This window comes from Podarcis vaucheri (assembly GCF_965113315.1).
Source record: "Podarcis vaucheri genome assembly, chromosome: 2".
Lineage (NCBI taxonomy): Eukaryota > Metazoa > Chordata > Lepidosauria > Squamata > Lacertidae > Podarcis > Podarcis vaucheri.
The window spans coordinates 25,126,921-25,262,855 of NC_138760.1; the positions used below are offsets into that span (position 1 = coordinate 25,126,921).

Genomic DNA, 135,935 nt, shown 5'->3' on the forward strand with positions numbered 1-135,935 from the left:
GAATATGTACAGATAAATTGCAAACAGATAAAAACATAAGCAGGATTATTGTAATAACCTGCAGTTTCATGAGAGTATATATTTAAAGTAGACGAATAAATGAGTAAATTAAGTTAACTTGGATATGCAGAAGATATTAAAGAAAATAAATTTAAGCAACTGCAGAAAGAGGGGGAAGGAAGTCAAGTTTTGAAATGTTAAGATGACTGTAAATAGTGAAATGTATAAACCTGAAAAGCATAAATAATGTTTTTTTAAAAAAGTATCATTTTATATTTACACATGTACATGACAAATGCTATCTTCTCTTTTATATGCACACTCCTTAAATTACTCACACATCTTTCTTCTGTGCACATCTTAATGTGCACTATTTTACCTTACACAAACATGTACCAGCAATGCCGCGCACACAGAGACGCGCACACACCCTCTCTCTCTCCCACACCTGTCTATATCGTTTCCATCAATATCTACCTATAAGTTCCTAATATGCCTCTTTCTCTCCCCCCCCCCAACTCTGCTCTCTGTGCCGCCTCAAAAAAAATGAACCATTAGTTAAAACGGCATCTCTCTCTCTCTCTCTCTCTCTCTCTCTCTCTCTCTCTCTCTCTCTGGTGTGTGTGATGGGTGTTTGGGGAGAGGGGGGGAATAATTGATTAATTAATGAATGTGATGGCTTGCAGCCCCTCTAGGAGATTCCTGCTGGATCTGTCAGCTGTTAATCAATCTCCGCCGAGAGAGGCAAAAGAAGGCACAAAGGTAAAGCACTTAATTGCATGGGGGAAATGATACAACCCCGGCATATAAAACACATCCTTAAACATGACTCTAGATGCCAGCGGGGCTGCGGGATGCAGGCAGTGAGCCCGGTCCAGGAGATGGAATGGGTGTGAGGAGGAGGAGGAGGGACACAGCATCAGTCATTCCACGGCGATGCAAGTGCCCCCCAAAACAAGGCAAATGACGGTGTGTGCACCTCTCTGAGAGCTCCTTTTGTTCCTTACAGGGAGATGACAGTGATGTTTGTCCACATGGATCCCCACCAGCAGCACCTGAGGATGGAGGCCTCCGGCCCCCCACGTTCCTGACAATCCGCCCCTGGCTCATGCAAATGCGAGCAGAAGCCCAGGCTGCTATGGATGGGATGAGACACTTCCAGGCTCCAGGCAGATCTCGCTCAGTGGCTGAGCCTCGCCTCCTCTGTGAAGCAGCAGAGGTCGCTCTGGTTGGCTTGAAGCTACTTTTTGCATCTTGGGCAGCTCAGTCTGATCTCTTCTTGAGTTTGTGGAAAAGGCTTTGCATGTGGTAGGGAGGGGTGCTGGGTGAACTGGTGGTTGAGAAACCTCCCTCTCTCTCTCTCTCTTTCTCTCTCTCCCTCTGGTTTTCCCGTTGATGGCCATATGATCTGGCACCAGGAGCCTGGAGCTGCTACCCGGTCACCAGCTGAGTTCTCAAGTGGAGAAGAGAAAGGAAGGCAAATATATATACATACATATTCATGCATGCACACACTCTCACACACACTCACAAACACACTTGTTTTCCCCTAGCCATCTCCATCCCTAAAGCATCTCCTGCTGCTGCTGCCGCCGCCGTTCCCAATGAAGTGTGATTGAGCCAAAGAGTCTACTGTAAACGGAAGCAAGTCTCTCGTGGAGGAAAGAGACAAGAAGGAAAGCAGCGCAGCCGAGCAACGTGGGTTTGCCTTGCCAGTCAACAAGTGCCCCTTTTGGAAGGGGAGGCCGTCGAAGTGGAGCACCGCCGTCCTCCTCCCCTTCCTCACTCCAAGGACGCTAAGGTGGGGACTTCCGTCCGGGTGGTTCTCGACTCCAGAGAAACTTCCACCATTACCTCCAAAAGCGAAGACGACTTCTTAACCCTGGCCGCCTCCAGGCTGAGCCGCAAGAAAAGGGTCATCGGGGCCGCCATCGGGGTGGCCATGGTGCTGGTACTCCTGGTGGCCATCCCTTTGCTGGTCCACAGCTCCAAGACCACTTCGCACTACGAGATGTTGGGCAGCTGCCGCATGGTCTGCGACCCCTACACGCCCCAAACCCATGGGGCGGCTTCGGCAGAGGCAAGCCAGGAGTTGGCCGTCATCTCGCCGCCGCCACACGTGTCCGGAGGGAAAGGAGACCAGGGGAGAAAGGGCAAGTCGGGGATTCGTGGGCCGCCGGGCCCTCCGGGGCCACCTGGGCCCAGAGGTCCAGCCGGGGAGCCAGGGAGGCCTGGCCCTCCAGGCCCGCCCGGCCCAGGGCCTGGGGGATATATCCCATCTTTCTACAGCCCTAAGATTGCCTTTTATGCAGGACTGCGGAAGCCGCACGAAGGGTATGAGATCTTGCGCTTCGATGACGTGGTGACCAATGTGGGGAACTACTACGAGCCGTCAAGTGGCAAGTTCACCTGCCCTCTGCCCGGCATCTATTTCTTCACCTACCATGTCCTGATGCGGGGCGGGGACGGCACCAGCATGTGGGCAGACCTGATGAAGAACGGGCAGGTAAGGTGACACTCTAACCCTATGAACTTTTCCTTCCTGGGTCATCCTCTGTGCCCCCTCTGTCTCGCTTACCACCAGTGGCGTAGCGTGGGTTGTCAGCACCCGGGGCAAGGCAAGTAATTTGCGCCCCCTAACCTGTGGATTTGCGCCCCCTAACCCTAACCCCCAGATGTTGCGCCCGGTGTGGCCGGCCCCCCCTGCACCCCCCACGCTACGCCACTGCTTACCACTCTCTGTGTGCCATGCTCTCTGACTCTCCCTGTTGTGCCTACAAACAAAGCCTATTGCATCCTCCCATGACCCCTCCATCAATAGCCTCAGCATCCCAGTTCCACTTCACCTGTAGCCCCTCTGATTTGTGTGTCCTCCTCCTCATGCCAAATACACCTACCTGCCCACTCCCAATGCTACCTGCTCCCACACCTGGCCCCTCCCAGGCCAAGTGCTAACCACACCCACTCTCATTAGCTCCTCCCCATCTTTCACACCGACTCCACCCACTCACCTTTTAAAAGTTCTTTTGCCCTGTGGCTTCTGCTCCTTGACCACGATCAGGTACCATCTGCTATGTAGTCAAAGCCGGCATGTACTTCATGTGCGGAAACCTCACCGTACACTCCAAACACAGCGCGTTTCAGTTATGGGGATCGAATAAGGGATTTGTCACAAAGATCAGGAGAACATCCTACCCGGCCTGAACCCAAAGTTAGCAGGGTGTATGTGATAATTCTTCTTAACTTCAGAGTAGTTTTTAGTAAGAAATTGCTTTCCTGCAAATGATGTGTGCTTACTTCTTCCCAGGCAGGCTTTCTATTAATTAAACAACACAAGTATATCGGTCTTACAAAGCTCTACACGTTTTATTAATCAGAGGAGCTACAGAGTACTGAAAATAACCCTGTCTTTATAAATAGGCATTTATATTAAGAGTTGGGGGGGAGGCTTAACAAATGAATATCTATCTGACACATAGTCCCACTGAGTTTTCCTTGACGTCCCTTTTCCCACAGACAACACCACACAAAATGCTACAATATTCGGATTTGCAATCCAGGATAACTCTCTATCGACTTTAAAAATCACCTTAAATAGGAAGCTGTTTTGGGGTCAAACCTGCTTCCTCTTTTCTCCTCTCTCCATGCTTTGGGGTGCTTAGCTTTTTAAAAAAATTTGAAGGGAGGGTTTAATATATGATAAAATATAAAGCAGTACACTGTGCAGAAAGCAATTTTATTCATTATTCCAAAATGAGAAGAGGTTCTCATTTCATAAAGGATCGGAGCAAACTTAAAGGAAATGAGTGATTTCCACATTTTCTTTATACACATATATAGGGCAGGGTTCTACTTTCTATTTAGAAATGCTGCTTACATTGATTCAGTGTGAAACTACTTAAAAATGCCATAACTAAACGAATATTTCCTGCCAGCTTAAACAGAATCATGAAATCTAAACTTTGCGCAACAAACATCACATCCAGTGCATAGACAAACATGCATTCTCCTAAATACGGTGCATCTAGTTAGTGAAGTTTAATAGGATTTGCATTGATCAGAGAGAAACTGGAGCCTATTGAATGCTTGAAAATTGTGTGAATGGACCTTATTAGTCTGTAAGAAAGTCAGTAGATGTAAGATAATCTTCCGGTTTATGGAATGTTACAGAAATTGCTTATTTTATACACACACACATTTGCTAAAGTTGTGTGCCTACATCTATAAATTGTATGTCAAACAAGATATTTAGAATAACTGCATGGGTATTTAAATAGCTTTAAAAATTGCCCACTGTGCATCTCTATTAAGAAATATGGTGTTTGTCTATCTAAGCTACTTAAAAAATGATATATACATGGAAATGTGAACATAGTGTAAATTGTGCCCAATATGTATTGCTATATTGCTAAACACTAATTATTTTATTACCTAAACTACATAAATTACAAAACACATATATGCATATTAAATACTAATTGATTGTGATCATATACATCAATTTTGTGCTTTACAATTAAGATTTATTCAGTTATGTAGAATTGTTGCAGGGAGTGTGTATTCTATTTTATCCTATACATAAAGAATTGTGACTCACAATCTAGCTTCAATTTCACTTTTAGCAGTGAATAACATACAACAATTAACACTTTTCTATACCAGTTATCTGCATTATATTACATATATATACTTGCAAATCCCTTCTACATGCACATTTTTCTGTACTCATAACTATAAATTATTAAAACAAAACTTGGTAACACATTCTAGTTACACATCCATGTGAACATAATGATTTGGTTTTACATGAACTGCATGTAAGATGTTCAAATTAAAAGAGAGCATTTTGCTACGCCATGGGGTTATATGAATCTGAAAGAGAAGCAGAGCTACTTATTTTTTAAATAAACCAACTCCATCCCAAATGCAGTCCAATAACACTTCAATATCTTCTCACATGTTATAGGACTTCAAGTTCATTTCCCTTCATCTATATGTCTTTCTGTCCATCAAAAGTCCCTTTCGTCTTTCTTCTTCAGCTAGATTTCAATAAACTCACTTCCATGACCTCTGCCACATCTTTATATTTATTAGCAATCCTGAGCTGCAGGCAGGTGCAAAGTTTTCAAGAAGCACATCTTATTTAGTTGTTTTTAAAGGGGTGTGTGCATCTGTTTACTGAATGAGCTTTTGTGAGTCCAAAAGGCAAGATCCAGAAGCCATCTGCCAGGAGAGGACTCCCCCCCAAAAAAAAAAAATAAAAAGTAAAAACACACACACACACACACACACACACAACTCCGCAACTAGGACAGACACCACATTATTAAACAGGCGAAGTTACACTCGAGTCTCATTTTCAATGCTTTCCATTTATTGAAGATAAACAAGCAATTGAGCTGAATTTTTTAAACACATCCCCGTTCTCCTTCAGCGAGCCCCCACATCCCTGAACTAATGAAAGCAACCTCTCAGGAGAAGGGGATCTGTCATCTCCACAGAATCAATAGGCGTATTTACATATGCTAGCCGAGTTCAAGCAAAAAAACAAAAAAGACTATAGGAGACACTAGCGTTAAATGTGAATGCACACGCATCGATTGCATGTACACACAGAGAGAGTTTTGCGTCGGCAAAAGATCCTTGAATCGCCAGATATATAACCCTGCTGTTCAAAATTCTGGACCAGCCAAACTCAGTAAGCGTCTGTTTTTACTGCCCTGCACATTGTTTTTTTAAATAATTAAATAAATCCACATGAGAAATGGGGGGCACGGGACTGTTTCATACATTATGGGTTAGGAGTGTACACAGTGTGACTTTGGAGCAGCAAACATAGTTGCTTTGAACCAGACAGTGAACGCACACACTCAACCTGTAATGCAGAGGTTTTCAACCTTTTGGAGTCCACCGTTCCCTTGACCAACGTTCTTTCTGCGGCACCCCTGTGGGGCTCAGGAGCCCAGTTATATGCCACCCCTTGCCTGCAGAGCCGGCAGCCCCCAACCGCTTTTTGAACACCCTCTTTTGTGAAGTGTTCCCTCAGCCTCCTCTCCCTTCTCCTTGGGAGTCCTCTGGGCAGTTGCAGCTGCTGCCCCTGGTCTCTGAGCTGCCCCAAAGAGAAGTGCCTCCTCACACTGCCCCACAGGGGCCTGGGAAGCACCCCCTGGCCAGCCCCAGAGGCACCATTCGCCTGAGGAACTTGTAGCCAGGGCTGCTGCTGCAACAAACAGTTGTGCCAGCCTTTGGGAGGCAGAGATGCAAGAGGGCATCAGAGGAGGGAAAGAAGGAAAGAGGGACAGAGGATGGTGTTTCCCATGGCACCCTTGACCATCATTCAAGGCACCCCAGGGTGCCACGGCACCCAGGTTCAAAACCACTGCTGTAATGTATAGAGTAGCCTCAGGGCATCTCGAAGCACAAGTCAGAATTGGCCCCAGTGCCAGGGAGCTAGGCTGTTGTCCATGCGCCTACTAGGAGTTTGTTGTCTCCACACTTTTAAGAAAGCCCAGCGCTGACCGTTTCATATTCCGTTGCTTTTCTAAACTAAAACATACTTTCCAGGTATTTGACAGTTTCCTCATAGAAGTGATTGAAATGATCTATTTTTAGTTTTGGCGGGTGGGGTAGGGAGATTCTGCAGCCGAATTAATCTCACCCCACTTTCCTCCCTGCAGAAATATATTAGGGAGAGTGCCAGTCGCCCCCTCAGCCTGTTCATTGATTTCAGTCACTTCTTTTAAAAAAAAAAAAAAATGTAGAGCACAGTCAATTTCACCCAGGCAGGCCTTCGATAATTTCAACATTAATATCACGGTTCTGTCTCCCTTGCAAAAATAATAAAAATAAAAAAATCAATTAATTTCTAGCAATATTTGGATATCAAAAGTGCCACTAAGGATAAATTTGGAGTTTTTCCCCTGATTGGTGTGAGGGGGGGAAATTTATAATGGCGTGGCTCTATTGATCTGAATGTCAATTTACATCAAGGCAAATCTCCACCTCCGCCTCACCCACAAGTGATACAAGAAAACATCTAAAGACCTAAGTAATGCTGAGCATGATTTATGCTTCATGGGCTTTTTTACACCCCCCCTTCTTCCCTCCCACCAGCTTAGAATAAAGATTTTCCCTCCTTAAAATTACACAAAAACAACACCCTGTAATAAGAAAATGAACGCTGAGATGGAAGGGTTAATAAGTGTTTTTTTCCCAGGAAGATTTTAAATAGATTTCGACACCTTCACAATTTGTGCTTGGTGAAGAGGAACAATTGCCTGTTTATTAAATAATAAATAGCGGGGAGGATAGAAACTGACATGGCAACTGGTAATATTGGTTCAGTCAATTCGTCCCTGGAGACCTGTTTGCAGTCAATTTGTCAGCAAGGACCTCTCTCTTTTTTTATTTGAGTTTTAATACCAAAATGCCTCCTGTCAATTGAGATCAGGGGCGAGCGATACCCCTGTCTTTACCTCTGATCCCAGACTAATAAAACAGTCTTTTTTCCTTCCCCATCGCTACCCTTCCTCCTACTCTTTTCTCAAATTTATGTAGCTTTTTAAAAAATAAAAAATAAAAAAGCCAGGGTATTAAAATAGAAAAATCACTGTAAGATTTATGTATAACTGTGGCAATAAATCGAGCAGCAACGTAAGCACAAGTGGGGAGGGGGCTACACGGCTGTAATATGGAGAGATGCAACAAGACCCTGCGCATCTGAGACCTGAGCGTCTGAAAGACGGGTGGCCAACAAACCGCTCTCTTCAAATGTTCTTGGACTCCATGTCCCATCAGCCCCAAGCATGATAACGGTTCGTCGGGGAGGATGGGAGCACTGTATGCAGGGCACCACATTGGCCCTGCCTGACCCGAAACGTTCTTGCGCAGGTGCCAAGCCAAAGCACATTCGATCGGCCCTTTTCCTTGTGTGGCTCTCCGAGTTCAGTGGCAGTCTATCCCACTCACAGCGCAAAGCCAACTAGGGCTTAAACGCCAAGCAGGGTTTGCTTTCATTCAGTCCCCAAATGTTTGTTGCAGCTTGAGCCCGTAATAACTTGTAAATACAAAAATGACACACACACAAAAACCTGCTTTTGATCATAGGTACAACAACGTGCTTTTTCTCCCTGCTGGTCCAAGAAGCCAGGCCTTCTCGGTAGTAGCGCCCGCCCTGTGGAACACCCTCCCATTAAATGTCAAGGAAATAAACAACTATCAGACTTTTAGGAGACATCTGAAGGCAGCCCTGTTTTAAACCAGAGCCTAGGGCTTGCCGATCGGAAGGTCGGCGGTTTGAATCCCCGCGACGGGGTGAGCTCCTGTTGCTCGGTCCCTGCTCCTGCCAACCTAGCAGTTCGAAAGCACCTCAAAGTGCAAGTAGATAAATAGGTACCACTCCGGCGGGAAGGTAAACGGTGTTTCCGTGCGCTGCTCTGGTTCGCCAGAAGCGGCTTAGTCATGCTGGCCACATGACCCGGAAGCTGTACGCCGGCTCCCTCGGCCAATAAAGCGAGATGAGCGCCGCAACCCCAGAGTCGGCCACGACTGGACCTAACGGTCAGGGGTCCTTTTACCTTTACCTTTAATGTTTGATGTTTTATCATGTTTTAATATTCTGTTGGGAGCCGCCCAGAGTTGCTGGGAAAACCCAGCCACATGGGCGGGGTATAAATAATAATAATAATAAATATTATTACTAATATCTGGAGCAAAGGGGCCAAGGTTTCAAAGGGTAGAGGGAACGGCATGGCACCTAGGCAAGCTGGGGCCCTATCCTGGGTTCTCACCAGAAATTAATGGGGGATTTGTAGGAGAGTGCCGGCTTTGCCTGCAGAAGGTTCTATCCCTGGCATCCCCAGGAATGGCTTGCGGCAGAATTGGCAGGGGGTGGGATGGGGATTCCTGTCTGAAACCCTGGAGATCTACTAAAAAGAACCTGCTGGATCAGGCCGGCAGCCCATCAAGTCCAGCATCCTGTTCTCAAAGTGGCCAGTCAGATGTGTAAATGCCCGTAAGCAGAACCTGAGAACTGCCAGCCAGTGAGGAAAATACTGAGCCACGTGGACTAGTGGCCTGGCATTGTGTTCATGTTAGCTAGGGATGTGGGTGGCGCTGTGGTCTAAACCACTAAGCCTCTTAGGCTTGCTGATTGGAAGGTCAGTGGTTCGAATCCTTGCAACAGGGTGAGCTCCTGTTCCTCTGTCCCAGCTCCTGCCAACCTAGCAATTCAAAAGCACACCTGCACAAGTAGATAAATAGGTACCACTGCGGTGGGAAGGCAAATGGCTTTTCTGTGTGCTCTGGCACTCGTCACAGTCCTCTGTGTGCCAGAAGCGGTTTAGTCATGCTGGCCACATGACCTGGAAAGCTGTCTGTGGACAAACGCCGGCTCCCTCAGCCTGAAAGCGAGATGAGCGCCACACCCCATAGTCGCCTTTGACTGGACGTAACCATCCAGGGGTCCTTTACCTTTTTCATCTTAGCTATTAAAAATAATAATGCAGTTATTGAAAACTAGCATTTTTTCAGCCCTCCCATCTAACTCTCATTGCCCATTTCATTCTTCCTCAGTACAAACATACATACATAGACTGCTTTTATGTCTCATCTTTTTCCTCCAAGGAGCTGGAGGTTCTGCCCCTCTTTTAATCCCCACATCCAGCCTTGTGAGATAAGTTAGGCTGAGAGGCACTGACTGGCCCAAGGTGGGCCAGTGAGCTTCATGGCCAGGTGGAGATTCGAACCCTGCGCTCCCAGGCCTTAGCTGGACCCACTAACCATTGCACTATACACTAACGTCCAAAAGGAGCTCCCTAGGAGATAAGAGGCACAGAAATGAGACCAGTAGACTTTGGGGCAGCATAGGATTTGGAATTCCCATGCCTTTGGCAGGGTGTAAAAATTGAAACACACACACACAAACACACGCGGCATTTTGGAAAGGGCCAGGCTGCTACTCCTTCTTGAAACTGTTTGATCTGGGAGACACAGGGCAGCGGCTCCTTGTAGTAAGACCCTGGAGCGTTCCCAAGTAGATCAAACTGGTTCTTGCCTTTCCTGGCCAGTCGCTCTCAATATCCATCACTTAGTCAGTCCCAAATCCCACACCGGGGGGACATGTTCTTGGCTTCTATCCTTCTCTGAGCTTTGTGTGTGTGTGTTTTTAGGCTCCCCCCTCCGCTCTTTTTTGCCAAGACTCGCTTACGGAGTCTACACATAACACTTCCAGAATGGCTCAAGTACATAGAATTTAGCAGGCATTAGGCGACGTCAGGAGTGGTTTAAATCTTAAATAATCAGGGCAGAGGTAAAGCTCAAACCTGCCTGGAAATTATAACCTCTGCCCTGCAAATATTTACCCCTACTTCAAGATGTATGAGTCGGAGGGGAGACAAGTCTGAGCTCTCTGCATATGCCTCAACGAACTGTCTTCTTTCGCTTGGCTCTAAGGACAGATAGAGGCTCATATCTGGATCTTCTTTCCAATGCCATAATTCTATGCAATTTCCCAAGGGAGATTTCATTGCTCCGAGTTAAGCAAATGAAACATCTTTCCCTTCCAGTCACAGAAAGCTTGCATGGGGGGGGGGGCGGGGTTGAGATACCCTTCTTGTCTCAGCAGAGTTCTCTGAGATCCCCACCCATGTCAGTTGGCAGGCATCCACACTGACAGAACTAATTGGAGGGGAAAGACGGAAATTAAACACCCACCCACGGGCCCTTCAGAGTAGGTCCCCTGCCCGGGTCATGGGTGTCATAGAATCATAGAATTGGAGAGTGGGTGTCAGGGGCTCACCCAGCTGTGTCAATCGTGTGGGTAAACACAGAAGAGTTTGCTATGATTCAATAATCACTTGGCAACTAGGATTTATTTTTAAAGAAAAGTGCAAAAATAAAATTGTACAAGGAGAGGTCTTTAAGAAGCCATGAAGAAGTCAAAGGCACTGCCATTTAAGAACTCACAAACAAGCAGGGAAATATATAAGTACGGTTGCCCCACGAGCTTCTGTGCCGTTTGGAATGTTTTAACACCGCAACGCAGAGCTTTCCAAGCCGTGTGTCGCGACACGTTAGTGTGTCGGCTGCTGTGTGTCGATTTGTCATGCGAACACTCCTTCCGGGGCTGGAAAGTGGTTAGTTTAACCTCCGGTTTGCTAGTAAAACTGAATTACCGGGCTGCACGAAATGATGCGTGCCTAAACATGAAAAGTTTGGAAAGCTCTGCTGTGTCGCCAACATGAAAAGTTTGGAAAGCTCTGCTGTGATGGTGCGTGCGAAGCAAAGACTACCGGGGAAAGCTTGATCTGTTCTGCCTTCTTTTGGATGAGTGGTCTTGAAGGCAGAGACACCTGTCAGAAATAGGGTGTGAAAAGCTGGCCATTCTGTCCAACCCCCCCAAACCCCTATATCCCATTCTTTCACTAGCAAGCTCGGGATGGCATTCAGATGGGATCCCCACCCACCCAGCGCATGTTATCCTCACTTCTGCCATGTGAGAGACAGGACATGACCAAGGTCACCCAGGGAGTATCATAATAAAATAACAATAACAATTTATTATTTGTACCCTGCCCATCTGGTTGGGTTTCCCCAGTCACTCTGGGCGGCTCCCAACAGAATATTAAAAATGCAATAAAACGTCAAACATTAAAAACTTCCCTAAACAGGGCTGCCTTCACATGTCTTCTAAAAGTCAGGTACAGTGGTACCTCGGGTTAAGTACTTAATTCGTTCCGGAGGTCCGTTCTTAGCCTGAAACTTTTCTTAACCTGAAGCACCACTTTAGCTAATGGGGCCTCCTGCTGCCAGCGCGCCGCCGGAGCCTGATTTCCGTTCTTATCCTGAAGCAAAGTTCTTAATCTGAAGCACTATTTCTGGCTTAGTGGAGTGTGTAACCTGAGCATATGTAACCTGAAGTGTATGTAACCCGAGGTACCACTGTAGTTGTTTATTTCCTTGACATCTGATGGGAGGGCGTTCCACAGGGCGGGCGCCATTACCAAAAAGGCCCTATGGCCCCCCTGTAACTTCACTTCTCGCAGTGAGGGAACTGCCAGAAGGCCCTCGGAGCTGGACCTCAGTGTCTGGGCTGAGCGATGGGGGTGGAGAGCGTCATTGCTGAGTACCCAGCTCTTGGGAATCCAGGTCTAGTGCTCCGACTGCAACCCTGCTGCACCATCTCTCAGTATTTTAGGTCATAATCTTGGTAGTGTATCTTTCATAATCAGAGCTATTAGCTCCATGTGCTTGAGCAGCGTGGTGCAGTGGGCACAGGCATAGGTTTGGATACGGGAAACCAAAGCCTGATCAAATCCCTCCTCCCGGTGATGTTTATTTGGGCAAGTCATTCCCTTGCAGCTTTGTTATGAGGATACATGGGAGAAGGACATTCAAGCGTTTTGTCCATGAGAAAGCTTCCTAAAAATAATAAGGAACAGTGCAGTAGAGTAAAAAGCAGGAACAAGCCACTAAAGGTGTCCCCAGTATGGGGACAGCATCGTCACAAACAAATAGCAATATCAGGCGGCATCTGGGGCTTAGTGCACCAATTTTATGCCACCAGAGATAATGTTATGGAATGACACATAAGATTTAAACACTGCTGTTATCAATTTACTCTTCTGGAGCACCACTTCTGATATTTGGTGGTGCCTAAATGCCTTTGGATCATTCACAAAGAAGACACACACACACCCTCAATGCGCACACACACACACACACACCCAATTTGTGTGTGCTATGTGTGTTTGTGTGTGTATAATAACGGGACAGAAAGCGCTTGTTAATAATGGCATGTTCCAGCCGTACTAGGAGCTTCTTCCCAAAGGGCCTCAGCCTTGCTTTGTGGACCAAAAAATCAGAGCTGTGGAAACCGAGGTACGGAAAAAGAAGCGGGGAAAATCACTGGAGCCTGCATAGTTACCGGTTCTCTGTCAAGACTGCAAAGAATAGATTTGCTCTGACTTGGCTGCCCAGAACCACCCTTTTATATCTCATTGCCGCCTCCAGTTTTGTGACGCTATGCCCTTTGTAAAAACAAGGACTCTGTACATACCATACATTTACATCATAATTAACGCACACAGTGGCGTAGCGTGGGGGGTGCAGGGGGGGCCGGCCGCACCGGGCACAACATCTGGGGGGGGGGGCGCTCGCACTCGCAGCTCTCTGCCCCTACCTGGCTCACTCACTCACTCTCACTGCAGTGCTGGCTGTGCGAATCCGATCCGAGCCGCTGGGTGACCGCCCACTGTGGAGGGGGTGGGTGCCAGGCGTGCGGTGCGGAGAGAGAGCGAGGGACTATCTGGGGGAGGGACAGTGCAGCGGCCGGCCAGCGCAGCGCTGAGCGCGGGAGAGAACCACACCAGACCAGACCAGGCAGCAAGAAGAAGCTGGCAGCGGCGGCAGGTTGGGGTTAGGGGGCACAAATTACTTGCCTTGCCCCGGGTTAGGGGGTGCAAATTACTTGCCTTGCCCCGGGTGCTGACAACCCACGCTACGCCGCTGCACGCACACCCTAGAGAATCCTGGGGACTAGTTTACCCCATCACAGAGCTGCAATCCCCAGCTCCCTTAAACCAGAATGCCCAGGAATCTTTTTTATTATTATTATTAAATGGTGTGTACACAGCTAAAGATGCAAGCTCTGGACCATCCAGAATCGCTTTGCTTACCTCTTCCTAAAGATCAACCACTGAGATATGGCCTTCAAACCCACTTCAGCTTTGGGCTTCTAATTAATTCTCAAGAGAAGATGCACTTTGGTTTCCTTAACTCACTCACTGAACCCTTTCAGGGTCATGGCTGGAGTTCAGGCATCCTGACCCCTAACCAGGGATGGGGAAGTTGCAGCCCTGCAGAGGTTGTTAGACTACAACTCCCATCAGCCCCAGCCAGCATGGTCAATGGTCAGGGGTTGTGGCCCAGCAACATCTGCAGGGCCCCAGATCCCCTGTCCCTTCCATATGCCAAATTGCCTGACAGGAGATGATGGCAACAACAGCTATTTTTAGGGTTGCCATATGTCCTCTTTTTCCAGGACATGTCCTCTTTTTCAGGGGTAAAATTTCTGTCCGGGTGGATTTTTTTTAAAATCGCCAAAATGTCTCTTGCTATACTTTCTGGATGAGAAATAGACAAAACTGGTGGCTGAAGACTTTCCTCTTCTCTTCTCCTGCCCCCCCCCACCCTCAGCAATATATCACAGCTCCTATAGCCTACATATAGTAGGCGTACAGTGGTACATATGCTTCAAGTTACAGACACTTCGGGTTACAAACTCCGCTAACCCAGAAATAGTACCTCGGGTTAAGAACTTTGCTTCAGGATGAGAACAGAAATTGTGCAGCAAGGGGAAGCTCCATTAGCTAAAGTGGTGCTTCAGGTTAAGAACAGTTTCAGGTTAAGAACGGACCTCCGGAACGAATTACCGTATTTTTCGCTCTATAACACGCACCAGACCATAACACGCACGTAGTTTTTAGAGGAGGAAAACAATAAAAAAATTATTCTAAACGAAATAGTGGATATATGATTTTTGTGGTTCATGCTGTGGCCACAGACATGTGAACTGACAGTGAGTTTGGAGTAGCCCAATGCAAAAATCCTGAGGATCCATGTGGATCCATGCTTTGTAACCAAGGAGGAGGGAAGGAAGGGGAACCATGGATCCTCTGCTCACGACTGCAGCAGATCCCCCCCGCCACCCGTAGGCATTCCCTCCATAACACACACAGACATTTCCCCTTACTTTCTAGGAGGAAAAAAGTGAGTGTTATGGTGCAAAAAATATGGTAAGTTCTTAACCCGAGGTACCACTGTATTTCAAATGAGAGTCGTCATAGCGTCCTTTTTTTTTTTTTTTTTTTGCTCTTCAAAATATGGCAACCCTAGCTATTTCTATTATGTTTATATTTTCGTCCCCTGCCCTCTGCCTTCGATACCCCCCAAATATATATATATATATATATATATATATATATATATATATATATATATATGCAGGTTTTGGTGTCTTCGGGTGTCTTCCCGTGTAAGAGTCGGGGTGTCTGTGCGACGTTTCGACGAGGTCTCACTCGTCATCTTCAGGCTGGTGCTTTCGGCTTCTTGTTACTTAATCATTTCTTTCTTCCATCTGCTTGACCCTTAACATGGTGAGCAGTGAAGACAGCGCAGAACCACAGATGAGAGATTGGATATCATGAGATTTTCCCAGGGGCAGAATCTTTTCTTGCTTGTTCTAATTTCCTTCAGTAATTCCTCTGGTCCTTTCTCTTCAGAGGAGAAAGTGAGACCTCGTCGAAACGTCGCACAGACACCCCGACTCTTACACGGGAAGACACCCGAAGACACCAAAACCTGCATTCCTGTACCCGTGAAAATCTACGAAAGCATATATATATATATATATATATATATATATATATATATATATATGTCTAATTCTGATTGAAATCTGCCCCAAGGTGCAGTCCCAATTCCACAGCCGTCACTCGGTGTATGTGAGAAAACGCTAGAGGAATTACGGTCAGTTCATCAACAGACAGCAATTCCTTCCGACTTCTCTCCAGAGTCATTTTTAAAACACATCTACATTCCCGGGCACCGTGCTGCTCTCCGACACACTGTCATAAACACCCTCATCGAATGAAGCCCTGCCATCTCAGGCTGTGATCCTGTCAGCTCATCCGAGTTTAGATGCCTCGCTAGTTGGACAGGAGGCCACTGAGGAGAATTCTGGTGGATCAGCAGGGGGCGCTATCCCCTGTTGGCGGCCAGCAGCCCAGGTATATAGATAAAGGTAAAAGATAAAGGACCCCTGAATGGTTAAGTCCAGTCAAAGGCGACTACGGGGTTGTGGCGCTCATCTCTCTTTCAGGCGGAGGGAGCCGGCGTTTGCCCACAGACAGCTTTCCGGGTCATGTGGCCAGCATGACTAAACCGCTTCTGGCACAACGGGACACCGTGACGGAAACCAGAGCGCACGGAAATGCTATTTACCTTCCCGCCGCAGCGGTACCTATTTATCTACTTGCACTGGTGTGCTTTTGAACTGCTAGGTTGGCAGAAGCTGGGGCAGAGCAACGGGAGCTCACTCTGCTGCGGGGATTCGAACTGCCGACCTTCTGATCGACAAGCCCAAGAGGCTCAGTGGTTTAGACCACAGTGCTGCCCACTCCACAGCCCAGGTGTATACCATGCAGCTAAGAGCCCCTGGGTAAGGGCTGATTCCCTGGGGCTCCTTGACAATTTTACATATAAAACTGTGTTCGAAACTCTCGTTGTTCTAGGCACATTTTGCAATAGGTAATTTCATTAGCTCGAACAGTTTCTGAGCTCTGGGTGCAGTACTGCAGCTAAGATTTCATATTAAAACTGTGGAGTGGAAGGAAAGGAGGACCTTTTTCTGCCTCCCCACTTCCAGCTACTCTCTGAAGACACCTCTTAAGGATATTAGAGGGGTGGGCAGGGGAAGGACTAGACCATGTGAAAAATCAACATAAGATTTTAGCTGCAGTTCATTCATTTTCAGCTTTGCATTCCTATTAAAAAAAAGTGCACCCAGACATTTTGTTGTTGCGCCCCTAACCTAGGTCTAAGATGCCATATAGCTCTGAGCTTTCATTTCCCAGTTTCTAACACTGATACAAAAGCCTTACCTCCTCTAACACCTTTGGATTGTTCAGAAGTAATCCCATACCCCACTGCAGACACCTCTGTGTCAGAGAAGCCGTTCAAGGGCAGTGGATCCTTCACCAAGTTCTGCTCTTAATGTTCGGAGAGAGCAAACATGTCCTTACACACAAGTGTCCTGGCCCCAACTGCTATCAGCCGAGCAAAACCACGACATGCTTCATTTGCCCTGGCAACAATGTGCAATGAAAGCGGGACCTCCAACAAAACGTTGCAGTGAACCTCACCTGACAGGAGGGCGACAAGCCAGTCAGCTATGCTGTCCTCTAGCAGAACACCCCACCTCGCTCTTCAATTCCAGCCCCCATTTTCTGTTTTTCTTTTCCAACTATCAGTCAATATTCTGTGTCTAGAAGGGAGCATGCTCCGTCCTCATAAGGCTGTTTTTCTTGGGGAGGGGGTTGCATACCCTCCGACATTTCTCCCATGAAAATAGGGACGTCGCATTCCATACAGATAATTTTACTATTTATACTCCTACGCATCTGACTGGGTTGCCCCAGCCACTCTGGGCAGCTTCCAACGTATATAGAAACATAATAAAACATTAAACATTTTAAGAACCTTCCCTATCCAGGATTGCCTTCAGGCGGCTTGGGGGGTTGGATAACTCCATATCCTCTGACATTTCTCAGATGAAAATAGTGACGTTCTAAGGAGTGAGAAATTAGAGAGGTGTCTGCATGCTGGAGGGGCAACCTGAGATTGGCAAAAATACAAACAAACAACCCAATATCCCATTTTATACAAGTGAGGGGGACCTATAACAATCCACCAAGAACGGAGCATGCTCAATAGGTAGGTAAAGGTAAAGAACCCCTGGATGGTTAAGTTCAGTCAAAGGTGACTAGGGGTTTGCAGCGCTCATCTTGCTTTCAGGCCGAGGGAGCCGGCATTTGTCCACAGACAGCTTTCTGGGTCATGTGGCCAGCAGGACTAAACCGCTTCTGGGGCAACAGAACACAGTGACGGAAACCAGAGCGCACTGAAATGCCATTGACCTTCCCGCCGCAGCAGTGCCTATTTATCTACTTGCACTGGTGTGCTTTCGAACTGCTAGGTTGGCAGGAGCTGGGGCAGAGCAATGGGAGCTCACCCCGTCACAGGGATTCGAACCGCCAACCTTCTGATCGGGAAGCCCAAGAGGCTCATTGGTTTAGACCACAGCGCCACCCACGTCCCATTCAATAGCCACCTAAGGGTGTCAGTTGGAAAACAATAGCAGAAAATTGGCACCAGGAGGGAAGGAATGGAAATGGCCTGTTTGAGTCCCTTACCGTTTCCTGGAGGAATTTCTAGTTGGTTGGCTAGAACCCGGATGAGGACGCTCTGCATTATTTCCCGCTTGTCTCTATCCTGTTTGCAGCTTGGATCTGTCCAAGTGACAAAGACTGAAAAGTCCATTCTGGGGGCCGGAAAGGGGTGGCAGCAGAAATAGACCTGTTCCCCCAGATTTCTGGTTAGGTGGTAAAATGGTCCGCAGCACATGGGAGGATTCTGTGGATGACTGGTTTCCGGCGTAGTTGCATGTCCTCCATCAACAGACACCATTTGGTCATTGGTTAACTGTATTTATTTTGTATACAACAGAGTTTAGTAGCTGGAAATGGTTATAGGAGCAGCAACGGATGGGCTCTGGTTAGCAGTGGGCCAATAGCAAGTGGCCAGCATAGCAGACCCCCAGCAGAAGATGTTCTTAGGATGGCAGGGTTGAAAGACTGGGCCTTCTCAGTGGTTGCCCCGTATCTGCAGAAATCCCTCGGCCAAGATGTAAGATTGACTCCCTCTCTATTCTCTTTGAAGCAGATCCAGAAGACGTTTTCAATTTCCGTCTGCTTTTAATTAGGAGTGTAGGTTATGGCCCTGCCAGATCTTAATTTTATTGTGTATTTGTGATACTTCGTTGTTGTAGCCCTGTGCTGCCAGCCATGGCAGAGGTCAGTGGAGGGAGAAACCAGCCAACCAGCCCAGTCTCGGGGGGGGGGTATTTGCCCAGAGGCAGAGTTCATATACAAGGTCCAGTCCCATCCTAAGGTCAGGAGTATCTCAGTTCACATAGTCAGGCGATCCAGGGGTCAAGAATGCCGAGGGTCCAAGGCCACAAGAAGTAGCAAGGTCTGGCCAGGAACAACGAATGTTGTTTCCAGGAACTGGCTGAGGCTGAAAACCTGATTAAGAAAGCTGGAGCTAGCTGGTTCTCATCAGGGCAAGAAGGCTGATCAGCAGCCGGTGGAGTCACTTCGCCTTCTGCTCCTTCAGGCTGCTGCTCAGCAGGTGAAGCCGACTTCTGGACCATGACATTTGCACTCATTATAGTATAAGGAGCAGTAATACTTGAAGGACCAGGTGCGTAGCCTGGGAGTCATTTTGGACTCACAGCTGTCCATGGAGGCGCAGGTCAATTCTGTATCCAGGGCAGCTGTCTACCAACTCCACCTGGTACGCAGGCTGAGACCCCACCTGCCCACAGACTGTCTCGCCAGAGTGGTGCATGCTCTAGTTATCTCCCGCTTGGACTACTGCAATGCGCTCTACGTGGGGCTACCTTTGAAGGTGACTCGGAAACTACAGCTAATCCAGAATGTGGCAGCTAGACTGGTGACTGGGGGCGGCCGCCGAGACCACATAACACCGGTCTTGAAAGACCTACATTGGCTCCCAGTACGTTTCCGATCACAATTCAAAGTGCTGGTGTTGACCTTTAAAGCCCTAAACGGCTTCGGCCCAGTATACCTGAAGGAGCATCTCCACCCCCATCGTTCTGCCCGGATGCTGAGGTCCAGCGCCGAGGGCCTTCTGGCGGTTCCCTCATTGCGAGAAGCAAAGCTACAGGGAACCAGGCAGAGGGCCTTTTCCGTAGTGGCACCCGCCCTGTGGAACGCCCTCCCACCAGATGTCAAAATGATAAACAACTACCTGACATTCAGAAGACATCTTAAGGCAGCCCTGTTCAGGGAAGTTTTTAATGTATGATATTTTAGTGTTTTTTGGTTTCTATGGAAGCCGCCCAGAGTGGCTGGGGAAACCCAGCCAGATGGGCGGGGTACAAATAATCAATTATTATTATTATTATTATTATTATTATTATTATTATTATTATTGATCCCACTTTTGATACGTTTTGCGTGTGCACAAGTCTTGGGGCCGCCAAACTGTTTCCTTTTCAATGGGTGGCTGCTCTGCAGCTTCCTGCTAAAATCATGTACAGCGGTACCTTGGTTCTCAAAATTAATCCGCTCCGGAAGTCCGTTCCAAAACCAAAGCGTTCCAAAACCAAGGCGCTCTTTCCCATAGAAAGTAATGCAAAATGGAATAATCTGTTCCAGACTTTTAAAAACAACCCCTAAAACAGCATTTTAACATGAATTTTACTATCTAACGAGACCATTGATCCATAAAATGAAAGCAATAATCAATGTACTGTACTATAAAATAAATAAGACAGTATTGTAGATAATTTTTTTAAAAAAATATTCTTAAACCCTGATGATAGTCATTGTTTGGATGGGGGGCTTTTATCCATTTCTGCAGTCACGCAATCAATCAATCAATCAATCAGGTGGGTAGCCGTGTTGGTCTGACACAGTCAAAATATATATAAAAAATTGTCCATGCATGCACACGAAAGCTTATACCAAGAACAAACTTAGTTGGTCTCTAAGGTGCTACTGGTCATTTTTATATATATATATATATATATATATATGCTTTCGTAGATTTTCACGGGTACAGGAATGCAGGTTTTGGTGTCTTCGGGTGTCTTCCCGTGTAAGAGTCGGGGTGTCTGTGCGACGTTTCGACGAGGTCTCACTCGTCATCTTCAGGCTGGTGCTTTCGGCTTCTTGTTACTGGAACAGAGCAGAGTCTGGTGTTTGAGTTCCTATAAATACTGTTGAGGGGTGTGGTGTATAGCCTCCAACGTTCTGGGCAAAGAGGAAGTTCCTAGATTAGTGTGCCTTTTCTTCTTTTGTTCCTTAATTACTTGAGGGATATCTTGGGTGATTTCATGAGTGATATTCAGAATATCACTGGGTGGGTCATTAAGTGTAGATTAGTTGCTAAAGCTTTCGTGTCTTGACCTCTTGAGCTTGTGAAGAGTTTTTCTGAGAAGATGGCTGTGCTGCATTTAGTTGTGCTCTGGCTTGGCTTCGTGTATAGGGGCGAGCTATGGTTTTGTGCCTTGTGCCAGCCGGATCTGTGTAGGGATTGCAAACCTCGTCGAAACGTCGCACAGACACCCCGACTCTTACACGGGAAGACACCCGAAGACACCAAAACCTGCATATATATATATATATATATATATATATATGCTTTCGTAGATTTTCACGGGTACAGGAATGCAGGTTTTGGTGTCTTCGGGTGTCTTCCCGTGTAAGAGTCGGGGTGTCTGTGCGACGTTTCGACGAGGTCTCACTCGTCATCTTCAGGCTGGTGCTTTCGGCTTCTTGTTACTGGAACAGAGCAGAGTCTGGTGTTTGAGTTCCTATAAATACTGTTGAGGGGTGTGGTGTATAGCCTCCAACGTTCTGGGCAAAGAGGAAGTTCCTAGATTAGTGTGCCTTTTCTTCTTTTGTTCCTTAATTACTTGGGGGATATCTTGGGTGATTTCATGAGTGATATTCAGAATATCACTGGGTGGGTCGTTAAGTGTAGATTAGTTGCTAAAGCTTTCGTGTCTTGACCTCTTGAGCTTGTGAAGAGTTTTTCTGAGAAGAAGGCTGTGCTGCATTTAGTTGTGCTCTGGCTTGGCTTCGTGTATAGGGGCGAGCTGTGGTTTTGTGCCTTGTGCCAGCCAGATCTGTGTAGGGATTGCAGGGGGGTGCAGCATCCGGAGGTGCCACTATAGTTTGGCTACTGTTTAGCACAACTAAATGCAGTTTAGCACAACTAAATGCAGCACAGCCTTCTTCTCAGAAAAACTCTTCACAAGCTCAAGAGGTCAAGACACGAAAGCTTTAGCAACTAATCTACACTTAACGACCCACCCAGTGATATTCTGAATATCACTCATGAAATCACCCAAGATATCCCCCAAGTAATTAAGGAACAAAAGAAGAAAAGGCACACTAATCTAGGAACTTCCTCTTTGCCCAGAACGTTGGAGGCTATACACCACACCCCTCAACAGTATTTATAGGAACTCAAACACCAGACTCTGCTCTGTTCCAGTAACAAGAAGCCGAAAGCACCAGCCTGAAGATGACGAGTGAGACCTCGTCGAAACGTCGCACAGACACCCCGACTCTTACATGGGAAGACACCCGAAGACACCAAAACCTGCATTTATATATATATATATATATATATATATATATATATATATATATATATTTCAATCAATCAATCAATCAATCAGTAGCTGAACTGGGTTCCACACAGTCACAAAAACAAATTACAGTGGTGCCTCGCAAGACAAAATTAATTCGTTCCGCAAGTTTTTTCTTCTTGCGAGTTTTTCGTCTTGCGAAGCACGGTTTCCCATAGGAATGCATTGAAAATCAATCAATGCGTTCCTATGGAGACCGTCCGGGGACAGAGGGGAAGCGCCGCGCGCCTTCCCCTCTGTCCCCGGACCTGTTTAAAGCAAGGGGCGGCGGTGAGAAGATTGCTTCTCCCCGTTGCCTGCCCCCCAATCTCCGGGGACAGAGGGGAAGGCGCACGCGCCTTCCCCTCTGTCCCCGACCTGTTTTAAAGCAAGGGAAGGGGCAGCGGGGAGAATCGCTTCTCCCCGTTGCCGCCCCTTGGTTCAAAAGGGGTCCGGGGAGAGAGGGGAAGGCACGCTGCAAGCCCATAGGGAAAAAAGCCCATAGAGAAATGCGTCTTGCGAAGCGGCTAAGAAAACGAAAAACTCCTTCGTCTAGCGAGTTTTTCGTCTTCCGAGGCGTTCGTCTTGCGGGGTACCACTGAACCGGTAACTGAAAAAGCCTCCCAAACAAAAACGCATATTAAATAGCAAAAACAAAAGCATCAAACATAATCCGTTCTGGAAGTCTGTTTGACTTCCAAAATGTTCGAAAACCAAGGCGCAGCTTCTGATCAGTGCAGATGACCTGGAAACAATAGCCGACAGCCACATTGGACGTTTGGCTTCTGAAAAACATTTGAAAAATGGAACACTTACTTCCAGGTTTTTGGCGTTTGAGAACCAAGGTGTTTGAGAACCAAGAGACCACTGTATCATTTTGTAACACAAACATTTGGGGCGAGGATTGTCCTGCTTTTATGCCGTAGGGAAGAAGGGGTGAGTGAAAATCTACATCAGGAACAAGGAGGGGGAATAAAGATCCACATTGGGATCCGCTGCCCCTATGGATTCTGCCGCCTGAGGCGATACCCGCACCTTGCCCCCTGGGTAGGCCAGCTCTGTACCTCATAGTCATTACTCCCCAGCTCTAGACTACTTTTTCCTGTAAACCTGGGGCTTACACACAGGTTTCTCAGTACCATTTTTCTGCACACCACTTTTATTTTAAAAAATCATGAGAAGTAGGCAAGAGCAGACATTACTAGCGTTAGTTATGTTCGCAGTGGGCATAATCAGTGCCGGATTTACGTACTGTGGTACCTCTGGTTACAAGCACCTCGGGTTACAAACACTTTGGGTTGCAGACTCCGCTAACCCAGAAGTAGTACCTCGGGTTAAGAACTTTACCTCAGGATGAGAACAGAAATCACGCACTGGCAACAGGAGGCCCCATTAGCTAAAGTGGTACCTCAGGTTAAGGATGGTTTCAGGTTAAGAATGGATCCCTGGAACGAATTAAGTTCGTAACCAGAGATACTACTGTATAAGCTAAACAAGCTATAGCTTAGTGCCCCACTCTCTTGGGGGCCCCCAAAATTTTTAAAGGAAAAAAAAACCTGGATGTACCTTTCCAAAGTATAAGATAAAAAAAACAAATAAAATAAAACCTATATACAGTAACAGTGTTTTGTGTTGTGTAGGCTCCTATGATGTAAGTAATGGGCTCCGCCTGCTAGCCTGCTCCCTCAAATATCACTGGTTTGCTCATTTCTACATATAGGGTGCTTACATTCTGCATGTGCAAATGGCTTTAGATACCTATTAGGTCCATAAATTACCATATAGCATATATTCAACACAAAAAAACAGCAACAATTTGTTGTTGACAAAGGACAGCTGGACATATAAAGGGCCCCATTACCTTCAGTAGCTTAGGGCCTCATCAAACCTAAACCCGGCCCTGGGCATAATGGAAGCTTGTGCTTTGGGGGGGAAGGGTTGTGTGGCTATCAATTTCCATTCTTGAAAAATTAATAATGCAGAGATATGCAAGACTGGTATTTAGCTAAATGGAAATCTTAATTAAAAGGTATCGTGCAAGACTTCCTGATAAAAAAAAGTGCCCTAATGTATATACTGCAATTATAGGCTCCAAGGTGAGCCCCACGTATGTTGAGACAATTATTCAACTACTGTGTTTACTCGAGTGTAATGCACCACTGAATCTAATGCGCACCTCAGTTTTCAGAATCTTGAAACCCAAAAAAGTATTTGCTGGCAAATCTAATACAGTGGTACCTCGGGTTACAAACACCTTGGGTTACAAACACTTCAGGTTGCAGACTCCACTAACCCGGAAGTAGTACCTCGTGTTAAGAACTTTACCTCAGGATGAGAACAGAAATTGTGTGGTGGCAGTGGGAGGCCCCATTAGCTAAAGTGGTACCTCAGGTTAATAACAGTTTCAGGTTAAGAACGGACCTCCGGAACGAATTGAGTTCGTAACCAGAGGTACCACTGTACGCACCTTCAATTTCGCAACATAATTTGGCCAAAAACGGTGAGCATTGCCTTTGAGTAAGTTGCTGAAATTCCAATGTGCTTTCAGCATGTGGCAATCGGTGGAAATGGGCATGTTCAGATCTTTTGGGCCACCAGAAACAAAACGGCTAGATTGTGATTGCGTAAGGAGCAAACTGAAGTGGGGAATATAATGTTAGGGGCTACCCACCAAAACATCACCATTTAGGCCTGCCATGACTTCCTTCAAATACTTCTGGGCACTGTGATTTGTTAAGGGTACTCATGTGTTTCAAATGGGCATTGAATGCACTTTAAATGTATGGTTTGGCTCTTCCCCTAGTTTAAGAGCTGAATGAAGTCAGGGAGGACATGACAAAATTGTATAAATTTATGCACAGTGTAGAGAAAGGCGATAGAGCGAACTGTTCTTCTCTTCCTCCTCTGTCTCTGTCTCTCTCTCTCTCTCCTTCATTCAATGAAGCCCAAAAGTGGAAGATTCAGGATAAATAAATTAGGGCTGCCATACGTCTGGATTTCTCCGGACATTACTGGGATTTCAGAGGCGGAATATTGACGTCCGAGGGGAATTTCCGAAAAGCTCAACAACTTTGGGGTTTGTCTAAAGAAGGGGTCGGCAACCCGCGGCTCCGGAGCCGCATGTGGCTCTTTTACACCTTTGCCGCGGCTCCGGGGCGGATACTAGCAAGGGGAGGAGGCGCATTGTGCGCCCCGACACTCCCCACTGTGGCGGGCGCTGTACTGGCTGTGACGTCGCATGGGGGCGGTGCGTGCGTTAGTCACGCACCGTCCCGACGTCACCTTCCCGCCCGCCCGCTACATTGAAAGGGGGCATGTACGCTGGTCACTGTTTTGAAGGGGAGTGAAGAACACACACACAAAAAAGGTAACTTGTTAATTTAACGTTTATTTCTATGAGGAAGAGTAATTCTGAGGGGTCAAACAAAGAAATAATTTTAAAAAGTGACAAAAAAGTTATTTTTATAATGACGAGTTTTGCGGCTCCCAGGTTTTTTTTCTTCGGAAACAGGTCCAAGTGGCTCTTTTTGTCTTAAAGGTTGCAGACCCCAGGTCTAAAGAAAGCTCCTGGTTTTTACTTTTTGAAAGATGGCAACCCTATTGCCACAACACTGACAAACCCTCCGCACCCCTAATTAAGCTAACAAGCATCCCACACCAACAGTGACTGTGGATGTATAACAGAGTTATGTTTACTTACCAGTTTTTCCACGGTAAAAGGAAATACTGTATGGATTAAACAAAACATGGGCCGCCATTTTGATGAAATTTATGATTCCACAGCAAAGCTTCACGTGGAAGCATCCAAGCACACTTCCTAAGTGGAAAATTAAATTCTAGAAAGAAGGGAACCAGCTTGTGCAGAACTAAAGATGCAAGTCTTATTCCAGGAAGACCATAAATATCCATTCCACCGTCCCCAGATGCCTATTCATTCCATTTCCCCATTGGCTGTATAATTAACACAATCACTCCATGCATTAATTTATTCAAGTTTCTTTTGGAATTCCCCCTCACTGGGAGACAGAGAAGCTGAATGGTATTTCGACACTGCCTGGCGTGTGTCTTGTGATACGGAGAACGCCTTTGTTACAGCATCCTTTGTCTCCATGTTATGGAACAGCGTGCATTGTAGTGTTGCAGTTCTTAGTGAATGTACAGACTTACGGCAGCTCTGTATTTATTATGATTCATTAATTTATTTATATGGCACCAGCTGCATTCAGAGTGCTTTAGAAAGGGAATGAGGATGACAGGTCTCTGCCCCAAGTGGCCCGCAATCTAAAAAGGGACTTGAGGGAGGAAGCAGAGAAGGGGAAGAGATATGGAGATGGGGCAAACAAGGCAAGAACATATTTCAATTACACACAGTACCTGGAGTATTTACAGTTTGTGTCACTAGCTTGCCCAAATCTCTCGTGCAGCAAAGTACATGCAGTTTTTTCCCCTGCACATCTAGGTTATTCCATAAGGTTTTTTTGCCCGTTGTAAGAGTGGATGTGTTGCTTTTCTGCGAGAGTCTCTGTCCATTGTGCTGGACTGAGTTTGTGAGACAACCATGCAACTTGGTATGTGAACTCCGTTAATCCAGGAGGAGGAGGAGGAGGAGGAGGAGGAGGAGGAGAAGGAGAAGGAGAAGGAGAAGAAGAAGAAGAAGAAGAAGAAGAAGAAGAAGAAGAAGAAGAAGAAGACGACCTCCACTGGTTTTTAATCTGGAGGGTTGAAGAAGCCATTTCTCTCCCAGTGCTGGGAAGAAAAGTGTCGGTGCTTTTTATATTGTGGTCTTAAACACACTTAAGCGTCAAGAAAAATAAACGAGATTTACCCTTGGAGGGTTGTTGGGGATTTTTAGTCAATTTCATAAAGACTACAGAACAGAGAGCAAATTCCCCAAGCAGAATTTGAACCAGCAACCTCAGGACACAGCAGATTCCCTATTAAATCCTGTCCCTTGCCCAATGGCAGGTGCCCTATGTTTATGGCCCCAGCATAAGCCCCACATGACAGGTTTATCCCTCTCTTTGGCGATACGGGCAGTATTTCATCTCCCCTGGTGACAGCTTGATCCATGTAAGATCTCACTCTATTGTCAGAGATTTGTTTAGAGAGGCCTGATGCTGGCCTCTTTTGATCTGTCTATCTAAGGAATTTATTACCTGGGCCCTGTCCCTGCAGCCTGTGAATTCCTCACATTGTCACACACGCACACAAACACACACGCCATGAGGCGAGGTGCACAACACAGGCCTCTTCCTGAAAACTGTAGCACTGAAGGATTAAAGGACTTGCCTGTCATGAACTGATTGTACTACCAACCTTACTGTATGCTTGTGAAACATGGACCACTTATAAACACCATCTCCACCTCCTCAAAAGATTCCATCAACAGTGTCTCCGAAAAATTTTACACATCACCTGCGAAGACAGGCAAACTAATGCTAGGGTACTGGAAGAAGCAAAGATCACCAGTGTTGAAGCAATGATTCTTCAACATCAACTTCGTTGGACTGGTCATGTTGTGTGGATGCCTGATTATCATCAACTACTCTATTCTGAACTTAAAAATGGTGAGTGTAATGCTGGTGGTCAACAAAAGAGGTTTAAAGACTCCCAAGGCAAATCTAAAAATGTAGTATCAACACTGACAAACTGGGAAACACTGGCCTGCGAGCGCTCCAATTGGAGGACAGCCTTTACCAAAGGAGTCATGGACTTTGAAGATGCTCAAACTCAGGACGAAAGGGAGGAAGGCACACTTGGCAAACCCTCACCGTGATTAACTCCTGCCTAGAAACCTATGTCCCCACTGTGGAAGGATGTGTGGATCCAGAATTGGCCTCCACAGTCACTTACGGACTCACTGTTAAGACTGTGTTCATGGAAGACAATCTTACTTGGCTATGAGTGATCACCAGAGAAGAAGAAGAAGGATGCAGAAGTATGGTGGAAGGAACCATCTGAGGAAGCACCAAGGGAAAAAGACTCAGAGAACGGACAGTGGTGGTGGGATGGCGATGAGTGGTCAATGGGAGAAAATTGGGAAGAGGGAACAGGTCTTAGTGAGCTGGGAGAGTTGGTGGCAGAGAGAAGTCAGAATCAGAGGCAGAAGCTGAAACAGGCAAGTTGGAGGAAGGAAGTCAAGAGATGAGTCAGGCTGGTAACAGGAGTTGGTGGTCCCCTAAACCAGATGGATAGAAGAATGCCTGCTCTTGATTGCATAACTTGGAGTGTGTAACTTGGGGTTTTTCTCTGGATCCTTTTATGTCGCTTGAGGCTCAGGTGGCCTGAGTGGTGCACTGTGCCTTCCATCAGCTTCGGCTGGTGGCCCAGCTATGCCCATATCTGGACAGGGATGGCCTAACGTCTGTTGTCTATGCTCCAGCAACCTCTAGGTTAGATTACAGTGGTACCTCGGGTTACATACGCTTCAGGTTACATATGCTTCAGGTTACAGACTCTGCTAGCCCAGAAATATTACCTCGGGTTAAGAACTTTGCTTCAGGATGAGAACAGAAATCGTGCTCTGGCGGCGCAGCGGCAGCGGGAGGCCCCATTAGCTAAAGTGGTGCTTCAGGTTAAGAGCAGTTTCAGGTTAAGAACGGACCTCCAGAACAAATTAAGTACTTAACCCGAGGTACCACTGTACTTAGGGTTGCCATATGTCTGGAATTTCCCAGACATAGCTGGTATTCAGCCCTCGTAATCAGCGTCTGGGCTGAAATGTCTGGGAAAATCCAGGCATATGGCAGCTCAACAACTTCTGTGTCCAGATTTTCACTTTTTGAAATATGGCAACCCTAGATTACTGCAATGTGTTAAGAGTAGAGCTGCCTCTGAAGATGGTTCGGAAACTTCAGCTGGTGCAGAATTTGGCAGCCAGGTTGCTCACCAGGGCAAGGCGGTTTGAGCATATCGCACCGATCCTGGTCCGACTGCGCTGGTTGCCAATTACTTTCCGGGCACAATTCAAAGTGCTGGTTTGGTCTTATAAAGCCTTAAATGGCTCAGAACTGCAATATGTTAAAGGACCACCTCTCCCCATATGAACTGACCCGGATACTGCGATCATCATCTGAGACCCTTCTTCATGAGAGGTCTCAAGGTTGGCAACATGAGAATGGGCTTTTCTGTGGTGGCTCCCTGTTTGTGGCATGCTCTCCCCAGGGAGGCTCACCTGGTACCTTCCTTGCATATCTTTAGGCATCAGGAGAAATTGTTTCCCTTTAACCAGACCTTTGACTTTGGCTGATTCACAGTCTATGTCCTTTTGAATGTGTTTGTGGGAGGTACTGGTTTGTTCTTGTCTTTACAGTGTGTCCTTATTTTGTATTTTTATGTTGCGAACCGCCCTGTGGTCTTTGGGTAAAGGTAGGTATACAAATTAAATGAATAAATTAAACTAAAAATAAACAAACATACACAGGTTCCGGAAACAATAGGAATGACCTCAGAGAAGTACCGCTGCTTTGAGATGGACAGCGTCTCCTGTACAGTGGTGCCTCGCAAGACGAAAAGAATCCGTTCTGTGATTCTCTTCGTCTAGCGGTTTTTTTGTCTTGTGAAGCAAGCCCATTGACGGATTAGCGCTATTAACACTATTAGTGCTATTAGAGGCTTTTAGCGGCTTATCGGATCAGCTGATAAGCGGCTTAGCAGCTTAGAAAAAGGGGGGAGGGGGGGAAACCAGCAGGAACTCGCAAGACATTTTCATCTTGCGAAGCAAGCCCATAGGAGATTCGTTTTGCGAAGCACCTCCAAAACGGAAAACTCTTTCGTCTAGCGAGTTTTCCGTCTTGCGAGGCATTCGTCTTGCGGGGCACCACTGTACTGAACTGACAAGTTTATGCAGGCCTAGCACCTATCCGCTCGTGGGATCAGCACCCTGAAACATTATGTGTGAAAGGTACTCTGAAAAGCACCCCGACTTCATACGGTGCCAATGCATTTTGGGAAATGAGAAGTGGCATCTTGATTGGACAATATTTGCCTTCTCCTTCCCTGCCAAGCTTGGTTCACTTGCCCAAATAATCTGGAACTTTTTCGCACTGCAAGAACTTCCCCACAATGTCTGTTTGCGTGATGAAAATCACTTTGAGCACAATTATCTATGTGGTATATATAATTAAAATGACTGGGACACAGATTGTGCAGCTTGTCTGGTGTTGAGGAAATTATCGTGCATCAAAAAGAGGAGGCTAGTTTAACCAGGCACGTAGGGCTTGTGCAAATTATATTATGTTATATTATAATCCGGTTGCCAAATTATATTATGCTACATCTGGTGGTCAACACAGACTACCAGACTACGTTGTCTCTGCCCAGTCTAATTGTCCCTTGGGCTGGACAGAAAGATGAAAACTGCTGATTAGCCCTTGCTAACTCCAGACACAAGCAATTTGCATCTTCTTCACTTCAGTGGCTCCCTCGAACAAAAAGAACCTTCTTTGTTTTCTAATAACCGTGACCCCATTTCCAATGGAAACAGTAGGGATCAGACACGGGGGCTTTGAGGGGTTAGGGGCCGGAGGAGAAGGGGGTGGTGATTTAAAGTAGCACAGCCATGCTAGATGTCTAGGGAACCAAAGCCACTGTTTTGCTGGAGTGGATGGGGGGGGGGATCAATGATTTCAGAAACAACACAGTTTTTAAAATTATGTTTTAAAATATAATTTAAGTCTGAAGTGTTTGTTGTTAAAGTTATGTTAAGTGCCCTTAAAAAATAGTTTAATATGAAATCTGACTTAAAACATAAACCAGCGTATTTCAGTCTATATAGAACTTGAAAAACAACCCCAACCTGCATTTATAATCCTCTAGAAAACACTGATTTAATGAATCATACTTTTCTATGTAAAAGGGGGGGAGTGTGACTTTTGAGGTGAAACATTATAAAAATTAGACACACAATAGGCCGTTTTGGCAAATTATGGATATTTATGACTCACCTGAGCAGCAGAGACATTTAGGGAATAATCAACTGCCGTCCTAAATGCAGTAGGATGTGACTCCTATTGAAATCAAGAGAACTTACTTCTGAATAAACTAGCATAAAATTGGATTAAGCAATGTTATGTTCGATTGACTTCAATGTTGAAATATTAGCCTGATGTTTTACTCTCCCATCTCCTGAAGAAACACTATTCTAACCCAATATTCTTGAAATAATAAAAAAAAATTCCTTCCAGTAGCACCTTAAAGACCAACTAAGTTAGTTCTTGGTATGAGCTTTCGTGTGCATGCACACTTCTTCAGATACACTGAAACAGAAGTTGCCAGATCCTTCTATATAGTGAGAAGGTGGGGAGGGGTGTTACTCAGAAGGGTGGTGGGAATGGGAGATAGGCAGATAGCTGAGAGAGCCTGTTGACGACTCTTAACGACTGTAATAGGTCTGACAGGAAAAGGCAAGGGGTGAGAAGGTGAGAAATGGTTTAGTCATATATAGTGAGATAAGAATCCAATGTCTTTGTTCAGCCCAGGTCTTTCCATGGTTTTAAGTTTGGTAATGAGTTGTAATTCAGCAGCTTCTCTTTCCAGTCTATTTCTGAAATTCCTTTGTAGTAAAACAGCTACTTTGAGATCTTGTATAGAATGTCCTGGGAGATTGAAGTGTTCTCCTACTGGTTTCTCTGTTTTGTGATTCTTGATGTCAGATTTATGTCCATTTATTCTTTGGCATAAGGTTTGGCCTGTTTGGCCAATATAGAGAGCTGAAGGACACTGTTGGCATTTGATGGCATACACAATGTTAGACGATGAGCAATTAAATAGTCCCGAGATGGTATGTGTACAATATTCTTGATTCTGGGTGGTACTGGGAATTTAGCCAGCGAGTAAATGGTCTTGTTTAGTGCCTTTGCATAAGCACATGGAAAATCAAAAAGAAATTCCTTACCTTCACACCTGTCTACTTTGTCTCTAAGCAGAAAACTCTGCAGCGCAAAAAAAAGATGCATGATTACTGTCCAAAGGTTTTGGAATACACTCCTAGTTTCCACGAAGGCTCTACTGCAAACCAGTTATGCTTTGGTTGTCACACAGCACCAATGCATCCACTTCCACATTCAGGAAACACATGGATCACGCAACAGGGAAAATTCATTTCATTGTGATTTAAAATCACCTCGATTTAAATGAATCCAACATGCCCTTGATCACAGATGCGAATGTCGGCATGCAGTAGGAGATCAACAGAATTCTAGCAGTGGTGCACACAGAGCGATGCGTTCGTTCTTTTATTTATGTAGCAATTCATATCCCCTCTGGATTCCAATTTCTGCCCTTCACAGGTGACTAATCCGTTTCCGTGTCTGTCTATTCCATTTCATTTTTCAGCGAACTCCAGCCCAAGGTTGTTGTATTTTGGGATGAGGATAAGCCCAAAGAAAGGTTAAAAACTACCACAAAAGCTTCCACCTTGGATTTTTTAAAAAAAATGCTATCAGATGTAGGTTGAGGCCAGCATTATGACTTTTATACATTATTGCAAACTTATAACACAAAGCATAAAAGCTGCTACAGAGTCAGGAGTGCCAACTTGGCCCTGCAACCGTGAATACTAGGCGCTGTGGGTGCCATGCAGCGGGCATAACCCTGGCACCGAAATTTGTGGGTGCCCGGTCCCTTCATGGGGAATTTTGTGGGTGCTCAGGCACTCAGGGCCCCAGGGTGGTTTTGGCTTCCTCCGTTCGCTTGTATTATCATTTCCCCCAGAGTAAAAACATGGGTTTGACCTTTCACAAATTTGGACTAGCGAGGTTTGTACGCAGATGGGATCAGGACAGGAGGCCGGTGGGGATCAGCTGGAAGCAAGAGGGATATATCCAGGTGAATAAGAAATCCTGTTGCTGGCTTGTGGGGATGACTGTTCTGGATGGGAATGTGGGGCATGTATCTGCACATGTACACATATGCTCAGAAGGCTGAGAATTTGGGTGGGCATTCAAGGTCTGTGCATGTCCCGGTCTGTGTTTGAATGTGTAGGGCTGTGTAGGGCTGTGTAGGGCTGGATTTATGTTTATTGAGGCCGTAAGCTACTGAATGTAATGGGGCCCTTTATATGTCCAGCTGTCCTTTGTCAACAACAAATAGTTGCTTTGTGTGTGTGTGTTGAATATACAGTGGTGCCTCGCAAGACGAAATTAATTCGTTCCGCGAGTTTTTTCGTCTAGCGAATTTTTCGTCTTGCAAAGCACGGTGTCGGAAAAGTTTTGGAAAAGCTTCAAAAATCGCCAAAAACCTCAAAAAAGGCTACCACACCGCGTTCTATGAGTTGCTCCTCGAAGTCAAGTTGCAACTGTATTAAGGGTGTTAAGAAAAAGGAACCAAACTTGCAAAAAACGCAAGACGTTTTTGTCTTGCGAAGCAAGCCCATAGGGAAATTCGTCTTGCGAAGCAGCTCAAAAACTGCAAACCCCTTTCGTCTAGCGAGTTTTTCGTCTTGCGAGGCATTCGTCTTGCGGGGCACCACTGTAAGCTATATGGTAATTTATGGACCTAATAGGTATCTATTACCTATTAGGTAACATGTGCCATTTGCACATGTTGCCATACAATCAGTCCATGCAGAATGTAGGCACCCTATATATAGAAATAAGCAAACCAGTGGTATTTTAGGGAGCAGGCTAGCAGGCTTACATTACATTACTTACATCATAGGAGCCTACACAACACAAAACACAACACAAAGTTATGAAAACTCAAAACTTTTACACAATTTTGTAAGCTGCTTGGTGTAGCAACACAACACAAAACAATGTAGGTCTTATTTTATTTGCTTTTTATCTTATATTTTGGAAATGTACATCCAGGGTTTTTTTAAACTTTAAATTTTTGGGGGGCCCCCAAAAGAGTGGGGCCCTAAGCTATAGCTTGTTTAGCGTATACGTAAATCTGGCACTGTATGTAGCTGGTTGGCAAAGCAGAATTCAGCTGCGTTGTATGGGGGGCAGGAGAGAATGGTTAAGCAGCATATGCTCTGTTAACAAATTGATTAATAATGCAAATTTAATTAAGCAGAATTAATACAGCATGTGTTAATTACATTTCAACAAAGAAAAATTGCTGATGCTGCCTGCGCTGTATCTCCCGCCCAGACCTATCAGATTTCTTCAAGTTTATCTTCTTGACCTTTTTCTGGAGGGGGGGGGAATATATTCTTCAGATTGTTCTGAACTTGGGTTGTTTGGTCGTCTGAATTAAACCACTTTTGAGAGTCTGTTAGGTGTGTCACAATGGAGGGCATGCAGTCAAGAGAATCAGGCCCGTAATGTTGCGTACAACCAACATGATTTAACTACAGTGGTGCCTCGCAAGACGAAAAGAATCCGTTCTGTGAGTCTCTTCGTCTAGCGGTTTTTTCGTCTAGCAGCTTAGCAGATTAGCGCTATTAGTGGCTTAGTGGGCTTAGCAGATCAGCTGATAAGCGGCTTAGAGGATTAGCGGATCAGCTCTTAAGCGGCTTAGGGGATCAGCTGATAAGCGGCTTAGCGGCTTGGGAAAAAGGGGGGAGGGGAAAAAACCTGCAGGAACTCGCAAGACATTTTCGTCTTGCGAAGCAAGCCCATAGGAAATTCGTTTTGCGAAGCACCTCCAAAACGGAAAACTCTTTCGTCTAGCGGGTTTTCCGTCTTGCGAGGCATTCATCTTGCAGGGCACCACTGTATACAGTAAAGAATATGGGTCATTCATCCTCCCATCCACCCTCATGGATAATCTCAGGGTTGTGGGTTTGAGCTCCACGTGGGGCATGAAGAGTCCAGCGTTGCAGGGGTTGGGCTAGATGATCCTCAGGGTCCTTTTCAACTCTACAGTTCTATGGCTATACCTTATACTTTTGTCCTTCTTCCCACGTGGCTCTTGTATTGCTATGTCCTTGCATCACCCTCACAGCCCGTCTGCACATACAGTGGTACCTCTTGTTACGAACCTAATTCATTCTGGAGGTCCGTTCTTAATCTGAAACCGTTCTTAACCTGAGGTGCCACTTTAACTGGGACGCAGGTGACACTGTGGTCTCAACCACTGAGCCTAGGGCTTGCTGATCGGAAGGCTGGCAATTCAAATCCCCACGACGGGGTGAGCTCCCGTTTCCCAGTCCCTGCTCCTGCCAACCTAGTAGTTTGAAAGCACATCAAAGTGCAAGTAGATAAATAGGTACCGCTCCGGCGGGAAGGTAAACGGTGTTTTCTGTGCACTGCTCTGGTTCGCCAGAAGTGGCTTAGTCATGCTGGCCACATGACCCGGAAGCTGTACGCCGGCTCCCTTGGCCAGTAAAGCGAGATGAGCGCTACAACCCCAGAGTCGGTCACGACTGGACCTAATGGTCAGGGGTCCCTTTACCTTTAAGATGAAGGTATTTCCCCCCCTTTGCTGGAGTAGGTGTTTCAATGCAGCCCCTTTCCTGCTTCAAGAAGAGATTTGCACTGAACCCTGCCAAACACAGGAGGATTTAACCCCAAGCTCCTCAGCTCTTAAAAGTGGAGGTTAGATCCTGTTGTATTGGCTGCCCATGCCAACTAATGCAGGGGACCTGTGCGGCCAATGCAGAACTGAACCCCATTGCACTGTCCATAAATGAATATCACTGTGGGTGCGGTTTGAGGGAAGTGGCCTCGCAGGCCAACTGGAACCCACTGGAAGGCCAAGATTGGCCTATGGGCTGAAGGTTCCCCACCACTGGTCAATAAGGATTGACACCAGCTCTCCAGAACTGGGGTCTCCTAGTGCTACCTCCCAGAGCTACTTGCCAGAAATTGAACCTGGGACCTTTTGCATGCAATCTCCTCCTCCTCCTCCTCCTCCTCCTCTTCTTCTTCTTCTTCTTCTTCTTCTTCTTCTTCTTCTTCTTCTTCTGTGATCACTCGTAGCTGAGTAAGATTGTCTTCCATAAATACGGTTTTAAAAATGAGTCCGTAAGCAACTGTGGAGCCCAATTCTGGATTCACACATCCTTCCACAGTGGGGACATAGGTTTGCGCGGGGAGGGGAGTTGATCATAGTGAGGGTTTGCACATTTCTCCCTTTCATCCTGAGTTCAAGTGTCTTCAAAGCCCATGACACCTTTGGTAAAGGTTGTTCTCCAACTGGAGCGCTTGCAGGCCAGTGTTTCCCAGTTGTCAGTGTTTATACTACATTTTTAAAGATTTGCCTTGAGAGAGTCTTTGAACCTCTTTTGTTGACCACCAGCATTACACTTTCCATTTTTAAGTTTGGAATAGAGTAGCTGCTTTGGAAGACGATAATCAGGCATCCGCACAACACAACCGGCTTAACAAAGTTGATGTCAACATCAACTGATGTTGCTTCAACACTGGTGATCTTTGCTTCTTCCTGTACACTGGCATTAGTTCACCTGTCTTCCCAAGTGATGTGTGAAATCTTTTGGAGACACCGTTGATGGAATCTTTTGAGGAGTTGGAGATGGTGTTTATAAGTGGTCCATGTTCCACAAGCATACAGTAAGTTTGGTCTATCACTGAGATGACTACCTAGCCATAATACAAAGGCTATTGTTCATACATCATTCACTCAACAGTGACAAGAATAACATCCATGTCTGAAAAACACAAGACACCTGAATTTTCCTGGAATTCAGGGGTAAAAGAGCCAATGCCTGGGAAGGATAGAGTTAAAAACCTCACTGGGTTTTTTCCTTCTTGTCTGTTTTTGTGGAATATAAGGAGCCTCAAAGCAACGTTTTCTTCCTAGCACAAAATTTTATGGACTTTGAACAAGTCTCCTCTTAATTGCCTTTTCACTTAAGTAAACAGTCCTGGTCATTTTAATCTTTCTTCATGCTTTATTTATAAGTCAGATTGATTCTCGGAATCCGGAGGGCCAGCTCACATGAGCCAGGGGGACAACTGCTCACAGCCGCTTGTTGCTGAATGAAGGCTTCGTGTGTGCGAAGAAAGCTGCAAATCGGCAGTGCATCACTTTAAACATTAAGGTAGCACAGAAAGAGGATTCAGGAAAGGGTTAGAAAGTTAACAACCCTCGGGCCCCTGAGGCTGTTGGCCAGGTGTGCTTTGGCCAAATATGCCTTCCCAAAACGGATCCCAAAACAATATTCTTCAAGGCATCAGTTTAAAGCTTGCCTCCTCTGTCTTCCCCAGGACATGGTTTGAAGGTAGATGAGGTCATCACCTTGCTCAAACTAAGCAGGTCTGGCTCTGATTTGTGCTTGGATGGGTGACTGCCTGGAAAATGAATGGATGCCATTCCTGAGTTCCATAATAGAAGGAGCAGAGGGTATAAATGTAAGAAAATAAAATAGTAAAACAAGCAGCCCTGAAGCAGATGCCTTAACAGACACACAAATAGCTTGATCGTGGGGATGCTTAACTCAGAAGCAAGTCCCATTGAGGTGAATAGGCTTCTAGATGCGCAGGGTGTTTGCATGCGTTGAAGCAAGGCGGTTGAGCGGTTGTTCGTTTTTTGCTTAAACCAATTGGAACATGCATTGGCCAGAATTAATAGTTAATCTGCCCCCCCCTGCAGTCATATTCCACTGATGTGAAGATGCACAACGAAAAAAGCTTCCTTGGATTTGCAGGCTACTGAAGCAAAAGGACATTAGGTGAAAGATCTCAGGGCCATATTTCTCAGATGCCTTTTGCGTACCTGGGATAGGGCTTTGAAATAATGGCCATTTAGGATGTACAGGCAGATGCCTGAACTAGCCCCAGCTCGTATCGGCGAATTGCTGCTACCCATCGAAAGCCTACAATTATTCACTGCTTCTCCTTGTTTAATAGCTGCTTGGTATGCTCAGAGCTGCGTTTGTTACATGGGTCTGTGATCGCACCACGCAAGTACAGGATTTTTTGCACCTGGAACCGAATCCAGCATCTCAAACGTGTCTGTCTTAATGTTTGGGTTGTGTGTGTGTGTTGTGGTTTTTTAAGAGCCTGTATGGATGAAGAGATAAGCTTCAAAAGAAGAAAGCACTGGCTGCCTTGTGACATTTCAGAACATTTGAGTACAGGTTGCTCTGCTCAGCACCATATCGCTCTGCACTGCTCATGTAGCCAGCTGTTTCAGTAGGTGTTTTAAAGAAGTTTTTCCTGTTTTTAGGAATAATTTTAACCGGTGCTATTCTTCTAGAAAAAGAGATGCTTGGAACTCACCATGAACGCCTCCCTTGTTCTCTTATAATGGCAATGGCGCCCTCCTGAGAGATGCCGGAACTGAGTTCCGGTGAGTTCCGACTGGGGGAAAAATCCCTGATTTTAACTACAGCGGACACTCGGGTTGCAAACATGATCCATGTGGGATGCATGTTCACAACCCGCAGCATCCGCAACCCACAGCGGCGCTTCTGCGCATGCGCGACTGCCGAAACCCGGAAGTCACCCATTCCGGATTAAGTAAAAGAAAACAATAAGGGAAAATTAGATAAAATTAAGGGGGAGGATTTGCTGAAACAAATTTTGGAATTGGGATGCAGAAAAGGGGAGGTACGGGGAAGTCGGCGAAATAAGGTTTAAGGGAAAAAAGGATCCGAAATTATACATGTTTGTTTTGTGTGTCTATGTTTGTAATGTGTATTGTGTGTGTTTTTATAATTTGTGAAAATCTAATAAACATTTATTTTAAAAAAGGAAGTCACCCATTCTGGTACTTCCAGGTTTCGGTGGTCCACAACCTGAAAAAACACAACCTGAAGCGTCTGTAACCCGAGGTATGACTGTAGTGCCTTAGCCGTTATATGGATTGTGATAAGGATCTGGCCGGCTGGGCCAAAAAGGAGATGTAGACAATATTGAGCTTGATGGACCAGTGCTCTGACTTGCTATAAGGCATTTTCCTGTGTCCCATGTGGTGCTCCAGATGTTTCTAGACTACAACTCCCATCATCCTTAACAATTAGTCATGCTGGCTGGGGCTGATGGGAGCTGGAGTCTCAGCAGCATCCAGAGGACCAGAAAGGCTGCTCCTAACTCCCAACTCCCCATTGTATTGGAAAATAGAGGCACTCTGGTCAAGAGAAACGAGCTAAGGCAGCAATAACAGGCTGCTAATAGCTGGATCTCTGAACACCTAGCCTCCAGACCAGAGGCGAAGTAGCAGAAAAAGTTGTGGTTAAGCCAGATGTCAAAAGTTGAAGCTTGTAAGGGAAGTATATCCACAGAAGAAACAAAAGGCCATCCAGACTACAAATAGAGCAAGGAAGTCCAAAGGGCTTAGCAGAGACAGAGAGATGTAGTGGAAATTCTCCCCAAATGCATAGTTTAAGGTTGCTCATCAAAGGTTATGGTTGGGCTATAGCTATTTCATAACGGTGGGACAAGCAAGGAGGGAATGAGGTATCAAGATGCTTATGGGAAACTATAAAAGCATACCCTCCAACATTTCTCCAGTGAAAATAGAGACACCCCCTCCTACATTTCTCCAATGAAAATAGGAATGTCCCAAGAAGAGAGGGACATTTTGGGATCAAATCAGAAACCAAGAATGCTTCTGTAAATCTGGGACTGTCCCAGGAAAATAGAGACACTTGGAGGGTTTGTGATGGTAAAAAGGTAAAGGACCCCTGGATGGCTAAGTCCAGTCAAAGGCGACTATGGGGTTGAGGCACTCATCCCGCTTTCAGGCCGAGGGAGCCAGCATATGTCCACAGACAGCTTTCCAGGTCATGTGGCCAGCATGACTAAATCGCTTCTGGTGCAATGGGACACCCATGACCGAAACCAGAGCACACCGAAACACCATTTACCTTCCCGCCACAGTGGTACCTATTTATCTACTTTTTTGAACTGCTAGGTTGGCAGGAGCTAGGACAGAGCAACGGGAGCTGAGCCTGTCGCGGTTCGAATTACCAACCTTCTGAATGGCAAGCCCAAGAGGCTCAGTGGTTTAGACCACAGTGCCACCCACGTCCCTAGGGTTTGTGAAAGCATATGTATAACCTGTAATTGGGGTCTCTTGACCACACCGTGAGGTGGATGATGCACCATTCTTGTGCATGAATAAATTCTGTTTTCCTTTGTGAAATATACTTGGAGTCAAGAATGGATTTCATGCTCTTTATTCAGCTCATAGTGGTGAGGAGGAATGAAAGTTCCCCCAAAATATCTGCTTTATATACATTATTTACACAATGGGCTGCACGTGATTGGCTAATTCCAGGATTCTCCTGTTGGCCAATCAGGTTGTGGATTCACTTCCACCTGGAGCTGGATTGGGTGGCTTCTGTGGGCCAATCATACTGCTGCTTTGTTCTAGGACCAATCAGACTGTTGCATTCTGAATCCTATTGTTCTAGGACAGTGTTTCCCAAACTTTTTTGGGCAACGGCACACCTGTTTAATGAAAAAAATCTCGCGGCACACCACCATTACAGCCCCATGACGTCAGCGCGCAGCGTCACGCCGGGAGGGACGCACGAAAGTGAAAGTTTTTTCCCTCCCCCTTGCCGGGGAACCTCCAAGCTTTGGGGGTGGGAGGAGGCAGCAGAGCGAGGGACTGAGGGACGGCGGCAACTGAGGCGGCGGCGGCTGTTGTGGTGGTGGCGGCAATAGCGGGCGGAGGAGGGGGCGGCGGCGGGGCTTGAGGAGCCGTCGCCGGGAGTTGCTGCTGCTGTTGTTGTTGCTGCTGCTGCCCGGACATGCCAGCCTCCTCCTCCTCCGCTGTCTCGCGCTCCTCCCTTTTGCACGCGCTGCCCCGCCGCTCGGCACCACCACCGCGGAGCCGCCCCCGGCTCGACGCGGATCCTCGCCGCCGCCCGACTCGCCCGCCTCCCTCCCACGGCACACCAGCCAACGTCTCACGGCACAGTAGTGTGCCGCAGAACACCGGTTGGGAAACACTGTTCTAGGACCAGTCAGACTGCTGCATTTTGGATCCTATTGTTCTAGGACCAATCAGACTGCTGCATTTTGGATCTTATTCAACTCAGTACATAACACTTTGCTACCCATGGCCTGGTAATTTGGTTTTGGCTGTGCGATGAACCTTCGTGGCAGAGTGCCATAACACTGCCAGCCCCTTGCTAACCTCTCTCTTCTCTCTCCCAGGTCCGGGCCAGTGCCATAGCTCAGGATGCTGACCAGAACTACGATTACGCCAGCAACAGCGTGATTCTACACCTGGACGTGGGCGACGAAGTTTTCATCAAGCTGGACGGAGGGAAGGTTCATGGAGGCAACACCAACAAGTACAGCACCTTCTCTGGCTTCATCATCTACCCAGACTGAGCCCCGCCGGCTCCTGTTTCCCCTCCTCCTTTTTTTTGCCTACCCAAACCCTTTCCCCGCTCTGGGTCAGCTTTTCTTCCCCCTTGGCTTTACCAACTCCCTGGACCCAGAAGGTCCTTCCAGCAAGGTCCGGCCAATAAGGACTGAAACGGAAACTTTGGGGGACGAGGTCCTCCCCCTTGGGTTCATACGACTGTGAAAAGGGGTGGGAGGATTAAGGGATTTTTGGTGCATGGGGAAATCCGGGAGGGGGTGGATGCAGGGGAACATAATGTCATGGTGGTTGGGCCCTGGTCAGTGGAAGCAAAGCCTTCGAAAGGTGGCCACGTCCAGGATCGGAGGATGAAGGGAAGGGCAACGGATGGGGAACAAGGCCCAGACCTGCTGCAAATTAGCTCTGTAAGTCCATTTCCTTAGCATCCCTTTAGATGTAAGGTACAAAATATTCAAAGAGGGGTGGTTTCATTAGTGCAGTCCGGTCCCTTCACCAGCTTTTCACAGGAAATGTTTTATTGATTGCGTTTATATCTCGCCCTTCTTCCAATGAGCTCAGGACAGGCTTATATGACTCTCCCTTCCCTCATTTTGCCCTCACAACAACCTTGCGAGGGACTAGGCCCAGAGACAGTCCCACAGTCCACCCAGCGAGCTCCGTGGTCAAGTGGGAATTTGAACTTGGGTTTCTACTATCTTGGTCCAAACACTCTATTACATCCGCTGCTGACTCAAGATGCCTCATATATATATATATATTGGTCAATTATGGAGGTGGGATTCATTATCTGTATAAATCATAATGCATCCAACAGGAGGGGGGGGAGAGAATGGGGAGGTCTTCTGCGGGAACAGGGGGCAGTACAGTTGGGTTTAATTTCCCCATTTTCCATAGCAGTGTCCCCCCAACATGCCAGCAAGACCATGAACATATACAGAGGGGGATACATCTTTTGCTCTGGTGACGTTGCATGCCAGCAGCAAGAAAAGGTTAGGCTTTTTGTTTAAGCGTGTGTTGTGCAAGGTTCACTGTTTTAAGTCTGCTCCGTTTAAGAAATGGGAGACAAAACCATCCGAATAAAATCTCCAGTCCCCTTCTATATCAAACAGGTGCCCTGAAGACTCTTGTACGAATGGGGAAGGGGGTCGAGCCCCAATTCCTCCTACCTTTGTACATTAACCCACAGGTCTGTCTGGGCAGCTGCCAATAGGACAATCTTTCGTTGATCTGCATGAAGATATATAGGCATTATCCATGTTTCAGACCTCAAGCTGGGACAAATGGGGGGTCTCTGCACCTTTGTGTGTAAATATCTCACCGCAGCCACCCTGAACTGGGGACGACGGTGACTGCGGCAGTCTGTGTCATCATAAAACTTTGTGATGCAAATGATGATTCCCACATGCACACCGCAACAGTGCAGGGACATGCTGAAATGATTGGGAGACAGTCCCAGAGACAGTTCCTGGCTCAACATTGCTACCAGAGGCTATTAAGGGGTTTGATGGGTGTCAGGGTGTGTTGTGTGCCAAAAGACCACCGTAGACACCCCCAGATGCATAAACCACTGCAAGATAGGTGACCAGAATATATTGCATTTTCCCATTCATGACCTGCCGTTGCAACACCTGCCACGTAAAACCACGCCTCCCCGCAAGATTGTACACCGCTAAAACATGCATTGTCGTAATCAGATTTTGAGTGTGTGCTATTCACCCAGAAAATTCACCCACACTCTCAATAGTGCAGCAGCGCTGCAAGCAAATTGCAGTGCCTGACTTCGCCCTGCTTTCAAAACTCTCTGGATCGCGCTCCAAGTGCATCGGTGTGAACACAACAGATACCGTATCAAACAGCCATACGATCTGACAGGGCCAGCTCCACCACACATACGCAGAGTGAAGTGACCTGATTCATTTGGCACCATGAAGGTCAGGGGTGCAGGGAGATGGATGCAAGAATGGGCGTCCAAATTGTTTGTGGGAGAACACCACTGTTTTGACTCTCCTTCAGAGAGCTCTGCAACCTAACTTCCGCAGAGCTTAATCTATTAAAAAATAAACATCGCCACCAACCCAAAATGAATGCAACCACATCTTTTCTCCAAAACATGCCCACTTGTGCATGCCTGATCCCTCAGCTTGCACACATGATTTTAAATATATATTTTTTAATACGGTGGAACCTCGGTTTTCAAATGTAATCTGTTCCTGAAGACCATTCAACTTCCAAAACGTTCGAAAACCGAAGCATGCATTTCTGGAAGCAGTTACATCCAGAAAACTCAATTAGGAAACTGTGTAGCATGTTCGGCTTCAGAAAAGCATTTGAAAACGGAAGCATTTGCTTCTGGGTTTTCAGCGTTCGAAAGTCGAAACGTTCGACTTCCGAGACACTCGAAAACTGAGGTACCACTGTATAAATTTACTACCTGCCCTTCTGCTGCCTACACACCACTCAGGGTGGCAATTCAAATCAACCATGAAGTTACGTTTAAAACACACACACACACACACACACCACATCTTTTCTCTAACACATTCCCATTTGTGCATGCCTAATCCCTCAACTTGCACACACACTTTTAAATATTTTTTTAAAATATAAATTTACTTCCTGAACTTCTGGTGCCTACGCATCACTCAGGGTGGCAATTCAAATCAATTAGAAAATAACATTTCAAAACACACACAATGTGTGTGTGTGTTTGTGTGTGTGTGTGTGTGTGTGTGAAAAGGAGATAGAAGATTAAAACAAAAATCATTGCATAAAAATATATGCATCCAAATCACACTTAAAGGTCTTGCCTTTCTCATGCGTCCAGGTTCAGGTGAGGAAGCAAGACAGGCAGACAGATGACATGAGCTCCCTCTGTAGGTTTGCTTAGCGACAGGTCCCATCTCCTAAAGACAAAAGAAGAACCTTTCTATTCTGCCCACCTTATGTAGCTCTGCAAACTTCTTTTCTGTGTACATGAACATTTGCACATGTAATTGTGCTTGGGCGTTGAGAGGCGCACCAATGCCTTTTGACCTCTTATGTGTACATGCATTTGCTGGCCTGTGCATCTATTGGGATTGCCAAATTAAGCTCTAGTGTCTGGCATCCCCAGCCCTACCATTAACATCTACGCGAATGCCAGAATGGATGTAAGTTTACATGTGCAAGGTTTGGAGCCAGGAGACAGAAAGAGAGAAGAATTCTCAGAGCCAACATCAGGTCAGGCCAGAATCTTGTATTTATCATTCAAATTTCGTATTCCTGAAATAAATAACCAGTGGCTTCTTCGATATTTTTCCAGCCCTATTAAATACACAGAGGTGTGCCTGCATGTATTGGTGCTCACAAATGCCTGCCATCTCTGCACGCCATTGTCTGCATTTGTGTGTGTGTGCACATTTGAATTTGAGGGTGCACAGATCTCCGTTGAAAGCTTGGAGTGAAACAGAGGAAAATCTGTGAAACCGAGACCGTATGTGAACCTCCACAAATTGCACAACAAAACATACATGTGGTAAAAGAAAGCAACAACCATGTGTGCAAATTTACTTGTGCACAGCCGTGTACATTATTATTTATAGCACCTAAAATGTATATAAAATTATAACTTACAAATATATATATATATATCCACACACACAAACATGTGAGTGCGCATGTATTAATGCGCAAACATGCCGTGCATGATTTATCTGTACATTTATATTACCGAAATTCATTTCCCCTCCTCAGCTATTACACCCCATCCTGCTTCTGTCTCTCCCCCCACCCCCCACCCCCGCCGCCTCTTTCATTCCTTGTCCTTCCAGGGACAGAAAAAGAAATCCTCAGCTTCTGTTGCTGGTGGCTGCAGGCCGGACCCCTGGTCTGCAGCCTTGCTATTTTGCACAGTCCCCCCACTGCATGTGTGCCCTTTCATTAGCAATTTTTCAAATCCGTGGAGGGATCTGGACAGTGCCTCGTACATACTATAGACAGAAACCTGCCAGAGGGGCCCCAGGGCATGGCTGTGAAATCAGCAGTCGGGATGGTTTTGCTGCCAGGAACGTGAATGCCTCTGGGACCACTCAACCCTGTGTCTTTAAATGATCAGAATCTGTGTTTTATCTGTTAATAAAGATACTCTGGTTTTTGACGCACATCTTGCCTTTCCTGGTGTCCGTTCAGGGAACAATCGCATTAGCTGCATGCAAATATTTACATTCACCAAGTGCTAAAGCGTTCATTTACATGCACATACACAGTCCCAGAAGCATTTGCATGCATACAGATGTATATCTACATGAGCAAAACCCTATGTAGAACACACACACACACCTGCACACACTTGTGTTTCCCCCCCCCCTTCCAGGCTACAGAATGCTCCTTTTATAACAAACCTCTTTCTTCAGCCTATTTACGCCACCACAGAACTCTCAAATACAGGATTTTATTACTGGGTTTGGAATTCAGTTCCTTGATCTCTTTCACACACAAAAACCGCACACGCAAATTTGCTGCTATGCATTTAAAGAGTGATATCAACACAAAATAAATGCCTTTGAGTCTCTTCCCCCTTCAAAGCGGATGTGTACAAGTACACATATTTCTTATTACCTGCCTCAACAATCCACACACACCGGGACTTCCTCTCTCATGTATGATCTAAAGAAGCAGAACGAAGTGGCAGAGGGGACCATACCGCTTCAAACTGTAGCTGGCGGTGGGGGAATGAGGGATTTAAATGCTCCCGCATATTTAAACAAAACCTGGGTCAGGGAAAGGGACCCGGCACAGCAGGAAGACGTGCTCTACCCCAGCCCTCTCCACCAAGAGGCTTGTGTTTGTGTGTGATGGAGAGGTGCACTTAAAACTGCTTTCTCCCACCTGCACTCTTGTTTCCTTCTGCTTGTTATTCCAGATATGTGGGGCCTAGGGACGCGGGTGGCGCTGTGGTCTAAACCACTGAGCCTCTTGGGCTTGCAGATTGAAAGGTCGGTGGTTCGAATCCCCGTGACGGAGTGAGCTCCCGTTGCTCTGTCCCAACTCCTGCCAACTTAGCAGTTTGAAAGCACACCAGTGCAAGTAGAAAGGTAAACAGCATTTCTGTGCGTTCTGGTTTCCATCACAGCGTCCCGTTGCGCCAGAAGTGGTTTAGTCATGCTGGCCACATGACCCAGAAAGCTGTCTGTGGACAAGCGCCGGCTCCTGAAAGTGAGATGAGCAGCGCAACCCCATAATCGCCTTTGACTAGACTTAACTGTCCAGGGTTTACCTTTACCTTTTTACATTGGGGCTCAAGTGTTCGGGGCACCAAGAAGAAGGGAAAGACAAAATTCAGTCTCAGATTCCAGCAGGGCAGCTGTGTTGAAGCAGGGGTGGCTAACCTATGGCCTTCCAAATGTAACTGAACTACAACTTCCATCATCCCTGACCATTCCGGCTGGGGCTGATGGAAGCTGTAGTTCAGCAAAATCTGTAGGAGAACATTTTTGTCACTGCCATATGTCCAGGATTTCAAAGGCGGAATTGGAAATTCTGTTTTCTCCCTAAGCATATGGCACTTACAGGGAAATCTGGTACTCTCTAGATGTTGCTGGACTCCAACTTCCATCAACCCTAGGCAGCATAGTGAGCAATGATGGGAGTTGTAGTCTGATAGGGCTGCCAAAAGTCCGGATTTTCCTGGACGTTACTGGGATTTCAAAGGCCGAATTAACATCTGGGGGAATTTCTAAAAGGCACTGCATTGTCCTGGATCTTAGGCAAGTCAACCCAAAATCACAGTTCTTTGGCATTTTTGTAAAAAAGAAAAGAAAAAAATGCTCAGCAACTCTGGGGTTTGTCTTCAAAAAGCTCAAGCACTTTCAGCTGTTACTTTTTGAAATATGGCAACCCCTGTCTTAAGGAAAACATATTGTGGCCTGGATTTGAATGGGCCAGTGCCCATTTTGTCAGATGCATAAAGTGGTCCCCTATGCACGGAGGTGCATGTGTTCATTGAGAAGGTATGAATCAATGGCATAAAGCATGTAGGTTGCAGTCAATCCCTGGAAAAGCCCCCCCCCCCGGCTTTCTCTCAGTTCCTTCCTGGCTCATATCATTACATCACCCTACCCTATATTAACAAATGCCCCTGGGGATGCTTAGCATCCCTGGCTGACATCTTCTCGTGACAGAGAGTACATCCCCTGAGCTTTCCCCTGAATTTCATCCACAGTTGCTCTCCTCTCTCCCTTTGCTCCCCCCTCCCAAAAAACCCCCCTCCATTTACCTCGCCTAGGAGCTATCAATATTGCTAAAAAGAATTCATGCGAGTGACTTTGTGCCGAGGGCCGATACAAATGTGCATATCTTCCCACCCATCGCCCGAGGTGACGGGACGACTGAACATGCAACACCTGGGGTTGGAGCTCACACATTTGATTCCTGAAGGAGTGTCTCCACCCCCATCGTTCAGCCCAGACACTGAGATCCAGCTCCGAGGGCCTTCTGGCGGTTCCCTCATTGCAAGAAGTGAGGTTACAGGGAACCAGGCAGAGGGCCCTCGGAGCTGGATCTCAGTGTCCGGGCTGAACTATGGGGGTGGAGACACTCCTTCAGGAATCAAATCTGTGAGCTCCAACCCCAGGTTGGAGTAGCGCCCGCCCTGTGGAACGCCCTCCCTTCATATGTGAAGGAAATAAGCAGCTATCCTATCTTTAAAAGACATCTGAAGGCAGCCCTGTTTAGGGAAGTTTTTAATATTTAATGCTGTACAGTGGTACCTCGGTTTAAGTACTTAATTCGTTCCGGAGGTCTGTTCTTAACCTGAAACTGTTCTTAACCTGAAGCACCGCTTTAGCTAATGGGGCCTCCTGCTGCTGCCGCGGCGCCAGAGCACGATTTCTGTTCTCATCCTGAAGCAAAGTTCTTAACCTGAAGCACTATTTCTGGGTTAGTGGAGTCTGTAACCTGAAGCGTATGTAACCTGAAGCGTATGTAACCTGAGGTACCACTGTATTGTTTTTAACACTCGAATGGGAGCCGGCCAGAGTGGCTGGGGAAACTCAGGCAGATGGGCGGGGTATAAATAAATTATTATTATTATTATTATTATTATTATTATTATTATTATTATGCATGGATCACATGCGCTGGACCATGCGTACTTCAACACGTCAAGGTGCATGCTCCAAGCAACATCTGCTCCCACATTTCTGGCATCAGAGCACTGCAAATGCACGTGGCGTTCTTTGCACACCTGGTGATGGAACTTTTTTTCTTTTCTTTTTTGCGCACACAGTTGTGTGTGGCATGCCGGCACTTGCGCTCGCATGTTGCAGCGATGGCGCTGAGACGCCTTCCGCTCTCACTGCTGCGCCGTTTCCTACGTGTGGCTGGAGCCATGTGCGGGAAGGCATCTGCGCCCAGCGGATGTGGCTCTTCCCTGGACCCATCTGTGTGAAGTCCGTTCTCCCCCTCCCCGCATCCCACCCACCCCCCATGCTCCATATCTGTTGCAACCAATGGCTCTTTGGCGCTGCTCCACGCTGGCCCCTGTCACCAGGCTGACAGCTGATGAGAGGCGCTTTTGCCGTAATGAGCTCCCCAGCCCTGCTGAGGTGGGAAACTGGGGATTTAAAACTTCCTGACGGATCAGATTGGTGAAACGGCAGCGATGAGAAGGAGCCAAGGGCCAGGGAATCATGTGGTGCCTTCTGGGACGAATAATTCAGCAGAACTCATCAATACGGGGGAAGGGGGGGAGGAGTAGGAGAGAGAATTCCCTCCAGTCCTGACCTATACCCCCCCTCCCCACTCATCACATCATCTTGCCTCCGCCCCGCTACTAGCTGATTCTCATCTCATGGCCAGAATTTGCAATAGGCAAACTACCCGCCGAGGAAAGAGGGAGCTGCAATGACAAGAGACTGCAGAAGTGAAAGACGGACTTTCAGGAGCATTTGGGCATGCAGACGCTGTCCTTCCAGGTTATATGGACAGGTCATATGGAGGACCGAAAAAGGTGTTGTAAGGGGGCAGGGTACTGCTCCTTTTCCCTTATAGAGTCCCTGAGTGGGTTCCCTATAGGAGAAAATAACAGAGGCCAACCAGAGTATATTGAGAAGCAAAGCAGCTAGTAAGCCTGATAGTACAGGAGAGCAATCCTGAAGCCATTTTGACTCTCCCAAATTGACCTCAAATAGTTCTCTGCAAGGAGGAAGGAAATGGGAAAGCCTCCCCATTGTCTTTTGCTTACAAATCCTGTCTTAAGGGCGTATTTGTGTACGAATAGGGTGAGCCTGTGACCTGGACTCAGGAACTAAAGTATTAACCATCACAAAAAAATGGCCAGGCTGCCCAGATAATGCAATCAGTGACCATTATCAGGTATCCTGGTAGGCAGGATTTCTGCTGTAGACCACCTCCTTCTGTGATGTATGTATGATGTTTCAGGGGGGTGGTCTTGGGCTACAGGGCAGGCAATTTCAAAAGTCTATATAAGAGCTTGCACACCATTGTTGTGAGTTTCTCCTCCCTCCTGCGTGGGGTGAGTAGGGACCCTGTTGCAACAGTTTAATAAAGATCAGGCTTACTAGCCACTTTGCTTCTCAATATACTCTGGCTGGCCTCTGTTATTTTCTCCTACCAATAGGGAACCTACTTAAGGACTCTATACAGGCTCTTGGATACCCCATAAGGGAAAAGGAGCAGCTTGTTTTTTTCTTATAATACTGGCAGTGACATGAGTTTACAAGCAGTGACAAGAGTGGACACACAAATACACATATTTATGCCACGAGCAGCAATATCTAATTCTTAACACTTTCAGCTATCTGGGGGTGGAAATATCGATCATATGAAACTGCTGTATATTCTATCAGACCATCCGTCCTTCTATAGCAAACGGTTTTCTGGGCTTTTCTGAATTTTGTTTTACTGGAAATTCAGAAGGTCTCAGGTTCATCGCTGATGCCCTTCCAATCGCCTGTCTTCAGCCTAATAACCTGCAGATAATAGCTTGTAGGGGTTTTACAACATATTAACAAGCGCTGTACACCATGCATGCTTACCACAGACCAGTCTCATAAAAATTGTGTGCCCCCCCCCTTTTAATGGCAGTTGCCAAGGTCAAGGAATATACAGCCGTAACGGGAGAAGATGCCTTAACTCCAACATGTCTGGTCTGAGGAGTACATTAGCAATAAAAGGAAAGAATGCAGCACTCTCGCTGTCTCTCTTTCCCAAGTTAATCTTCCTGCGCCTACAGAAAGGAGACTATTAAATGGACACCTTAGAGGGGGACACATACAAAATCCACTTCAATTCTGAATAAAAGTTTAGAACAGGCCATGAAGCAACTCAGTGGTATTTTAAGGCTGCCAATGTACCTCTTTACCTGGGAATAAGTCCCAACGGACTCAGCTTGTTTCAGGTGAATAAGCTATAGCTATAAATTTTCATATGCCAAGGATGGGGAAGCTGGGGTGCCACCAGATGTTGTCAGACAGATGTTCCGTTTTTCAGAAAGTCAAAACCAGTTGCTGAGCTTTTCTAAGCTGTTGAGCTGAAACACCCCAATTTTTCAACTGACTTGCTCAAGATCCAGGACAGAGCGCCACCTTTTGGAAATTCCTTTCTGCCTTTGATATCCCAGTAATGTCCAGGAAAATCCAGACTGTTGGCAGCCCTATCAGACTACAACTCCCATCATTGCTCACCATGCCGCCTGGGTTGATGGAAGTTGGAGTCCAGCAACATCTAGAGAGCAGTGGCGTAGCGTGGGTTGTCAGCACCCGGGGCAAGGCAAGTAATTTGCGCCCCCTAACCCATGGATTTGCGCCCCCTAACCCCCAGATGTTGCGCCAGGTGCGGCCGACCCCCCCTGCACCCCCCACGCTACGCCACTGCTCCCATCCTCTCATAGCTGGAGGTGCCGGCGACTCAACCTGGGGGCCTTTTGCAAGGAAAGCAGCGCTCTCCCATGCAGCCACGAACTGTAGTAGACCGGCTCTTTTGAGAAGCAAGGCGGCCTCGGCTGAGGGACGTGGCTGGTCTCTGCAGGGGAAGGAAAGGAAGAGACCGTGGGGTCTTTTTCTTCCTGGCATCCGTCCAAGAAGGAGCGCCTGCCTCTGGTTTAAACCTCGCTCACCAGAAGAGTTGCAGATCCAGCCGGGGCCGCGCGCGCTTTCCTGAGCGGGAAAGCAAATGCGGGGGAAAGTCTCCTGAGAGGCGCCCTCCCTGCTCTCAGAATGGCGGGATGGTGAGAGGCGCCCTCTAAGGGACAAGAGACCCGGGAAATCCACCTCCCACTGAACTGAGCTGGGGTGGGGGGGACTTAATTGGAAAGAGGATCGCAGCTTCCTCGAAGGGAGCCTTTGACCTTGAAGCTTGCTGCTGGCAGGGTGGCTTTTTGCGGTCGCCCCAATTTGGGGCGCAAATACCCGGTGGCTTCGCCCCCAACCCCCGCGAAGATGCGGCTTGGGGGGCGCGCGTGTTTCCACCTGACTCTCTCCCTCGCCCCCTCCCCGGAGCGTTGCAGTGAGAAAGGGAGAGTCTCCCGCTTGGCTGCCGCTGTTTCTCTCCACGTGTCCGCCGCCAGAGGCAGCAGCGTCGGCGGTGGGCGGCCGTGCCTGTGCGAGCAAGTCTGGCGACGGAATGGTGGCGAGGTGCTGTGACTGCCGCCGGGCCCTGGCGGTGGTGCCTCCCGGGCGCGGCGCTCAGCGGGCTCTTCAGCTTTGGCTTTTTGGCCGCGGCCCTGGTGCTACAGCCTGCGCCCGAGGCTCTTCGGAGACTCTGGAGGCGGCGAGCGCGCCCCCTCAGATGTTGCGCCCGGTGCAGCCGGCCCCCCCTGCACCCCCCACGCTATGCCACTGCTAGAGAGTACTGTACCAAATTTCCCCATAAATTCTATACACTTAGGAAGAAAACAGAATTTCCATAGGTCACATGTGATGTGGGGAACTTATGCTCCCAAGGATGTTGCTGAACCACATTCTTCTTCTTTGGCAATCACTTGTAGCAGAGCAAGATTGTCTTCCATAAACACGTTCTTAACAGTGAGTCCGAAGAAGAAGAAGAAGAAGAGGAAGAGTTTGGATTTGATATCCCACTTTATCACTGCCTGAAGGAGTCTCAAAGTGGCTAACATTCTCCTTTCCCTTCCTCCCCCACAACAAACACTCTGTGAGGTGAGTGGGGCTGAGAGACTTCAGAGAAGTGTGACTGGCCCAAGGTCACCCAGCAGCTGCATGTGGAGGAGCGGAGACGCCAACCCGGTTCCCCAGATTACGAATCTATCACTCTTAACCACTACACCACACTGGCTCTCTGTAAGTGACTGTGGAGTCACTTCTGGATCCACACATCCTTCCACAGTGGAGACATAGGTTTCCGTGTGGGAGTTGATCACGGTAAGGGTTTGCCAAACGTGCCTTCCTCTTATCACATTTCTCCCTTTCATCCTGAGATTGAGCGTCTTCAAAGTCCATGACACCTTTGGTAAAGGCTATTCCCCAATTAGAGCTGTCGCAGGCCAGTGTTTCCCAGTTGTCGGTGTTTAGACTACATTTTTTAAAGATTTGCCTTAAACCTCTTTTGTTGACCACTCACATTACGCTTTCAGTTTTTAAGTTCTGAATAGAGTACTGTATTTTTCACTTTATAAGACGCACCAGACCACAAGACGCACCTAGTTTTTGGAGAGAAAAGAATATTCTGAATCTCAGAAGCCAGAACAGCAAGAGGGATTGCTACGGAGTGAAAGCAGCAATCCCTCTTGCTGTTCTGGCTTCTGGGATAGCTGCACAGCCTACATTCGCTCCATAAGATGCACACACATTTCCCCTTACTTTTTAGGAGGGAAAAAGTGAGTCTTATAGAGCAAAAAATACGGTACTTATTTGGAAGACGATAATCAGGCATCTGAACAACGTGACCAATTGGACCAGTAGTTGCAGACCAGTAGTTGCAGCAAACATGACCAAGCAACACCTGGAGGTTCCTCACCCCTGCAATAGGTGCTACCTCTGTTGGAACGTAGATTGTTAGGTTAACCAACCCTGCTGCGGCTTCTATTCACTGAGATATAAAGTCATTATGTTGCTAAGTTCCCTGTCTGTAGCCAACATTTATTTCAAGTATCCTGTCTCTAACCTCATCTTCAAAGAGCGTCTGAAGATTACATGCCCCTACGACATGGATATTTGTGCCCAGACTCCAAATTTCATCTGCCATTGTACACTCAATGGCCATTTTACATTTTGATATTTAAAGCAATTTTTTTTTTGAAAGGAACATTTGCAGATATTGCCGCTTCCACAGTCATTAGAACCTCGAGCGAGGATCAGGCAAGTCAATGGCTTTCATTTTTGTTTTAAGCATTTTAAAAAAAAAAAAAATCAAAGCTACAGCAATGAAAAGGAAACAGAGAGAGAAGTGGCTCCAAGGCACAAAGTACTTTCAAAAAGCAGTGTGTCATTAGGGCAAGCAGACATTAATTCACTATCATCCTCTTAAAATGTGAAAACTTAGCAAAGGCGGTGCAATTTCCTGGGCAGAACATTGCTGTACTTACGTGATGCCAAACCCAGAATCCAGTGCATGCTCAGCCTGGGAAGCGAAGGTGAAAACACAAAATTGGTAAATACAAAAAAGAAAAGAAAGGAAAACCGCAGGCATACCCCCTCCCCCACATCCCTAAAAATACCACAACACCCTACCAAACGCCGCGTTTCCAGGTAGGCCAAAAAACGAGCCCTCGGAGCCCTGACCCGTGTGTCACGCTTTTCGCCAAAAAACCAACATCGTCCAATTCACTCGAAAATGGTGCCAAACAGTAGGACTTGTTTGGTGCCACTTTCTGGGGAATCAGACAACGTTGGGTTATTGGAAAAACCTTGTGGGTTCATTTTGTGGGACGCTGTGAAACGTGGAGATCTGAGTGCTAAACCTTGTAGGAGGCCGTGTCCTGACATTTTGCGCCGCTTTGGAGTGAATCGGACAACGTCAGATTTACGGTGAAATCCTGACCCCGTGGGTTAGGGCACAAAGGGGACATCTTGTGGGGCGCTGTGAAATGTGGAGTTTTGACGAACAAACCTTTGAGGGGGCTTGTGCCGGTGTTTGATCCGCTTTTGTGTGAATTGGACGGTGTCGTTTTTGGTTAAATCTTGACACTGAGGGGATCATTTTGTGGGGCACTGTGAAACATGTTTTAACCGCCAAACATTGCAGTGGGACTAGTGTTGACATTTGCAGGCGCTTTGGAGTGAATCGGATGACGTCAGAGTTAGGTGAAAACTCATCAGAGACAGTTACAGTTGCAAATGACAATAAAATATCTGTGCAAGGGAAAGGAGCAGGTTCGCTCAAGTGTGTTGCAAGCAGAAAAACTGACTGTAATGAAATGAGAGGTGTAGTTTACTTGCCCGAATTAACAGGCAATATACTGAGTGCGCCAACCCTGACCAAGCATGGTTTTAATGTAGATTTGAATCACAACAAATCTGCACTTGCCAAAGGTGGTGTTTTGTATGCACAAGATTTTGAAAATAATGGATCTGTTGAGGGGGGAACATTTGCTCCGGAATCAGGATTATAGCATGTCAGAAATAATATACTGTTGCCTCTTCATTGCTTATTAAATAAGATGTTTTGTTCAACTTATTCAAACATTTATTTGAGTATACTGATTTCAGATCTATAGCTTGGCCATTCTTTACCTTAAGCATTAGCAATTATTCATGCTTTAGTTGCTTCAAATATTAGAACAGATGCCTAACCACAAGGTGAACTTTACGAGAACCTTGCAAAAGTGCGCAGGATGTAGCTATGCAGCTGGAACATGAACACGTATCTATGGACACATGTATGCCTGTTGGTTAAACAAACATACAGTGCTATGTCTTGTCGGTTAAACAATTGTCTTCATCAGATAAGGAAGTGGCTTGAATTTAACATACAGCGGTTTAGGAGCATAGAAATTAGGAGAGCTTGTGGTCTGCAATAATAATAATGTCCTGCTGATATGTCAATAAAGTCTGCAGTAAAAATATTCTGCTGATAGACCAATAAAGTTATCGGGGGGGGGGGGTTGTGACCATATGTGTCATCTGATGCACTCTTGGGGAAGGGGGTGTGGTGAATACTTTCCAGAGACTGTGAATCTGTTAACCCTCTCTCTTCCAGTGTTTCTTCTCCTGGCTGTTCCCCATCCAGTATTTTCCAGCTTCTGCCTTCTGAACTATGTCCCTCTACAAACCACTGTTCCAAATCTATACTGTCCTCCTGCTCCTGGGAAGATTCAGGATTAGGATCAGGAGCAGGGGGAGGCTCCCACCATTCCTAGTCAGTGCCGCCCTCCTGACAGTAGATCTTTATTCACCCCTTCTTCCCTGGCGGAGTGAGGGGCACTATTTTGTGGTTTGCCTCCACTGCCTAATTGTATTGGGCTAGTCCTACCCTATAGTCCAGGCAGAGGCTACCACGGCCCTCCAGATATTTTGGAACTACAACTCCCATCATCCCTGGCTAACAGGACCAGTGGTCAGGGAAGATGGGAGTTGTAGTAACAAAACATCTGGAGGGCCGAGTTTGCCTATACCTGCTATAGTCAGATGGTGGACTCCAACTCCCATCAGCCCCTGTGATCATGGTCGAGGGGTCAGGGGTGATGGAAGTTGTAGTCCAACAACATGGGGAAGACTACAGGTTCTCCACCCCCATCCCTGCTTTGCAGTCTTGCCACTTGGGCCAGGGTTGCCATATTTCAAAAAGTAAAAACCAGGACACCCCAATGTTGTTTTAGGAAGACCCCAAAATTGTGTGTGTGTGTGTGGACGCAGATGGCGCTGTGGGTTAAACCACAGAGCCTAGGGCTTGCTGATCAGAAAGTCAGCGGTTCGAATCCCCGCAACGGGGTGAGCTCCCATTGCTTGGTCCCTGCTCCTGCCAACCTAGCAGTTCAAAAGCATGAAGTGCAAGTAGATAAATAGGTACCGCTTCGGCAGGAAGGTAAATGGCGTTTCCATGCACTGCTCTGGTTCGCCAGAAGCGGCTTAGTCATGCTGGCCACATGACCCGAAAGCTGTATGCCGGCTCCCTCGGCCAATAAAGCGAGATGAGCGCCGCAACCCCAGAGTCGTCCGTGACTGGACCTAACGGTCAGGAGTCCCTTTACCTTTACACCCACACACACAGTTTTCCATTTTAACAATCCAATAAGACCCACATTCAAAACATTCAAAATTATAATATCCAAATTTTCTGCCAAATTATGGTTGACTTCCCATGCTCTGAGGTTCAAAGTGTTGAGCTTTTTTTAAGGAAACCACTGACTTGTATCTGCCCAGGTTCCAAGCAGTGACCTTGGAAGAACCTCAAGAGAGAGATGCTTCACTCTGCTGAAGAAAGTTAAGGCAGGATTCTGACTAAGAGCTGGAGTCCTATGTGGGAAGGTGGTGGTTAAAAAGCTCGATCTCTTTGCAACGGTTACAGGGAGGAGAAAGAGAGTCATTAATTCTCATTTAGCTTAGATGAAGCAAGGTGGGTGTAGCTGAATGGAACAGAGGCAGCTGCCTCATTCATCACTACCCATTGGGCATGACAGCTGCAATAGAAGGGAGCCAGACATCATTTTTTAAATGCAACATCCCCTCTGTCCCAGAACGTAGCCTTATGGGGTAGGAGGCTACGCCTTTGCCCCTGTGGAGGTGGGGACCTTCGTAAACCCAGAAGACAGTTGACTACAGTTTAAGCTTCTGTATGCACAAAATCCTAAAGCAGGGCTGCCATATGTCCAGATTTTCCTGGACACTACCGGGAATTAAAAGGCAGAATCGACGTCCAGGGGGGTAATTTCCAAAAGGCGGTGCTTTGTTCTGGATCTTGAGAAAGTCAATCGCAAAATCTTTGGTGCATTTTCTGTAAAAAAAAAAAACCCCAAAAAAACAGCTCAACAACTTAGGGGTTTGTCTTTAAAAAAGCTCAACAACTTTCAGGGTGTTCTGGTTTTCACTCTTTAAAATATGGCAACCCTACCATTTTGCTCAGATATTTTCACATAGTTCTATACAGTGCTTTTTTCTTTAAAAAATGTTTAGGGGTTGTTATGTATTGAGGTACTCACCCTGGCCACCAGGAGTATCGTGTATACTGTATAGTTTTCACTCAGGTCCACGTCAGTTAATTTAGGCAGGAAACCCTGGGTTGTTGTTGTTACAATATTGACAGCCGGCTGCCTATAAAAGTAGGCCGGCTGAGCTGTTTGCTGTTCAGTTCAGTTCCAGCTTACTATAAGGAACCACTTGGAGAGGGGGGGAATGGGGGGGGGACCCATGAACTGAAGCGTATGTAACCCGAGGTACATACGCTTCAGGTTACATACGCTTCAGGTTACAGACTAACTAGCAATTACAGACTAACCCAGAAATAGTACCTCGGGTTAAGAACTTTGCTTCAGGATGAGAACAGAAATCGTGCTCCGGTGGCAGCGGGAGGCCCCAGTAGCTAAAGTGGTGCTTCAGGTTAAGAACAGTTTCAGGTTAAGAACGGACCTCCGGAATGAATTAAGTACTTAACCTGAGGTACCACTGTACAGTGGTACATCTGGATGCAAACGGGATCCATTCCAGAGCCCTGTTCGCATCCAGAGCAGAACGCAACCCGCGTTTGCGCATGCGCGGGTCATGATTCACCGCTTCTGCGCATGCAGGTGACATCATTTTGAGCATCTGCGAAACCCGGAAGTAACACATTCCATTACTTCCAGATCGCCGTGGAGCGCAACCCAAAAACGCTCAACTTGAAGCAACTTCAACCCGAGGTATGACTGTATAAACATGGCTTTTCAGGCTGCATGATGTGGTCTGCTTGGTCTTCCTCGTTTATGTATAGGAAGCAAGAATCTCACATGCATAAAACTCTTCGAGGGATGGAGGCCTTTCGAAAGCAGCAAATGCTTCCAAAGCAATTCTACGTCAAGGTACAGACCAAAAGCACCGCTTGAAATCACTGCGCACCATCTGTTGGCTTTTACCAATGCCGCCTCGCCAAAGGCTAGTTGAAAATCTTCAGTCCCATTTTGTGAGAATGTTTGCCAGCACTTTTCGACGTGGAACTCTGCTGGCCCCTTTTGGCCTTCGGCTTGAATATGCTCTACTGCGGTTCAAGTAGAATGACACTGTGCTGGAGCCGTATTATGAAGTCTGAGCAGTATTATTTTTTTGAAATCATTTTTATTTGACTTTACAAATACAAATTTATAGCAGTCCAAATGTTTATCCATATATAGAGATTTCTCTGAATCTGAAGGCTTCCCCCATCCCCTCCATGGGGTCCTATTCTCAACATTTATAACTGCTTATTATTTCAGAATCTATATTTTGTATCCAACTATATTTTCCATACTATTTGTTACACTGCAAGTGAGATTAAAATCCTTCTAATGTTTTCATCTGCTTGCAGTGGTCTCTTGAATAAATCAAAAAAATTCTTCTTGGTTCCTGAGCTTTCTGATCAGTTTTGCCATTTCGCTGTAGTCTAACAGCTTGGTTTGCCATTCCTCTCTGGTAGGGGACTCTTTCTTCTTTCCATCTCTAGGCTACTAGCATCCAAGCAGCTGTTGTCACATACATAAAAAGTATTTTCTGCTCCTTTTGAATGTCTGTACCTATGATTCCTATCAGAAAAGCTTCTGGGTTTTTAACAAAAGTTATTTTAAACTTTTTTTTTCAGTTCATTGTATATCATCTCCCAGAAATCTTTTATTACCTTTTATTACACGACCACCAAATATGATAAAAGGTACCTTCTTTTTTACATTTCCAGCAGGTATTTGTACTTGTTCTATACATTTTTGCTAACTTACTAGGAGTCAAGTACCACCGGTACATCATTTTCATATAATTTTATTTCAGTGTACAACATGTCGCGAATTTCAGGTCTGTTTTCCATAATCCTTCCCAATCTGCCCTCTGAATATTATGTCCCAAGTCCTTCGCCCAGTGTAATGTTACAGATTTAACCTGCTCATCTTTTGTATGCCATTCCAAGAGCAAACTGTACATTTTCGACAATAATTTAATATTATTTTCTAAGAGGTCTTTTTGAAATCTTGATATCTCAAAACTAAAACCTTTCTTTTTATCTGTCTTAAAAGTATCATCTAGTTGGTGAAACTGTAACCAATCCATTAATAATAATAAATCCCTTATCTCCTCATAATCTTTGGGTTTCACCTGGTGTTCTACTTTGGTAAACAGCTCTCTGTATAATGGCCAAATGAAATTCAGGCACTTTTAAGAAGCCTCGCTGTAGCTGCTGTTTAGCATCTTGCACTGTGTTCTCCCCACAAAGGGCAAAAGGAACCCGCTCACACTGCAATCCTAGGCAGGAACATGGCTACTTGGAAACTTGCTCTCAGGCAGATGCATGAAAGATCACCACACTGGCAAATGCTAAGAATCACCATACAGTGGTACCTCAGGTTAAGTACTTAATTCATTCTGGAGGTCCGTTCTTAACCTGAAACTGTTCTTACCCTGAAGCACCACTTTAGCTAATGGGGCCTCCCACTGCTGCCATGCCGCCGGAGCACGATTTCTGTTCTTATCCTAAAGCAAAGTTCTAAACCTGAAGCACTATTTCTGGGTTAGCGGAGTGTGTAACCTGAAGCGTATGTAACCTGAAGCGTATGTAACCTGAGGTACCACTGTATTCCCAAAACTGAAAATCTGGACAAAGTTGTTGAGCTTGATATAAGAATTAGAGACCCCAGGTGTATATTTTTATTATTTTAATAATGTTTAAATGTTTCACTTTATTTAACTTTTTAGAATGGATTAGGCTTGATTGTTGTGTGTTCTGCATTCGAGTCTGCCTCTCCCACACTGCATTTCCTCACTCCTTATCTACCCCTGAAAGTGGTCCAAATGGCAGGATGTTTTAGCACCAGAGTGCAAATTGGCTACCCTTAAAGCGATCCGAGACCCAGGAAGAGGATTTTATGATGCTCTTCCCTCGCTGAAGGCTAGGTTGCCGGGGTAACGCCAGACATCTGAGACCTAAAATGGTCAAACCCACGGAGCCAAGCGTGTTTAGCTTCTCATGAACTGGCCATGTTGTGCGGATGCCTGATTATCGTCTTCCAAAACAACTACTCTATTCCAAACTTAAAAATGGAAAGCGTAACGCTGGTGGCCAACAAAAGAGGTTCAAAGACTCTCTCAAGGCAAATCTTTTAAAAAAAGTAGTATAAACACTGAGAACTGGGAAACACTGGCCTGCGAGCGCTCCAATTGGAGAACAGCCTTGACCAAAGGTGTCATGGGTTTTGAAGACGCTCAAACTCAGGACGAAAGGGAGAAACATGCTAAGAGGAAGGCACGCTTGGCAAACCCTTACCATGATCAACTCCTGTCCAGAAACCTATATCCCCACTGTGGAAGGATGTGTGGATCCAGAACTGGCCTCCACAGTCAGAGGGCCATCTCACTAGTGGCACCCGCCCTGTGGAATGCCCTCCCACCAGATGTCAAGGAAATAAACAGCTATCAGACTTTTAGAAGACATCTGAAAGCAGCCCTGTTTAGGGAAGTTTTTAATGTTTGATGCTTTATCGTGTTTTTAATATTCTGTTGGGAGCGGCCCAGAGTGGCTGGGGAAACCCTGCCAGATGGGCGGGGTATAAGTAATAAATTGTTATTATTACTGCTATTATTATTAGCCCCTAAAGTTTGCTGATCCCAGCAAATAAGAGACTCCACACTCCAAGCTGGTCTGGGGCTCTAGCAATGGAAGTGAAACCAACCAGCATTCTGTTGCCTGGTAGTGTTTAGCAGAGTTTGCCCCAGCACCTGCAACAACCCTAGAAATCAAACAAGCTGAAAAGGTTTCCCTTTTTAGAAAAGTCTTTATTGACATCATCGTTTATTTACATCGTTGTTTATGAGTCACCTTTTTGTCCAAAAAGGACATCCCAAGGAACTTACAGTTTAAGAACTTTTAACTTAGAAGCACCGCTGCCTTAAAAAAAAGAAAAATAAATTCAGTCCATTAAGTGTTCTAAACCCAAGGACACTGGAAGATGTCACTAACCCGATCACAGCCAGAGCTTGACACCAAACCCATCTTTCGAACCTCACCCTAACCCACCATCTGTGGTCAGAAATTATATAAAGGCCCCTCTCTGCCAACTATTTCCCAAAACTGTTACAGGCATTTACATACAAAGAACGTAAAACACCCACTCACAAAAATTGACAAATTGAGGCAGCTCATGACAAAGTCTTGCTCACTGGAATAATCCTGCTCACCCTTGGGGGAGAGTTGTGCTCTTGCTTGCAAAAATAGCAATCTAAAGCAATTAGGAAACGTTTTTAATTTTTCTCCTTTCTTCCCACAAAAGGTATGTTTCTTGCATACCATATTAGCCTATTGCCTTTTGCGCCAATGCTTTGCAGTTCAGTGAAAGCTGGACTGCAGGTCAGCTTTCCCCTTTCACAGCGCCACCAGCCCCATCTTTTCTGCCATGCACTGGACGTTCTCCGAAAAGGAGGGGAGATTTCGGCTCCTGGTCCTCCCAGGCAACCCCACTGAGATTCAGAGTCCCAACAAGATTCGTCGGTGGTCAGGGAGTGAGCTTGAAAGGTAGCAGCTGGAGGTGGATCATCTAAAGTTCAGAAGACAACAGAACATCGTATGTTGGTTCTAAGGAACTTCACTATGCTGTCTCTGTATCCGTGGGTCTGGCAAGCAGGCAGCATAGCCCAGACCTTCACGAGGGCAAAACCCTTTCTGCTTCCATGGGTCGGGATGGGGTTGCAGAGATAGGTATAAAGTGCTGGCGGATAAAAACATGAGCAAGAAGTGTTATTGCAATGAGACACGCATGGGCTAACCAGGGGAAAAAATATGTTTCTCTGCACATTTGACCCAGAACAGACTGGAGGAGGGTGGCCAACTTTTAAACGCTACATCTCAAGTAAAACTTAAGGGTTTAGGCTCTCAGCCTGAGCTCAGCATCCAAAGGAGAATGAAAAGTCACAGAGCTCTGACCCACAATGCCAGCTCCAGCTCCATTTAAATTTATTATTATTATTAATTCAACTTATACAACTAAACCCAGAGGTCTCAGGACGGTTCACAACAAGACCACAACATGTAAAATCAAACCATAAGCAGTAACTCAATAACACCCCCCAAAAAGTCACATTCTTAAAGGGTGTTGGATGTCAGTATGATCAACCAAAGGCCTGGTTAAAAAGAAACGTTTTTGCCTGGTGCCTAAAGGTGTGTAATGAAGGCGCCAGGCGAACTTCCCTGGGGAGAGCATTCCACAGACAGGAGGCCACTGCAAAGAAGGCCCATTCTCATGTTGCCACCCTCCGGATCTCTCGAGGAGGCGGCACACGAAGGAGGGCCCCAGAAGATGATCTCAGGATCCGGGTAGGTTCTTACGGAAAGAGGCAGTCCTTGAGGTATTGCGGCCCTGAGTCATTTAAGGCTTTATAGGTCAAAACCAGCACTTGGAAGTTCTAGTGGATTACTGGCATGATGGGGCTAATTCTGAGTTCATGCCATGAGCTCCTCTAAAAAATATATGCATCAGTGCATTGATTTTGCGTTGCCACAGAGCAGCTTTGGCCAGGCCTTTCCCATGCCAAGAGGTGGTTTGGAATTAAATGTGCTATGCATACAAAAGTGCTTTGAAGAGAACATGTTTCTGTCAAAGGGAAGCTATTGGTAGGTGTCTACATCTGACCAGAAACAGGTTCTTCAAATTGTGCAACTGTGTATGTGGCATGCAACACATACACACACCCAACAGTAAATTCGCACCCAAGGAATGGACTACGTGAGCACCAAGGGGGAATATATTGAAAAGCTACTCAAAGGCTGCTGCTCCTTTGGAAAAGAAATGCAAAACATTCGATCACAACCCACCACTCAATTAATGGGCATGGGTTCACAGAGCGGAAGACTCCACTCTTGTTACTTGTTAAATGGTGTCCTCTGCCCAACCTCAAGGGTGAAAAGACAGGTGCAAACATCTCTGCACCACCAATTCCCTGCAAAAGACATCAGGTGAAGTTCGCCTTCTTGTGCTGTCGCAGCTGGAAATACAGCTTCTTAAAAGGTAAAGGAACCCCTGACCATTAGGTCCAGTCGTGACCGACTCTGGGGTTGCGGCGCTCATCTCGCTTTATTGGCCGAGGGAGCCAGCGTACAGCTTCTGGGTCATGTGGCCAGCATGACTAAGCTGCTTCTGGCAAACCAGAGCAGAGCACGGAAACGCCGTTTACCTTCCCGCCAGAGTGATACCTTTTTATCTACTTGCACTTTGACGTGCTTTCGAACTGCTAGGTTGGCAGGAGCAGCCACCCGTGTCCCGCTTACAGCCTCTTACGTGTGAATAAAAGAATGGCGAGGAGTCACCATTCATAATAAATAATAATAATAATTTATAATTTTTTACTATTTATGCTGGGACACGGGTGGCGCTGTGGTGTAAACCACTGAGGCTTGGGCCTGCAGATCGGAAGGTTGGCGGTTCGAATCCCCGTAATGGGGTGAGCTCCTGTTGCTCGGTCCCAGCTCCTTCCAACCTAGAAGTTCGAAAGCATGTCAAAGTACAAGTCCGGCAGGAAGGTAAACGATGTTTCCATGCGCTGCTCTGGTTTCGCCAGAAGCAACTTGGTCATGCTGGTCACATGACCCGGAAAAACTGTCTGCGGACAAACGTTGGCTCCCTCGGCCAGTAAAGCAAGATGAGCGCTGCAACTCCAGAGTCATTTGTGACTGGACTTAACTGTCAGGGGTCCTTTACTTTTTTACTTTTATTTATGCCCCACCCATCTGGCTAGGTTTCCCAGCCGGGCTCTGGAGACCTCCAGTCTGTTCACGGAGCTATAGGACACTTAAGCTCTTCACGGAACATATTCCGAGTCCTGGGAATGCTACCAATTGCTCCGGCTAAAGGCAAAGTACTGTTTTGCACGGGGCAGCTTGCTATGGCATGGCGTGCAGCCCATTGGCAAGCCGCAGTCTTCCAAACAATTCTGTCTAGTGAGAAGCAGTGCTTCCATCGTGCAGTGGCACCATTCGGAAACCGAGGAACAGCCAAGGTTTCGTGCCTATGTGCAGCAGAAGGTTGGGCAAACCGCTTGGTTCAAAAGCAACCTTGTTTACCCCTTGCTGAAGGGGACTGGAAGACAGCACACAGCTCTTTGCTTCATCAAGCTGAAGCACACTGAGATGCTTACCATGGCGTCCTGGACCTCCAGCATTTTGGCCACAGGCTCTTTGCATCGCTGCGTCGAGGGCTGCGTGACAGAGGCAAGGCGGGCGGTATAGAAGGCACATTCATCATTTAGGCGTGCCTCGTGGAAGCGCATAGGTGCACTAAGGAGGTCATCCAAGCGCTGCTTGACTTGGTCTACTGGGGAAAAGACAGCAATGGCAAAGATATAATAAATAATAATATACATATATATTCATACATGCATACATGCATACATACATACATACATACATACCCTGCCCATCTGACTGTGTTTCCCCAGCCACTCTGGGCAGCTCCCAACAGAATATTAAAAACACGAAAAAATGTCAAACATTAAGATATGGACTATTTTGTAATCAATGATTAATTGCAATTATTACTATAACACTTTTTAAAGTGTCCTAGCAGCAAATATTTATGGACTATGGCCAAATAGTTCTTAACACCTGAAGGACAGGGAAGACACACAATGAGAGCCAAGTGGAAAAGCAGGGCATTTAAATTAATGTTATTATTTCAGATAGGATCCCTACCACACCAGTTTGTCATACAGCGGAACCTCGGTTTTCGAAAGTAATCCGTTCCGGAAGACTGTTCAACTTCCAAAACGTTCGAAAACCAAAATCTGAAAGTGGAAGCCTCAATACAATAGGGAAACTCAAAATGGAAGCTGCATAGCATGTTCGGGTTCCGGAAATTGTTCAAAAACCGGAACAGTTACTTCCGGGGTTTCGGCGTTTGGGATCCAAAACGTATGACAATGCAGGTGTTCGGGAACTGAGGTTCCACTGTAAAAGGATATTAATATTATCACTTGCCTTAAAAAAAAAATAACATGAGAATCTAACTTAATCTATCAGGTCTTACCTGCACTATTTCCACAGGACGACATAAGCCCGAGCAAAGGCACGGAGGTACCACTCCCGCTGGATGCCGGGAGCTGGACTGAAGGCATCTGAGGGATGGAGCAAACAGGTTGCTGGCTGGAGGTCGTGGCATGTGTTGTGCCAGGTTCAGGTGCCATAACAACAGACCCTGGCGCCAGCTTGCAGAGGTGTGGTCCAGGAGATGGCACAGGGGTAGTGAGGAGACCAGGCTTGGGAGCCTCCTGGGCAGGCGAGCAATGATCCGACAACAGTTTGTGCAATTCCCCCAGTGCGGGGGCAATGTCGTGATTGATGCCGTCATTCACCTCCTGTTGCAAGAGCTGAGCAAGGAGCTTGATGCGCTGGGGGAAGAGGAGGACAACGGCTGAAATGGGGCAGGTAACTCTAGCTCAGCCGCTTGATAGGCTTCATCTTGTCTACGGTGGGAACCCCAGGCTGAAAGTAAACCAGACCTCCCAGAATGCCAAAAGCTACCCAGGGGTCAACAGGGACTGAGATGTTCCTCTGCAGCCATCAAAGCTAAATAATCCCCCCCCCCAAAAAAATGTATGAAAGCACAATTTGCGCACAACTGGATGCCATTTCCAATACGATTCCAAGCTCTTGTAGTAATAATTATTATTTATTATTTATACCCCGCCCGTCTGGCTGGGTTTCCCCAGATACTCTGGGCGGCTCCCAACAGAATATTAAAAACACGATAAAACATCAAACATAAAAAACTTCCCAAAACAGGGATGCCTTAAGATTTCTTCTAAAAGTCAGATAGTTGTTTATTTCCTTGACATCAGATGTCTTCTAAAAGTCATCGACAGTTGTTTATTTCTTTGACATCTGATGGGAGGGTATTCCACAGGGCGGGCGCCACTACCAACAGTGGTGTAGCGTGGGTTGTCAGCACCCGGGGCAAGGCAAGTAATTTGCGCCCCCAACCCGTGGATTTGCGCCCCCTAACCCTAACCCCCAGATGTTGCGCCCGGTGCGGCCGGCCCCCCCTGCACCCCCACGCTACGCCACTGACTACCGAGAAGGCCCTCTGCCTGGTCCCCTGTAACCTCACTTCTCGCAGGGAGGGAACCGCCAAAAGGCCCTCGTAGAACACGGTGCTTCCTTTACAGCAGACTATTCTGATCCAACAGCTGCCTGCTTTTCCCTCTGCAATGCTCTCAGCTTCACCACCCACACCAACCCTATCAGTACTACAGGTAAAGCCAGAATTAGAACTTCATCCTTCTATTTCTTTGAAAAAAGTTTATTTTCTATCTTTCTCCAACCGCCTCTCTGCAGTAAACTCAACCTCACAACAGAAGAAAATTCAAAAGTTTGAAATGTTTCAGAAAACCACAAAGGAGAATTGTGTTAAAAGTAACCACCCTATCCTTTTCGTTATCAGAATTTGCAAGCAGAGCCGGTTTAAAGGATTAGCCGAGTTACGTGCTCGGAGCCAGTTTCCACCTGGCAGAACAATTAACAAAGATGCTTACCTGGAGTTTCCCCATTTCTGGGGTGATCACAGGAACAGCTGCCACCTTCTTTGCCGATGCTGCTAACTCATCCTTAAAGAGCCGCACAGCAATGCTTTCCTACGAGAGAAGGAAAAAGTCATCTCGCCTCCCTGGGTTCCACTTCCACCCCACCAAAGCTACCAACCACTGAGAGGGCGGTGAGGACAAGGAAAAAGTGGGAAAGATGGCAGGATCCCAAACCTACTGCTCCCTGCATCAACAGGTGTTCTGACTATATTCTAGGAACCAATTCAGTAGTAGGCTAAAGTTTAGGGAGGGAAAAAACCTACAAAAACATATCAAGCTGGGAAAATGACCATTGCATACTTGGGTTTAGCAAGTCTGTTGCTACTGGCAAATTAGGCAGCATGCATATAAAAATATACCCCATTTTACAAACATTCAAAACCGTAGCTAGGAAATATGCCTTTGAGCACCTCATAAAAATGGGAAGAGGAAATAGAAGACCTTCCCCATAACACGTCCTCCATATCATTACTATGCAGTCTAGAGATGTAATGCTGTGAACACCTTTTTTTAAAAAAAAAAAAAAACCTTACACAGAATTAGATCTGACAAATAATCCTCACAACCAATCTTACATGGGGAAGGGGGCAGAATGCATTATCTGATTCAGGGTTTCCCAGACTTGGGTCTCCAGCTGTTTTTGGGCTACAGTTCCCATCACCCCTGACCATTGATCCAGCTACATATGGATGATGGGAGTTGTAGTCCAGGCAACAGCTGGAGACCCAAGTTTGGGAAACACTGCTCCAATTGAACACTTTCTGTTGCAGCGTACAGTGGTACCTTGGTTCTCAAATGCCTTGGTTCTCAAACACTGAAAACTCGGAAGTGTTCCAGTTTTCAAATGTTTTTCAGCAGCTTTCGTTTAAGTGCAGGAAGCTCCTGCAGCCAATCTGAAGCCACGCCTTTGTTTATGAACATTTCAGAAGTCGAACGGACTCCCGGAATGGATCAAGTCTGGCACTTTTGTTTTTGCTATTTATTTTGTGTTTTTGCTTTTGAGGCTTTTTCAGTTAATTTTTTTTTATGATTGTGTGGAACCCAGTTCAGCTACTGATTGATTGTGTGACTGCAGAAATGGATAAAAGCCCCCCATCTAAACAATGACTATCATCAGTGCAGGTAAGAAAAAAAATTAATTTTATTTTTTATCATTACAATACTGTCTTATTTATTTTATAGTACAGTAAACTGATTATTGCTTGCATTTTATGGATCAATAGTCTCATTAGATAGTAAAATTCATGTTAAAGTGCTGTTTTAGGGGATGTTTTTAAAAGTCTGGAACGGATTAATCCATTTTGCATTACTTTCTATGGGAGAGCGCATCTTGGTTTTGGAACGGACTTCCAGAACAGATTAAGTTTGAGAACCAAGAACTCAAACAACAGAAGCTGCCAGACTATAAAGATTTACGAGACGCGGGTGGTGCTGTGGGTTAAACCACAGAGCCTAGGACTCGCCGATCAGAAGGTCGGCGGTTCGAATCCCCACGACAGGGTGAGCTCCTGTTGCTCGGTCCCAGCTCCTGCCAACCTAGCAGTTCTAAAGCACGTCAAAGTGCAAGTAGATAAATAGGTACCGCTCCGGCGGAAGGTAAACGGCGTTTCCGTGCGCTGCTCTGGTTCGCCAGAAGCGGCTTAGTCATGCTGGCCACATGACCCGAAAGCTATACACCGGCTCCCTCGGCCAATAAAGCGAGATGAGCGCCGCAACCCCAGAGTCGGTTACAACTGGACTTAATGGTCAGGAGTCCCTTTACCTTTTTAAGAAACCACATACAAGGCGTTCTTAAGCAGGTGCTTGAGCATAACATATTAAGTGACCGGAATGCATCGGAGCAACATGAATACAAACAGCTGCTCCCATGGGAAAGGGTTCTGAGTTTTATCCACATGAATTTACCCATGCCACAGCAGTGTCATCCTCCTTGGAGTCCACAGAGTCCTTCAATGAGGTGATCTTGCTTGCCAAATTAACCTGGAAAAAGCAAAATGGACAGGGTTTTTTGGGGGCACCAACGGGTTTCAAACCCTGCTATGTTTTTACAGCCAACCTAGTCACACAGCCAGGAATTACTTTCTCGTTCTGCGACCAAGGAACCTTTAGGGGAAAGTAAGAGAAATCAAAATCCTGGGAGCATTTTTGTAAGTAACACACACCAAGTTACCACAATCCCAGCTGATGCTCAAAGAGGGAAATTTTGTACACAGTATAGCATCCCTTCGGCGGCAGCTCATTGCAGCGACTAATGCTAAAATACATATGCACACACTTTTGCATTTAAAGAAGCAAAAATTCAAGTACGTGGCAGATGAGTTTGCTGGTGGGCAAAAACAAGGGCAAAAATAGAGCCTCCATTAGGATCCCCACCCTCCAGAAAATATAAAATAAGGGCTATACACCCTCAAGTATCACGTGCAGCTGTGCTTGTGAGCCCACTGAGGAATCTGCCCACCATAGCAAGATGCTTAATGAGTAAGAATGGACAAGGACTTGCAACAACATTTTGCAGTGTTGAGTGACCCTATTCAGGATGCTGCATTTGATTTTCCCATTCCCCACCTGGTCTTCCACTTCAATCCCCGGTCAATCACTCATCATTCCGCAGCTACCGAGCATGTTCAGTCTTCGTGGGGCTGTTCCACCAACTCTTTATGTGTTTTTTTTCCTTTTTGTATTTCTGCCAACGCTCCTTTAAACCTGCTAACATGTCTTTCTTGGGCACCTATGCTGCTGTTTCAGCCGTGTAACGACTGGCCCCCAGAAAACAGATTGACTCAAGTATATCCAATGCCTATTCCACAACGGCAAGTCTTCTGACTCACCCAGGAATTGGTACGGTCAGTGGGAACCAGGGATCTTTTAAGAAGTAAAAAAAGCAAAGGACCCCGGGACGGTTAAGTCCAGTCAAAGGCAACTATGGTGTTGCGGCGCTCATCTCGCTTTCAGGCCAAGTGAGCTGGCTTTTGTCCACAGACAGCTTTTTGAGTCAAATGGCCAGCATGACTAAACCGCTTCTGGCGCAAGGAGGACCGTGACAAGTGCCAGAGTGCACGAAAACACTGTCTACCTTCCCGCCGCAGTGGTACCTATTTATCTACTTGCACTGGTGTGCTTTCAAACTGCTAAGTTGGCAGGAGCTGGGAAAGAGCAACGGGAGCTCACCCCGTTACACAGATTTCAATTGCAAACCTTCTGATCGGCAAGCCCAAGAGGCCCAGTGGTTTAGACCAGTGTTTCCCAACCTTGGGCCTCCAGCTGTTTTTGAACTTCAATTCCCATCATCCCTGACCACTGGTCTTGCTAGCTAGGGATGATGGGAGTTGTAGTCCAAAAACAGCTGGAGGCCCAAGGTTGGGAAACACTGGGACCAGTGTGGCCCGCGTCTATCTTTAAGAGCATCCTACTTACTAAGGATTCCAATACCTGCTCACAGAAGTAGAAATGGGACATTTCAGAGGGTTTTTGGTAAAGGACTCTCAGATAGTTCATGATCTGAGCATTTTTAGAGTATCAGTTCCTGCCCTCCTACTTGGTTTAGATAAAGCACTGGGCACCCACCTTCTTAGCTTTAATGCAGGAAGAAACAGGCGCCCGGTTCCGTATCCAGGGACTGCGATGCTGGTCCAACATAAGAGAAAGTTTTCAGAGGATAGTGTGATGGGAGTCACAGTGAACAGCAAGGCACATAACTTGAAAAAGATGAAACTAACAACTCCATCGTTCTGCCCGGATACTGAGCTCCAGCGTCGAGGGCCTTCTGGCGGTTCCCTCGCTGTGAGAAGTGAAGTTACAGGGAACCAGGCAGAGAGCCTTCTTGGTATAGTGGCACCCGCCCTGTGGAACACCCTCCCACCAGATGTCAAAGAGAAAAATAACTACCAAACTTTTAGAAGACATCTGAAGGCAGCCCTGTTTAGGGAAGCTTTTAATGTTTAATAGGTTATTGTATTTAAGTGTTTTGTTGGAAGCTGCCCAGAGTGGCTGGGGAAACCCAGCCAAATGCGCGGGGTATAAATAATAAAATTATGATGATGATGATGATGATGAAAGAAGATGCTCAACTGTCGAGCATACATTCTTCATGCAGAAAGTCAATACCTGCCATCTCTAGTTAAGAGGATCCCAAGGGGCAATGCCCCAGACCCCAGAGAGCCACTGTCAGTCACAGTAGATAACATGGGGCTAGGTGGCTCAGTGGGCTGACTCAGGATAAGGCAGCTCCCAGGTTCTTGCACCACTTTAAAACATTTCTTTCCCACTCTGCCTTGCCATTCATTTCCAACAATAAGATAATCACAATGAAGTTCAGCTGATTAAAAGAAAAACAGAGAAACATGATAACTATTCTTATTCACTACGAGCCTCTGCGAAAGGGGCCAGGCGGTCAAAGCACATTAGAGTGGGTTGAGAGTCAAGCATTTCTGGGGAGCTTGCACCATAGCTAGTAGGCTACCACAGAAAAGGCCCTATTTCCCCAGTTGCCACCTGCTTAACCTCTGAAAATGGGAGGCGCCTGGAAAAGGGCTTCTCAAAATGATGTTACTGGCCAGACAGGTTCAAAAGGGCACAGGTAGGGCACACTAGGTACAAGGCATATAGGGCTTTATGTTTTCTGTGGGGGTTTTTAACCCAAACTGCCAGTTGTGTCTGAAATTACACAGGAAGCCAGCACAGATGTTTTTTGGCATGGGTAATGTATGTTGCCAGCAGCAGGGATGATGCACAGTCTGCTGGTTTCAGACTATTAAGCCCAAGACAATAAAGGATAGGGCTGGTAACTAATCTCTGGTACCAGCCCACCAGAGCTACATTTCCCTCCTGTTTCACCCCAGCAGCGTCAACACAAATGGTGGTTTTCCAGGACATGCCCATAGCTAGCTAGGAAGTGGATGCAGACTTCTGGGCAAGACTTTTAGCAACAAAGCGGCAGGCAACCTCGCCAACCCTGAAGCACAAACCGAGGATTGCGGGGAAGCAATGGGAACCCTCCGAGCTAATCCATAGGGGGTATGGTCAGCAGCTGAACATCTTCCGCCTGGTGTGTTGGCTAGCTGGGCTTCAGAAGCTTCCAATTTCTGCAGACCTGTGAAATGGGACAGAAAGGGGGGGACCAGTTATATTATTATTTTATGATTTTCAGTTTTATACATTACAATAATTTTACAATCATTTTAGCATTTCAAAACTCAACTTCCTTCCCCCTCTTTCTGTGCTTCCTTAAATTTGTTTTTTCTATTTTCTGCATATTCCAAATTAACTTAATTTACTCATTTATTCATCTGCTTTAATCGTATACTCTTATAAAGCTGCAAGCTATTACAATAATCCTGCCAATGTTTACAGTTTATTTGTAAATATTCAATAAGCCACTTCCACTCTTTTATAAAAAGTTTGCCGTCTTGATTTCTTATTCTTCTGGTAAGTTTTGCCATTTCTGCATATTCCATAAGTTTTTGTATCCATTCTTCTTTCACTAGGACGTCTTCTTTCCATTTTTGGGCAAGTAACATTCTTGCTGCTGTAGTTGCATACATGAATAAATTTCTACATAGTTTGGGTAGTTCTATCCCAATAATTCCCAAAAGGAAGGCTTCTGGAGTTTTTTACAAACCTTATTTTAAACATCTTTTTCGATTCATTATATATCATTTCCCAGTAAGCTTTAGCCTTACTACAGGACCACAACATATGATAAAAAGAAACCTCTTTCTCTTTACATTTCCAACACTTATTTGATTTTGATTTAGGAAAAATCAATGATAAGCCATGTGCTTTGATACCACGAACTTGCAACTCCAAGCAGCCGCGAGGAGGACAAACGCCCAAGCAACTCCTCTGTTACGTATACCTTTAAGACGCTGTGTGGAGCGGCAGGACACACGCCCAAACTTTTCCGTTGAGCGCACACTCGTGCAGGGCAATGGCAAACAGGCACTTTCCCCCTAGAGGAAAAGAAACAATAAGTTTGCAGCTCTCAACAGTGCAAGCCTTGCTCCCAGAAGGTCTCCCCCTACCCAGCTATCTCCCCAGGGTCACTCTGTACACAACTAAGAAAGTACTTTTTCAGGAAGACTGTGGGGAAACTGCGTTGAGCAGACAAAGAATCCAGTAGCCAGCCGGTGGTGGACCAGTGTGCCCAACTGTTTTCATATCCATTTAGACTGGGGAGGGATCCTTTTTTAGCCTAAGGGTCACTTTATTATTATTAGTATTAGTATTAATCTTTGCGATTAACTTGCCTAAGATTCAGGACAAAGTGCCACGTTTCAAATATCCACCACCACCCCCGACAATTTCGCCTTTGAAATCCCGGTCATGTCCTGGGAAATCCAGACATATGGATTCGACTGGCCAGCTAAACCAGGTGAGGGTAGGGCCCAGGGCTCAGCAAACTTTTCAGCAGGGAGCCGGTCCACTGTCCCTCAGACCTTTTGGGGGCCCGGACTATATTTTTTTTGGGGGGGGGGGAATATTAACAAATTCCTATGCCGCACAAATAACCCAGGGATGCATTTTAAATAAGTAGACTCGTGTAAAAACACGCTAATTCCCGGACCATCCGTGGGACGGATTTAGAAGACGATTAGGCCGGATCCAGCCCCCGGGCTTTCGTTTGCCTACCCATGGGGTAGCCGATGGGTCTCAAACCCCCAGTGAGTTAGGGACTTTCCCTCCATGTGAAAACAGGCTCTGCTGGATTGAGCAGATGAGACCAATAATGGGCCCAACAGACAAGAAGGCAGTTTCTGCATGGGCTATAAAAGGAAGTGAGGGGTAGATGGGATTCATTAGCCTGGGAAGGTAGCCCATCTAGGAGAAGGAAAACTCTGATCTTAAAGCTCTACTGCCTTGCAGGATTTCCTGTGGAGGCTAAGGAGTAAACCCTACATAGGAATCCAGAGTGGAGTCCCTAAGACAGTTGGATGGTGCCTTGTACACCTCCTTCTGGCAACTCCTTCTGCAGCCCAGCTGGTGACCGATGTATTGCTCTGCTTTCCTTTGGAGGTCTTGCCGTCTGGGCAGTCCAGGATCTCCATGCACACTGCTCAGGCTTGTGCCCCTGGGAGGTCGCTTCGGTTCTGCAAACACAGTGGCTTGACTTCACCCCCAGAGGCTCACTCTATTAACTCTTGAGACAGATGGATGCCAACAGCAGCACCAAGGAGCAGAGCAAGGTCCCACTTGTTGTATTCCAGAATGCCAATGGGCATCCTCAGCTGTTTCACACCAGACACCTTCCTTGGGATTGTTCCACCAACCCTCTGGAGATTGCAGCTGCCTCTTGCCCCCTGAATGCCCACCTAGGAGCAAATCAGCACCCCAGGAAGTAGAGGAGCGTGAGAGGAAAGCGCATGTTGCTGGGCATTGAACCCAGCAGTGGAAACTGAGACAGACACCTGGTGACAGGGAGGGCACTAACAGAAATCAAGGCCTCCAATACTGTACTCTGCTCACCCTAGTGCTCAGATCGGCAGTTGCCCTTAGGGCCGAATGGCTCACGCCGATGTTCAGCAGGATGCTAGCTTTGGCAGCCGGGTCGGGCACGAAGCCGTCATCTGCAAATACAAGGGACAAAGTTGGCAAGCAGGCAGGCAGCTTCACCATTAGCTCCTGCTGTTCACATTCCAAAGGAAACCAAGAACAGCTCTCTGCGAAGCAGGTCACGCAGCCTTTATAACCAATTTGGTTTTGCTCTGTGTTATTCCCCACTTGCATGCTTTGTTCTCAGCAAGACATGAGAATTTCAGGAAGCGGCAATTCAGGCACTGTATATGGAATGCCAACTGAAGGTAAGGAATACGGCTGAGACCATTATTATCAAAATGCACACGCAAGCTCTATCTTTCAGTTTTTGACTTTTATGCTAATTAGGGCCGGGTGATATATCAATATACAGTGGTACCTCAGGTTAAGTACTTAATTCGTTCCAGAGGTCCATTCTTAACCTGGAACTGTTCTTAAGCTGAAGCACCACTTTAGCTAATGGGGCCTCCTGCTGCCGCCGCATCACCGGAGCACGATTTCTGTTCTCATCCTGAAGCAAAGTTCTTAACCTGAGGTAATATTTCTGGGTTAGCGGAGTCTGTAACCTAAAGCGTATGTAAGCTGAAGCATATGTAACCCGAGGTACCACTGTATCATTGAAAAGCAGTTTGAAGTCTGTATTGTGATATCCATTTCATCGTCTTTAATCTTACAATGCGTGCGCGCCATGCAAAAATCACGATGTGGGAAAAACTGAAGCCAGACGATGCTTCTCTCGATTCCTGCAGCCTCTGTTAATTCTGACGGCTCAGCAGTCCCCTTTCTCATGCAGGGGGCAGCAAATCACAAGAATGGGAAAAATCACATTGCAGGAAAAACCGTGAAGCCAGCCAATGTCTCTACATAGCTCTATCCTTATTTCAGACATTGTAATATATCAGTATATCTCGCTGGCGATATAACATGAAGTTGAAAACCAGGTATCACCCAGCCCTACCGTTTGCCTCCACATAGCTCCATTCTTATTTCATACAACATGATGTATTGGTATATCACAATGTTTAACTGGAGATATTTTGCATTGTTGGAAACCAGAATATCTCCCAGAACCTACTGCAAACACTTGCCATCACATTTTTATCGACACCCATAGTGGGCAAGAATGCAAGCCTGTTGGTGTGCTAAAAGGGGGGAGTGTGCTGGATTTTGGACAGTGCTGTGACGAACATATTCTTACGCACGGCATAGGCACTTGAGGAGAAGTTGTTCTGGCTGATGGCACAGTCCATGAATCAGCTGGGAATGGCAGCGTGTATTTTTTTAATGCATTTTACATACAATGTTAAGTTAGGAAGAAAGAAAAGAGGGGGAATGGTGAGTGGGGTGGGGTCGGGTGGTAATGCTTCTATTCTTCTGCATAGATATACGTGTGGGGTTTTGCATCAGCGTCACTTGTGTGGGTTCTCTTGTTGTATTTCTTTGGTGGTGAGAGAGGTTGGGGGTGTATGTTAACAGTTTAAACACTAAACTGTCAAATGAATTACATGTGCCAAGTTTGGAAAATAATCTATTAGCCATATCATGTCTTGTGAAGCAAGGGTTCAAAGTACAGTGGTACCTCGGGTTACATACGCTTCAGGTTACAAACGCTTCAGGTTACAGACTCCGCTAACCCAGAAATAATACCTTGGGTTAAGAACTTTGCTTCAGGATGATAACAGAAATCGTGCTCCAGCGGCGCGGCACAGCAGCAGTGGGAGGCCCCATTAGCTAAAGTGGTGCTTCAGGTTAAGAACAGTTTCAGGTCAAGTACGGACCTCCGGAACGAATTAAGTACTTAACCCGAGGTACCGCTGTATCTTTCTCCGATTCAGGTTGTACAATCGGAGAAGGCAGGCAAAGTTGCTACAGCTTCACTGAAAAATGGCTGACTTGTGTTTCAAGACCAACCAAGCTGTGAGGATGAGTCTGGGGCATGTGTGAAAGCTGTCTAACAAAGCTTTGCATAATGTACGCAAACACCCGTCTATGTGTCTGGACAGAAAATAATGATGGTGCGGCCACTCACCTTTCCATGGTGTCCCTGTGATTTCCTTCTTCCCAGCCGAGTCACTGTTTTAAGAGCAGACAGGAATGAAAGGTTACACAAGCCTCAAAACAGCCAACATATGTGGAACACCTGTCTGCTGGCACCCCCCTTTACAAGGATACAACAACAATCTCACACACACACACACACACACACACACACACACCGTGGATTTATGCTGGGATGTATTATTGGCAGAGGGTAAAGGCACGATTTGGAGAGGAACAAGTCACAAACTTTTACATTTTTCCCATACCTACTGATCAAGGACGAAGGACACTCTGTAACCTTGGCTGTAGACATCAATCTGAAAAGTGCAGGCAAGGTGAGAAGGTGGAGTACAGAAGAGTTGGAATGTAGGACTTTGCTGTGGAAGTGAGAAGGGAGATGGGGACCCTACCTACCACCACCCTGAGAAATACTGGGAAACCAGGGCAAGCAGAACAATGGAATTTTTTATTTGCCATGCCTTGTGGCTTCACAATACCCTTGCATTTCACAAATGACGCAAGCTGCCGCCACAACTAAGCAGCCAGTTTTTCCTCACCTTTGCGTTGCAATGCCCCCCTCCAGACCTTCTGCCTTGGGCCTGGGGGCAGAATCTTGGGGCTTGCCCACTCCCGGGTTCTCCGTGGGTCGGCTTGGCTTCACCAGCTCCACCTGAAGCAGACGTCAAATAGAGTCAGAGATGCAAGGCAAGCAGCGCCCAGGCATTATTCCAGAGGAAAGAGGCACAAAGTCAGGCAAGACAGCAATCACGCAACAGGGCTAGCCATACATACAGCGGTGTAGCTAGCTGCTTGGGCGCCCAGGGGGGCGTGGGCACGCCGGGGAGGAGGGAAGCACTGTAGTGCAGCTGAGGGCGAGGCAGCAGGAGGACCAAAGCCCCCCACTGCTGTTTCGGGCCGTGCGGAGCCCGTGTCACACCCAGGAAAGATGCGTGGCTCGGGCACAGTAACAGTCCCAGGAGAGACGCTTGGCTCGGACGCGTGACTCGGGTGCACCCCGCAGTATGGAGTCCAGTTCACCTCTCCCCCCCTCCCGAGATACACCTCTGGATACAGAAACATGTTGCCAGGTTAAAAGGGAAGCCTATCAGCTTTGGGCAGGGGGTCATAGGTACAGATACAGCTGTCCACAGACCTCGCCGTCAATGCACACTAAAAGGTGGAGTTGAGAACGGTCCTCTACTAAAGTTTGTATGAAGGGCAGAACAATTATTTAAAAGTGTAAGAAGCACAAACAGCATCAGAGCTACCACCTTTCAAAACATGCTGAAGTTTTCTTCCCCTTAATACCCTGGAGAAGGAGTTAAGTATTCTAAGCCATTTGTGTGCAACAGAGAGAGAGAGAGAGAGAGAGAGAGAGAGAGAGAGAGAGAGAGAGAGAGGAGCCCTCCCAGCAATATCCACTGAGAAAGTGCAATGATTCCTACAAAATGCTGCTGCATATGGTGCCATTTTGGAACAATAATTTTAGTGGAAATGCTCAGTACCCACTTTGGGCAGGACTTCTGGCGGGGAGGATTTAGGGGTTAAAAAAAAAGTCTGGACGGATGGTCAATAATAATATATAATAATAATAATTTATTATTTGTACCCCGCCCATCTGGCTGGGTTTCCCCAGCCACTCTGGGCGGCTTCCACAGAAGTTTGCATCTGTTACATTACACCCTGATCTCCCACCCTGCCTTATGCTTAGAGGACACAATCCCAATTCTTGCTTGCCAGGGACTCTTCCAACCACAAGCCTACACAGTGGTACCTTGGAAGTCAAACGAAATCCATCCCGAAAGTCCATTCGACTTCCAAAACGTTCGGAAACCAAGGTGCAACTTCCAATTGGCTGCAGAAGCGTCGCAAGGTGTTCGTCAACCAAGGTACGACTGTATGCACTTATTAGCTAGCACAGCAGCTCCAAAGCAAACATCTTCAGAGGCAAGTTCAACCTTTTCACACCTTCCCAAATCCCAGCATTCCTTGCCAGGGTTGCCACCAGATTGTCAGAGAAAATGAAGAAAAGCATCAGTTACCTACCCGAGGCCCAGGGTTCTCAAATGTAGCCAACCGCATCTTATGCTGCTGAGTGTTCAAGAACTGTGGCTGATTCACATCTGTTGCGAGACAAGAGAGTTGGGGGTTTTTTAAGGAAACCAGGGGGGGAAATGTTTCATTTGTCATTTGAGAGCAATTTCTCTACACCCATAAGTGTTTGTTTTGAATATTTCAAAGTCCCACCAGATTGCAAACACAAGGAGCTGCATGAAGACTCTGCCTGACCGGACCCTGTTCTCCCAGGTGCCAAGAAAGAAACCTAACTTCAGTCGTACCTTTTGAAGTTGATCTGGAGATGTACGACATGCGAGGAAGATTCGCGGCAGGAGCCCCTGTGTATAACGATCCTCGACCAGTCTACAAGGAGAGAGAAATGGAAGTCCAGCATTCCCAAGAAAATGAAGTCCAGTATTTCCAAGTTACTGCAATGCTAGGCCTGTTTCCCCACATTACAGTCACCAGGACCCCATACAATAGCTTCCATAGCTTTGAGAAAATGGCTAACTAGAGCAAGGCATGCATCTAGGCTGGACGGGCAGGCTCAGACCCAAGACAGTGTAAAATCAGGACAGAGTTATGCTTAATGGTTGTGTGACTTTAGCACCAGCATGGAACACCTTTCCCAATACGAAGACGGACTACTTTGTTCACATCCCTATGGGCCAGCCCGTCAGTTCTCGCTATTTATATAATGCTTCCGACAAAAAGTTGTTAAAGATGCCTTAAGAACAGGTTTCGACAAACATTTCAGCAAGCCTAAATGTCAGCATACAAAAATTAAACACAAGTGCACAACAGCACAGCACTGAAGCCGAAATCACAAAACGTAAGTCAGAATTGAATCCATACACAGACACAGACAGACAGAAGCAGATGGTCAAGCAGAATTTCCTTCATTGAAAGCTCCATCTCATGAGCTATAAGGGCAGGGTTGGCCCAAGACATTTTAGCACCTGAGGCGAACCATGAAATGGTGCCCCGCTCCATGCCAGGAAAGAAGGGATGGGAGAACGTCTACATCAGGAACAAGAGGGAATATCGATCTACACTGGCATCCGTTGCCCCTGTCAGTGGCAGACCGGGCAAGTCTCAAATTTCAGCTGTGTGATGAAATTTCAGCCCTGTGAGACGCCAAAATTTGGTGCTCCCACCTCTTACCCTCCATAGTTCAATATAGCGTGCTCCATCGTTCTAAATCATAGTTGTGGCGCCCTCTGCAGCACCCTCGAGGCTCCACACCCAATGTGACCAAACTGGTCGTGCTCTCCTAAATCTGCCTTTGCCCTTGTGGATCCTGCCGCCTGAAGCAGTTGCCTCGCCTTGCCTTATGAGTGGGCCGGCCCTGTGGAAGATACACTAAAGACCTCCCTAAGCTCAGAGCTCTTGCCCAGAGCAGGGGAGAGACCCTGTGGCCCAACTCGAGATATTGTTGAACTCTCAACTTCCACCAGCTCCTGGCAACCTGCCCACTGGACAAGAATGAAGTTGAGGGGAGCCCAGCGGTATTTGGATGGCCACAGGTTCTCCACCCCAGGCCTAGAGGTATAAACTACGTACATACATGCTGGACACATGCTCTATTCCAGTGCTCCCCAAACTTGGGTCTCCAGCTGTTTTTGGACTACAACTTCCATCATCTCTAGCTAGCAGGACCCGTGGTCAGGGATGATGGGACTTGTAGTCCAAAAACAGATGGAGATCCAAGTTTGGGAAAACCTGATCTATTCCATTTCAACACAGCAGACAAGCACACGCCACACAAATGCACAACAGCACTGATGTATACAGTAGAGACTTACCCCAACGATGGTTGAGCATGCTCTATTCCCTCTTAAAGGAACTCGTCCGGCCAGGCTGGGCTTGTGGGCTGCACTTACCATGTGGTTTGTCAGCCCTGTGTTGGACAGGATGCTGGCAAGAGCCGCTACATCTGGCACAAACTCAACTGTGCTCACTTCTGCAAGGAAAAAAAATATGTTTGGGGATCATATCAGCAGCACAGAGAAGTAGGTAAGTGTAGTCGCTGGTGATGGGTAATCCAATGCGGTTGGTCAACCCACATACCTCAAAGCTGGTCTCCAAAGCTCTGGAATATTCTCCTAGCCCTGCATGGGACGTGTCCTCAAAATGGCAAGAGCCAACTCCAAGAATGATACCAGGATCCCCAATAGGGGATTTAAGTCTAAGATCATCCAGAGTATAGTCTGTCACAAGCAAACAGCATGGTACAGTGCAGGAGAAACTAGGTGTTTTTGCTTCTTTTTTACAGGCTAAAAAATGTGTTAAAATAGGATAGAGATCATTGCAGGTTGAGAAACTGGTTTAAATCTAAATAGCTGAAGCAAATGAACACAGGGAGCTATTAGAACCACCTTGCTGTTTATTCACACTCATAGGTTGCCTGGTAAATGGCCCAGTTTGATTCCTCCGTCAGATATCCCAACTTAAGAAACAAACCCTTTTTCCACATGAGTAGCTTCATAAAAAAAGGTAAAGGACCCCGGATGGTTAAGTCCAGTTAAAGGTGACTATGGAGTTGCGGCGCTCGTCACACTTTTCAGGCCAAGGAAGCTGGTGTTTGTCCACAGACAGGTTTTCCGGGTCATGTGGCCAGCATGACTAAACCACTTTTGGCGCAACGGAGCACTGTGACGGAAACCAGAGCGAACGGAAACGCTGTTTACCTTCCTGCCACAGTGGTACCTATTTATCTACTTGTACTGGTGTGCTTTTGAACTGCTAGGTTGGCAGGAGCTGGGACAGAGCAACGGGAGTTCACTCCGTCACGGGGAAGTTGCATTAATCCACTAGTTAAAACCCAGACATGCAATTTTGTTTTCTCTTCAAAGACATCGGGTCTTTCAAAACCAATAATGAGTCTTCTCAGCTGTGATCAGCCGCAGTTTAAGCACCCTGTTGCACCTTCGTTCGTGTGTGTGTGTTTCAAGGTTATCCTTGTAAGGAACTGAGCGAGGTGGCTCATGCTTTTTGCAGTAAAACAGTGAATATGCAGAAAAAACTTATAGCCACGCAACCACCCTAAAGATATTTATTTGTGCTACATTAGAATCAAGGGCTTTTCACAATGACTCTAAAGCAGCTTATCTTTACCAACAGTCATCAGAGGCAGGTTAGGCCAAGACCACCTAACAAGGATATAGAACAAGATTTTCTGCATCGAGCGCCATATTCCAGCTACCCATTGTCCCCAGGCAGAGGTCAATTTGCTTCCCTTACATTTTATGATTTAGCAAGCAGCAGAGCCCAAACAATCAGAGCTCAGCCAAAAACCCATCAGCATGGACCACTCATTCTATCAAGTTAAGGCCAGTCGCAAAACATGGTTCACAATGATTCATCTCTGCCAAAAACAAAAACAAAACAGCAGCAGCAGCACACTAGGAAGATCCTTTGCTGTCATGATCAATACCTTTGCCATTGGGCACGTGACCCTCATTCCTGTGACCCGATGTGCTCAGAAGCATCTCTCCCAGGGGTTCTCTAGAAAGGATCTTGGGCATTAACCCAGATGCAGGTTTCACTGCAGAAGCATCAGGTACTAAACCAGAGTGAGGAACCTTGCTCATCTCAATCCCTTTCCTCCTCGCGTTGGACAGACATGCCTAGAGAGAAAAGGAGAGAGACAAGGATTCTACTCGTTCCAGTGCTATGTTCCAATCAAAAGGCTTGTCGCCATTCAGGAAAGGGCAACCGAATTCTGGAAGAGGGCAAGCCTGCCAGTGGGAAGAAGACAGGCTCCCTGCGAGTGAGGCCATTCTACTGTCAGAACAATAACTCCCGAGTCCCGGTGCTCAGCACTACCTTTGCTGGACAACCAGACCCCTAAGGTATACAGTGTTTCCCAAGCTTGGGTCTCCAGCTGTTTTTGGATTACAGTTCCCATCATCACCGACAACTGGTGCCACTAGCTAGGGATGATGGGAGTTGTAGTCCAAAAACAGCTGGAGACCCAAGTTTGGGGAACACTGATTTAGATAAAAGGCAAGGAAGGGGAGATGTGATGGCTAGATAAGATAGATAGGGTATGATTATGCACGCATTGAAAAAGTGGGTGGATAAGAGGTACTTATTCACTTCCACAAGAAGCAACGATGGCCCCCAACTTGGAGGGTTTTAAAAGAGCACCAGGCAAAGTCAAGGAGGACAAAGCTATCGACGGCTACCTCCAATATCAAAGGCAGTACATCTCTGAATACTAGTGGCTGGGAATCGCAGGTGGAGAGAGCACTATTGTTTTCAGACTTCCCATAGGCATCTGGTTTGTTGCTTTGAGAACAGAATACTGGACCAGATGGGCCATTGGGCCTGATCCTGCAGGGCGGTTCTTATGGGAAATGCTGACAGCCCTCTGCACTAAGGCTGTACATCAAAAGTGTTTGGCAAGGAAAGTGCTCCAAAACAGCAAATGAGGATACAAGGACTGATTTGACAGACTAAGCGGGGATAGCATCTAGAAATGGGAGATCAGCACAGGGCATTTCCGACTGCTGAAAATTCTACCCAGGTTTCTATTTGCAGCCTTCGGCAGCTGCCACCCAAGCAGATTTCAAGCTTGTTCTGAAAACCTCGAGGGCTAGAAACCATTTCATTAAAAAGTGAATACCAGCACTGAAAGAGTGAGGGGCTGCAACAAGCAGGATGCAACACAGGTAACAATTTTCTGAAATCGGAGAGGGAATACCTAGCCTAAGCCAAAGGCAGCTCCACCACACTCACCTGATGAAGGCTATTCTGTGGCTGCTGCCGAGACTGCTTCACCTCTCGTGGGATTCTGTTTTTGCGCAGCACTGGGATCTTGCTGCTGCTCAGGGCACCTGAAGCAAGCGACGCGCTTTTCTCCCGTCCTTCTCCTGCAGAGGTCACAGGAAGGGGCAAGACTTCTTGCAAGTTTTCCTTCCCAACTCGAGCCATTTAGAATTCCTGTGCTGATCCTACAGTTGAATCCTTTGTGGCAGTATTTGCACCTATGGGTAGGGGAGAGAAAAGGCTTTTGAAGCAAGGAAAGAGAGAGAGGCACAAGGAAGCCACCTATGGGGCAAGACTAATGCAAATAATACTATTTGTTCCCCACAACAAATGCTTGGTTTGCTGTTTTTTAGCTGGCGAGCACAGCAGGCTAACTGTATGCCTTCAAAAGTGTACTGAAGAGCTGTAACACAACCAGGTACCCAAACTGGACCCAAACCGTTCCTTCCTTTGCCAGCTGTCACCTGGCAAAATTCTTTTCAGCAGGCTGTTAATAAAGGTGTGACCGGAAAGTTTGGTGAATGGTCACAGAAATCAGACAGTGAGAAATATTCAAACATACAATCAGCATCAGAAACCCACGAAATGCTCACAGTTGTGTATGGAGATGAAGCTGTAACTCAAAAGACAGTGTAGGAGTGGTTTAAGTATTTCCATGAAGGGTGGCAAACTACTGAAGATGGCCCTCGGTCTGGCAGACTGTCGATGAGCAGAACTGTGGCAAATGCCAACAGAGTTTGTGAGTTATTGATGTGGGATTGGCGTTTGTCCATCTGAATGATGGCGGAAGAATTGCACATTCCATGTGAAATCGTTACTGAGTTGTCCCACCCTCCATATTCTCCCAATCTGGCCCCACTGGATTTCTTTCTTTTTCCAAAACTGAAATCTGCACTGAAAGGGCACAGATTTTCCAATATTTCACATGTCCAAACTGCTTTTAATAAGGGAACAGAAAGTAGTATGAAAAGAGGACTCAAACAAAAGTTTCCAACAGTTCTACAGATGTTGTCAATGGTGCATTGTATCAGAGGAAGCCTGCTTTGAAGGCCTGTAAGGTATGTATGTTCAAATATTTCTCGCTGTCCGATTTCTGTGACTATTCACTGAACTTTCCGGTCACCTTGTAGAAAAGGGAAGGGAAACAGTGCACGGCCACTAATTGTCGGCTCTGTTAAGCAGCCAGGTTCTCCACTCCATCAGCTATCACCAGTCAGCAGTCATTTCTTCAGGTTGCAGCAGATGAAGGGAAGTAAAGGTTTGTTGGAACACTTCAATAGAACAGCTGAGAGACGGGCAACTTTGTATCCAAGCTTGCTTATTTCCTCCTCCCTCATGACCCATTTTACTTCAGTGCTATGACTTTTTTAGAATGCAAACCCAAGGGTAGGTACTGCCATTTTTCTTCTTCTCTTTTTTTAGTGATTGGGAACCTTTCTTGGCTGAAGCATGGAATACAAATTCCTTCTTTAAATGAATAATTTAAATAAACTGCTGGCAAAATTCCCTCTTTTTTGTGAATATTCTATAACAGCTGCACCAAGGTAAGGTCCAAGAAGCTTCACCACTAGCAAACTAATATCCTTTAGCACATTAATGTACACCTAGAGACCCCAAACCAACACTACAGGCCATTTTCAGAAGGCCATCCAAGAAGAGGAATGAGAGGAAAGGCAAGAGCTGGTCTTCTTTAGGGCCATGACATCTTTTGTATAATAATTTATTATTAGTTTCCAATTGCAATAACCCAATAAAAGCCTGATTCGTACAATACCAAATTATAATACAGTGGTACCTCTGGATACGAATAGGATCTGTTCCGGAGCCCCGTTTGCATCCAGAAGCAAACGTAACTAGCGATGGCCCATCTGTACAGGCACGCGTCGCTTTTCGCCGCGTCTGCGCATGCGCGAACGGCAAAACCCAGAAGTAACACACTCCGTTACTTCCGGGTTGCCGCAAAGCGCAACTCGAACGCGCTCAACATGAAGCATATTCAACCCGAGGTATGACTGTACAATCAACGATGCCAATTGTTCAGATGCCAAATTGTGTTATTTTGTTCCGCCGCTGCCCCCCGCCCGCCTCATGCTAGAATTGACGGTTTGACCATTTACTTTAACCCTGCCTTCCAAAAACATATCAATTCCAATGACACACCAGTCAGAATAACGAACCCTTAGTACCGCAGCTGCAGGTTTTTTTTTTTTAACGACTTCCATTGGCGTTTAACGGTCCTACAACAAATGATGAAGAAATTCAAACTCTCTCTTTCCTTCTTCTCGCGTGCGGCTATTAGTTATAATTCTGCCTTTGACGTGACGGCGGGCGTCCGGGAAAATCCGGGCGCGTGGCGGCAGCCCCACCCCGCTGGCCCCTTCAAACTCTTCGGTCTCCCTACGATACCGAAGAACCAAAGCTCGACTCGCTGGCCGCCTACCGAGTCCCGGAGGCCAAACGTTTCGCAGGACGCTTCGGAGCTCAGTAAAGGCTTCCATTCCTTCATTCCCTCAGTCCCCTTCCCTTGAACCCCGGACCCTCTTCTCTCGCGCAGCCTTCCTTCCCCTCCCCGCCCACCTGCCTCCGGCCAACTCCTCTCCTTTCCTTTCCGCCGCCGCCGCCGCCTCCTTCTTCTCAGGCGAGGCCGTTGACGCGCAGCCATCCGCCTCTCCCGAATCAAGTTCATAAAGCAGCGGGACGAGCTGATTGGCCTCTCCGCTCCCTCACGTGGCCCGGCGGAAGGGGGCGGGGCCGCAGGGAAAGAGCCGCGGATGGGGCCGGAAGCTCCGGCTCGCCGAGCTTCAGGAGGAGGAGGAGGAAGCGGAAGTTGCGTCAGGGCCGAGTTCCGGAAGGCCTCTCATTCACGCTCGTGCACCACGCGCGCCTCAATTCTCGAGTCAGGTACCGCGGTTTTCACGGGCGGGAGTGTTTCTGAGCATGTATAAGTTCGCTAGTAGTGGCAGGAGAAAGAGAGGGAGGGAGGAGCTAGTTTGGGTTGTTCATGAAGGGTGCCGGCTGGGAGCGGCCGCCGAGACCACATAACACCGCTCTTGAAAGGCCTACAATGGCTCCCAGTACGTTTCCGAGCCCAATTCAAAGTGTTGGTGCTGACCTTTAAAGCCCTAAATGGCCTCGGCCCAGTATACCTGAAGGAGCGTCTCCACCCCCATCGTTCTACCCGGACACTGAGATTCAGCTCCGAGGGCCTTCTGGCGGTTTCCTCCCTGCAAGAAGTGAGGTTACAGGGAACCAGGCAGAGGGCCTAATGGGTAGTGGCGCCCGCCCTGTGGAACGCCTTCCCACCAGATGTTAAGGAAATAAACAACTATCTGACGTTTAGAAGACACCTGAAGGCAGCCCTGTTTAGGGAAGTTTTTCATGTTTGATGTTTTATCGTGTTTTTAATATTCTGTTCAGAGCCGCCCAGAGTGACTGGGGAAACCCAACCAGATGGGCAGGGTACAAATAATAAATTATTATTGTTATTATATTATTATACTCCCTGGGTGACCTTGGTCATGTCCTGTCTCTCACATGGCAGAGGTGAGGATAACATGCGGTGGGTGGGTGGGGAATCCCATCTGAATGCCATCCTGAGCTTACTAGTGAAAGAGTGGGGTTGTTGTGGGGGGGGTTGGACAGAATTGCCAGCTTTTCACACCCTATTTCTGACAGGTTTCTCTGCCTTCCAAAATATATAAAAACATAATAAAACATTAATCATTAAAAAAATTCCCTATACAGGGTTGCCTTTGGTCGTATAGCTATATAGTTACTTATCTCTTTGGCTTGGGGGGGGCCAGAACCTCAGATTTGTATTACAGTGATTTGTATTGATTTTTACTGTTGGGGGGCAGGGGGACAGCTATGTCCATGATTCCATATCCTCCCAGCATTTCTCCAGTAGGCACGTCCTACATTACTCTCCAATATTTCTCAGATGAAAGTAGGGAAATCCTCAGGAAAAACGGGACATTGCACTGCACTGTACAGTTCCTAGTTTGAAAAAACATGACAACACTCTAGAAGACTCAGCTACACAGCTGCAAATAAAACATTTTAAAAGTGTTGTGAAGTAAAATATACAAATGAGACACTAGATAGCGACAACGATCCATCCAAAATTCAATGTCTTTTTCAAAACTTTAGTTTAAAAAGCATTTTGTCCTTTTTTTCTTTTCACGTTGGTAGCCTGAGACCGTTGCGGACGCCATGGCCAAAATCAAAGCCCGTGATTTGCGAGGGAAGAAGAAGGAAGAGCTGTTGAAGCAGCTGGATGACCTCAAGGTGGAACTCTCTCAGCTGCGGGTGGCCAAGGTGACCGGTGGAGCAGCCTCCAAACTCTCAAAGATCTGGGTGGTACGCAAATCCATTGCCAGAGTGCTGACCGTCATTAACCAGACCCAGAAGGAAAACCTCAGGAAGTTCTACAAAGGCAAGAAATACAAGCCTCTCGACTTGCGGCCTAAGAAGACACGTGCCATGCGGCGCAGGCTAAACAAGCATGAAGAAGGTCTGAAGACCAAAAAGCAGCAGCGAAAAGAACGCCTGTACCCACCTCGGAAATACGCTGTGAAGGCATGAGCCCGAACTGCAGCATTCTGATCCTCTGACCAGCATTTTCCTATTAAAGGTGTTTTGGCTGTTTAAAAAAAAAATAAAAAAGCATTTTCACAGCATTTTTTATATGTGCATTTATTCCACCTATGTTATGTTTTGAATCGTGGTTGCAAATTTCATAGTCATAACTTTGTTCTCCCTTTTTTGAAAACTGCTTTAACTTTCCAGGTAGCGTGGCAACGACAGGGAATGGAGGGTTACCGTATTTTTTCCGTGTATAGGATGAGGTTTCCCCCCAAATTCTTAAAGTTTAAAATTGGGGTAGTCTTATACTCTGAATGTTGCAATTAAATATATAAATAAATTATAATTAATAAATTTTTATTTATTTATTTATACCCCGCCCATCTGGCTGGGTTTCCCCAGCAACTCTGGGCAGCTTCCAACAGAACACTAAAATACAATAACCTATTAAACGTTAAAAGCTTCCCTAAACAGGGCTGCCTTCAGGTGTCTTCTAAAAGTTTGATGGTTATTTTTCTCTTTGACATTTGATGGGAGGGTGTTCCACAGGGTGGGCGCCACTACCGAGAAGGCCCTCCGTCTGGTTCCCTGTAACTTGGCTTCTCGCAGGAAGGGAACCGCCAGAAGGCCCTCGGTGCTGGACTTCAGTGTTCGGTGGAAGGAACGATGGAGGTGGAAACGCTCCTTCAGGTATGTGCCGTACATGCCGCCATATATTGTCTGGCAATTGCAGCTCCTTGCAGGGGAGGGGCAGGGCGCACTGCGGGGCCTCCGGAGTCTGCCTCCCCCCCCTCCCACTCAGGCACCGTACAGCTGGAGGGGAGGCAGCGCATGGGTGAGATGACTTCGATCCCCTCGGCCAACTGGAGTGGTTGACGGAGCCAGCGCGGAGCTGGGCAGCTGAGTGTGAACAAGGGCGTGTCCCTGGCGGCCGGGAACTGCAGAAGTCAAATTGATTTTTTCTGCTCCACTCTCAAGCATCCAGGGGAGCGAACTGCCCTCTGCCCCTTGGGCGCACGCAAGCTCTGTGTTGCTTCCTCCCCAGCTGTAGGGCGGCTGAGTGAGAGGGGGCAGGCAGACTCTGGAGGCCCCACAGTGCTCCCCACCCCTCCCCTGCAAGGAGCTCAGTGATGGCACCCAGTGCAGGCTAAGAGGAGCAGCAGTTGTCACACTGCTTGCTTCACTGTTTGATGTTTAAAATGTTTGTTTCTTAAATTGGGGCTCAAAAAAAGGGTGGTGTCTTATACACGGAAAAATACGGTAGTAACTTTTCAGTAGTGTTTACTAATATGCTGTGCATCCACGCTGAACCACAGTTTGTTTTGATACGATGCATGAACTGTGTGCCGCCTTTTTTATTATGCCCCTTTCCCTTACGCCTTTTAAAAAGGTAAAGGGACCCCTGACCATTAGGTCCAGTCGTGACCGACTCTGGGGTTGCAGCGCTCATCTTGCTTTATTGGCCAAGGGAGCCAGTGTACAGCTTCCGGGTCATGTGGCCAGCATGACTAAGCTACTTCTGCTGAACTAGAGCAGCACACAAAAACGGCGTTTACCTTCCCGCCGGAGCGGTACCTATTTATCTACTTGCACTCTGACGTACTTTCGAACTGCTAGTTGGCAGGAGCAGGGACCGAGCAACAGGAGCTCACCCTGTTGCGGGGATTCGAACCGCTGACCTTCTGATTGGCAAGTCTTAGGCTCTGTGGTTTAACCCACAGTGCCACCTGTGTCCCTCTTATGCCTTTTACAGCAGCACAGAAATTAGGCAGGTGAAACTTTTTCCAACATGCAAATGGACGGGAAAAGCCTCACAATCTCAGTTTCCTTGTAAAGGCTCAGAGACAGAGCAATGCATGCCTTTTCTGCATGTGTTAGAGTAGCTTGAGCAAACGAGTACATTTCAGTTCAGCAGGAGTCACAGGAAGACCACCAAGCATGAGAGAGAGAGAGAGTGAGAAAGCACAGAACACAGAGGACTTCTCAGTATGTTGTTTATTGGCTGGTTGGAAGCAATACATGGCCCGTTTCACACAATGGCCACTTGTCATCAGATAACTGTCACTAGTCAGGGGAGATCGAGAAGCACCAGAAACAGAGGTCTACTGCAACCATTCATAGAGTCTCCATGTACCCTGTTTCTTCGTAGGAGTGTGGGAGACAAGGAATTGTCCCGTGGGGTTGATACTACATCATTATTTCTCAAGCTAGACATCAGTGAGGCAAGCCAAGTTGTAAGGGAAGGATGTTCTGGAAAGCCGGTTGTATATGCGCATGCTGGGAAAGAGCACAAAATAGTGGGATTACTGGGGAATTGGTATAAAATAGTAGCAGGAGAAAGAGAGAGGCAGAAAGGAGCTTGTTTGGGTTGTTCATGAAGAGTGCCATTAGCATGGTGGAATTAGCACCATGAATTCTTATCATGTCTGAGTAGGAATATGGGAAACAGGCAACATGGCTATCAAAAAGAGGGAAAATCAGCACCAAAACCCAAAAAGGGGATCCCTGTTTTCAAAGCCTATTATCAAAAAGGGATGATAAGGAAGAGATGCAAGCAAGGCTGAAATGGTTATCAAGCTGCAGAACTCAGTAATGGGACAGCAGCATCATATAAGCGAATAATCCCAAAGAAATTCTTATAATACAGCCCAGCCCTATACCAAATTGGATACATGCCAGACTCTGCATGGGATTGCAGGCTTTTAAGTCCAAAAGTCCTTTTGCTGTTTTCTCCAACTGAGAATTTTACAACCAGAGCATATTTGCAAATGTTCCTGGATCGTCATGACTATTATAAGACTGGATCTAAAACAAAAGGGGGAAAATCCCTGATTGGTGTCTCAAAGGAGGGGGGTGTAGGGAGAAAATGGGTGTCATGGCTACTACAAATGTGTACTCTTCTTTATTTTGAACCTTCAGTGACAACTTCAGTCCTGAAATGTCAGATTTCTTGCAATCAAGAGTAAATAACGAAACACTTTTTGTCAGCTAGATGCTCACCAAACACTAAATGCCTCTGCCATAATTATTTGTTCTGAAAGGCAACAAATAGATTCAAGTGCTAGGACCCCTGTAGCAGGATGGACAGATAAAATTGACAGGATCCAACCCAAAAAGCTGCTGTGGCCTCGCATTATACTGCCTTGGTGGTTGAGTCTGTCGCATTGCACCCCTCTAACAGCTAAGCCCAAAGTGTGCCATGAGAAGCCACATTTTCCTGTGTGTATTATTTTCAGAATAGCTGCCCAGACAAATGAATCATAAAAGTATTACTTACAAGGTGGTAAGCATTTTATTCATGTGATAGGGTAACATTAAACTGAAGAGAGAGAAAAGCGGACAAGCATTTCTCTTCTTATCTCTGGTCCTAGTGCTGTGGGACTACAGCACTAAGATCAGCGATGAGCTTCTGCCTGCTGATTCACCATCAACTTTGAGTCATATGACATCAGGTGATTGACAGATGGGCAGTCCCACCCACCTGTCAAAATGGTCCACGGGGGGTGAGTCAGTTCTGGATTGGAGGGTATGAAATGTTAAGGGAAAACGAAAGAAAGAAGGGGGAAAGATCAGATGACAGCAAGAGAGCTGAAGTGGAAAGACAGGATGTCAAAGAAATCTGAGTATGTGTACAGCTGTGAAAAAGCTGGATTTAAGGGAAGAAAAGTTGAGAAGCCACTGTTCTCCAGTAGGAGAACCGTTCAGGTCATCATATATCATGGGGTTAGTACAGGGACATCTGCAGGAAAAAATAATGTTTTTGGAGGGAGTAAAACATTCAAAGTTGGATCAGGCTACTTTGTCACCCAAAATAGTAGGGGAAAAGTGCACATTTTGCCTAATATCTCTTTTTTAAAAGAAAGAAGGAAAGAAAGAAAGCTGGGAATCAGAATTATTGTTCGGGGTGGCGGCAATTCCTCTTTGCTCCATTCCCACAGACACCTATCATTCCCACAGCATTACCTAATCAAAACTTATTCATGTCAAGGAATTGTGATGGATGGATGGATGGATGGATGGATGGATGGATGGATGGATGGGTGTGTGTGTGTGTGTGTGTGTGTGTGTGTGTGTGTGTGTGTTTCCCCCCTGTTTATTAGATATTACAGGCATACCTTGGTTGACGAATGCCTTGCAACTCGAACATTTTGGCTCCCGAACGCCACAAACCCGGAAGTGAGTGTTCTGGTTTGTGAACGTTCTTTGGAACCTGAATGCCCGAAGCGTCTTCCGATTGGCTGCAGGAGCTTCCTGCAGCCAATCAGAGGCCACGCCTTGGTTTCCAAACATTTTGGAAGTCGAAGGGACTTCTGGAACAGACTCCATTCGACTTCCGAGGTACGACTAGTTATTTTAACCGTGTTAGCTCAGATTGTACTAAAAAGCCATGCCTAGGTGTTTCCCTGTATTCCAGGGACTCTTTGTTCAGCTACCTTCTTCACGCCTATAGGACTAACCTGTAGGCGATACAGATGATGGGGAAGTCCAGCTGTGTTCTTGCCTGATAAGACCAGAACCATCCCTTGTGGAAGTTGCAGAAAATGCAGGCGGGGTAAGACGGGTTGCACAAGAAGATGAGGAAGGAAGCAAAGGAGAGCAAGACTGTGGGAGGCCACCCTAGGGGATTGCTGTTGTAGCTATGGCCTGCCTGATGCTGTTGGACTACAACTCCCACAATCCTTTGCCCTGCTGGATGGGGCTGAAAAAGTCAAATGGCTGGGGGTGGCGGGAGGACGCAAATCAGCCCGTAAGAAGTTCAGCCTTTGAAAAGTTGTCTTTCTCAAGGACCACATTTTGTCTGATCGGAGAAAATTGATTTAATTTAACCCTATGGATTGCCTCTAAAGAAGAGGCAAGGAAATGTCGCTTTAAGGCTGTGGGATTTACTTCTGAGTAAACAGTTAGAGGATTGCTTGTTAAGATTGTCACTAGGACCCTTATGATAAACGAAACCCCATAAAAGCCAGGGTGGGGGGGAAAGCTTTTTTAAAGAGCCTACTGCAAAATTTGATTTCTTTAAAAAAAAATGTAATTCCGTTTTCTAGCTTGGGTACACGTCTGAAGATTTGGAGGACAAAATAATGAGAAATGGAATTTGTATAGTGCTTTCAGATGCTCTAAGCATATCACGTGAATTAGCTCATTGTAATTCTTGACTTAGAGGGCTGCTGTAAGAATTCCAATGAGATAATTCACGTGATGTGCTTAGTCAGTAGTGTCATCTGCCCATACTGCAGATGGGGAGGGAAAACACTGAGGCTTAGAGAGAACAACTTTGCCTAAGGCTACCTAGCGAGTTCATGGCAGAGGTGGGATTTGAACCTGGGACTGCTCTATTAACATAGCTCACTTTCTTAGCCAATATGCTACACCAGCTCACACTTACATTCTAGATTAAGGAGATTCTCATTCGTGAGAATCCCTGGAAGCGGCGGTTTTGGTTTTGGTCTCTGTGACCAGTACGCAGAATCAGTATCAAGGCCAACCGGGGTGGGCAGTAAACAACGGACTGTGACCAAACTTTTGGTCCTCTTTGGTGTTTCTAGGCTGACTCGACTTGCCAGATGTGAAAAGCTTACCAGCTGCAAAGCCATGAATGGCAGGCACCCCCAAACTCGGCCCTCCAGCTGTTTTGGGACTACAACTCCCATCATCCCTAGTTAACAGGACCGGTGGTCAGGGATGATGGGAGTTGTAGTCCCAAAACAGCTAGAGGGCCGAGTTTGGGGGTGCCTGCTCTACGGACTTGATCTCTCAATCGCCACCAAGGTTAGGCTCTACACACAACTGGCAGATCTGTGCCAGCCTAGCCCAACGCCCTGTAGAAAGGCAACACTCCTCTTCTTTCACGACAACACTGGCTGGAACGGGCAAGGCGAGAGACTGCGTGGTTAAGAGAGGTAGGAGGCAGCTGGAAGAGGAAAGCGGGGATGGAGAAACTCCCCACTCTCCAGCCCGTGTGTGGTTATTGCTGGGGTCGCAACCAGGCTGCCCCCCAGGAAGGCTAGAAGTGCACATTGAAGGAGCAGGGCTGGCTGGGGAAGCCTGGTACAGTGGGGGAAGGCGGTCAGAGGTCAGAGGTATCATTCACCATCATCATAAATAAGGCCAGTGCGGCTTTGTGGGGGGGGGGAGAGATCTGCTGCTGGGACGTCTGCACATTGGATAGCTGAGTGCCCATCTCCACGGCATTGGGGGTGGGGGGAAGGAGGGAGGAGGTGCCTGGGGCTCCCCAAATCACTTCTCTATCTCAGCTCTCTGCTCTTTCCTCGATTCAGTCACCACCTGCAGGAGACAAAATGCAAAAAACCGATAGAAAACAGGTCAGAGCCGAGAGGGAAAGGCAAGACCGTCTGATAGGTGTATTGCTGAGCGTGGAATAGGCGACGCTCACAGGATCATAGACAGGGCATTCCACAGTTCCTTCCAAGGAACACACCTGAGTGCTACATTTGGGATAGGGTTCATTTTGTTGTTGTTTAAACCAACAACAAAAAAGTTTCTAGCCCTTAAGATGGTCAGCCATGGTTTGAGCAGTTGTGAGTTAAAAGCTGGAGGGAGGAGGCTGGGTGGGATTTCTTGGCGTTAGTGGGGAAACTTCAGTCTCTTGTATACCGCTCTGCCTCTCCCCGGGGCTGATGTAAACAGAAAAAGGTTTATGCTAATATATGTAAATTTGCACTACTTGCATGATTTATACAGCAGGAGGTGTCGACATGCCACTGTACCTCTATGGTTGCTCGTGCTTTCTGTGTCGCCACCCCAAATCCATGTTTCTGTCTCCCACCCCAAATCCACAACACACAAGAGAAGGGGTGCCAACTTGAATAAAATATTGTGGGGGGGGGCAGGTAAGCCCCACCCCAGACAATCGATCACATGACGTGGCACACACACACCATTTAATTGAGAATGCCCATCAACTTTGTGGGGTATCAGCCCCCTCAAATATTTTACTGTGGAGCTCAAGGCCCCTAGGAGTTGGCTCCTATGCATGAGAAACTGTTTGCATTTCCTGCAGAGTTCATTTTTGCACTGCCTCATCTGCACCTACACGGAAGCTATTGTGCCGCACCCTGCACAGTCATTTTGTGTCGTGTTGTGCCCTCGCCACATTCATTTCAGAACTGGCACCTGCAGCACTTCCTCAGAATTCCAGTTGTGTCCACTTCTCCCCACCCCACCCAAAAAAAAGATTGGAGATCCCTGTTACGCAGAGACCAGAACTTAGAGTACCTTGTTGAATTTCTTCCCCTCCAAACACACACACACACACACACACACACACACACAACCCTGGCTAGAGAGCAATTCAGCCTCAGCTCCACACAGCTACAAGTCGGGTGCTCATATAACACCTCCCACATGTGGAGCCACACAATCTTGACCAGCCAAACTGACTCCATAATAATTGTCTGGAGCAAATAGCATTGGGTTTCCTACTGAAGAAAGGTCCAAACTGCGTGAGAGGATTGAGCCTCCTGAGCTGCAGTAAACCCACAAAGAAGAAGAAGAAGAAGAGGAGGAGGAGGAGGAGATAAAACATCAAACATAAAAAAACCTTCCCTAAACAGGGCTGCCTTCAGGTGTCTTCTAAAAGTCAGATAGTTGTTTATTTCCTTGAAATCTGATGGGAGGGTTTCCACAGGGCGGGTGCTACTACCGAGAAGGCCCTCTGCCTGGTTCCCTGTAACCTCACTTCTTGCAGGGAGGGAACCGCCAGAAGGCCCTCAGAGCTGGACCTTAGTGTCCAGGCTGAATGATGGAGGTGGAGACACTCCTTCAGGTATACAGGGCTGAGGCCGTTTAAGGCTTTAAAGGTCACCACCAGCAGTCCTCTCTATAGAGAATTTCTCCTGCTTAAGGCTACATCCTCCTCCTCAATTTGGGAGAAAAAAAGGTAAAGAACTCGCCTCTCCATCCCGGGTCTCAATGGTTTTGATCAGCACTGTCTTCCTAGAGTGGCTCTCCACCGTTGGCTCTGGCTCTGAAACTACAAGGGAGGGGGGCATTCAGGAGAGAGGGCATGGCAGCTTCAATACAATACGTATCTCCCCCTGCACCACCAGCACCCCCCCACACACACACACCCCAAAAAATACTCCAGGCCAATCTGGGTGAAATCAGAAGGGGTTGGAAGGAGGGAGGAGAGAGGTGTGATTTCTTCCTGCCAGTTCCCAAGGAAAAACAGTAATAAAAGCTAAGCTCAGGTGTCGTCTGTGGTGGGTGAGGAAGATGATGTTAGAATTCCTGCTCCATGATTGCAGTCATGGGATTTTTGTCTATCACATGACAGTATATGTTTTGACTCCGCAGAGTGGGAAGTGACGGAGACAGGATGTTTGTGTTACTGTGTTCTTTGAAGTGGGACTATTGTCCTTTGTTCTTTTCCTCTTTGCTGTCTGATGCTAGAGAGAGAGGAAGCCATGTTGCAGTGCTCCGTGTGTGTTTATATGTAAATAGATTAGCCAAAATGCGGAGTTGCTGAGGTCTGTTATGCATGATGCACAAACTCTGCTGATCCCTAAGTGTGCCGGTATCTGTTGGCATCAGTCGCTGTGATGTTTGGGCTGAAGATAGCTTTTGAAGCTCCTGAACGATTGACCAGGAGGGAGAGAGCATGCCAGCTGGGCATGTGTCTCTACCAGGGTCCTACTCGAGTGTAGGCAGAGCTCCTGACAGATCCAGGGTAGATTCTTGCAATCAGTTGGTGTGCTCCCAGAAATGTCAACCATAAATCCATCTTTGGGTGAGGTGGAGCTCAACAGCGGGAAATGCGTGTAAGTCAGAGCAATGAACATGGTCTCTTCCAAAAGTCAATGTTCGTATGCGGCAGTGTGCGTAAGCACATATGATGCATTTTTTATGCATCCAAAATATGGAGCTTACCTGTCGTTTTAAAGCCGAAGGAGGCCATGGACTGAACCGGCACTGCAATCCTGCAGGGAACAAGCCACAGTGAGCTCTACAATGAAGTCCCCCAGGAAGGACTTGGCTGGTTCAGAGAGATGCTGAAAAAGCTTCTTGGAAACGTTAAGATAAATTCAACAGTGTAAACGAGTCTCATTGGTACCTTGGTACAGTGGTACCTTGGTTCTTGAACATAATCTGTTCTGGAAGCCCGTTCAACTCCCGAAACATTCAAAAGCAAAGGCGCAGCTTCCAAATGGCGAAGGCGCCCCGGACACAATAGCCGACAGTCACATCGGACGTTCAGCTTCCGAAAAACGTTCGAAAACCGGAACACTTACTTCCGGGTTGACAGCATCCGGGAACCAATTTGTTCATCAACTAAGCCGTTCGAGAACCAAGGTTCCATTGTAATGGAATACTGAATGGTTTAGTTTATGTAAAATATGCAGGGATTTATGATATGCGAATGAGCCATGGAAAGAGAAAAAAGAAAGTCACAGATATTTTAAGGTTGTTTAAATGAATATTCTAAAGCAGGCTTCCTCAACCTCGGCCCTCCAGATGTTTTGAGACTACTATTCCCATCATCCCTGATCACTGGTCCTGCTAGCTAGGGATCATGGGAGTTGTAGGCCAAAAACATCTGGAGGGCCAAGGTTGAGGAAGCCTGCTCTAAAGTGTAAAACAGAAAATTCAATGAATAAATAAACGTCTCTCTGGGGCATAATGTGTGGTGCCTTCTTCCTGATCAGAAATTGATGTTTGTACCAGCTTTGTTTTGGATAAATCCCTGGCATGTGTTGAAGTTCGTGCACTAACTAGTTCGTGGGAACTAACGGATGGACAACAAAAAGGGATCCTGCAAACACTTATGGCGGCAGAGAGGCTTATACTGCAAGGCTGGAAGGACAAATACCCACCCACTCCTGCAATCCACTACTTCTCAGTGGCCTGAAGATCTCACTGCCCTTTCTACATTTAAAACGCATGGCTTAAAATACAGACGTCTCCCCACTTGCGCGAGCGGGGAATTCCCCTGTTCGCCTCTGTCCCGCCCCATTCCGCCCCTGCCCATTGGGGCATTGAAAATGGTGCACATATTAAGATGGCAAAACTGACTGGAAAACTCAGAAATCAAGAGGACAATAACTTTATAAAAGAATGGGGGAAACATATAAGTTATTTAAGAGACCACTGCAAGCAGATGGAAACATTGGCAGGATTTTGATCGCACTTGTAGTGTCATGATTACCATGGACAAAGCCACTTCCGAACTAGAGAGGAGGTGGGGTTGCGGGCTTCATGCCCCTCCCCACGCGCGCAGGGGCTGGCTACCAGGGGAATCCTCGGTCGCGTAATCTCCTTGGCCAGCCAATTGGCTGGTCTGGGAGGCGTGTCCCGTCCTATTTAGGGCCGAGGCGGCCGAGGATTTCCCTCTTTCCGCGCTCCAGCTGCTCAGGTTTTCCCACCCGTTAGGTTTAGGTTTGGATCTCTGACATTGCTATGGACTTCGGTTGGTCGCCATCAAGGGGCCTGGTAGGAATTTTTTCCACTTGGCAAATTGGCACCAGCCATTTGGTTTTTCGCCTACCTTGTAGCAAATCGTCACAACTTCCTTGGCATTGGCGGTTAGGCATTGGTAGGGGTATTGTTATGCAGATGAGTGGGGGGGAAGGAAGCGCCATCACCTTCCCCCCAAATCGAAGGGTAGTCCGGTAAAGGATTCCGGGGGGCGTTGCCCTTTCCTAAGCCTATGGAGGTGTGGCCCTAAGGCACGCCCCTGAGCGGTGACCCCGGGGGAGCTCCTAGTTGATGTGCATCAGCAGGGCTCCCCCTACTGGCGGTTAACCCTTCAAGCTAGGAGGCTAAAGCTGGTTAGTCGATAGGACCAATGCCTAAGTCAATACCGCTCAATTCCTGTAATCAATAAAGTTGTGGCCTATTTTGCCCATTAACCTTAAACTCCGGTGTCTTGTGTCTTTATTTCTGAGGGGGGAGGGGGGAACTCGCCACGCAATATGGTTTGATAAAAAAAAAGATTGGAGTATGGAAAAATATGAAGTAATAAATGTTTAAAATGGGACTCCATGGAGAGGAAGGGGGAGGAAGTCCTGAGATTCAGAGGAATCTCCACATATGGGTATGGTTTTTTTATTCTTGGCGTATAACTTTGTACTTGTAAAACCAAATAAAAATGGTATCAAAAAAGAAGAAGAAAGAAAATGGTGCGCATCTCAGTGGGAAGGAGCATATGAGATGATTGGGGAGTTGCCCTCATATGGTATGCTTATTTAAATCTTGGCATTTGAATTAGAAATCATGTGATGTTCTTGTTGTTAATGACAGCTGGGGTGTTTTTTCTCTCTCTTTTTCTCTCATCTCTTTCCTTCTGTCATATTTAATAATAATAATAATAATAATAATAATAATAATTTTATTTATACCCCGCCCTCCCCAGCCAAGGCCGGGCTCAGAGCGGCTTACAAGCAATAATAAAAACGAGATGAATGATTACAACTTAAAAACAAAAATAAAATACAACATTAAAATAATGGAACAGTAAAATATTAATAAAAATAAAGGTTGAGAAACCAAAATTTTTGTTTATTTACAAAAATAAACCTTGAGAAACCAATGAGCTCCTTTAAAATCGCTCTCCTCCTCTGATCCTGCAAAGGCAGAGATGGACCCACCGTGAGATGGGCTGAACCATGCAAAGAGCTATAGGGGAGTCCTCACCTGCTCTCCTCCCCCTCCAGAAGCTTGCGGTAGGTGGCAATCTCAATGTCGAGGGCCATCTTGACGTTCAGCAGGTCCTGGTACTCCCGCAAGTGCCGTGCCATCTCTTCCTTCATGTGCTGAATCTCCTGCTCTAGCCGGGCCACCGTGTCCTGGTACGAGCCCATCTCCACCCCGTATTGGTCCTCCAGGTCTCGCATCTGCCTCAGCAAAGCTTCGTTCTGGGGAGGAAAACACAAGCGAGGCTTACATGGGGGATGCAGGGAAGCAGGTCTCAGAGACATCCTACCCAGAAGCCACACCCACTCCCAAATCCTGCTCCTAATTCTCAACCGAGTGAGAACAGGCAAGGCTGTGGACTCGGAGCTTCCCAGGCCTTGGAAACAGGGCGCAAGGCTGGCAAGGGCTGACAATAGTTGTCCTCTTTTTTCCCAGCTGCAAAAATGGACACAGTCACAGAATCTGGAGCATAGGCACCCCACAATTATTATTATTATTATTATTATTATTATTATTATTATTATTATTATTATTTACAGTCGCACCTTGGTTTTCAAACAGCTTAGTTCACGAACAACTCAGAACTCGAATGTCACAACTCCGGAAGTAGGTGTTCCAGTTTGAGAACTTTGCCTCAGAAGCCGAATGTCCGACGCGGCTTCCAAAGCTTCTGATTGGCTGCAGGACGCTCCTGCAGCCAACTGGAAACCACGCCTTGGTTTCGGAACATTTCAGAAGTTGAACGGACTTCCGGACCGCATTCTGTTCAAAAACCAAGGTACAACTGTATTGTGTTCATTTACCGCCCTATACCCACAGGTCTCAGGGTAGTTCACAGAAAAGATCACAACATATATAATCAGAATACAGTGGTACCTCGGGTTAAGTACTTAATTCGTTCCGGAGGTCCGTTCTTAACCTGAAACTGTTCTTAACCTGAAGCACCACTTTAGCTCATGGGGCCTCCTGCTGCTGCTGTGCCACAGGAACACAATTTCTGTTCTCATCCTGAAGCAAAGTTCTTAACCCGAGGTACTATTTCTGGGTTAGCGGAGTATGTAACCTGAAGCGTCTGTAACCTGAAGCGTATGTAACCCGAGGTACCACTGTAAAAACAACAACCCAATAACACATACACACAAACCACATTTTAAAAGGGTATAGGGTGTATACATACACAATCACACTGCAAAATGTTGCACTGGGCAGAGAGAAGTCGGAAGCGCCAATTACTTCTGTGCTCAATTACACAGCATATATCATTTTTCAACCTTCATGGCTTTGAAGCTAAACTTGAAAATGGGAATGATATCTAGTGAAATCCCTTGTGAACTCGCAAAGGCCAGAAGAGGAAACTAATGGCATCATTCACTCAGGTTGCAGCCTTGAATCCTCACCCAAGAATACAAAACATTTCGCAAAGATGGGAAGCTGCTCAGCTGCCGCCTCCCAAGAACAGGAAAAGGGGGCTGAGGACAGGAAGGACGTCCTACTGACCGTTCCTTTGAGTCCATCCACTTCACAGGTGAGGCTCTGGATCTGGCGCCGGGATTCGTTCATCTCCTGCTTGGCCTGGCGAAGCGCTTCATGGTTCCGGTTGGCTGCGTCCGACAGGTCAGCAAACTGCAAGCGGTTGGGGGAGTCAGTGGAGAGAAGGGAAAGACCCGCCCCCAAGACCATCTCCTAGTCTATCTCCTAGTCTATCAGGGGGTCTGGAAACCAAGCCATATGAGGAGCGGTTGAAGGAGATGGATATCTTTAGCCTGGAAAAGAGGAGACTGAGAAGAGATAGGATAGCCATCTTCAAATATCTGAAGGGCTGTCACATGGGAGAGGAAACAGGTTTGTTGTCTCCTGCTCAGGAGGGCAGGACTCGAACCAATGACTTCAAGTTACAGTCAAACCTCGGTTTTCAAACGTCTCATCTGCCGAACATTTCAGAAGCCAAACGCCAAAACCCGGAATGCTTCCATTTTTGAACATGCCTCAGAAGTCAAACAGCTTCCGAGGCGTGTTTTTCAATTTTCCTCACTGAACTTGCTGATCCTTGGTTTTCGAACGTTTCAGAAGTCGAACAGACTTCCGGAACGGATTACATTCGAAAACCGAGGTTCCACTGTACAAGAAAGTAGATTCCAACTAAACATAACGGAAAACTTTCCGATAGTAAGAGCAGTTCACAAAGGAACGGTCTCCCTCAGGAAGTTGTGAACTCTCCTTCCTTGGAGGTTTCTAAGCAGAGGTTGGGTGGCCATCTGTCATGGGTGCTTTAGCTGAGATTCCTGCATTGCAGGGGGTTGGGCTAGATGACCCCTGGGGTCCCTTCCAACCAGTTCTATAATTCCTAGCAATAACAAACTGTTTGTGTGTGTGTGTTTTGAAATGGCACTATAGTCATAGCCGGCCGTCCCAGACTGTACTCCAAGGAAAGGGGAGCCTATGGAGTCTTCAGATGTCAATGGACTCAAGCTCCCATCCTTCCCAGCCAGGACAGGCTCTTCATCGATATGTAGCCCACCCTCCCGCCTGTCAAGGCTTCAGGGAATCCTATCCCTCCCACGGTGGGTTGCCAAGAAGCAGAAAAACAATGAGTTCTTACCAAGTACTTTATTCAATATTCACAGAGAGAAATGAAGGAATGCAGGAATGTGTCCAGGGCAGCTGTTTACCAGCTCCATCTGGTACGCAGGCTGAGACCCTACCTGCTCATAGATGGTCTTGCCAGAGTGGTGCATGCTCTGGTTATCTCCTGCTTGGACTACTGTAATGTGCTCTACGTGGGGCTACCTTTGAAGGTGACCTGGAAACTACAACTAATCCAGAATGCGGCAGCTAGACTGGTGTCTGGGAGAGGCCGCCGAGACCACGTAACACCGGTCTTGAAAGACCTACATTGGCTCCCAGTACGTTTCCAAGCACAATTCAAAGTGTTGATGCTGACCTTTAAAGCCCTAAATGGCCTCGGCCCAGTATATCTGAAGGAGCATCTCCACCCCCATCATTCTACCCGGACACTGAGGTCCAGCGCCAAGGGCCTTCTGCCGGTTCCCTCACTGCGAGAAGCCAAGTTACAGGGAACCAGGCAGAGGGCCTTCTCGGTAGTGGTGCCTTCCCTGTGGAACGCCCTCCCACCAGATGTCAAAGAGAATAACAACTACCAGACTTTTAGAAGACATCTGAAGGCAGCACTGTTTAGGGAAGCTTTTAATGTTTGATGTATTACGGTATTTTAATATTTTTTTGGAAGCCGCCCAGAGTGGCTGGAGAAGCCCAGACAGATGGGCGGGGTATAAATAAATTGTTGTTGTTGTTGTTGTTGTTGTTGTTGTTGTTGTTGTTGTTATCTCTTAGATAATGGTGTTGCTCCAAGTAAAGTCCCACCCCCTCAGTCCCTCCTTGTGATGGCCTGGGAATCTGATTCAGAGGCTGAACCGGAGGAATCCCAGCCTGCACAAGAGTCCCCGCCTCCAGGGCCGGCTGAGCTCGGGCAGGGCCTTGGATCTGAAGCGCCTGCACCTGTGCCGGATCCTCAGGAGCAGGCACCAGGTGGTTCCACTCTGGCTCCAGAGGTGATTGAGGACACAGTGCCTACAGGTGCGCCTCTCCCAGCCCTGCCAGAGGAAGGTGAGTCTCCCCCTGGGTCCAGTAACTCCCCAGCCTCTCCTGAACTGCAGAGGCTTAGGGCAGAGAGGCGGAGGGAACTGGTTTCTCCCAGGAGGAGTGCTTGCCTTAAGGCCGGGAGAGGCGGGTCTCCTGGGGGCCGGGACCGCCCCTGGCCTCAGAGAAGATAAAGGCCAGTCAGCCCGGTCCCAGGTTGTGGGAGCAACGTCGTTGAGTACCTGCTCCTGCTCCTGCCTGGACCCAGACCTGACCTTCCAGTCTTCCTGTCCCTGCCCGGCTTCCTGCTTTTGACCTTCCAGTGTTCCTGTCCCCGCCCGGCTTCCTGCTTCGGACCTCGCCTCGCTCCTTGTGAACTGTTTCCAGGCTAGTGACCCAGGACTGGACTTTGACTACGACAACGGTAACCTTCCCCCCCCCCCGGACTAGCACACTCCTATTCTACGTCACCCCTGTGCCGGCTGATTTTTGCTTTCTGCATCTGAGCTTTCTGTTCTGCTACTCTCACAGCATGCCTGGTCCTGGGAGAGGGGGGGGTCAGGAATGCTTTCAAGAGACACTGAGTCTGTTAACTGCCTCTCCCCCGGTACTTCTCCTTCCTGCCGCTCCCCCAATATTTCCCAGCTTCTCCCCTCTGCAGCCTCTGAACTATGCCCTTCTGCAAACCGCTATTCTAAATCTATACTGTCCTCCTCTTACCAGGAAGGTACAGAGGGGGAGCAGCTCCCAACATTCCTCCCCAGTCCAGCCCCTGACACCACCCCTGTAGCTGCACCCAGTTTAGGTACCTTGGATTTGTACCACTCCTCGGCCTCCTGCAGGTTCTTGACCGCGATGCTCTCATACTGGGTGCGGATGTCCCGCAGGGCAGCTGTCAGGTCCGGCTTGGCCTGTTCCACCTCCACTTGCACCTGCTGCTGGCTGTGCATGCTCACCTGCATGTCGTTCAGCTCCTGCACACGCCGAGACATCGATGGGGAAAAAGATAGAAAGATGCAAAGGAACACAGACACGACAAATCACACGTAGAGAGATTGTAAGAGGAGATACTACAAAGAGAGAGAGCACAAATGCAGAGGAGCACAGCCACAAGGAGATGCAGGCCCATTATACGTAGCCTCCCTAACGTGAGACTACGTGGCAGAGAAAGTATGCTTCTCGGTTTTTGTCTCATTTATATACCACTTTTGGGCCCCCAAAGTGGTGAATAGCATTAATACATATCATGAAAGAAAGATAAAGCGGAAATGTGATACGTACGCTAGATTGAGCAAAACAATATTTTTAAAATAGCACGGAAATTTGGTCAAGAATAGCAGTTAGGCAACAGGATCTGGCACATCAGAGGCGGGAGAAATCTGCCATTCGATTTTGCTTCTTTTCTTTTCTTTTTTGCATAAGGAAAGGACTAATCAGAACTACCTTGTTTTCTTCTTACACTGCCTGTAAGATGTTAGGCAGTCCTAAGCTTTCCCCCAAATCATTGGGGGAGTTCAGGGGTAAGAGGGGATGCTGAGAATGGCTGGAGAAAAGCAACAATTTATTCTCTGTGTCTCTCTCTCTCTCTCTCTCTCTGTGTGTGTGTGTGTGTGTGTGTGTGTGTGTGTGTGTGCGTCTGTCTGTCTGTCTGTCTCTCTCTCTCTCTCTCTCTCTCTCTCTCTCTGTGTGTCTTTCTTTCTCTCTGTCTCACTGAGGATTACCAAACTTTGGCACTGTTTTATTCCATCTGCTGGAATAGCTTCATGTGCGTTTGCATGAAGATTTGGGGAGAAAGGGTGCTTGTATGTGGCATAATACTGGAGGAAAAAACAGATGAGGAGGTGACTTACTGGCATAGAGGAAATGTGTGGACTGACTTGATTCAAACAGGAATTTATTTGGGCAATGAGCCTATGGAAAACTGATTTGGGGTAATGTTCCTACTATAAGATATATGTTATGGTATTCTTATGTTATGGTATTCTTAGGTGGCACAAAATCTGTGCGTGGAATAAAATACTTTGAGATTGGTGAATACGCTATGTGCGTACCCTATACCGTGCCCCACAGCATTTCCAGGGGGTGGGGCATCAGTCTTGTCTTTGTTTTTCTTCCACTTTTTATTTTATTGGCTTGTTAACAAAAAAAAAGTGAAAACATAACAAAAAGAAAGAAAACAAAAGAATCCAAAATTTAAAGCATAAAGTATCATAGCCTATTATGATAGACATCTGAAGGCAGCCCTGTTTAGGGAAGTTTTTAAAGTTTGATATTTTAAATATTCTGTTGGGAGCGGCCCAGAGTGGCTGGGGAAACCCTGCCAGATGGGTGGGGTATAAGTAATAAATTATTATTATTATTATTATTAACCCTGGATACAAGCTATCCTGCTCACGCACCCAAGGGTGGGGCTGGGGATGCAACTGCACTTCTGCTGTTTACCACCAGATGGAGCACAAGCAAAATGGCTTCTGCAAGAACCTCAGGACATCAGAAATGTTAAAGGACTCTAAATGGGATCCCCATGAAGCCCATGCGCAAAATCTTCCCCTACCCCATGCCCACTTCTGCTGCTTCTCCTGCAGCCCCTTGCCTGTCTCCCAAGGCTGCCACCATCTTCAGGAGCAAGCCATGAGTTTGGGATAAAACGTAATTCCTGTTGCGAGGCATGTACAGGTAAGGTTTGAGCCCAGTCTTCTGCCCTCAGGGGAAGCAGCAGCTGCTGCCGTTAGTACAAATGGCACACCTGTCCAGTTGTATAGGGTTCAGCTGCTCTCTCAAATGCCTCTATGTAAGCCAGTCAATGAACTAGTTGTAGTAAGGTTGAAGCTTACTGGGAAATGATATATAATGAATTGAAAAGGATGTTTAAATTAACATTTGTAAAAAAAACAAAAAAAACCAGAAGCTTTTCTCTTAGGAATTATAGGGACAGAACTACCTAAATTGTATAGAAATTTATTTATGTATGGGACTACAGCGGCAAGAATGTTACTTGCCCAAAAGTGCAAAGAAGCAGAAATCCCAGCAAAGGAAGAATGGATACAAAAACCTATGGAATATGCAGAAATGGCAAAACTCACCAGAAGAATAAGAAATCAAGATAACAAACTTTTCATAATAGAATGGAAATGGTTTATTGAATATTTACAGATAAATTGTAAACAGATAAAAATATTAGCAGGATTAATGTCATAACCTGCAGTTTTATAAGAGTATTTATCTATAGTAGATAAAGAAACGAGTAAGTTAAATGAATTTGGAGATGCAGAAGATAGAAAAAAAATGAATTCAAGGAATCGCAGAAAGAGGGGAAGTCAAATTTTGAAATGTCAAATTGATTGGAAAACTGTTGAAATGTATAAATTTGAAAATACAAATAAAAAACTAAAAAGAGAAAGAAAGGGAAGTTTCAAATCTGCCCTCCACTCAAAGGCCACCCCCATTATTTCTCCTACCTCTTCATGTAGTTTCTTGAGGAATTCAATTTCATCCATGAGGGATTCAATCTTGCGCTCCAGCTCCAGGCGCGAGAGGGTGGCATCATCCACATCCTACCAAGCCAGGGAGGAGAAACGAGCCATGATCAGAACCGCAGCAAGCCCCTTTCCATTTTAACGTGAAATACATATGGGTCAGAGAAGGGTCGGGGAAAGCAAACAAGGTAATCCCAGCCTCATCCGCCAGGCTGCGATGGTGGGCTGAGGGGGAGAGAACAGGGTGCCTCAGTTCAGCACCGCGGACAGCAGCCGCAGCTGCCCAAAGCTGCTTTCAAGAACTTGGCTTGTGCCTTTACTGTTCAAGGACCCTTCACCCATGTATGAGTGCAGGAGCTAATACGTGCGGCTGTTTGCAAACAGCAGAGTGTGCTGGGACCCTACAGTTACTCAAGGGTAAGTGGGCTGGCCTACCCCGCCTAGAGCCCTACTTACCTTGCGGAACAAAACCAGGTTCCCTTCAGCATCTTCGCGCTTGTGCATCTCCTCATCCAGCCTGCAGAGGACAAAGAACAGCCAAGAGCTAATAATAGGGCTAACTCCATAGTTTGTCATCTTCCCCCGGGTGACACTCCCCACTTTGGTCACACTTCTGCTCTGCTGCATAAACTCCCGGCGTCCTTTTCCTTATTCCAGAAGCAGTCTATTTTTTTATTCCTCCCTACACTCTGGACAGCATCTTAAAAAGCAGAGACATCACCTTGCCAACAAAGGTCCGTATACTTAAAGCTATGGTTTCCCCAGTAGTGATGTATGGAAGTGAGAGCTGGACCATAAAGAAGGCTGATGGCCGAAGAATTGATGCTTTTGAATTATGGTGCTGGAGGAGACTCTTGAGAGTCCCATGGACTGGAAGAAGATCAAACCTCTCCATTCTTAAGGAAATCAGCCCTGAGTGCTCACTGGAAGGACAGGTCCCAAAGCTGAGGCTCCAATACTTTGGCCACCTCATGAGAAGAGAAGACTCCCTGGAAAAGACCCTGATGTTGGGAAAGATGGGGGGGCCAAGGAGAAGGGGACGACAGAGGATGAGATGGTTGGACAGTGTTCTCGAAGCTACCAGCATGAGTTGGACCAAACTGCAGGAGGCAGTGAAAGACAGGAGTGCCTGGCATGCTCTGGTTCATGGGGTCACGAAGATTCGGACACAACTAAACGACTAAACAACAACAACACGCTCTGGACTCTGCTTTTATGGGCCAAGCTGGATGCAAGAACCAGTCAAATGAGCTGCACCCAGGAGATCCTGCTTCTACCCCCCCCCCCTTGCTGCCATCCGCCACACCCCTACATTGCAAGAACACAATGCCAAACAGACTTCTCCAGCCCCCTGACATCGGTCAACCCTGCACTGGTAATACCCACAGGGCTTACCTAAAGCAGATAGCCAGTGCAGGGGAAGTAGGGAAAAGTCACTGAGAAGTATCAGGAATAGGGAACATTCGGTTTGAGGTGGAGATGGAGATCAAGTGAAATTGAGACCGTTCCAGAAATGCTTTGCATTGGCATCTAAAGCTTTTGGCCATTCCACATTTGTTCAAGTTGCATTCTCCATTCTCCTCCTTGGGAAGGGATGGTTTTTCAAGACACAGACGGATGCTGTCATTTGGCCACACCCTTCCCCAGTGATGTATTCTCCACTCCACCCCGCAACACCAACGCCACCATCTCCCATAGTCCCTGAGCTGACGCAGAAGACAGATGGCACTATTAGGGCAGGGAGACTGGAGAACATGGCAAAACCCACGTCACTCTGCATGGCTGAAGGGGACCACGCCCCACCCCTCTCCCAGGCTTCAGCTCCTTGCGCACGCCTTATCCACCCCCTTCTCTTCTTCCCAAATAGCCCAGCCCCACCCTGCCCCATCTGCCACAGCGTGAGCAATGCCAGGATGCAGAAATTCACACCCCACCCCATGGCGTCATGGGGAATGCAGTCTCGAGGCTGTGGCTTTGCTTGCTTTTGCTTTTCAGCACAGCAATGATGTGCGCATGGAAGCTGCAATGCCCTGTAAGGAACCCCTCTCGTGTGTGCAGCGTGGGACCCTATGCGCGCCACATGCCCCCTTTTAAGGAGGCTGCCGCTACCCCACCCAAACTGGCTACCCACCTCATGCAATTCCTTGACAGCTCACATGGATTCCCCCGTCCTCATCGTACTGCCACCTGGAATAGAGCGCTCCCTGGCTAAGGAAGCTGTGGCGGAAGCTCCCTTGCCACACCCCACTGCTCCCCCTCTACCAAGTACTAGAAATAGCCATCTCCTTGCACCCTGCCCCATCCAGACATCTCATGGATGACACAAAGCAGCAGAAGTTCATCTCCTCCCTGCCACTCTCCACCATCGCCTTCCTGTTTTCAGGTACCATATACCCACGGTCCCACACTGCATGTAGCCGCTCCTCTTCGCTCCTGCATCCCTTACTTTATTGCCCTTTGTCAATCATAATCATAATAATTTATCTATACCCCATCCATCTGGCTGGGTTTCCCCAGCCACTCTGGACGGCTCACAACAGAATATTAAAAACACAATAAAACATCAAACTTTAAAAACTTCCCTGAACAGGGTTGCCTTCAGGTGTCTTCTAAAAGTCAGGTAGTTGTTTATTTCCTTAACATCTGACAGGAGGGCGTTCTACAGGGCGGGTGCCACCACTGAGAAGGCCCTCTGCCTGGTTCCCTGTAACCTCACTTCTCACAGTGAGGGAAACGCCAGAAGGCCCTCAGAGCTGGACCTCAGTGTCCGGGCAGAACGATGGGGGTGGAGACGCTCCTTCAGGTAAACTGGGACGAGATCAGCACCAATTGTGCTAGGAAACGTACTTGGAGCCAATGTAGGTCTTTCAGGACTGATATTATATGGTCTCAATGGCCACTCCCAGTCACCAGTCTAGCTGCCGCATCCTCCTGCCATGTTGGACTCATCCCATTAGTGGAGAATTATTCCCCACCACACCCTTCCCACCCCGCTGACACATCTCAAGGACCAGTCTTAATTATTTGCTGTCCTAGAATCCCTACATCTCCCAAGACATCTTTTTATTGTGGCTGTTTGTTTGTTTTTTTAATCTATCCCTCCACACAGTTCTGGATGGAACAGTTTCCAATCAACCATCTTTCCACAATCTCCATCGGGAGGCGGAACCAAAGCGAAGAGATTCTAGCAAACCTTTCCACTGTGCAGAATTCCTGGCTTGCAACTCTCCCTTCTGCAAGTCATCAAAGTTCAAATTCAATGCCTCCAAGTCCCAGACCTACACCGTCAGTGTAGCAAAATCCTAACACACTTACTCAAAAGCAAGTCCCAGGATGTCCAGTTCCCAGTGTGCATAGGATTCCATGCACAAGCCTAAACATGTATTTTCAGAAGGAAGTCCTATTGAATTCAGCAGGGCTTACTTGCAGGCAAGTGGGGTTATGATTGCATCCTTAATTGTTGTCTTGTCCCAGACTCTTATGCAGCAGTGGGTATACAGCCCAGGAACACTGGATCCCAGGTTTACCGGGGTGCAACTTTAATCCCTCTTTTAGGATTGAGAATAAGTTCCCAGAACAATCCATCACATTCCCCCATCACTGCCTGAGGCTAATGAAATTAAATGAAATTAAATTAAATAAGAAAAGTTGTCTGATTGCAGAGCAGTGATTCATCATTTGTAATGGATGCAGTTGGAATACAATGAATGGATTAGAGAAAGAATTGTATAGATTTAGTTGGTTCCCATTTGTTTATCAATCATATTAGGAACCTAGGAAGCTGGCCATTGGTCCATCTAGTGCAGTATTGCCTGCACCAACAAGAAGAGACCCTACAGGGTCTCAGACCCTTGGTCTTACCTGGAGATGCAGGAGAATGAACCTGGGACCTTCTACATTCAAAGCAACTGCTCTACAGCTGATGCACAGACCTTCCCCACAAGGTGTTATATAATGCCGTTCCCCATTTTTGCTGCTTTGCCTTTTGAGCTGGAAACTAAGGAAGAAATGTCTGGATCCCAGAAAGGCTCACTGCTACAGTCATGCCACCCCTCAGGACTTTGGGGTGCAGAAGGACACTTACAGAATGAGCATGCCTATGGCTGGGCAGTTAAGTCCACAGTCTAAAACCATCACCTTCTGAACCTTCCTTACTTAACCCACATATCCACTAGGCTGCATCGATGGACTCTGCTGCGTTGGAGGCAGGACAGGGGTGGCCAGTGGCGTAGCGTGGGTTGTCAGCACCTGGGGCAAGGCAAGTAATTTGCGCCCCCTAACCCATGGATTTGCGCCCCCTAACCCCCAGGTGTTGCGCCCGGTGCGGCCGCCCCCCCGCACCCCCCCACGCTACGCCACTGGGGGTGGCTATTATTTCAGGCCGAGTCCCTAACTCTGCCCTTTTTGCAGGGCAGAGTGCCTCTCTGGCGCTGCCACCAATTAAATGTCTTGCTATCTTCGGAGGGAGAAGTGCCATTAGAGTGCGACCCTACCTCGGAAGCCCTCTTCCCTATTCCCAAGCAGAGACAGTTCGCAGAGATTTCTGAATATTCAGGGAGTGGGAAAATGGACTCTGCACGAGCTCAGAGGCAACCATCTTCATCTGCTCCAAATGATGCGTTTGGGGGTGGGGCTGACTCCAACTGAGCACTGTCTTGTCTTTTGCTTCATCTTTCTCAGGACCCTCCCACCACCCAAGGAGAACCCAGGAATCCGGGGGGCGTCTGCCGCGATTAACCCCTCCCGCCCCGCCCCAGCCACTTATAACAGCACACAAGGCTGAAGTTCCGTTTTCCGCACAGGATGTGGCCCGGCTTGCCCCCTCCATCTTCCGAGGGAGGACCCCGGCGTCCTGGCACGCCCCCACCCCGGCGCCTCACCTCTGCTTGAGGGCGGCCAGATCCTCGGCCATGTTGTCCCTCTCGACCTGCAGGCGGTCGCGATCCTTGCCCAGCGCGTCCACCTGCCTGCGCAGCTCGCGGAGCTCGTCTTGGAAGAGGTCGGCGGCGCGCGTGGGCTCCTTGGAGCGCGCGTGGCCCAGCTCGGCCAGCAGCGCCGCGTTCTGCGTCTCCAGGTAGCGCACTTTCTCGATGAAGCTGGCGAAGCGGTCGTTGAGCTCCTGCAGCTCCTGCTTCTCGTTGCTCCGCGTGGCCAGGAACTCCTGGTTCAGCGCCTCGGCTACCGAGAAGTCCAGCTTCTCGGCCGCCCCGTAGGAGTAGCGCGGAGCCGGCGCGCTGGAGGATCGGAAGGTCACCGCGCCACCGGCCCGGTAGGAGCGCACGGATGCCGCCGTCGAGGGCGCGCTCAGCAGCCGCGTGGCCGAAGAGGACGAGGCCAGGCGGGACGAGGAGTACGACAGCGGGGACAGCATGGGCGGCGGCCCGAAAGTGCGGCGGTACGAGGTGGCGCGGATGGCGCCGGAGTGGTGATGGTGGCTCATGGCGCAGCGGCTGGGCCTGGAGAGAGATGGAGGAGAAGGAGAAGAGGCGGCGGCGTCGAGGCTGGGACGGAGCCGCGAAGTTCTCGACGGGGGAAGAAGGCGCCGCCTTCGGAGGTGCCGCTTTATAGGCCCCCAAGTCGCGAACTGGAGGGGGGGGAGGGCAGCAGGAGGAGGCTCCTCCTCTCTTGGATGCGGCCCAGAGCCCCGCATTGCAGCCCCGTCGTCTGGGAAAGTGAACCACCCCGCCCAGGCTGCTCTGCAAAGATGCTCTGGCGGGCAGGAGGGGAGGGCGAGTGGGATCCCAGGCGCCCTGTCCGGTCCACCGCCCTCCATGTCATAGTGCCAACACCCTGGGGTGCCTGAGCGCCCACAAAATTCCCCGTGGATGGGCCGGGACACCCACCAATTTCGGTGCCAGGGCCATGCACGCTGCATGGCAGCCACGGTCGCGGTGCCAAGCTGCCACGCCTGCTCCAGGTTGTTGGAGAGACAGAGCATCGCACTGCAGGCCCCCCCCCCAACCTCCTCCCCCCTCCTATGCACGTTTCTGTAGAAGTAAATCCCCTCGATTATCCGCAGCAGACCTGACACCCAGGTCCTTGCAGAGCCAGGCAGAGGCCCCGGGCCAGGTAGATAATGTGCCCCCCCCCCCCGCCTTTATAAATAAGTAAGTATATAAATAATTTTCACAAAAGTTATGCTGGCAAATAATTTTATTTCAAGGCTTGAACCGTATCTGCATACAAAGATAAAATGGAAAATACAGTGGTACCTCGGGTTAAGTACTTAATTCATTCAGGAGGTCCGTTCTTAACCTGAAACTGTTCTTAACTTGAAGCACCACTTTAGCTAATGGGGCCTCCTGCTGCTGACATGCTGCTGGAGCACGATTTCTGTTCTCATCCTGAAGCAAAGTTCTTAACCTGAAGCACTATTTCTGGGTTAGCAGAGTATGTAACCTGAAGCGTATGTAACCTGAGGTACCACTGTATAGATATACAATAGTGAATATGCTGACCGAGGCCCCGTCTGGGCCTGCTGACACCGGACTGGGACATCAGGGCCAGGCAAGAATGGGGAAGTCCATCGTTCGCAGTTGGGGTCTCTCTCCACCCAGGGTGGGGGAAGTGCCTGCATGGGGGGAGCTAGGGCACAGGGCGGTGGATCACCAATTCTCCCTCTAGATCTGTCGGCAAAAATGGAATGGGTTGGTTAAATATGTCAGGGCAGTGGTTCCCAATTAGTTAAATCCTGTTTTTCAAAAGCCAACCCATGGACCCGCTGCTTTTGAAATATTTAGATTCCTTTGTGGTGGTTTTTGTTCTGTGAATGGTGCCACAGAGCCACGCCCCTCCCCCCCCCCCGTGGATGGGTCACGTGGACCCCCTGGGGTCCGTGGACCACCAATGGGAAACTATTCTGTGTTAGGAGAGGAAGCAAGAAGGCAGGTAAACTAAATGAGATGGGGGAGCCACCATTGCGTGGCAGAAAAGAGGCATTAAAATTAAAATTCAGCATTAAAATTCAGCAGGGTAGTTTATTATTATCATCGGCTGCCAAGCAGGAAGAGTTTTCTGTGGCTCCCTGAAACATAGGCTCGTAGAATTGTAGAGTTGGAAGGGACTCCAGGGGTCATCTAGTCCAACCCCCTGCAAAGCAGGAATCTCAGCTAAAGCATCCATGACAGAAGGCCAGAGCAGGGTGACATTTTGGCAATACAGTGGTACCTCGGGATGCGAACAGGATCCATTCCAGAGCCCCGTTTGCATCCTGAAGCGAACGCAACTCGCATCTGTGCGTGCACAGGTTGTGTTTCACCGCTTCTGCGCATGCGCATGACGTCATTTTGACCGTCTGCACATGCGTGCGTGGCGAAACCCGGAAGTAACGCACTCCGTTACTTTCAGGTTGCCGCAGAGCACAACCCAAAAATACTTAACTGGAAGCACATTTATCCTGAGGTATGACTGTATTTGGGACGCAGGTGGCATCAGAAGGTCGGCGGTTTGAATCCCTGCGACGGGGTGAGCTCCCGTTGCTCGGTCCCTGCTCCTGCCAAGGAGCAGTTCCAAAGCACGTCAGAGTGCAAGTAGATAAATAGGTAGCGCTCCGGTGGGAAGGTAAACGGCGTTTCCATGCGCTGCTCTGGTTCGCCAGAAGCGGCTTAGTCATACTGGCCACATGACCTGGAAGCTGTACGCTGGCTCCCTTGGCCAATAAAGCGAGATGAGTGCTGCAACCCCAGAGTCAGCCACAACTGGACCTAATGGTCAGGTGTCCCTTTACCTTTACCTTTTATGACTGTATTCAGACCCAGTGAGCACTCAAGCCATTGCATCTTGCTCCATCTGCACTGATCCAACTGCACTGGCTACCAATGAGTTTCCGGGCCCAATTCAAAGTGCTGGTGCCTTAAATGGCTCAGGACCTCAAGGACCGCCTCTTTCCATATGAATCTACCCAGACCCTGGGATCATCTTCTTAGGCCCTCCTTCCTGTGCCTCCCCTATCGCTTGCTTAATAAGTCACTCTGCCTTTGCCAGCTTCCATCTGAGAAGCGGGAGAGAGAGAGAAATTGATCACAACAGCAGCAGCAACAGCATTGTCAAGTACTTCAACTTGCATATCCAGCAAGCATGAAACTATGGGGATGCGCGCGCGCGCACACACACACACACACACACACAAATGCAAGTCATGGGTGATGCAGCCAAGAGAGCTCACACCCACAAGCTGACTCACATAGGCCTGGTACCTCATCCAATTTACCAACCTTGCAGTCTGCATAGAAATCAGCTGTGGTTTCAGGGAGACGTCCATGCCGACAAACCATACGCCAAGAAACCTCTTTAAAAATCTCATATGCATATCATATCGCAGTCGGCGGCTGCCGAAACCATATAACACCGGTCTTGAAAGACCTACATTGGCTCCCAATACATTTCCGAGCACAATTCAAAGTGTTGGTGCTGACCTTTAAAGCCCTAAACGGCCTCGGCCCAGTATACCTGAAGGTGCGTCTCCACCCCCATCATTCTGCCCGGACGCTGAGGTTCAGCGCCGAGGGCCTTCTGGCGGTTCCCTCATTGCGAGAAGCAAAGCTACAGGGAACCAGGCAGAGGGCCTTCTCGGTAGTGGCACCCGCCCTGTGGAACGCCCTCCCATCAGATGTCAAAGTAATAAACAACTACTTGACATTCAGAAGACATCTTAAGGCAGCCCTGTTCAGGGAAGTTTTTAACGTGTGATATTTTACTGTATTTTTGGTTTTTATGGAAGCCGCCCAGAGTGGCTGGGGAGGCCCAGCCAGATGGGCGGGGTATAAATAATAAATTTTATTATTATTATTATTATTATTATTATTATTATTATCATCATCATCATCATCATCATCATCATCATTCCTGACCACCGCTTCACGCACATATATATATTGGGGAGGCTAGTTTTTTTGGAGCTGAAGAGCTGCATCAGAAAACTTTGACAGAAGCCCTTTCTTTTTCTTTCCCCCCCATGTAATAATTTTTTATTATTTTACATAAAGTTATACACCATAACCATTCCAAAACATGAGAATAGAGACGGTTCTTTCGAACCTTCAGACCTCCTTCCCTCCCTCCGTGGGTTCCATTTCAAAAAGTTTAATCTTTTTTCCTGAATCTTTTATGATTATATAGTAACCAAAGTTCATTTCACTTTACAAGTGTCATTCTATCCCTGCCAATGATTTCAACGGTGTACAGCGGCCTTTTAAATATATTACAAAATTATTCCAGTCTTTTAAGAATACTTGGTCTTCCTGGTTTCTGATCTTTCCCGTCAATCTTGCCATTTTTGCATATGCATTTGGTCTGCCACTCTTCTCTGGTCGGTACTTCTTCATTCCATCTCTGGGCTAAAAGCATCCTTGCTGCCGTCGTTGCATACTTTTATTTTATTTTGGTAGTTCCTCACCTATTTTATACCTAACAAAAAAGCCCCTGGTTTTTTAATACAGTAAAAGTTTTCTTAAACATGTTCTTTAATTCATTATATATCATTTCCCAGAAAGCTTTTACCACCTCTTTACAGAAGCCCTTTCAGTGCTGCTGCTTCTCCTTGACCAATAGTCCTTGTTTTCTTCCACCCAAGAGACACACATATGCCCATGGCAAATGCTTCTTGCTGCTTCACCTCCCAAGGTCCCTTGACAGTTCAGTTTCCCCCCCCCTCCCAGCCAGCGTTTTCTCTCCAAGGCTTAACAGTGCAATCTGATGATTCATATGCTCTAATAAGTCTCACTGTCTCCAACTGCACTATACAGTTAAAAAGCAGTAACATACCACTTTAAACAGTTATAAAGGTAAAGGGACCCCTGACCATTAGGTCCAGTTGTGACCGACTCTGGGGTTACGGCGCTCATCTCGCTTTATTGGCCGAGGGAGCCGGCGTACAGCTTCCGGGTCATGTGGCCAGCATGACTAAGCGAACCAGAGCAGTGCACGGAAACGCCGTTTACCTTCCCGCCAAAGAGGTACCTATTTATCTACTTGTACTTTGACCTGCTTTCGAACTGCTAGGTTGGCAAGAGCAGGGACGGAGCTCACCCCGCCGCGGGGATTCGAACTGCCGTCCTTCTGATCGGCAAGTCTGTGGTTTAACCCACAGCACCACCCATAGCTTCCACCAAAGGATCCTGGGAACTGTAGTTTGTTTAAAGTTACTCCTGAGCAGTTGTGTATATTGGGGGGGGGCTAGCTGTTAGAATTCCTGCTCCATGATTGCAGTCATGGGATTGTTGTCTATCACAGGACGGTATATGTTTTGACTCCACACAGTGGAAAGTGACGGAGACGGGATGTTTGTGTTACTGTGTTCCGTGAAGTAGGACTATTGTCCTTTGTTCTTTTCCTCTTTGCTGTCTGATGCTAGAGAGAGAGGGAGCCATGTTGCAGTGCTCCGTGTGTGTTTATATGTAAATAAAGTAGATTAGCCAAAATGCTGAGTTGCTGAGGTCTGTCACGCAAGGTGCGCAAATTCTGCGGATCCCTAAGCGTGCCGGTGTCTGTTGGCATCGGTCACTGTGTTGTTTGGGCAGAAGAAAGCTTTTGAAGCTCCTGAACGATCGACCAGGAGGGAGGGAACATGCCAGTCGGGCATGTGTCTCTGCCAGGGTCCTACTCGAGCGTAGGCTAAATCCATCCACCCCAAAAAGTTTTTAGTGGCCCCTGGAGACTCCCTTCTCAAAAGTATGTGTGATAACAGTTCCAAAGTGAGGAATTAATAAATTAATAAAGCGAGGATTATTATTTCTTGATGAAATAATAATCCAGTTGGTTAAAATTACTGCTGAAGAACTGAGTGCAGAAAAGGGGCACTTGTTGTTGTTTGCCATGCCCGGTTTGATATGCAGCCTCAGTAGGGTTGGCCATGGGTTTATGCTACCCTTGACCTCAAAAAGGTTAGCCACTAGTGTTGTATGGGATGACAGCCTTAAGAGCCCCTCCATACTGGTGTTTTTTGGGGGACTGGGGACATAGGAGCCAACTCCTAAGTACCTAGGTCCCTTCGGCTCCCCCAAAGAAATATTTGAGGGGGCTGCCCCTGTCATTGAAATTCTACTCAATATTGATCCAGAGCAGATTCCAACGTATAGTTCGCAGAGTAAAACTTCAAACACGTTGCAGGATTCCCAAAAAATAGACCAGAGGCAATCATATTTCATCCAGCAGAGCTTTACTGCTACTGAAGGCAAATGAGCATAATGGTCACAAATCCAGTACATTCAGGATTGGCGTAAGACTAAACTTTAACACTATATACAGAACCCCACACCAGAAGGAAAAGAGATAGAAAGGGAAAGTGAAACCCAGGCTCCTTTTAGCCTTACTTTTATAGTCAGCATGACATTGACAGAAGAGATAACATAACTAGTTTAAACTAGCTGTACTCCGCTTCTCTGAAGAAATAACCCAAACATCATGAACTGTCTTTTTGTTTCTTTCACACAGAGAAGCTTCCAGAACCCTCTTGAATTAAGTAGAATAGGAAAGATCTCTGCACATCAGGTCAATACTTTCTGCACTAAGAAATGCAAACTGACACCCCCCCCCCAAGTTGATGGGCATTGCCATTAAATGTGTGCGTCCGCCATGTCACGTGATCTGTTTTGCAGGGGTGGGGTATTCTGTGATATGTCATTGATGCAATCATAGGGCATTGGCAGTGGATTCTTACTGGATCCTCTACACATCATTCTACTTTTATTTGAAATTCTGTGATGCTTCCTCAATGTCATTCTAGAGAGGGCAGTCTGATATTAGAGCACAGCAAAAGTAGGACATGCCCGCCCCCCCCCCCGCACCCCCGCATAGCACAAATGTTTGCAAAAGATACAGGATTTCAACAGGAAGCAACAGAACAGTGTGTCCGCCCTCTCCCAGGCACAAACAGTATTAGGAATTGGATCATGTGTAACTGCCCCGACAACTGGGAAACAATGGCCTGTGAGCGCTCCAATTGGAGAACAGCCTTTTCCAAAGGTGTCATGGGTTTTGAAGACGCTTGAACTCAGGACGAAAGGGAGAAACGTGCAAAGAGGAAGGCACGCTTGGCAAACTCTCACCATGATCAGCTCCCACTCGGAAACCTATGTCTCCACTGTGGAAGGACGTGTGGATCCAGAATTGGCCTCCACAGTCACTTATGGACTCACTTTTAAAACCGTGTTTATGGAAGACAATCTTACTCGGCTGTGAGTGATCGCCACAGAAGATGATGCTGAGACAGGGCATGGAAAGTTGTGTGGGCCAGCTGGCTATCTTACCCTATTTACCGTATTTTTCGAGGACTTCCGGGTTAGCGCGATCTGGAAATGGCGGATTCCCTCCGAGCTCCGGAGGGAATCGGCTCAGCGGTGGATGGGTCTTTGCCGTGCCGGCGACACGGGGACCCTTAAAAACCGCGGGCGCAGAAGCCTGCGGACTGAAGACTCGGCGGGTGCCTTAAGCGCCCCCCCTGATTCGCGAAGAGCCTTTTTAAAGGCTACGGAGGGGATACGGGGGACGGCACGGCACTGAGAGTCGATCGCTACCGCCGCTGAGCGAAGCCGCGAGCCATAACTGGAGAGCGCTGACTTCCTTCCTTGAAATTTGGATTGAAAAAAAGAACCCGTGAGTAATCTGGAACTGAACTTTAAAAATTTTACCTTCTGAATTTGAGACGACCGGGGGGTGTGCTAAAAGGAAGTCCCCACCCCCCCCTTGCAGACGATCCAGAGCAACGATATAAGAGCTAAGCTGGAGTGCCTACCCTGTAAAGGGTGAGTTTCAAAAAGACAGTAACTTCCAAGATTTGGAAAGGCAAATTTGAGCAGGAGAGTGGAGTGTTGGAAGAGTCTTTGTTTTGCTGTAAACAACCCTCCCTCCCGGGCCCGGGAGCAACCTGCTTTGGAGCCTGTATAGAGGAGCAGAATTTGACAGCTGTCAAAGCTGTCAAATGGACTGTTAACAGTGGAAAAATTGCTATTTAAGATCTCTCCGGATTAAAAGGAGTTACAATTGAATTAAAATTGTTGGAAACAAAGATACAATAACAGGACAGAGGAGTGTTGGAGAAAAGAACATTAAGTAACCAGATTCCCTCTAGGGGGAATTCTGTGGTTACAATGGCTGTGGGTGGAAAGATACTGAGAGAAATCGAAAGGATGTTTTCACTGGTGGGAACCTTACAGGAGCAGACTACAGCTATGAGTAAACAACTGATGACCTTGAATTCTGAAACAAGTAGTTCTGCTGAATGTAATGAGGACCTGAGTGAGAAAGAACCCACAGCTGAATTCGAAATAATAAACAAAGAAGAGGAGAAGACAAAACAAGAAAGAGAACAAGTTAAGTGGGAAAATACTAACCAGAAGCCGACATCTGGAGAACACAAGCAAGGAGACTATTGGATTAAATCCATTTTAAGCTTACGAAAGATACAGAAGACGAAAGTGGAGGCCCTGGGAGTTTATGGAATTCAGGAACTTGAAATAAAGAAGTACAATTGGGGCCTCCACATAGACTTTGATTTTGACTATCATCAAGACTCAGGCCTTGTGGAAATTCTTCAGCAGTTGTTTCTAAATATGGGAAGAGACTATGGACTGATTGGATTGATTGTGAAGGAACTCTTTCGAGACTCGATGACCGACAAAAAGGACTACCAACAAAACCGGCGGAGAGGGACTGAAAGAGATTTGAGAGCCTCGGACGTGCGGAACCCAGGCTAAAAACTGTTATTTTGGACATGTCTTGGGAAAGGACGCAAATCGGGGATGGGAGGGAGGGAAGTATTTAAATTCAAACAACACTCAAGACCAGGGGGTTTAGTTAATAAGAAAATTATTCAAGAAAAAATGAGAAATCGAGGGAAGAGAATTGGGGTCCAACTTAGGGAAAATTTATTTTTGCTTTTCTTTATAAAAGGATTAATATCAAGATGGAAAAGGAAATGCCAACTTGCTGACATAAATTTGGGAATAGGGATGCAAGGGAGGGGGTGGGGGGAAGTCAAGGACTAGGGTTAGAAAATAAGATTTTCGGAAATTATATATGTTTGTTGTCTTTTATGTTTGTTTTGGTGTTCTGTGTTTTGTTTTTGTCTATATAAAATGTGAAAACCCAATAAAAATATTTAAAAAAAAAATTACCGTATTTTTCGCACCATAGGACGCACCGGACAATAGGACGCACTTTGTTTTAGAGGGGGGAGAACAAGAAAAAAAAAATTCTCCCCCTCTCTGCCCAGCGCCCCTTCAGTGAAGCAGCAGGAGGCGCTGCACAGAGAGGAGGAGAACTTTCCCCCTCTTGTTTTCCTGCTCTAAAAGAAGGTGCCATCGCGGGGGGCTGCTTTAGCCCCGCGCGCGCTCTCCCGGCTGGAGAGGTGACACGGGGCTGTAGAGGTTCCTGCCATAGCCGCGCGTCACCTCTCCAGCCATTTTTGAAGGGGAAACAGTGCATCCTATAGAGCGAAAAATACGGTACTCGAATCTGATGCTCACCTTCTTACCTTCTTTTGGCCAAGTTGTGTTGCAAAAATTCAGAAGAAGACCTAATACCTCTCTGACTGGCACAAAAAGGGGGAAATAGTAATCTACTCCCTTATGGCAACACCACTCATACAATCCATCAGCCTGCCAGAGGGAGTGCTCTCAGTGGGGAGCGGAGGGTGGGGAGGGAGGAAGAGGTGGGGGGGTAGAAAAAATAGCTGGAGGGGTTTGTCCAGTTCTTGACCACCTGCTGAGGTTGCCAATATCTAATTAATGCCAGATACAGAGTAGATGCCCATTAAATGGGGCCTTCCAGGCTCACAGCCGAGTAACATCAAGAGCTGGAATATTTTGAGATCTAACAAAACCTATTTCATATGTGGCATGCCATGGGAACACAGCCCTATTTATATTGTAAGAAAAATAAAACTTCTCTGCCCTGGAATGTTGAGCCGTACAATCTCTGTCGGCTGAGATATCAAAAATGCACCGAAATAGCAAAACTGACCGGAAAGCTCAGAAACCAAGAAGACAAAAACTTTAAGAAATAATGGGGGGAAATTACAATTTATTTAGGAGACCACTGTAAGCAGATGTAAACATTGGCAGGATTTTAATAACACTTGTAATGTAACAAATACTGTGGATAATACGGAGAGATGCAATATATGGATTGTGAAATAATATGCAGTTGAAGATGTTGACAGTTGGACCAATAGTGGGAAGTTGGGAGACTCAGATAAATCTCAATATATGTGTTTGCTATTGTTATAACTTTTTGTTTGTAAAATCAAATACATTTTTTTTTACAAATAAAATAAAATGCATATGCATATGCATATTTACTTATCTTGGCTCAATTTAATTTAAATGGGTTTTCCTGGGGGGAAGTGGTGGCAACATTGTAAAGCATTCTGTGGTTTTTTTTATAAAAATTTTTATTGAGTTTTCAAGCAAAGAATAAAGAATACACAACAAAACCCATAGATAAAAAAGAATAAAGAGTATAACCAACTGGACTTCCCCACATCTCCCTTACCCTGCATTGTTTATAATAAAAAATACCAGCAAATTATTACCTTGTTTCATGCCTTATTTTGTACTTTTCAAATGTTATATTTCTAAATTTAAAGTTATTTTTGTTAGTTATTTATACCTTAAATTAAACATAATATTACTTTAAATTTCAACCTTTTCTTACTTATAACATAGTTTTCTGTATCTCACAATTAAATTACTGGAGCCATATTTTTCTAAATCGTGCAATTTCTTAACATTCGTACAACTTATATTGTTTTTGTAAATAGTCCTTAAATTTTTTCCAGTCCTCTTCCATTGTATCTTCTCCCAAATCTCGGATTCTGCCAGTCATTTCGGCCAGTTCCATATAGTCCATCAATTGCGTCTGCCACTCTTCCAGCGTGGGCAAATCTTGTGTCTTCCAATGTTTTGCAATAAGGATTCTTGCTGCTGTAGTCGCATACATAAAAAAAGTTCTGTCCTTTTTCAACACTTTCTGGCCGACAATGCCCAGGAGGAAGGCCTCTGGTTTCTTGATAAAGGTATATTTAAATACCTTTTTTAGCTCATTGTAAATCATTTCCCAGAAGGCCTTCACCCTTGGACAGGTCCACCAGAGGTGAAAAAATGTCCCTTCAGCCTCCTTACATTTCCAGCATTTATTATCAGACAGGTGATATATCTTTGCAAGTTTGACTGGGGTCATGTACCACCTATATATCATTTTCATAATGTTTTCCTTCAAGGCATTACATGCCGTGAATTTCATTCCGGTGGTCCATAACCTTTCCCAGTCCTCAAACATAATGTTATACCCAATATCCTGTGCCCATTTTATCATGGCTGATTTGACTGTCTCATCCTGAGTGTTCCATCTAAGCAGCAAGTTATACATTCTTGAAAGTACCTTCTTAGTCTTTGGTTCTAACAGTTCTGTCTCTAACTTCGATTTTTCCACCTGGAATCCTATCTTTTTCATTGTAAAGCATTCTGAACATGGAAAGTATAGAAATTGTAGCAAATGTGCCCAAGATTTGATGGTGGGTGGGTGTCATATCATAGCAAGCATAGAACAAGCTGGGTAATCAGATTGCCAAGCATTTCCTGCAAACCCCTCTGGCTCTTAATGATTAATGGAGTTTAGCTTTAAAAAAAAATCAGGAAAAAAGAACCTAAGAGATCTGATCCCTCATCAGCAGGAAGTACTGAAGACAAAGAGAGAGCCAGACAGCCGCAGATTAAAAGACAAGCAAAAAATAAAACCCTGCCTTTGCTATTATTACAGTTCTTATTCCCTGGCTGCTTGAGACACACACTAAAATATATCCCTCCTCAAGAGCAGTTTATAAAATCGGCTGAGGTAGAATATAGTTCCACTGGTACTGCTGATCTCATCGCCTGGCAAGCGATGTGATGTTGGGGCAGCCTTCCTTAAGCTGGTGCTGATTTTGCCTTCCTGAACATTTACTGAATGAGACCACATAACACCGGTCCTGAAAGACCTGCATTGGCTCCCAGTACGTTTCCGAGCACAATTCAAAGTGTTGGTGATGACCTTAAAAGCCCTAAACGGCCTCGGCCCAGTATACCTGAAGGAGCGTCTCCACCCCCATCGTTCAGCCCGGACGCTGAGGTCCAGCTCCGAGGGCCTTCTGGTGGTTCCCTCACTGTGAGAAGTGAGGTTACAGGGAACCAGGCAGAGGGCCTTCTCGGTAGTGGTGCCCACCCTGTAGAACGCCCTCCCACCAGATGTCAAGGAAATGAACAACCATCTGACTTTTAGAAGGAAGGCACGCTTGGCAAACCCTCACCATGATCAGCTCCCGCCCGGAAACCTATGTCCCCACTGTGGAAGGACGTGTGGATCCAGAATTGGCCTCCGCAGTCACTTATGGACTCACTTTTAAAACCGTGTTTATGGAAGACAATCTTATTCGCCTCGAGTGATCGCCACAGAAGATGATGCTGAGACAGGGCATGGGAAGTTGTGTGGGCCAGCTGGCTATCTTACCATATTTACTCGAATCTGATGCTCACCTTCTTACCTTCTTTTGGTACCTCAGGTTAAGTTCCGGAGGTCCGTACTTAACCTGAAACTGTTCTTAACCTGAAGCTCCACTTTAGCTAATAGGGCATCCTGCTGGTGCCGCGCTGCCAGAGCCCGGTTTCTGTTCTCATCCTGAAACAAAGTTCTTAACCTGAAGCACTATTTCTGGGTTAGCAGAGTCTGTAACCTGAAGCGTTTGTAACCTGAGGTACCACTGTAATTATTTTTTGGGGGGGGAGATTTTTAAAAAAACCAATGGGAGCAACAGCAGCACTCCCTCCCTCCCAAAAAACCCTGATCACAGCACCCTTCATGCCACGCTAATAATAAAAGCTAATCCCACTTTTCTGGCGCTGCTGATGGTTTTGATGTTAGTGGTACCACCACTCTAATTTGTCTTGGGACAGATTATGAGGTCGGCATGATGTGATGCGGACACAGAAACAGATTAATCATTCCTGAAACAAAAGCTCTGAGGAGCAACGGAGACAGTCAGTGGTGGACATTTCTGAGATCACTCATTCTCAGAGAGGTCTATTCGCCATTCCCTGCAGCTCTAGTCTGCCTGCCACCGCCGCCAGCCGCCAGCCAGGCCCCCTCCCATCTGAGAACTCTGCCAGCTACTTACGGGAAAGCCGAGCAAATGAATATATCTGCTGAGGGACTTGAAATGTGCCCAAAGGACAGCTAAAGGGGAGGGAGAGGGCAGCGAGCGAGCAAGCGAGCTAGAAGCAGAGCAACGGAAACATCCGTGAAATGGCAACTATATTGGATTTTCAGCCTTAATGGATCCGCCACAGCCTCACCAGCCTGGGGGAAAGGGTTTTGCTAAAGGAAGGGTGCTGAATCAAGTGGAATCCTCATTTTTATTTTTATTTTAAATTGTTGCTTGTTGGAGAAACAGGAAAGGAAATGCTTGCATGTGCCAGCAATAATAATAAAATCATTGTTGGGAGGCAGTGTTAGAAACTGGGATAGTAAAGCTAGGAGCCAAATGGCTCCTGAGACCTGGGTTGTGGGTGCCAAAACAGAATGTCTAGTTGCCATTTGGGGGGTGGGTGTCGGCAACACTTTCTATCTATTATTTTGATAAGCATGAACTACGTAATACACGGTTCACGTAAGGGACACAATGCTAATATCACATTTTTAACAGAAATTGTTAATACGTGTTTAATTTGGTGTTAGTGATAAAAATATTGGTACCGTATTTCAGTTTTCGAAACACTCTTTATTGTTAAACTCCTTAACATATTGTCTGTCCTTAACATATACTTTGAGGCTTAAAAGCAAAGATATTTCAATAATCCTTGAGTGTCAGAGCCAAAATGGCACCCACACTTTGGGAAGTGCTCGCAAATGGAGAATCTTTAGGTGCAAAATGCACCCGGCACCCTGCTAATTTCAAACACTGTTGAAGGGGCAAGTTGTGCCTCACATATTAAGCTGGGGGGGGGCGTAATAGAAGTAAATAAAATCTCTCAGGGAAGTTCTCGTTTTGTGGGCTCAGCTGCCACATCTGAGCGGTGAGTTTTATTCTAAGGACCCCAAAGACAATGACGAGCGTCCTGCAATTTCAGAGCCTCCAAGTGTCCCTGTTTTCCAGAGATGTTCCTAATTTAGAGAAGCCATCCTCATTTCTTATATGATCCCGGAATGTCCTGCTTTTCCTTGTTGTTGTTTAGTTGTTTAGTCGTGTCCGACTCTTCGTGACCCCATGGACCAGAGCATGCCAGGCACTCCTGTCTTCCACTGCCTCCCGCAGTTTGGTCCAACTCATGCTGGTAGCTTCGAGAACACTGTCCAACCATCTCGTCCTCTGTCGTCCCCTTCTCCTTGTGCCCTCCATCTTTCCCAACATCAGGGTCTTTCCCAGGGAGTCTTCTCTTCTCATGAGGTGGCCAAAGTATTGGAGCCTCAGCTTCAGGATCTGCCCTTCCAGTGAGCACTCAGGGCTGATTTCCTTCAGAATGGAGAGGTTTGATCTTCTTGCAGTCCATGGGACTCTCAAGAGTTTCCTCCAGAACCATAATTCAAAAGCATCAATTCTTCGGCTTTTCCTTAGGATGTCCCTATTTTCATTGGAGAAATGTCAGAGCGTATGGGGTTATTTGACCCCCAAACCCTCTGAAGGCAATCCTGTATAGGGAAGTTTTCTTAATGTTTAGTGTTTTATTATGTTTCATATATAAAATATCTCGGAAGCTGCCCAGGGTGGCTGGGGCAACGCAGTAAGATGTGTGGGGTATAAATAGTAAAATTATTATTATGGAATGGGACGTCCCTGTTTTCATTGGAGAAATGTTGGAGGATATGGAGTTATCCAACCCGCCCTCCACCAGCCGTCTGAAGGCAATCTTGCACAGTGAATATTTTTTTAAAAAAAAGTTTAGTGTTTTATTATTTTTCTTATATATCTTGGAAGCCGCCCAAAGTGGCTGGGGCAACCCAGTCAGATGTGTGGCGCATAAATCGTAAAAATGATCATTAGGGTATGCAATTCTGTTGTGCCCTGCGTCCTGGCGCTGCGTCTGGCGCCACTCCCAGAGCCACTCATCTTCGCCAGATCGATCCCTACTGGGGGGGGGGGGTGAGCCTCCCCACAGCCCCTCCTTAGTGTTAGCAGAGGGCACTTCGTGGGAGCCAAGCATTAGCTTTAGTAAGAGGCTGGCTGGGACGTCCTCTCTTGTTAAAACCCCGCAGAAAGATTATCGTGTCTCGCGAAAGCGCTAAGCGAAAGCTGCAATGCGGGGAGAGAGAGCGCCGCTTCCCACCCCGAACCCCTCTTCTACGCCTAGGCGAGCGCTAGAGGGCGCTGTTGTCGAGCCAGCCGTGTCTATGGCGGGCGGCCAACGTCGCGGAGCTCGACGGCTAAACGAGCATCTCTGAAAAGGGAGAATAATATCATGGGAACCTTGCAAAGAGGGTAGGCGAGGCTTTCAGAAAAGCAGCCATCTGCCCCACACTCTGTGGCCAAAAGGGGCACGCTCTCTCCAACATTTCTCCAATGAAAACAGGGACGTCCCATTCCATAATGATGATTTTGCTTTTATATATATAGAGGGGGGGAGGGAGAGAGAGTATGAGATTTCTTAATTTACAAAAATACATGCATTGTCTCTTTTTTCAAGTTGCGTTTTTTTTACAGATCAGTTTCATTTGTTGTGAGATACAATGTTAGGTTAGGAAGAAGACAGGGGGAGGGGGGTAATTTTACTATTTATACCCCAAACATCTTACTGGATTGCGCCAACCACTCCGAGTGGCTTCCAACATATATAAAAAAATAAGAAAACATTAAACATTTTTTTCTTAAAAAAACCTCCCCTATGCAGGATTGCCTTCAGACGACTCCGGGGTTGGATAACTCCATACCCTCCAACATTTCTCCAATGAAAATAGGGACATCCTACCATACCCTCCAGCATTTCCCCAATGAGACATCTTAAGGAAAAGTGGGACATTCTGGGATCAAATATCAGAAACTAGGATGGCTTCTGTAAATTTGGGACTGTCCCTGGAAAATAGGACACGTGGAGGGTCTGCTATTGTTGTGGTTTTCCAAAAAGCTTATGGAGAAATCTAATGGTCTTGACTTTCCTATTCAGCTTCCTTTTCCGCTAAACCCCTCATTTTTGTCTAGCCAAATGTGACTTTTATACTTCCTGGGCAATTATCCCCTAATGTATGCATTGAGTTGAACAACACGTGCATCTAACACCAGGTCCTCAGCACCGCTTACGGCCCAAAATTACCTCCCCTCTGGTTGGATCCTAGGGCAGAGTCATTTAGGGTAGAAATTTTACTTCAGTGCATGCCTGGAACACACATCTTCCCAGTCTCATTCCCTCCCAACATTTCTCCCACGAAAATAGGGATGTCCTATTCGATGATGATGATGATGGGCAGGCCGGGTTGTCCTCTTATATACCTTGAGTCTGTACTCCGAATAGTGACACCAGGGACCCAGAAGGTGCAGGGCTTGTCAGTCCAGCCCTGCACAGTCTCATCAGGGCTGACCTTAAGGCAACTGGAGCAATTTGGGCCCCGCGGGCTGCTCCTAAGGGGCCCCCTGCACCAGGGCAATCTAGATGGATTTTATTTATATCTGTAAGATTTTGCAGGCTTTGGCTGTGAACTGGGGCCCAACAAAAAAAAATTCAAGTAGCACCCCACTGCTTCAAATTGGGCCCCACTGGCTAGCCCTGAGTCTAATACAGTGGTACCTCGGATTAAGTACTTAATTCGTTCCGGAGGTCCGTTCTTAACCTGAAACTGTTCTTAACCTGAAGCACCACTTTAGCTAATGGGGCTTCCTGCTGCCGCCGTGCCGCCGGAGCACGATTTCTGTTCTCATCCTGCAGCAAAGTTCTTAACCTGAAACTATTTCTGGGTTAGCGGAGTCTGTAACCTGAAGCGTATGTAACCTGAAGCGTATGTAACCTGAGGTACCACTGTAGTTGCTGGGCCTGAGTTGCCCTGCCCTTGCATGAAGTCTTGGGTTTACAATTTTGGGAGATGGGAGACTGCAGCACTGGGGAGAGGGCAGGCTGCTGAGGCCCCCTAGATTTAGAGGCCCAAGTTCCCCTGCCATCATATGAAGTCTTGGGTTTGCAGTTTTGGGAGAGGGGAGACTGCCCGTCGGGGAGCGGGAGGGCTGGCGAGGCCCCCTAGATTTACAGGCCCTAGGCTTTAGAGATGGTTGGATAGTGTTCTCGAAGCTACCAGCATGAGTTTGACCAAACTGTGGGAGGCAGTGGAAGACAGGAGTGCCTGGCGTGCTCTGGTCCATGGGGTCACGAAGAGTCGGACATGACTGAACGACTAAACAACAACAACAAGGCTTTAGCCTACTTAGCTATACATAAATCTGGCACTGGTCGTGGGAGCACTATGGAGAGTCCCTTGCCTGGAGCCAACACCGTGCTGTATAAATTGTGGGATGTAACATAAGCAGTCAAGTACAACACTTCCTGTTTGCCCTGTTAACGGAGAAATCTGAGGGCTCCCTTGGACAAAAAAAAACAAGGACACCAGCCAGGAATACCAGAGCAAAACAGCAGCCAGTAGGCTTGGTCTTTATTGAAGACTGTCGCGACAGGACTCCCACCTGCCACCAGGTGAAACAAAATGGTAGCCCAGAACAAAAGAAGACCCCAACTTTTATTAGTTACTAATCCCCCAAGCTACACCCCTAGAACTACATCACAGCTACATCACGACTACATCATTGACACATCACAAAAAGGAGGGGTTGAGGGAGGAGTTGTGGTGGTAACCTGAGTATCTTGTCACCTGGCTGGTTCCTAACTTTCCCCCTCCCCATGAGTCATTTCCAGAGGACAAAGGGGAGTTGGCAGTTTTCTGCCCCCCAGAGGGAAGATCTGATCATTGTCTTTTGTTCCAGTCCGTGTTGAATCCACTCCCATATGCAAGTCCTTTGTGACTTTGATGGTCTTCTGTCTGGGACCATCAAGGTTGTCATGCCAACTGGGTAGGGCTCCTGAGTACGTGTTGGTACTCTTAAGGGATTGTGGCCATCCTGTATCAAACCATCCCCCTTTGATAGTCCTTCCTTCATGGAGCAAAATAAAAGTGGACCGGTGTAAATCCGATGTACGGTTGATTTACTATGAATTAAAACAGAAACGTCACGTATGTCATGTGTGAGTGTGTGTGTCATGTTTGTACAAACTGAATGATTTGGGGGGGGGGTTCCTGCAACAGCCCAGAGTGGACACGCGGGGGTGGGAGTGTTACTCCAGCCCAGATCCCCCTGCGTGTGACCAGGTAGGTGGGCGTGACACTGGGAGACCCCATAAGAGAGGCTGGTCATGCAGCAATCTCTCTCCTTTGACTCTTCTTTTATTGAGGCCATTCTCACTTTATACTGATGTATTTTGCTGTCTGCTGACTCTCAGCCGCCAGGACATGGGCTCATTCCCATATGGGATGAATTCAAACCCTTTTCTGTGAAATAAATGAAGGTCTTATGCATATAATAAAGGTTCATAAATGTACCAAGCAAACACATACATAGATATATAGGCCACAGGTCTGAAGCTGCACAGGAGAGCAGCTATGGAGCCATTTTGACTCCCATTTTGTTTTCTCTTCAAGGTCAAGTGGAGGAGCCTCCCCATTGCCTTTTCCTTCACAAATCCTGTCTTAAGGGTATATCTGTGTATGAATAGGGTGAGCCTGTGATCTGGCTCAGGAACTAAGTACTTATCATTACAAAAGACTGGCCAGGCTCCCCAGGCAACGCAGTCAAGTAAGCATTAACAGGTAACTTGCCAGACAGGAGGTAAACAACCCACTCAGATTTCTGCCTTAGCCCGCCCTTCCTGTGATGTAGGTATGATGTTTCTGGGGGTGGTCTTTGACTCCAAGGTGGGCAGTGGCGTAGCATGGGGGGTGTCAGGGGGGCCGGCCGCACCGGGCGCAACATCTGGGGGGGCGCGCTCGCTGCCTCCGGAGTCGCCGAAGAGCCTCGGGCGCAGGCTGTAGCGGAGCCGCATGTCTCGCGGAACCGACGAGCTGTGTGCGCGTCCGGGTTGAAGGCGCCCGGCAGGCAGCTGCTCTCAGCGCTCGCCGCGGAGGACGCGCCAGGCAGCCCCTCCTCACAGCCCCGCCTTCGCCGGTGCTGCTGCAGCTGCTGGGCCGTTGCATTTTCCTCGCCTCTCTGCCCCCCTCCTCCTCCGGGCAAGCGGCGTCGTTTGGGCGGCAGCGCCAGCGGCAACTCGCAGGTTAGGGGTTGGGGGGGCGCAAATTACTTGCCTTGCCCCGGGTTAGGGGGTGCAAATTACTTGCGTTGCCCCGGGTGCTGACAAGTCACGCTACGCCGCTGAAGGTGGGCAATTGAAAATGTCTATATAAGGGTGGGCACACCTTGGTTCTGGGTCCTCCTCCTTCTCCTGTGTGTGAAGGGGGCACCCTGTTGCAACAGTTCAATAAAGATCAGGTTTATGAGCTGCTTTGCTTCTCAATATTCTCTGGTTGGCCTTTTTTCTTCTTCTTCCGACCAATGGAGAACCTACAAAGGACTCTATTAGGGCTTTTGTGTCCCCCATAAGGGAATAAGGGCAGATTTTCGTTTATTACATCTGTAACTCTAAGCCAGGCATGGCCAAACTTGGCCCTCCAGCTGTTTTGGGACTACAACTCCCATCATCCCTACCTAACAGGACCAGTGGTCAGGGATGATGGGAATTGTAGTCCCAAAGCAGCTGGAGGGCCAAGTTTGGCCATGCCTGCTCTAAGCTAAAGCCTGCCTTCAGGGATCCAACTGTGAACTGAATGTGAATAAACTTCTTATTACTTTTAAAAGAAGCTTCTTGTGTCTTTATTCTTTTTTTTAGGAGGGATAAAAGGGGACATACCAGGAACACAAAACCAGATTAAATTATTAAGTAAAGAGATTCAAATGAATCTACCAACTAGCTTCCTGCTCTTTATTGGGGAATGCACTCTGCTGCTGACTCACAAGTGCAAGTTAGGAAGGATATTATTAAATCAATATATCCTCTCCTAGTATCTACAACATTCCCACATAAATAGAACTCTGCTTTTATGTAAGCTACTTTATAAAGGATGACCGTTGGAAAAGGCATTGTGATGGATGAAATGGCCTTGACTGCCACCTCCTGGACATAGGTTTTTTTAAAAAGGTAAAGGACCCCTGGACGGTTAAGTCCAGTCAAAGGCAACTATGGGGTGCAGCGCTCATTTCGCTTCTCAGGCCAAGGGAGCCAGTGTTTGTCCACAGACAGCTTTCCGGGTCATGTGACCAGCATGACTAAACTGTTTCTGGTGCAATAGGACATCGTGACGGAAACTAGAGCGCTCAGAAACGCCGTTTACCTTCCCACCACAGCGGTACCTATTTCTCTACTCGTACTGGTGTGCTTTCAAACTGCTAGGTTGGCAGGAGCTGGGACAGAGCAACAGGGATTAGAACTGCTAAACTTCTGATCGGCAAGCCCAAGAGGCTCAGTGGTTTAGATCACAGCGCCACCCACATCCTGAACCTAGTGCTGCATAACACTGCAGCTAGTTGTGTAAGTGGAGAATCAGTATTCTAGGTGGGCCTTGGGTTCTTCATGTCATACCCCTATGGGGGGGGGTAAAAATGCCAGGGATGATTCAAACCTTTATACATGCAAGAATTCCTGAGCTAGTCTTTGTTCAAGCTACACCGTTGATCAAGACATAATAATAATAATAATAATAATAATAATAATAATAATAATATATTTATACCCTGCACATCTGGTTGGGTTTCCCCAGCCACTCTGGGCGGCTTCCAACAGAATATTAAAATACAATAGTCTATTAAACATTAAAAGCTTCCCTAAACAGGGCTGCCTTCAGATGTCTTCTAAAAGTCTGATACAGTGGTGCCCCGCAAGACGAATGCCTCGCAAGACGGAAAACCCGCTAGACGACCCGTTTTCCGTTTTGGAGGTGCTTTGCAAAACCAATTTCCTATGGGCATCGCTTCGCAAGACGAAAATGTCTTGCGAGTTCCTGCGGGCTTTTTTCCTTTCCCCCCCTTTTTCCCAAGCCGCTAAGCCGCTTATCAGCTGATCCTAAGCCGCTAAGCCGCTTATCAGCTGATCCACTAAGCCGCTAAACCGCTTATCAGCTGATCCTAAGCCGCTTATCAGCTGATTCGCTAAGCCGCTAAGCCGCTAAGCCGCTAAGCCGCTAAGCCGCTAAGCCGCTTATCAGCTGATCCGCTAAGCCCGCTAAGCCGCTAATGGGCTTGCTTCGCAAGACGAAAAAACCGCAAGACGAAGAGACTCGCGGAACGGATTCTTTTCGTCTTGCAAGGCACCACTGTAGTTGTTTTTCTCTTTGACATCTGGTGGGAGGGTGTTCCACAGGGTGGGTGCCACTACCGAGAAGGCCCTTTTTCTGGTTCCCTGTAACTTGGCTTCTCACAGCGAGGGAACCACCAGAAGGCCCTTGGCGCTCGACCTCAGTGTCCGGGTAGAATGATGGGGGTGGAGGCGCTCCTTCAGGTATACTGGGCCGAGGCCGTTTAGGGCTTTAAAGGTCAGCACCAACACTTTGAATTGTGCTTGGAATCGTACTGGGAGCCAATGTAGGTCTTTCAAGACCAGTGTTATGTGGTCTCGGCGGCTACTCCCAGTCACCAGTCTAGCTGCCGCATTCTGGATTAGTTGTAGTTTCTGGGTCACCTTCAAAGGTAGCCCCACATAGAGCGCATTGCAGTAGTCCAAGCGGGAGATAACTGTGTGGAGGCCCGGTGTGTCACCTTGGAAGGCTTCTTTTCTGGAGCATGGGTTCAAGATGCACAGTAGAGGCTGGTGCAATTCATCACACCCATGGGCTGCTATCTAGTCCTACAAATGTATGTGAGAGTGAACGATGCAACCTGAAGAGGCCTTCAGTGGCTCTCAAAGGACTAGGAGGCACTAAGGTAGGAAATTGAAGGACTCTGGGGGCACAAATCATGTTTTCCTTGCTCTTTCCCATGCTGTTTTGCCCAAGGCAAATATAATTAATAATAATAATAATAATAATAATAATAATAATAATAATAATAATAATTTATTATTTAGACCCCGCCCATATGGCTGAGTTTCCCCAGCCACTCTGGGCGGCTCCCAATCAAGTGTTAAAAACAGTACAGCGTTAAATATTAAAAACTTCCCTGGACAGGGGTGCCTTCAGATGTCTTTTAAAGATAGGGTAGCTGCTTATTTCCTTCATATCTGAAGGGAGGGTGTTCCACAGGGTGGGCGCCACTACCGAGAAGGCCCTCTGTCTGGTTCCCTGTAACCTCACTTCTCGCAATGAGGGAACTGCCAGAAGGCCCTCAGCGCTGGATCTCAGAGTCCGGGCTGAACGATGGGGTTGGAGACGCTCCTTCAGGTATACTGGACCGAGGCCATTTAGGGCTTTAAAGGTCAGCACCAACACTTTGAATTGTGCTCGGAAACGTACCGGGAGCCAATGCAGATCTCTCAGAACCGGTGTTATGTGGTCCTGGTGGCCACTCCCAGTCACCAGTCTAGCTGCCACATTCTGGATTAATTGCAGTTTCCGGGTCACCTTCAGAGGCAGCCCCACGTAGAGCGCGTTGCAGTAGTGGATTCTCTGCTAAAGGAGCTCTGATGCATAGGTAGACCACCAGTGGAGGAGGAAGGCTGAATTTTATTGGGCAAAATGACTTCACACACACAAGTGTACAGAACACTTCCAAGGATCAAACAACAATTCTTCCTTTGCACAAGGACACAACACAATAATACCCAGCCCTCCGTTGCAAGAGAATAGACAGGCAAACAACAAACAAACCTTAACATGGAATACTAACCAACCAACCAACAACCCCTCAATGTCAGATTACCAAATGAGCAGAGTAAGAACCCATACTTTTTAGGGTTCCTCCGACACTGGGTCAAAATAAATATTGATTTGTCTTTTGTAATAAAATTGGTTTATTAAAAGTGTTGGCTAGTAAAATCCAAAATGTATTAGGAGATAATTTGTAAGCGGGGTCCTGAGATTTTGATTGCCCTATGGGCCTCCAAAGGGTTTACGACTGGTGACTGGGAGTGGCCGCCGGGATCATATAACACCGGTCCTGAAAGAACTACATTGGCTCCCAGTATGTTTCCGAGCACAAGTTGAAGTGTTGGTGCTGACCTTTAAAGCCCTAAACGGCCTCGGCCCAGTATATCTGAAGGAGCATCTCCATCGTTCAGCCCAGACACTGAGATCCAGCTCCGAGGGTTTTCTACTGGTTCCCTCACTGTGAGAAGTGAAATTTCAGGGAACCAGACAGAGGGCCTTCTCGGTAGTGGCGCCCGCCCTGTGGAACGCCCTGTCAAGGAAATAAATAATTACACAACTTTTAGAAGGCATCTGAAGGCAGCCCTGTTTACGCAAGTTTTTAATGCTTGATTATTATTATTTTAAAATAATTTTTATTAACAGGCCAATCACATCACATTAATTCCAAATAACAATAATTCCAAATTACACAGCCAATTTTTTAAAATTTTTGTTGAGGGTACCCATGCTTCAAGCTCCGAAAGGGATCCGATCATCTGTCTTACTGCTGCTTTAATTACACAGTTCTGTCAAAACTGTTCAACCTTCTCTTTGTTGTTTTCCTCATCTTCTTGTTGTTATCTCCTTTCTTTGTGATCTCTGATAATCTCCACAAGCGGGTTGAAGACAAACGCCGTTATTTCCTGTGTGGATTTTACACTCATCCAAGAGCCATAAAAGTAGACAGATGCCATTTCAACACCTCCGTACAAAACATTCCGACAGTCTGTCCTGATCTCCCCAGGCCCGCTGCTCCCTCATAAATTTTCTCAGGGGGTCCTGCTAGGCTGAACCCACACTCCAACATAGTAACAGCCATAGTCCTCCTCCACCTGGATTCCTGCAGGCGGACCTGCCATGATAAATCTCTTTTTATAGCTGCGTCACAAAGGACTTACTTCCGTTTCCCAATGCTCCCATAAGCCACGTACTTACATAGTAATTAATTTCCACACAGTTCTTATTCCTCCTGCTTGTGATCAGTAATTGCAACGATTCTTTTGGGGGGGGGATTATTGGGTACTCACATAAGACAAAAAAAGAAAAAATTTTCTCCCCCCCTCCTTTTCAGTCTCGCTCCGACATACCGATCCTTTGATGAATCTTCTTCTTGATTTATTCCTCTTCTTGATTTATTGTTAAGTCCAGCCCGTCACTCCTCTTCCCAGAGATCCCTTTAGTTAGCAGTCCTTACTCCCAATCATCGCTTGAAGTATGTGCGTTTGCTTCTGTTCTGATTGTTTATTTTGAGCTCCCGCA

General features: G+C 47.0%; 3 protein-coding genes and 1 pseudogene across 8 annotated transcripts; 2 read left to right on the forward strand and 2 right to left on the reverse strand.

Moving 5' to 3' along the window:
* Window positions 1-1,229: 1,229 nt before the first annotated feature.
* C1QL4 (complement C1q like 4) lies at window positions 1,230-41,958 on the forward strand. The gene is made up of 2 exons (XM_082212874.1): window positions 1,230-2,506; window positions 41,023-41,958. Exons 1-2 carry the CDS (start codon window positions 1,943-1,945, stop codon window positions 41,200-41,202), a joined length of 744 nt encoding a protein of 247 aa, XP_082069000.1. The 5' UTR covers window positions 1,230-1,942; the 3' UTR covers window positions 41,203-41,958.
* Window positions 41,959-61,050: 19,092 nt separating this feature from the next.
* TROAP (trophinin associated protein) lies at window positions 61,051-85,990 on the reverse strand. 5 transcript variants are annotated; one of them, XM_082212498.1, is made up of 17 exons: window positions 85,840-85,990; window positions 83,233-83,480; window positions 81,926-82,118; window positions 80,295-80,452; window positions 78,771-78,852; window positions 78,478-78,554; window positions 76,989-77,101; window positions 76,421-76,464; window positions 74,323-74,423; window positions 72,716-72,809; window positions 71,826-71,950; window positions 70,426-70,485; window positions 68,767-68,841; window positions 66,814-66,912; window positions 65,310-65,670; window positions 64,423-64,595; window positions 61,051-62,000 (listed from the first exon to the last, which is right to left on the reverse strand). In XM_082212498.1, exons 2-17 carry the CDS (start codon window positions 83,425-83,427, stop codon window positions 61,935-61,937), a joined length of 2,016 nt encoding a protein of 671 aa, XP_082068624.1. In that variant the 5' UTR covers window positions 83,428-83,480; window positions 85,840-85,990; the 3' UTR covers window positions 61,051-61,934. The 5 variants fall into 5 exon arrangements, with proteins under 5 accessions (XP_082068624.1, XP_082068621.1, XP_082068622.1 ...); XM_082212495.1 differs by having other exon boundaries at window positions 64,423-64,598; XM_082212496.1 differs by lacking the exon at window positions 85,840-85,990 and adding an exon at window positions 85,703-85,824 and having other exon boundaries at window positions 64,423-64,598.
* A 26-nt stretch (window positions 85,991-86,016) lies between these two features.
* LOC309526633 (large ribosomal subunit protein uL29 pseudogene) lies at window positions 86,017-87,943 on the forward strand (annotated as a pseudogene). Its single transcript, XR_014224664.1, has 2 exons — window positions 86,017-86,163; window positions 87,454-87,943. The product of XR_014224664.1 is annotated as a large ribosomal subunit protein uL29 pseudogene (transcript).
* Window positions 87,944-93,976: 6,033 nt separating this feature from the next.
* PRPH (peripherin) lies at window positions 93,977-112,654 on the reverse strand. Its single transcript, XM_082212527.1, has 9 exons — window positions 111,452-112,654; window positions 107,028-107,088; window positions 106,554-106,649; window positions 103,905-104,069; window positions 100,996-101,121; window positions 99,499-99,719; window positions 96,736-96,785; window positions 95,760-95,839; window positions 93,977-94,131 (listed from the first exon to the last, which is right to left on the reverse strand). Exons 1-9 carry the CDS (start codon window positions 112,507-112,509, stop codon window positions 94,084-94,086), a joined length of 1,905 nt encoding a protein of 634 aa, XP_082068653.1. The 5' UTR covers window positions 112,510-112,654; the 3' UTR covers window positions 93,977-94,083.
* Between the last annotated feature and the right edge of the window lie 23,281 nt (window positions 112,655-135,935).

What these genes read in the sequence shown, in the direction of transcription:
- C1QL4 (XM_082212874.1), top strand. Translation starts at nt 1,943, where the DNA reads ATGGTGCTGGTACTCCTGGTGGCCATCCCTTTGCTGGTCCACAGCTCC. An exon ending in ACCTGATGAAGAACGGGCAG is followed by an intron (nt 2,507 to 41,022) that starts GTAAGGTGACAC and finishes TCTCTCTCCCAG; the next exon opens with GTCCGGGCCAGTGCCATAGC.
- TROAP (XM_082212495.1), bottom strand. Translation starts at nt 83,427, where the DNA reads ATGGCTCGAGTTGGGAAGGAAAACTTGCAAGAAGTCTTGCCCCTTCCT. An exon ending in TTGAGAACCCTGGGCCTCGG is followed by an intron (nt 77,102 to 78,477) that starts GTAGGTAACTGA and finishes CGTCTGCTTCAG; the next exon opens with GTGGAGCTGGTGAAGCCAAG. An exon ending in ATGACACTGCTGTGGCATGG is followed by an intron (nt 66,913 to 68,766) that starts GTAAATTCATGT and finishes CTTCTCTCGTAG; the next exon opens with GAAAGCATTGCTGTGCGGCT.
- PRPH (XM_082212527.1), bottom strand. Translation starts at nt 112,509, where the DNA reads ATGCTCTGTCTCTCCAACAACCTGGAGCAGGCGTGGCAGCTTGGCACC. An exon ending in CTGGCCGCCCTCAAGCAGAG is followed by an intron (nt 107,089 to 111,451) that starts GTGAGGCGCCGG and finishes TGTCCTCTGCAG; the next exon opens with GCTGGATGAGGAGATGCACA. An exon ending in CTTCGGCTTTAAAACGACAG is followed by an intron (nt 95,840 to 96,735) that starts GTAAGCTCCATA and finishes CCTCCCTTGTAG; the next exon opens with TTTCAGAGCCAGAGCCAACG.